The sequence below is a fragment of the Symphalangus syndactylus genome, chromosome 13 (assembly GCF_028878055.3).
Source record: "Symphalangus syndactylus isolate Jambi chromosome 13, NHGRI_mSymSyn1-v2.1_pri, whole genome shotgun sequence".
Lineage (NCBI taxonomy): Eukaryota > Metazoa > Chordata > Mammalia > Primates > Hylobatidae > Symphalangus > Symphalangus syndactylus.
The window spans coordinates 39,019,516-39,124,039 of NC_072435.2; the positions used below are offsets into that span (position 1 = coordinate 39,019,516).

Sequence of the window (104,524 nt, forward strand, 5' to 3'; positions counted from 1 at the left end):
GGCATGAACCACTGCACCAACCTTTTTTTAGTTATATTTTTAATTTTAAAAAATTTTTAAATTTTCTTTCTTGAGACGGAGTCTCGCTCTGTCACCCAGGCTGGAGTGCATTGGCGCAGTCTTAGCTCACTGTAACCTCTGCCTCCCAGGTTCAAATGATTCTCCTGCCTCAGCCTCCCGAGTAGCTGGGACTACAGGTGCATGCCACCAGGCCTGGCTAATTTTTTGTATTTTTAGTAGAAACAGCGTTTCACCATGTTAGCCATGATGGTCTCAATCTTCTGACCTTGTGATCCACCTGCTTCAGCCTCCCTAAGTGCTGGGATTACAGGCATGTGCCACCATGCATTGCCTATTTGTATTTAAAAAATTTTTTGAGACAGAATCTCACTCTGTCACCCAGGCTGGACTGCAGTGGTGCGATCTCAGCTCAGTGCAACCTCCGCCTCCTGGGTTCAAGCGATTCTCCCACCTTAACCTGAGGAGCTCAGATTCCAGGCACATGCCACGATGCCCAACTAATTTTTGTATTTTTTGTAGAGATGAGGTTTCATCATGTTGCCCAGGCTGGTCTTGTAGTCCTGGGTTCAGTGATCTGCCCGCTGTGGCCTCTCAAGGTGTGAGCCACCATACTTGGCTGATTTATTCTAATATGTAAAATACATGATGTGGCTGGGTGCAGGGGCTCATACGTGTAATCCTAGTGCTTTGGAAGGCTGAGTCAGGAGGATCTTGACCCGTCTGGACAACATAGGGTAACAAGAGCGAAACTCCGTCTCAAAAAAAAGAAAAAAGAAAAAGAATTGACTGGGCTGCATGGGGGAAGATAAGAAGAAATAAAGAAAGGTCACGAGCCAAACAAAAATCTTGGCGGGCAGGGTGGCGTGTGGCTGCAGTCCCAGCTTTTTGGAGGTTGCGGTAGGCTCCAGCATGGGCGACAGAGCATGACTATGTCTCAAAGAAAAAAAGCGTATCTGTGCATTAATGCTTGGTACAAGCTGCATTCTTTCCAGAAGGACCTAGAAGGCACAGATAAGCCCACCAGTGATTTGGGGCAGGTTGGGATGGAAGCTTCTCAAATGTTCTCCTTTTGGTTCTGTTTTTGTTGGTTTTGTTTTGTTTTGAGACAGAGTCTCGTTCTGTCACCCAGGCTGGAGTGCAGTGGCACAGTCTTAGGTCACTGCAACCCCCTTCTTCCCAGGTTCAAGCAATTCTCCCACCTCAGCCTCCCGAACAGCTGGGACTACACCATGCCCAGCTAGTTTTCATATTTTTATTTTTTTATTTTTATATTTATTTTTTTTGAGACAGAGTCTTGCTCTGTCACCCAGGCTGGAGTGCAGTGGCGCGATCTCGGCTCACTGCAAGCTCCGCCTCCCGGGTTCACGCCATTCTCCTGCCTCAGCCTCTCCTAGTAGCTGGGACTACAGGCGCCCGCCACCATGCCTGGCTAATTTTTTTGTATTTTTAGTAGAGACGGGGTTTCACCGTGGTCTCGATCTCCTGACCTCGTGATCCGCCCGCCTCGGCCTCCCAAAGTGCTGGGATTACAAGCGTGAGCCACCGTACCTGACCAGTTTTCGTATTTTTAGTAGTGACAGGGTTTCACCATGTTGGCCAGGCTGGTCTGAAATTCCTGACCTCAAGTGACCCGCCTGCCTCGGTCTCCCAATGTTCTGGGATTATAAGTGTAAGCCACTGCGCCCAGTCTGTTTTTGTTTTCTGAGACAGGGTCTCTTGTCACCCAGGCCAAAGTGTTGTCATGTGATCTTGGCTCATTGAAGCTTCGAATGCCTGGGCTCACAGGGTCCTCCCACCTCAGCCCTGTGAGTAAGTGGAACTACAGGTATGCCACCACACACAGCCAATTAAAACTGCTGGGCGTGGTGGCTCACGCCTGTAATCCCAGCACTTTGGGAGGCTGAGGTGGGCGGATCACCAGGTCAGGAGATCGAGACCATCCTGGCTAACACGGTGAAACCCCGTCTCTACTAATACAAAAAAATTATCCGGGCATGGTGGCGGGCGCCTGTAGTCCCAGCTACTCTGGAGGCTGAGGCAGAAGAATGGCGTGAACCTGGGAGGCGGATCTTGTAGTGAGCTGAGATAGCGCCACTGCACTCCAGCCTGAGTGACAGTGCGAGACTGAGCCTCAAAAAAAATTTAAAAAAATTTGGTAGAGACAGGATCGCCCTGTTGCCCAGACTGGTCTCTCAAATTCCTGAGCTCAAGCGATCCTCCCATCTCAGCCTCCCAAAGTTCTTGGGATTACAGGTGTGGGCCACTGCGCCTGCCCTGCTCTCTTTTTTGAGACAGAGTCTTGCTTTGTTGCCCAGCCTGGCCAACATGGTGAAACCCTGTCTCTACTAAAAGTACAAAAATTAACCAGGCATAGTGGCAGGCACCTGTAATCCCAGCTAGTCTGGAGGCTGAGGTAGGAGAATAGCTTGAACCTGGGAGGCAGAGGTTGCAGTGAGCCGAGATCGTGCCACACTGCACTCCAGCCTGGGTGACAAGAGCGAGACTCCGTCTCAAAAAACAAAAACAAACAAAAAACCTATGACTCTCACATTTCCTTTTCTAAATGAGGTCCTGAGTATGTGGGACTACAGGCAGAAACCATTGCAACTTGCTAATTTTTTTTGTTTTTTGGTAGAGATGAGGTCTTACTATGTTGCCCAGGCTGATTTTGAACTCCTGACTTCAAGCAGTTGTCCGGCATCAGCCTTCCAAAGTGCTGGGATTACAGGCGTGAGCTGTCCTGCCTATTTTGTCCAGCCTAACTTTTTTTTTTTTTATTTTGGAGATGAGGTCTGGCTATAGTGCCCATGCTGTTCCCGTCCTCCTGGCCTGAAGCAATACAGTCACCTCTGCCTCCCAAGTAGCTGAGACTAGCCATGAACTGCCAAACCTTGCATCACACCCTCCCGTTTCTCTCTCTCTTTTTTTTTTTGAGGCACAGTCTCCCTCTGTTGCCCCAGCTGGAGGGCAGCACTGCAATGACGGCTCACTGCAACCTCCACCTCCCGGCTCAAGCAGTCCTCCCACCTTCAGCCTCCCAAGTAGCTGGGACTACAGGTGTGTGCCACCATGCCCGGCTATTTTTTTTAATTTTTAGTAGAGATGGGGTTTCGCCATGTTGCCCAGGCTGATCTGGAACTCCTGACCTCAAAGAATTCATCTGCCTCAGCCTCCTAAAGTGCTAGAATTACAGGTGTGAGCCACAGCTCCTGGTACATCACACTCTATCCTCAGGTTCAAGTGCCTCTGCCTGGCATCCAATGTCTTCCAGGACCAGATCCCATCTCCCATGGTCTATCCCAGGCTTCCTGGTCAGCTCATAGTTCCCAGAACATGAAATCTCCAGGCCTTTCACTTGGAATGTCCTCCATGGCTTGATTATCTGACTGGAGATCCTTTAAAGACTTGCTTTACTTTTCTTCCTTGAATGCTTGTTCCTCATCCTTGTCACAATAATACAGTGTATAACATCAATAACCCAGTACGTAACATCGTCCAGAAGAAAGAATCATAATAGACAGTGTCTACATTCATTGAGTGATAATTGTGTGCCACACTTTCTAAGCATTTTATTTGACATCCCTCCCATTGGAGGTGGAGTCTATGATGCCTCTCCTTGAAATATGAACTGGCTTCAGTGACTCACTGTGGTGAATAGAAAGTGAGAGATGTCACACTGTGTGAGTTCCAAGGTTAAGTCATCAGAACTGAAACAAATCCCACCTGGCTTGCTCTTTTGGGATATTTCCCTTAGACCGTAGCTGCCATGTTGAGAGGAAGCCCAAGCCACAGAGAGGCCATGTGCAGATATTCTGGCCCTCAGCCCCAGCAGAAGTTCAAGGCAACAGCCAACACCAACTACCAGATATGTGAGCGAGGAAGACTTCAACGTGATTCCAGCCTCAGCCACTGTGTCTGCAAGTACATGACAGATCTTCAGGAAGAACTGCCAAGCTGAACCAAGTCAAACCCCAGAACCATGAAAGATAGTGACTTTTTTTTTGAGATGGAGTCTCGCTCTGTTGCCCAGGCTGGAGTGTAATGGCGTGATCTCGGCTCACTGAAACCTCTGCTTCCTGGGTTCAAGCAATTATCCTGCCTCAGCCTCCTGAGTAGCTGGGATTACAGGCATGCGCCACCACACCCAGCTAATTTTCTGTATTTTTAGTATAGATGGAGTTTCACCATGTTGGTCAGGCTGGTCTCGAACTCCTGACCTCGTGATCCACCTGCCTCAGCCTTCTAAAGTGCCAGGATTTTTTTTTTTTTTTTTTTTTTTGAGATAAAGTCTGGCTGTTACCCAGGTTGGGGTGCAGTGGCATGATCTGGGCTCACTGCAACCTCTGCCTCCTGGGTTCAAGTGATTCTCCAGCCTCAGCCTCCTGAGTAGCTGGGATTACAGGTGCGCACCACCATGCCCGGCTAATTTTGTATTTTTATTAGAGACAGGGTATCACCATGTTGGCCAGGCTGGTCTTGAACCCCTGACCTCAGGTGATCTGCCCGCCTCAGCCTCCCAATGTGCTGGGCTTACAGGCATGAGCCACCGCACTCAGCCGATAATGACTTTTTTTTCTTTTCTTTTTTTTTTTTCTGAGATGGAGTCTCACTTTGTCGCCCAGGCTGGAGTCCAGTAGTGTGATCGCAGCTGACTAAAACCTCTGCCTCCCAGGTTTATGCCATTCTCCTGCCTCAGCCTCCCGAGTAGCTGGGACTACAGGAGCCTGCCACCATGCCTGGCTAATTTTTTGTGTTTTTAGTAGAGACGGGGTTTCACCGTGTTAGCCAGGATGGTCTCGATCTCCTGGCCTCGTGATCCGCCCGCCTCGGCCTCCCAAAGTGCTGGGATTACAGGCGTGAGCCACCGCGCCCGGCCCACATTCCCATTTTAAAGATGAAGAAACTGAGGCTCAATCTAGGCAACGTGTGAAACCGAAGTTACAGCATAAGTAAGTGGAAGAGCTGGGTTGTGAACACAGGTGGACGCTACACAGGGTCATTCCCACCAAACTCTGTAGTCTGTATATATGTAATATGGGGTCTTGGACAGGCATGGTGACTTATGAGCCAGGCGTGGTGGCCCATGCCTGTAATCCCAGCACTTCGGGAGGCCGAGGCGGGTGGATCACCTGAGGTCAGGAATTCGAGACCAGCCTGGCCAACATGGCGAAACCCCATCTCTACTAAAAATACAAAAATTATTATCCAGATGTGGTGGTGTGTGCCTGCAATCCCAGCTACTGTGGAGGCTGAGGCACCAGAATCATTTGAACCCAGGAGGCTGCGGTTGCAGTAAGCCAAGATTGCACCACTACACTTCAGCCTGGGAGACAAAGCTAGACTCTGTCTCAAAAAAAAAAAAAAAAAAAAAAAAAAAGGCCAGGCATGGTGGCTCACGTATGTAATCTTAGCACTTTGGCAGTCTGAGGTGGGTGGATCCCCTGAAGTCAAGATTTTGAGAAAAGCCTGGCCAACATGATGAAACCCCGTCTCTACTAAAAATACAAAAAATTAGCTGGGCTTGGTGGCAGGTGCCTGTAATCCCAGCTACTAGGGAGGCTGAGGCAGGAGAATCACTGGAACCCAGGAGATGGAGGCTGCAGTGAGCTGGGATCCTGCCATTGCACTCCAACCTGGGCAACAAAAGTGAAATTCCGTCTCAAAAAAAATAAATAAATAAAAAGCTGGGGTCTGGCTTTTGCCCAGGCTGGAGTGCAGTGGCAGGATTATAGTTTACTGTAGCCTCGATGTTCTGGATCGAGTGATCTTCTTACCTCAGCCTCCCAAGTAGTTGGGAGTACAGCACATACTACCAGGGCCAGCTTGGTATTCTGTGTCTGCATGTCTTATTATTTTTTTTTTTTGAGAGAGGCTCTCACTGTGTCACCCAGGCTAGAGTACAGTGGTGTGATCGTGGCTCACTGCAGCCCTGAACTGAGCTCAAGCGATCCTCCTGCCTCAGCCTGCTGAGCAGGTAGGAATACAGGCACGCATCACTACACTGGGCCAATTAAAAATTTTCTTTTTCAGGGCCGGGCGTGGTGGCTCACGCTTGTAATCCCAGCACTTTGGGAGGCCGAGGTGGGCGGATCATGAGGTCAGGAGATCGAGACCACGGTGAAACCCCGTCTCTACTAAAAATACAAAAAAAAATTAGCCGGGTGTGGTGGCGGGCGCCTGTAGTCCCAGCTACTTGGAGAGGCTGAGGCAGGAGAATGGCTTCAACCCGTGAGGCGGAGCTTGCAGTGAGCCGAGATCGCGCCACTGCACTCCAGCCTGGGTGACAGAGCGAGACTCCATCTCAAAAAAAAAAAATTTTTTTCTTTTTCTTTTTTCTTTCTTTCTTTTTTCGTTTTCTTTTCTTTCTTTCTTTTTTTGTAGAGACAGGTTCTCACTGTATTGCCAAGCCTGGTCTTTAATTCCTGGGCTCAAGCAATCCAACCACCTCGGCCTCTCAAATTGCTGGGATTACAGACATGAGCCTCTGCACCTGGCCTTGAAGTGTGTCTTGAGACCTATACAAGTTAGGCAGCTTCTTGGCAGCCATGGTGGCATACAGTGGGAAGGAACCCCTCCTGCCCTTGTCAGCCCCTGTTCTGACCCCCTCTCCATTTCCAACACCTGGGTGTTGCCAGTTATGTTGACTGCTCTAGGGCACAGGCTATCCATCATTTACACTCTAGTATGAATCAGTCACTACTTCTAGGATCTGAGGATTAGACGTGAGACATCTGTTACTTTCTGGCAATTCTCCTTCCCACTTATTTCCCCAAGAAGCAGCCACACACGTCACGTGCTCTAGCTGGCGATTTTATTCAAAGGGGAGAGGGAAAAGTGAGAGAGTTGGGTCATTTCTGGGATAACCTGGAGATGGGTGGGCCTCTGGCGCTCCAGGGAGGAGGGACGGACATCTCAAAACTATTACAGAAGGCCCAGAGGACGAGGGGTGGGGTTCAGGGTGTCCTGAGGGGCGGGGCTGAGGGAAGGGACGCTCTCCCAACTCGGGGCCACGCGTCCGCTAGGGGCCGCTGCCGCTTCCACTGCCACTCCCGCTGCCCGCAGCGTCCAGGTTGGAGGTGCGAGGGCTGCGGGAACGCCAGGAGGGAGCTTCCCGGGCCCGTCGTCCTGGTCTGGGACGAGGTAGCGCGGAGATGGAGATGTTGAAGCAGTGACGGGCTCCAGGAGCGGCCACCGGTAGGGCGTGGCCCAGAGCCGAGCGACAAAGGTCCGTCCCGTCTGCGAAGGTCTAGGAAAAAGTGGAGTTAAGGCCCTAGTGGGCGGAGTCCAGAGACGTAGGGGACATGTCTTTCTCCCAGGGGCGTGGCCTCGGGAAGGGAAAATGTGTAAATTCCTTAGGGATTGGGGTCAGAGCCGGAGCGTGCGGCCTGGGAGTCTATCTATGTGCGGGACCAGAGGTGGGGCAGGTCCTTGGGGAGGGTGAATGTTCTTACTGGGCCCTAGCGGGATGAATCAGGGTTGGGGCAGTGGGGGCGGGGGGGGGGGGCGTGCAGAGAGGTCTGTATCAAGGCTGGGGTTTTGTAGAGGGTGACTGGGCTTCTGGGTCCTCTAGGGTAAACTGTGGATGGACCCAGAGCAGGAATGGTTTCTTGGGAAGGGCAAATCTGGACTTAGCTTTTGGGGTCAAAGGGCACAACCCAGTAGGAGGTTGGGCTAGGGAAGGGTGGGAGCAGGGACCTGGTGAGTGCCAATCCGGTCTCTGGGGTCTAGACACGGTAAGAAATAACTTGGTGGGGGCCGGGGGCGGTGGCTCACAACTGTAATCCCAACACTTTGGGAGGCCGAGGCGGGCGGATCACCTGAGGTCAGGAGTTCGAAACCAGCCTGGCCAACATGGTGAAACGCTGACTCTACTAAAAATACAAAAATTAGCTGGGTGTGGTGGCATGCGCCTGAAATCCCAGCTATTCCGGAGGCTGAGGCAGGAGAATCACTTGAACCCCGGAGGCGGAGGTTGCATCGAGCTGAGATAGCGCCACTGCACTCCAGCCTGGGCGACAAGAATGAAACTCCATCTCAGAAAAAAATAAATAAATAAAGAACTTGGTGGGGAGGATCTCAGTCTCTTCCCTTCACCTTCTGCCCCACGCTCACCTGTCCGTAGGTAAGGCAGCTGGGCTCACAGCCCCTTTTTTCTGAGAGTGGGAGCCAAGTCGGGCCGCAGGTGATATCATCTTCGCAGTTGGCAAACCTGGAGATGGCGAGTGGAGAGGTGGGTAAAGCCTTTGTAGTTACATTCCAGCGGGATTCTGGCTCTTCTAGACTGTTTTCATTATATGCCCCCCCCCTTGGATCCAGGCCCCGCCTCTTAGAACCACTCCCCTGCTAACCCCATCTCTCCAGATTTCACCTGGCCCCATATTCTATCAGATCTTTCCATACTCTGGGCCACGTCACAACTGGCCTTGTCCCTACAGACCTCTGACCATTAGTTACAGGCCAGTCCGTCATATTTTCTCACTCTTTCATTTTCCTTTTATTTATTTTTGAGACAGAGTCTTGCTCTGTGACTCAAGCTGGAGTGCAGTGGCACAAGCATGGCTTATGGCAGCTTTGACCTCCCAGGGTGAAGCAATCCTTCCACCTCAGTGTCTCAAGTACCTGGGACTATAGGCGCGCACCATCATGTCCGATTAATTTTTTTTTTTTTTTTTTGAGATGGAGTCCTGCTCTGTTACCCAGGCTGGAGTTCAGTGGCCCAATCTCTGCTCCCTGCAACCTCTGCCTCCGAGGTTCAAACAATTCCCCTGCCTCAGCCTCCCGAGTAGCTGGGATTACAGGCGCCCATCACCACGCCTGGCTCATTTTTGTGTTTTTAGTAGAGACAGTGTTTCGCCATGTTGGCCAAGCTTGTCTCAAACTCCTGACCTCAGGGGATCTGCCCACCTTGGCCTCCCAAAGTGCTGGGATTACAAGCGTGAGCCACTGCGTCCGGCCCCTGTCTAATTAATTTTTAAATTTTTTGTTGAGACTGGGTCTTGCCATGTTGCCCAGGCTGATCTTGAACTCCTGGCCTCAAACAATCCTCCTGCTTTGACCTCTCAGATGACTGAGATTACAGGTGCCCACCCTTTTACCTTATCTTTTCAATCAAGAGGATTCACTCCTTAAGAAATCTCAGGGCCTGGCTGGGCATGGTGGCTCACCCCTGTAATCCCAGCACTTTGGGAGGCCAAGGCAGGCGGATCACCTGAGGTCAGAAGTTTGAGACCAGCTTTGCCAGCGTGGTGAAACACCGTCTCTACTAAAAATACAAAACTTAGCCGGGCGTGGTGGCGGAAGCATGTAATCTCAGCTACTAGGGATGCTGAGACGGGAGAATCGCTTGAACCCAGGAGGCTGAGGTTGCAGTGAGCTGAGATCGTGTTGTTGCACTCCAGCCTGGGCAACAAGAGCAAAACTCCATCTCAAAAAAAAAGAAAAAAAGGCCGGACGCGGTGGCTCACGCCTGTAATTCCAGCATTTTGGGAGGCCAAGGCAGGCGGATCACAAGGTTAGGAGTTTGAGGCCAGTCTGACCAACATAGTGAAACCTCGTCTCTACTAAAAATACAAAAATTAGCCGGGCTTGGTGGTGTGCACCCGTAACCCCAGCTACTCAGGAGGCTGAGGCAGGAGAATCGCTTGAACCCAGGAAGTGGAGGTTGCAGTGAGCCAAGATTGCGCCACTGCACTCCAGCCTGGGCGACATAGTGAGACTCCGTCTCAAAAAAAAAAAAAAGGAAAGAAAGAAAAGAAATCGCAGGACTGTGAAAAGCCACATCGCCATATGGCAGGTATCTTAAAAGCTGGAGGCTTCTCATGCCTCGCCCCTTTCTACCTGGGCTCTAAACATGAAGCTGCATCTCTTAAACCTTGGCCCAGTTGGAGGCCACTCCCCTTTACACAGAAGGCCAAGCAAACTGCAGGCTCCGCCCTCTCCCTCGCCCAAGTTACAACCCACGCCCCTTGCCCCCTCGTCTCCTACCAGGCCTGGCAGAGCTCCTCGCAGAGCGGCTGTGCCTGGCGTACCCCCAATAGCCGCAGGCGGAAGCGACTGCGAAGGGCACGTTGGAGGTGTTCCAGGAAGGATTCGCACCTGGACATCGGGAGAGATAGGGTCGGATGGGTCAGGACCCGAGGGAGTTCTTGGGCAATGGGCAAAGTATGCGAGAAAACGGTGGAGGATGCTGTACTCACTCGGGGCTCGGCACTCCACAGCGTTCTGGATGGTTCCCAAGGCCCAATGTCTCTGTTGTGTCCATCTCTGAGGGACAACAAGGTCCTGGCAAAGGGGAACGCTGTGAGCCAGGGTCTTGGATATTCAGGTAAGGTTTGGGAACTGAGGCCGGGGGATCCCCTGGACAAGGGAGACCCCAATTACATCAATCCTCACAAACCCATAACTTAAGACCTTTCTTTTGGAATGCAAATGCAGCTTCAAGTAGTAATAATCATTTCTTGTTTATAATAATGAACTTATTTGTCATGTGCCTGGTAGTGACACATATACTTAATCCTTTTCCTTTTTTTTCTTTTTTTGAGACAGGGTCTCGCTCTGTCGCCCAGGCTGGAATGCAGTGGCACGATCTTGGCTCACTGCAACCTCCACCTCCCAGGTTCAAACAATTCTCGTGCCTAAGCCTCCCAAGTAGCTGGGATTTCAGGTGCATGCCACCTCGTCTAGCTAATTTTTTTTTTTTTTTTTTTTTTATGAGATGGAGTCTTGCTCTGTCACCCAGGCTGGAGTGCAGTGGTGCGATCTCGGCTCACTGCAAGCTCCGCCTCCCGGGTTCACGCCATTCTCCTGCCTCAGCCTCTCCGAGTAGCTGGGACTACAAGCACCCGCCACCACGCCTGGCTAATTTTTTGTATTTTTTTTAGTAGAGACGGGGTTTCACCGTGGTCTCGATCTCCTGACCTCGTGATCCGCCCGCCTCGGCCTCCCAAAGTGCTGGGATTACAAGCGTGAGCCACCGCACCCGGCCGCTAATTTTTGTATTGTTAGTAGAGACAGGGGTTTCACCATGCTGGCCAGGCTGGTCTCAAACTCCTGACCTCAAATGATCTGCCCACCGCAGCCTCCCAAAGTGCTGGGATTATAGGCGTGAGCCACCAAGCCCTGCTCATATGCTCATATGCTTATATGCTTAATCTTAACAACAGCTCTGCGAGGTATGTTTGTTATTTCTCTCTTTTTGGGGGTCCATGTGAGACCCAGAGAGGTTAAATGACTTCCTCAGGATCACACAGCTACAAAGTGGCAGAGTTGGGTTTTGAACCCAGGCAGTCTAATTCTTATCCACCATTCTTCAGCACTATCCCTGCCTCCCACCTTGGTGGCCATGCTAGGCCCCTCTCATAAGGAAATTCTAACATTGCCATGGCAGGGTAGGTGTGGGTTTCTGGGTGTTGGTGGTGAGGCAGGGTCTGGGGTGCTCACCTGCCAGGTGCAGCTTGCCTTTGCCCAGATCAGCTGCCAGCCCATGGTGTCGCTGGGACCTGGCTTGGAGTGGGCGGCTCCCTCCACAGGCTTCTAGCAGGATCCATGCCAGGGTCAGTTGCAGGACCCAGGTCAGGCCGATGGGTCGCATGTGGACCCTGCAGTCCATGTCCACCTGAGATAAGAGCTGGCAGGCATAGGGTGGGGTTCAGCCACCCCTTTCTGTGAGCTTAGGATGGCACCCACCCAATGCATATCCAAGAAGCAGTGCCAGGCAGAGTAGGGAAAGTGCAGCTGAGGAGGAGGCTGGGGCAGTGGCCAAGGACGTTCAAATCCCAGGAGACCATCAGGGCCTGCCTCTGACCTAGGAGCCCCCCTCCCATCAGAACCATGTCCTCTCTGTCCCTTCAGTGCCACCCCCACGAAGCTTAGACTACAGTGGCCCTCCCCCCATCCTGCAGGATCTCCCACCTTTTTAGTCCTCAAGAGACCCCTTCTTTTCTCAGAACGAAGGGGACCTCCCTAGCTCTTCCAATCCCCCTCTCCTGTTCAGTAATTCCTCCCTCTCTTCTATATGGCCTCCCTCCTCCCTCTCTCTCTCCCTGCTGGCCCTTCTCTGGGTCACCTTCTCTCGGCCCACAATCGGCTTAGGGGCCACCCAGAGCTGGGCCTTTGGGACCAAGCGTGGTGTGGCAGGGCTCAGGTTCTGTCACTGGGGCCCAAAGCTCCGAGGCAGGGACAGCTAGCGGTCTGTGGAGACAAGACTATCCCCTTCCCGCCTCCCCGCGTTCAGCGCCTCACCTGTTGGCTGGATTGGGGTCTAGAGGCTGCTAAGACACCTCAGGATCCAGTCTAGGAAACTGGCTGCTGAAAGGGGCGTGGCTTAGTGCAGGGGCGGGACCTCCCACCGTCCCTCCCACATTCCAGCTGACCAAAGGCTGGCCGACTTGGGGCTGGTGTGTATATATCCTTGCGTTTGTCTTTATGTTGAGCTTGTGGCTTACGCTCTATCTATATATGTGGGGAGTGTGTGTGTGTGTGTGTAAGGTGTGTTTGTGTGGCCTACAGCCTGTGTGTGTTCCCAGGCACCTGTGTCTTTTGTTTGTGTGGGTGTGTGTGTGTTGAGCATGTATGTGTGTGTGTGTTTGTTGTATGAGGTTATGTTTATGTGTGTTTCTTGGTGGAGTGGTTGTGTGTGTGTGTGTGTGTGTGTGTATACGTTCAGAATCTGGGGGAGGATTGTGTGTCCCAAGCCATGTGTGTGCAGTTGAATAAAACAGGATCTTAATAAATGTGAGAAGGGGAAATGTAGCATTGGGTTAGTGTCCCTGCAAAAATGTTGGAAGTCAGTGGATAAAGGTTTTTGACCATGAATGTTGACCCTGAATGAACAAAGAAATGTCATGTGCTGAGCAGGATGTGTTTGCGTGTACACATTATATGTCCTTCTGAAGTTTCTGTGAATGTGTGTTGCTTGTGAACACTCCCTTAACTCATCCATTCATTCAACAAACATTTATTGAGCACCTACTGTGTGCTAGATTCTGGGGATGCAGTAGTGAACAAGACATGAAAATTTCAGCCACCCATGGTGGTTCACACCTGTAATCCCAGCACATTGGGAAGCTGAAGTAGAAGGATCGTTTGAGCCTAAGAGTTTGAAACCAGGCTGGCCAACATGGTGAAACCCCATCTCTACTAAAAATAATAAAAAAAAATTAGCTGGGCATGGTGGCACATGCGTGTAATCTCAGCTGTTCAGGAGGCTGAGGCATGAAAATAGTTTGAACCTGGGAAGCAGAGGTTGTAGTGAATCAAGATTGTTCCACTGCACTCCAGCCTGGGCAACAGAGTGAGAGTGTCTCAAAAACAAACAAACAAAAAAACCTCAAAATAAAAGACACAAAAATCTCAACTTTCATAGAGCTGACATTCTAGGGGGAGAATCAGATGAGAAAAACATCCCTGCAGAGGGTATGGGTGTGTGTGTCTATGTGTTGTGTTGGGATAATAATTTGTCTGTTTTAGATGATAATTTGTGTGCAACTGGACATCCCTTGGTTTTGGAACTATGTGACTGTGCTTCCATTGGTTGAGTGTTTATATGTGTTGTTTGTGTGTATTTGTATTGGATGACTGTGTGTATGTCTGTGTTTCCTAAGTATGTGTTTGTATGGCTGCAGATGTGAGTTTGTGTGTGTCTGTATTTGTGGATGTTTGCGTGTGTCTGCATTTGCTGAGTATGTGTTTGTATGTGTGTTAATTTGCAGAATGTGTGGGTCTGTGTTTGTGGAGTATAAGTTTGCAGAGTATGTTCGAATAAATGTTTGTGTGTCTGTGTTTGCTAAATATGAGTGTTTGTGTTTGTGTGCCTCTCACTGACTGTGTTTGTGTGCCTCTCATCTCAGGACAAGAGAGGCTTTTGTCTCTCTTTTATTGCTGTATTCCCTCCTAGATCCCAAAACACTACGTTGCACACAGTAGGTGCTCAATATGTGGTAAGTGAACAAATCAGTAGATACCGTCTTTGGGTCCCTCTGTGTACACCCAGTGATGTGCTGGAGGCCTCAGTAAGCAAGACCTGCCGGAACTAGCTTTCTCCTGGTCCATCTTGAGGTGGTCCAGGATGCTTGTGGGTCAGATCTGTTCAGCCTCTGGGCCATGCCTCACGCCAGAGCCTCCGCGCCCTTTCTCCTTCCCTTATCTCAGCCCCCGACCCTGCGCTTGGATTTCAGCACCGCGGACAGGAGCGCGCGAGACCAGCACCAAGGAGAGCTCCCGCGGTCTCCATCGTGAGATAGGTCGCCAGGGGCGGAGTCCGGGCCATGGACGGAGAGATGTGCCAGCAAGGGACTCAGCAAGACGGCGACACAAACGTGCCGACAAACATATAGACAAACAGAGATAACCCAGGCAAAGGAGCGGATTTGAGGCGACAAGCTCCTGGGGAAAACCCGGACCCAGCCTCGCCGTCGCTCCCGTCGTCCAGCAGGGGTCGCTCTTACCCAGCGACCGCTCCCTCCAGGACCTTGGGGCCAGATACTAGCCACCACCCCTTGGGAAGCCCTTCTGTCCCCCAGTGCCAAGACTTGGAGTTCGGAGGGCTCGGACACTCTCCTCTCCAACTTCGGGAAGCATGGCGGGTTTGGCCTCACCTGTGTGAACATGGAGGAGCGGCGAGGGAGTTGAAAAGGGCTTTAACTGCCCCCTCTCCAACTACCAGCTAATCGCTCCTATAAATACAGACGGCCTGGCCTGGTTCCTTAATCCTGACCATGAGGGAGGGGTCGCTAGAGGGGCTGCAGGGTTCCCTGAGGAGGCTTTGATTGCGGGGCAGGTTGTGGGGGGCGCGTAATATGTATGCACATGTTTTTCTGAGGTTGCATCTCCTGTCAAGACGGGTCTCCTCCGTGGAAATGTTTCTCTGTAAGCATGACATCTCTCCTGGGACTGTAGAGGTCTCGTGGGTGGGGACAGTTTCCAACAGAGGATATGGCTTTTAGGGGTCTCTGATTGGGGGTATCCGCTCCACGGGAATTGTTACTCCTGGGATCTTTCTCTTTGGGGAATGCCTCTTCCGTGGGGAGGGGGATGGCTTTTGAGAGGAAAGTCACCTCTCAGGGACCATATCTATTAGGAATGATTTTCAGGGTTGGGGGAGTTCTCCATTGGACAGAGCGTCCCTGTGGAAACTATCTCCCCCTGGGAATGTGTCTCACCAAGGGAGTCTCTGGGGGATGAATGTGGAGGGAATGTATCTCAGGGAGAAGGCTTCCTTTGGGGAGTTTCTTGACTGGGGGTTCTACCCCTGAGAATATCTCTCCCCTTGGGTGTCTCTTTATAGGGGTCTCTCGGCAGCTTGGCTCCCATGGGGGCACCAGGAGGCTCCGCCCCCCCGCCCGCCCCTTTCCTCCCCCAGCGCGGGCAGCGGTGGCTGAGCCTGGGCTCGGGCGCCCAGACGCAGTGACGGCGCCGGGCCCGCCCCACTTCGCTCCGCCCCCGCCACCACCCCCCCCTCAGCCGCCGCCGCCGCCGCCGCCGCGGTCCCCGCGGCTTCTCACTCCCTCCCTCCTCCCTCCTCCCGCCGCCGCTACCTCTCTCCTCCCTCCCCGGGCTGAAGTCGCCGCCGCTGCCGCCATGGACGATTCGGGCCTCATCCGCCGCCGGAGGCTGCAGGTACGCGGCTGCCTGGGCCCCGGGTGGAGAGGAAGGGGTCGGCGCCCTGGGGCGGGGCTGGGCAGGAGGCGGGAGAACTTGCACCAGGGTCGGCCGGGACGCCCCCACCCGTGGGCTCGGGACGCTAACCGCGGGGAACGCTGTGGCCGCGCGTCCCGCCGCGCTGGGGACCCCGCCCCTCAGGCGCCGCCCGGCGATCTGGGGAGCTGCCGGAGGGGTGCAGCCTAGCGCTCCCCCTCGAGGATCGCCTGAGGGGCGCCTGGCCCGCCCTAGGGGGATGGGGCTGGGGCCGAAGTCATCGCCCTGGCGCCTCGCCAGGCTGGGGGTGAGGGGGCGCAGAGCAAAGTTATTGCCCTAGGGCTCATGCCCCTCGGGGCCATCGGCGCCGCTCGAGGCGTAAACATGTTTGTGCGGCAACCTCGCCCCTCACCACCCCAGGAGCCCCCTCCCGAGGCATAGGACGCCCTGCGTCCCCCACGCACCTGCCTGGCCACCAGGATTCTTCCTACTGCCCTAATTGGACAGGCACCTAGACAGCTTTCTCACTCTTCATTCCACCTCCTCCACTACAACATCCGCCCCCCCACCGCGATCCTCAAGTCCAGCCCAGCTTGTGGGTGGGCGGGAGCGATTTTTAGCTCCTTGCAGCCTTAGAAGATGCTGGTCTCGAGGCTGCGCAGGCGCAGGAGGCGTGCGTCCACTGCACAGAGTGGGACACTGAGGATCGCTGTGGAGTGTGGGGAAGGCGGGGACAAACTCAGTTGTCAGGAGCTCCTACCTCCAAGGTGGGGAGGGATTCTGTAGCCGAGAAGCGTCCTCTGCTCGTCTTCAGCTGCGTTTCTGAGGGGTTAGTACGGAAGTTCAGGGTTAATACGGAGGTCCGGTCCCAAACATCCCAGAGGGGAAGGTGATGATATCTGTGCCCCAAGGCCCTGCCTGGGGTCTGGCCCTTCTGAGCCTCCTTGGTGCTCAGCCCCAGGCTTGGTAATCTGGAGTTTAGATAAAGCCAAGAATGGGCCCAGACTCAGGTTCCATCCGCAGCCTGAATCTTGAGAAAAGAGGATTCAAACCCTCACCTAGGGCTTCGTCCATTTCTAGACTCCCCTAGTCCATCATTCCCGAGGTTGAAGACCAAGGGGAGCTGATCGGTCAGTGCAGCAGGAAAAATGGTGATCAGACTGCAGGAAGGACCTTCCAGGCGTCTGGTAACGCCGGAGCCAGACATGAGTTGGAAAACTAATTTGCTTTCAGAGCCCAGATGGCCCGATCTCCGGACCCTAGGTCTCTCTGAAGTGCTCCCCACATTCTCTCCCTCTCTCAGGGGTGGGTTAGGAGAGTGGGTTCCGGGCAAAGGGAGGCAGCTGCGGCAAAGTTAGAGCAAGTACTGCAGGAGCCAGGTTGGGTCCGCGCCGTCGGGTTTCTGAGAAAAGGGAGGAAAGAGGCGGGGCCTGCACGGTGTGTCCCCGCCCTCCGGGCCGGCGTCAACTCTCATTGGCTCAGCTCCACGCGGGACTTTAGACTCCCGCTCGAGACACCGCCCCCAACGCAGAATGCTTCCACTCACCCACCCACCCACTCAACCCCAGGCGTGCTCTGGGTCCGGCGACCCCTGTCGGAGTCCTGTCCCCACCGCTTCCCTTCTGGCGGGATTAACCACTTCGCTGCCTGGATACCCCTACATATGTTGGTGCATCCTCTTAGGAACTGTCGCATCACTGCTGAGCGCCCGAGGTTCCCCTGTGTGCAGCTAGGCTTTTTTTTTTTTTTTGAAACGGAGTCTCGCTCTGTTGCCTAGGCTGGAGTGCAGTGGCGCAATCTCGGCTCACTGCAACTTCCGCTTCCCGGGTTTAAGAGATTTTCCTGCCTCAGCCTCCCTAGTAGCTGGGATTACAGGCGCACGCCAACATGCCCGGCTAGTTTTGTATTTTTAGGAGAGAGTGGGTTTCGCCATGTTGGCCAGGCTGGTCTTGAACTTCTGACCTCAGGTGATCCACCCGCCTCGGCCTCCCAAAGTGCTGGAATTACAGGCGTGAGCCACCACGCCCTGGGATCTTATATATAGACAGCATCCGAATGCCCTGTCTGCAGTGTCAGCTATTAATCCTGTGCGGGAGAAGCGGAATCCACTCAGCTGAGGTTGGAGGTGGCGTCTGTTTACACTGACGCCAAAGACCCGAACTTCCGCCGCTCCAGTTTGACCCTTTCTTCGTCCCTAGAATGTTTGGGGGCGCTAGCGGATGGGGCTGGGTTCGAGGTCTTCTTCGCGTGGTGCTTAAAAGCCCTCCAGGGGCTTACCCTCCAATGCCGGGTTACCCGGATCTGGACCCCCTGGGCTCTGTGGCCACAAAATCCAGGTCTTGATTTCGCTTGGGCCATTGCAGACGCGCAGCCAGGTCGACTGGTCCTGGCTGCAGCTCATTCACTCCGGTCATGCAAAGACAGAGGGAAAACCTGGTTTGGATTATCGGTCACCCGTGGCTCGGGAGGGCAGGGCTGCCCTTTGGCCTCTCCTATATGTTTGTCCATTGTACAAGGGGGTGGGAGGACGCTCAGCCCATCCTTTGTCATGCAGCATGTCCCTCCTTAATAACGCCTGTTCTCCAGACTTAGTATTTATTGAGCACTTGCTGTGTGCTAGGCACCATGCTAAGGGGCTAGGCATCTGCATCAACTCATAAGATCCTCAAGGAGACACGGGACTATTGGAAGGTCATTTGCCAAGGTCATAAAAGGCAAAATTGAGATTTGAACCTAGGCTTTTCTGCTTTTAGAGATCCTGGAAATAGTCTAGGACATCCCTCATTTTCCTTTTGTTGGAGTCCCCTCCAAAGGCCTTTTGAAACTCTCCCCCAAATCTTTCCACCTGCAGCCCCACTCAGTTTCCTTCCTTCCACCTCACCCTGTGGATAGAAAACTGGCTGGAAGGTGCTGCCCCTTGTACTCCATTCCTTTCCTCAGAAAAGGGCCAAGACCCCATATCTCCTGATCCCTACAGTGACTTCCTGAGAGCTTGACAAATGGAAGGTAACCTTCCTCAAATGCAGACACATAAAGTTAATACTCATTATTATTATTGTCTATAAAAAATGACTACGCGGCCATCACCTGAATCTCCATTTTTTTTTATTTTTTAAACTTTTTATTATTTATTTATTTATTGTTAATTGAGAGGGTGTCTCACTCCAGCAGTGGTGCAATCATAGTTCACTATAACCTCGACCTCCTGAGCTCAAGAGATTCTCCCACCTCAGCCTCCGTGGTTCCCATTTTAAATCTCAGTTGTGAGTCACTCTACTTACCTACCCCCCACCCCCTACCCCAACTCTATGACTCTAGCTGGGAGTCAGATAGATCTGCTGAGGTGTAGATGAGTCATTCATTCTTTCAACTTTTCATTCATTCAATCTTTCATTCATTCATCGAGCATGCTAAGCTTATTCCCGCCTTCAGGCCTTTGCCCTTGCAGTTCCCTCCACCTGGAATGCTCTCTCCGCAGATCCTCTCATGGCTGGCTCTTATCTTTCAGCAACCAGCTTAAAGTCACCTCCACAGAGCAGCTCTCTCTGACAATGTGTCTCATCCTAGCCATTGTCCATCATATCACCCTGTTTAATTTATTCACAAGACAAATTATTGTCTAAAATGATTTCGTTCACTTCTACACTAATCTTGTTTAATGTCCCCTTTACCCTATAAATACAAGTCCCAAAAGGCCAGAAACTTTTTTTTTTTCTCCTTGAGACAGAGAGTCTTGCTGTGTTGCCCAGGCTGATGTTGCCCTGGACTCAAGCGATTCTCCTGCCTCAACCTCCCAAGTAGCTGGGACTAGAGGTGCACACCACCACACCGGGCTTGTAACTTATTCACTACTGTGTCCCCAGTGCCTAGGATTGGGTCAGCATACAGTAGGTGCTCAAGACATATTTTTCAAATAAAGATTCCTATTTCATTTGCACAAACACACGCTGAGATGCCAACTCACTTGCCTTTATATGGCGCCCCGCCTGTGTACTTGGGCCTCTGTTGGTCTCTGAGGGTCAGGAGAGGAATCACCCAGGGATCCTCTCCCCCAAGAAACTTGGCCCGCAGTGCATGGCCCAGGGTGAAAGTGACAGTGCTGAAGAGAGGCCTGTCTTACCCTGCTTCTGCTCCTCCAGGGAGCTGAGAATGCTTGTGGGCAACAACGGCAGGTCCACGCTGACCTTCATCGTTTTGCCCCTTTGCCTTCCAGAAGGATTTGCCCCTGCCCCGGAAAAGCAGCAGGTGAGCCTGGGGAGAGACGTGGCGGGGGCTGGCCGCCCCTTCTCCCGCCGGGGTGGGGGCGCCAGGCGAGTGCGCGGGCGGGGCCTGGCTCGCCGGCACGCAGCAGCGCCCCCTCCCGGCCGGCTGCTGCCGCAGGGCCCTCCCCTTCCCTGCCCTCCCCTGCCCGCTGCGGCGGCTGCAGCCTCCGCCCCGCGCGCTTGCTCCCCGCGCCGCCGCCGCCGCCGCCGCCGCTGCCGCACCTGCCACCATGTCGCCGCCGCCGGGTCATGTCTGACTCTCTCTGGACCGCGCTTTCTAATTTCTCGATGCCCTCCTTCCCCGGCGGCAGTATGTTCCGCCGCACCAAGAGGTAGACCCCCGATCCCCTAGACACTGTCCCGGCCCTCCCCGCAAAAGCCGCCGCTCCGGGTGCTGCTGCAGGGCGGGGCCCGGGATGCTGCGCCCGGTCCAGCTGCGCCAGAGGTGCCCCAGCTGCGCCTTCCCGCCGGGGATGGGGTTGAATGGGGGGTGGTGTGGGCCGAGTCTGGGGGGATTGCACGGTGGAGAGGACGGCCGCGGGGGGAGGGGGCTGCGCCACTGGGGGTTTGTGGCGCCTTTGTCTGCTGGCGCTGCTGGCTCCAACAGCCTGGTGGGGGTAGAGGAAGAAGGGGAGGCTGGGGGGCTTGGCACCCTCAGAACAATAGCCGCAGCCTGGCCTCCCCCCACCCCCATGCCGCGTGCTCCTGGACGCACTAATATGCTCAGTCACTGCGGCTGTGGGTGAGGGGACGGACGGAGGGGCTTGGGGCTCCCTCTTCGGGAGCTGGGATGCTGAGGGGTAGAAAAAAGGGGGGGTTATCATAACACAACCCCCCCAACACAGCCTTACACTGAAAATAGTGACACACAGCGTCACACAGGACATGATGTCACACATATACACACAACAGCCCTAGTGGCCCAGATACACTGGGAGGTGCCACACATACCTAGCCTTGCAGCTGCCACAGGTCAGAACCATGCACAGACACACAGGGGCACGATGTCATGTACACCTAGTAAGATGTCACTTGCATGGCGATCCACACACACAATTATGTCATCCAAGATGCGCACATGTGTGGCAATATCCCATCCATGCATCCAACAATGTCACAACACACGATGTCATATCTAGGTATCTCACATACTATGTCACACTGACATCAGGATAAACAGTTGTAGGGATCTTGCAGAGACAGAACCATGCAAAATCACACGTTATCACATGCAAGACTCACCTAGAGAATGTCATATGTGATGACATGTTTGGACACAGTGTCACAAGATGTTAAATTCACACAATAGATGCTACATACACATGGACAAGCATGGTGAATGTCACACCCAGACGGAAGGACAGTATCGGACACAGACTCAGAATGCCACACAAAGACGTAGATACATGTAGGGGTATCATGCATCCTGGCCAGGCATGGTGGCAGGCACCTGTAGTCCCAGCTACTCAGGAGGGTGAGGTGAGGCGGGAGGATTGCTTGAGCCCAGGAGTTTGAGGCTGCAGTGAGCCACTGCACACTGCACTCCAGCCGGGCGACAGAGCGAGACATTGACTTAAAAGAAAAAAAAAATGCAACCTGCCTGTGTTACAGCACACATTGTTATGGACAAGTGGCATTTCACACTGTGTCACATAGACACACAAATGCTCAAATTGTATCACACAAGATAAACCCATGTTGTGTCACACATATCACACTAGAATGCGTTCAGCGTCATACATTCTTGAATTCATACAGTGGATGCCACACGTGGATCCCTACAGTGAATGTCACGCATAGACTGAGACACACTCAGTATCACCAATGGTGTCACCTAGACACAGTGACTATCACACCATGACAGACACTGCCCTACACATAATCCACACTGAGAGTTTCTCACACACATGTCACATGCACATCCCCTGCCATACACACACAGTCCTGCCGAGGCCTCCACCACCTCTTCCTTCGAGAAACCCTCCCAGGGAGCCTCCAAACACACATGGATGGGAGATAGGCGGGGATCTGAGACAGGAGGTCAGCTGGTGGGGCTCAAGAACTCACTGGGCTGCGGCCCGGCCCGGCCCCCCTGCCTTGCCTTCCCCGCAGCTGCCGCACCAGTAACCGGAAAAGCCTCATCCTGACCAGCACTTCACCCACGCTGCCGAGACCCCACTCCCCGCTGCCAGGTCACCTAGGTGAGGCCAGTGGCAGAGACTTGGTGGGTGCGGACTGGCCTACAGGAGGCGGGGCCTCAGGCGAGGAAGCGTGGTCATTGTACAGAAGGGGCGCAGTTTGAAGGGAGGCGAACCAGTTTGGATAAGGGGCGGGGCCGTGCTTGTGTGGGTGGTCAGTCGCAGAGGGACGGGCATTGGGGGGCGGAGACTCAGGTGGGCGGAGACTCAGGTGGGACGGGACAGAAAGGAGGAGTCGTACCTGAGGGGCGGGGCTATCCCAGATGAAGCCAGAATCGTCTTGGAAGGGGCCGGGCTGACTCGGCAACGAAAAAATTTAGAAAGGCGGGGCCACAGGCGAAGGGGCGTGGTCTCCCCATAATAGGCCAGACTAGACTAAAGACAGGACATGCTGCTGTTTGCACGCCGCTTTAGGGAACAAGAGTCCTGACGGGATTTGCCCCCTCTTTCTCTCATAGGCAGCAGTCCCCTGGACAGCCCCCGAAACTTCTCCCCCAACACCCCCGCCCACTTCTCGTTTGCCTCCTCCCGAAGGTGAGTCCCTCCCCTCCAGGGCCCCAGAACCCTGGGCAGACCCTCCCTACCCACTGTCTGGGCCGCCATCTGTTCTCCTCCTAATTGCACCCGAGCTGGGGCCTGAGGGGACAAGCGAGTGCCCCAAGGTCTCAGCGGGAAGGAGCGCCTAGCCTTCGGGGCGGGGCCTATAAGAAGGTGGGGTCCAATCGCCGATCTGGAATGGGGAAGGGGGTGGGGCTCCCTTTGCGGCGGGTCGAAAGCGCGTGCGCCCTGGGCCCGGGGTCTCAGTCTCTCCGATCCTCGCTCTCCTGGCCAGGTGTTTCCATAGCAACAGGACGGGGTAGCCAAGATGACGTGCGCAAGCTCTCGGTCTCCGAGGTGGGGGAGGACGACTAGGGCTGTTTCTCAAGGGGAGGAATCTCAGGTTTCTTTCCAAGGGTCTCTGAGGGTTTCTGGGGTGTCCTTAAATGAATTTTCTATGGGCCTTTCTTGAAACTGGGGTAGGCAGAGAGTTTTCTTTGATGTTTTCTGGAGAAACTTTTCTGGGAGTTTGGGCCTGTCTCTTTTTCTTTGAACTCTATTCATTCTAAAAATGGTGTCTAAACACCTGCTATGTTCTTAGGAGCTGGGCGTATGGGGTCAATGACGTCCTGTCTCTACCCTCTGAGTTGAATAGGGCAGGCAGGCCAGAGAATGGGGATCATTGCAAAGGCTGATGAAGGCTGTGTTGTGAGAGTTAAGGGAGACTGTGAAGACAGAGGACAGCTCCCTTGGGAAAGTGGGGGAACCGCCTATTGACCATGGAATTTAGCTGAGGGCAGTAGAGAGCCAGGGCAAGGCTCTGGGATTGGGTCTCACGTGTTTATCCGCAAGCGGGGAGGGCTGAGCGAAGGGACTGCTGGGAAGAAGGAGGAAGGGAGGAGTCCAATAAATGGGGTGTGTGTGTGTCCTTGTAACTGTGCAATCTGTGTGCTGGTGTGTGTGTGTGTGTGTGTGATTGTGACTGTGTGAGGGATTACGTGCCTATGCAATGGCACGAGTCTGCGAATGTGAACGTGTGAACGTGTGTCTGTAGGATTGTAAGCTCTGTGACTATGTGAGAGGAGCAAGTCAGGTGTGTCTCCAGGTGAGCGTGCAATCTGTGTGTGGGTGTAAGCGTGTGTGAGTGTGTGGCTGTGAGATAGTAAACACAAAGTCACAGTGTTTACTGTCTCTCTCTCTCTCTCTTTCTTTTTCTTTTCTTGAGACAGAGGCTCGCTCTGTTGCCCAGGCTGGAGTGCAGTGGCGGGATCTCGGCTCATTGCAATTTCCGCCTTCTGGGTTCAAGCGATTCTCCTGCGTCAGCTTCCCAAGTAGCTGGAATTACAGGCGCCCGCCACCACGCCCGGCTAATTTTTGTATTTTTAGTAGAGATGGGGTTTCACCAGGTTGGTTGGACTGGTCTCGAACTTCTGACCTCAGGTGATCCACCCGCCTTGGCCTCCCAAAATGCTAGGATTACAGGCGTGAGCCACCGCGCCCGTCCAGTTTACTGTCTCACAGCCACACACTTACACGTGCAGGTGCTAATGTGTGTTGTGCACTCACATGAGCACGTGCAGCTGTGTGTCCCTGTGTGTGTGCATCTGCGTGCGAGTGTGAATAAATGTGTCGCTGTGTGCAAGTTTCAATGTGTGGCAGTGAGCGCGGGTGTCTGGAATGTGCATCTGTGTGAATGTGGAAGTGTAAAATATGTTTGGGTGAGTCTGTGTGTCCCAGTGTGAGTACTGAGTGTAAGCACGTGTGTCTATAGGTGAGTGCATGTCTGGTCTTGCACGTGTGATTGTGCGTTAGTGTGTGAGAGTGTGATATTTGGGTCCATGGATGGAATAGTCAATATGTGTGGGTGTCTGTGTTGAGGAGTCATGTGTTAGTGTGTGTCTTCGTGTGTGTGAAGTGTAAATGTGTGCATTGCCAGTATGTGAGCCTGACCTGATAGTTACACCAACATTAATGGGTTTGGCTGCAACAGTGACTGTGTCTGTGTGCACGAGAGCATAAGGACACAAGATTCTATGTCAGAGCATGTTGGGGGGTGGGAGGGGTCTTTTTTCTCTGAGAAGATCCAAGGGTCTCCCTCTGAGAGCTTTCTCATGGAGTGTTTACTTGGGAGAAATTTCTAGAATCTCTCTGGAAAGGCTTCATTGGGTGGGGGCTTTTCCAGTTCTTGGTCCACTCTGAATGATAACAGAGGGGACCGTGGGGAGGAGAGCAGAGACGGATCCTCCCTCCAATTTCCGGTGCCTGCCTGGAAGAGTCCCTTTTTATCCCCTTGATTCTGAGGGCCTTGAGGAATCTTAGAGTGCAGATATATTCCCCCAGCCCCAACCCTGGCCGTGGCCAGTGGCTTCACCTACACCCTGAGGAGTGGGGGGGACCGCTGGGGCCTTGTGGCGTCTGAGAACCTTGGCTGGGTTCCAGGGCGGACGGACGCCGGTGGTCTCTGGCCTCGCTCCCTTCATCTGGCTATGGCACCAACACGCCCAGTTCCACCGTCTCGGTGAGTGTGGAAAGTAGGTGGGTGGACCGGTGGGTAAGGAATTCAGGGGGCCCTCCAGCCTGAAGACCCACACCCAGGCCAGCAGTCCAAGGCTGGGCTTGATGACAGTTTAGGGCCAGGCACAGTGACTCACGCCTATAATCCCAGTACTTTGGGAGGCCAAGACAGGAGGATTGCTTGAGCCCAGGAGTTCGAGACCAGTCTGGGCGACATAGGGAGACCCTTGTCCCTACAAAAAATTAAAAATTATCTGGGTGTGGTGGTGCACACCTGTGGTCCCCACTATTTGGGAGGCTGAGATGGGAGGATCGCTTGAGTCTGGGAGGTATAGGCTACAGTTGAGCTGAGATCGCACCATGGCATTCCAGTCTGGATGACAGAGTGAGACCCTGTCTCAAAAGAAAAAAGTAAAAAAAGACAGTTTGGGTTTCCCCATCCTTCAAGGGTATTCACTTGTCCATCTATTAGAGAGTTATGGGTCCGCCCCACTCAAAGCCCTACGCTCTGCCCTCAACACATTTCTGGGAGGGTCCTTCCTACTCATTTCTGACTCATTCATTTACAGCTGGTGACATAAGGCTCTGTGAGTTAAGCCATTTACTCTGATATCAGCAGCTGGGCTGGGCCAGGCCACAGCTTTCACCCAGAGCCAATTTGCTCACCCCTTGCAATACCCAGAGTCTCTTCATCTGCTCCCTTTTCTATCCATGCCCATAGTTCCCTTATCCATCCATTGGCATGATGTTCAGCAGACATTTATCATGAGACTGTCATGTGGTAGGCGGGTTCTGCAAGCTGGGCCAGAGTGTAAATATTCACGCAGCCCTCATGGGGGAAGACAAGCCAGTAAGAAGGCATTCACAAAATAGAATGGTCAGAACTTTGATGCAAGTAGCACAAGGTGAGGTGATAGGGGAGAGGCATGTGACTCAGCTTGGGGGATTGTCAAGGAAGGCTTCCTGGAGGAGGTGACATTGAAGCCAAGACAATGGACCAGCAGGAGTTTGGCAGATGGAAGAGAAGGGAGAAGAGTGTTTCAGGAAGGGGAAGAGCATGTGCAAACCTCTAGACGCCACAGAACTTGCAGCATTTGAAAAGTTGAAAGTAGCCTTGTGGGGCTGAAACTCTGGGATGTGGGGGAGGAATAGAGATGATGCAGGCAGTGACCTTGATCAGGCTGGAACCTTGTCAGCCAGGGCAGCAGGGAGATATTATTCTAAATCCAGTGGGGAAGCCATGGAATGGTTTTATTTCTTTATATTAAATTGTACTAAAATTTCAGTTTGAACCATTTGAAATTGTGATTATGTAGGCTATAGATAATGTACACTAATTAAAAAAATAAAAGAGATGGATGGGGTGGGGAATTTTAACCAGAGGAGTGAGCAATGTGATGTTTAAAAATATCATTCTGGCCGGGTGCGGTGGCTCATGCCTATAATCCTAGCATTTTGGGAGGCTGAAGCGGGTGGATCATTTGAGGTCAGGAGTTCGAGACCAGCCTGGCCAACATGGTGAAACCCTGTCTCTAGTAAAAATACAAAAATTAGCCAGGCATGGTCATGGATGCCTGTAATCCCAGCTACTCAGGAGGCTGAGGCAGGGAGAATTGCTTGAACCTGAGAACTGGAGGTTGCAGTGAGCCAAGACTGCACGACTGCACTCCAGCCTGGGTGACAGCTATATGGCTGGGCATGGTGGCTCACACCTGTATTCCCAACACTATGGGAGGTTGAGGCGGGAGGATTGCTTGAGCCCAGGAGTTTGAGACCAACCTGGGCAACATGATGAAACCCTGTTTCTACAAAAAAAAAAAAAAAAAAATTAGCCAGGTGTGATGGCTTGTGCTTGAAGTCCCAGCTACTCAGGAGGCTGAGATGGAAGGATTGCTCGAGCCCAGGTGGTGGGGGTTACAGTGAGTGGAGGTCAAGCCACCGCACTGCAGCCTGGGGGAGAGAGAAAAACCCTGTCTCGATATAAAAAAAATAAAATAAAACAAAAGGAGAGCCAGGCATAGTGGCTCATGCCTGTAACCCAGCAATTTTTTTTTTTTTTTGAGATGGAGTCTCACTCTGTCACCCAGGCCTGGAGTGCAATGGCACCGTGCCAGCTCACTGCAACCTCCATCTCCTGGGTTCAAGCAATTCTCCTGCCTCAGCCTCCCGAGTAGCTGGGATTACAGGTGCTCACCACCATGCCTGGCTAATTTTTTTGTATTTTTAGTAGAGACAGGGTTTCACCCTGTTGGCCAGGCTGGTCTGGAACTCCTGACCTCAGTTTTTCTGCCCGCCTCAGCCTCCCAAAGTGCTGGGATTACAGGCGTGAGCCACCGTGCCCTGCTCTCAGTCCCAGAACTTTGAGAGGCCAAAGCGGGAGTATTGCTTGAAGCCGGGAGTTGGAAGCCAGCCTGGGCAACATAGCGAGACCCTGTCTCTGCAAAAAAAGAATTAGCCAAGCATGGTGTAGTCCCAGCTACACAGAAGGCAGAGGTGGGAAGATTACTTTAGCCCAGGAGTTCAAGGCTTCCGTGAGCCATGATTGCACTACATCACTCTAGCCTGGGTGACACAAGGAGACCCTGTCCCTCTCTTTTTAATTTTAAATAATTTTAATAAATAGAGACACGGTTTCACTATGTTTCCCAGGCTGGTCTCAAACTCCTGGGCTCAAGTGATCCTCCTGCCTTCACCTCCCGAAGTGCTGGGATTACAGGTGTCAGTCACCATATTCAGTGGAGACTCTCTTTCTAAAATAATAATAATAATAATAATAATAAAGCAAGAGGAAACAAGATAGAGTAGGGATAGGGAATAATGGGTGTGTATTCAGAGGAGGTCTTCCCAAGGGGTGACATTGAAGCAAAAATTTGGAGGATGAGAAGGAGGGATCCATAGTAGATGTGTTCCAAGCAGAAGGAATAGCTAATGCGAAGGCCCTGAGGAAGGAGATTGCCTGGCTTGTCCAAGGACCATCAAGGAGGCCACTAGGCTGGGCGCGGTGGCTTGTGCCTGTAATCTCAGCACTTTGGGAGGCAGAGGCAGGTGGATCACGTGAGGTCAGGAGTTCAAGACCAGCCTGGCCAACATGGTAAAACACTGTCTCTACTAAAAATACAAAAAATTAGCCGGGCGTGGTGACAGGCACCTGTAATCCCAGCTACTTAGGAGGCTGAGTCAGGAGAATAGCTTGAACATGGGAGGCAGAGGTTGCAGTGAGCTGAGATCACACTCCAACCTAGGCAACAAGAACGAAACTCCATCTCAAAAAAATAAAAATAAAAAAAGGAGGCCACTGTAGCTGGAGCAGAGGAAGAAAGCAGGAGAGTGAGAAAAATCCATGGCAGGGACACAGGGCAGGATGAGGCAGGACCTTGTATAACTGGGGAAGGACTTGGGTGTTCACCCTGAGTAAGGTGGGAGCCACGGAGGGTTCTGAACAGAGGAGGCTCATGACTTGACCCAAGCTTTAACAGACTCACTGTCTCCACCCCTGTCTGTGCCTGTCCACCTGTCTGTGGCCAAGAGTCCCAGCCAAGATCCTAGGATCCAAGCATCGTAAATCAGGTCCTGATCCTGGCCTTGCCCAGTGACACCATCGGCTTTGGGAGTCCCAGCTTAGGGTCCTGAGCTGTTGGGGGGCCCATGGTGGCTCTGACCCGGGCCCTGCCCCTGTCCCCAGTCCTCCTGCTCCTCCCAGGAGCGCCTTCACCAGCTGCCCTACCAGCCCACGGTGGACGAGCTCCACTTCCTCTCCAAACACTTCGGGAGCACCGAGAGCATCACAGACGAGGATGGTGGCCGTCGCTCCCCAGCCGTGCGGCCCCGCTCACGGAGCCTCAGGTGGGCAGGCATCCCTCCTCCTTCGTACCAAGCTAGTGGTCTTAGGACTTGTGAATAGAGAGACCCCTGTCCCCACGAATAAAAGGGTTACATCTCGGGGCGGGGGCTGTCTGCGGGCTTGGAGGCAGAGGACTGGACAGAATGGGCTTCTCTCCCCGCAGCCCTGGGCGCTCCCCCTCCTCCTACGACAACGAGATCGTGATGATGAATCATGTCTACAAGGAGAGGTTCCCGAAGGTGAGGTGGGACCCGAGGCGGTCACGGGGTGACCAGGCGGCCTGCACTCTCGCTCGCCTTATCCCCGCGCGCCCCCTGGCGGCCTTGGTGCGCAGCGCAGGCTCCTGGCGGCCACAGCCTCCGAGCACAGACCCGCGCCCCTCCTCCGTCCCTCCCGCAGGCCACTGCGCAGATGGAGGAAAAGCTGCGCGACTTCACCCGCGCCTACGAACCCGACAGCGTTCTGCCTCTGGCCGATGGCGTGCTCAGCTTCATCCACCACCAGATCATCGAGCTGGCCCGGGACTGCCTGACCAAGTCCCGTGACGGCCTCATCACCACGGTCTACTTCTATGAATTGCAGGAGAACCTGGAGAAGCTCCTTCAAGACGTGAGTGCACGCGGAGGCCGGGCTGATCTCAGGCTCAGCACCCCAAATTGTGCCCAGTGCACCCCTTTCTTCACCCCACATCCATTCAAGGAGCTCCTACCACGTTCCAGGCACTGGCGTGGAGCTGAGGACTCAGGGGTGGAAGTGGTCCCTTCCCTAGTTCTGACCGACTGAAGAGGCAGGGATTTCACCTCGCTCATTTCCCTTAGATCTTTACTCAAATGTCACCTTCTCAGGTGGCTTCTTAGGCGATCCCCAGCCATTTAAAATATTAAACTCGGCCGGGCGCGGTGGCTCAGGCCTGTAATCCCGGCACTTTGGGAGGCCGAGGCGGGCGGATCAGGAGGACAAGAGATCGAGACCATCCTGGCTAACACGGTGAAACCCCATCTCTACTAAAAATACACACACACACACAAAAATTAGCCGGGCTTGGTGGCGGACGCCTGTAGTCCCAGCTACTCGCGAGGCTGAGGCAGGAGAATGGCGTGAACCCGGGAGGTGGAGCTTGCAGTGAGCCGAGGTTGCGCCGCTGCACTCCAGCCTGGGCGACAGAGCGAGATTCCGTCTCAAAAAATAATAATAATAAATAAAATAAAATAAAATATTAAACTCGGCCGGGTGCGGTGGCTCAGGCCTGTAATCCCAGCACTTTGGGAGGCTGAGGCAAGTGGATCACCTGAGGTCAGGAGTTCGAGGCCAGCCTAGCCAACATGGCGAAACCCCGTCTCTACTAAAAATACAAAAATTAGCTGGGTGTGTTGGTGGGCGCCTGTAATCCCAACTACTTGGGAGGCAGAGGCGGAAGAATCGCTTGAACCTGTGAGTCGGAGGTTGTGGTGAGCTGAGATCACACCATTGCACTCCAGTCTGGGCAACAAGAGTGAAACTCTCTCTCAAAAATAAATAAATAAATGAAATAAAATAAAATATTAAACTCTACTCACATTTATCACCCACTTTCTCCTTAGTTTCTCCTTGACACTCAGCACCATCCATCATACTGTGTATTTTTGCTTGTTTTATTTCATGTCTATCCTTCTCCAATGTCAGTCCCATAGTTGGCGAGGATGGTGGGGTGGGGTTGTCTGTTCTGTCCACTGCTGTGTCCCTGCTGTTTGGAACAATACCCAGCACACAGTAGGTACTCAATAAATGCTGGGTAAGTTGATGCTTGAATGTCCCTTTGCAGTGGCATGCACCTGCAGTCCAGCTAGCTACTTAGGAGGCTGAGATGGGAGGATTGCTTGAGGTCAGGAGTTTGAGACCAGCTTGGGCAACACAGCAGGACCCCATCTCTAAAACAATAAAAAAAATTTAAGCCAGGCGAAGTTGCTCACGCCTTTAATCCCAGCACTTTGGGAGGCTGAGGCAAGCGGATCACGAGGTCAGGAGTTTGAAACCAGCCTGGCCAATAAGGTGAAACTCTGTCTTTACTAAAAATACAAAAAAGTTAGCCAGGCTTGGTGGTGTGTGCCTGTAATCCCAGCTACTCAGGAGGCTGAAGCAGGAGAATCGCTTGAATCCGGGAGGCGGTGGTTGCAGTGAGCCGAGGTTGTGCCACTGCACTCCAGCCTGGGCAACAGTGAGATTCCGTCTCAAAAAAATAAAAATAAGGCCGGGCGCGGTGGCTCACGCTTGTAATCCCAGCACTTTGGGAGGCCGAGGTGGGCGGATCACGAGGTCAGGAGATCGAGACCACAGTGAAACCTTGTCTCTACTAAAAATACAAAAAAAAAAAATTTAGCCGGGCGTGGTGGCGGGCGTCTGTAGTCCCAGCTACTCGGAGAGGCTGAGGCAGGAGAATGGCGGAAACCCGGGAGGCGGAGCTTGCAGTGAGCCGAGATTGCGCCACTGCACTCCAGCCTGGGCGGCAGAGCGAGACTGTCTCAAAAAAAAAAATAATAAATAAATAAATAAATAAAAATAAAAACAAAAATAATTAGCTAGGTGTAGTGGCACACACCTGTTGTCCCAGCTACTTGAGAGGCTGAGGCAGGAGGATCACTTGATCATTCGTTAATTCCACCAATATTTACTTATTTAAATTTTTTTATTTTTTTTGGAGACAGAGTCTCACTCTATCCCCCCCGGGCTGGAGAGCAGTGGTGCGATCTCGGCTCACTGCAACTTCCACCTCCCAGGTTCAAGCCATTCTTCTGCCTCAGCCTCCCGAGTACCTGGAATCACAGGCACCCACCACCATGCCTGGCTAATTTTTGTATTTTTAGTCGAGGCAGGGTTTCACCATGTTGGCCAGGCTGGTTTCTAACTCTTGACCTTAAGTGATCCACCCGCCTCTGCCTCCCAAAGTGCTGGGATTACAGGTGTGAGCCACCATGGCTTGCCCCCACCAATATTTATTAAGCACCTACTATGGGCCTGGCACTAGCCTAAAAGCTGGGAAATCAACTGGAAATAAAACAAAAATTCTTGTCTTTGGGGAGCTGACGTTCTATTAATAGCAGGAAGAGACAAAAGATAAACAATAGGCATTAGAAGCTCACCTCTGTAATCCCAGCACTTTGGGGAGCTGAGACAGGAGGCTTTCTGGAGCCCAGGAGTTGGAGACCAGCCTGGGTAACATAGCGAGACCCTGTCTCTACAGAAAAACAAGTCAAACAAACAAAGACCCAGTAGGTATTAGGGCTGAGACAAGGACCAAGGTAAAGCAAGTAATTATTTCTTCCCCCAGAACATTAAATTAATTTTTTAAAAACTTGAAAAGTAGATAAATGAAAACCCAACGTTATTTTAAGTTTACATATTTTATTTATAACCAAACCAGAATGTGCTATAATTTTACTGTCCTGGTTTTAATGAAAGCAAACTCATCAATAATACTATTTTCATTGAAACCATTAGACATTTTCAAAGACACATTAAAACACATATAGGTTGGTGCACATTTGTTTTGGCTCAAATTACAATATGGCTAGGCACAGCCTATTGGATTCTGTCTTTAATTTTCTTTTTCTTTTTCTTTTTCGTTTGAGATGGGGGACTCTCTCTGTTGCCCAGGATGGTCTTGAACTCCTGGGCTCAAGCAGTCCTCCTGCCTCAGCCTCCTGAGTAGCTGGGATTATAGGCATGTACCACCACATCTGGCTTAAATTTTGATATTTTGGCCTATGATAGATTTTTGGCATTAATTTTAGGCTTTTCAAGTATTGCAATAAGGTATTAGTTTTTTCTTTTCTTTTCTCTTCTTTTCTTTTTCTTTTTTTTTTTTTTTTTTTGAGACAGTCTCACTCTGTTACCCAGGCTGGAGTGTAGTGATGTGATCTCGGCTCACTGCAACCTCCACCTCCCAGGTTCAAGCAATTCTTTTGCCTCAGCCTCCCAATTAGCTGGCATTACAAGTGTGTGGCGCTATATCCAGCTAATTTTTGTACTTTCAGTAGAGATGGGGTTTTGCCATGTTGGGCAGGCTGGTCTCAAACCCCTGACCTCAAGTGATTCGCCCTCCTCTGCCTCCCAAAATGCTGGGATGACAGGCGTGAGCCACTGTGCCCAGCCTCTTTTTCTTTTTTTTTTTTTTTTTGAGACGGGGTCTCTCTCTGTCACCCAGGCAAGAGTGCGGTGGTATAATCAGCTCACTGCAGCCTTAGCCCCCCGGGCTCAAGTAATTCTCCCACTTCAGCCTCCCAGGTAGCTAGGACTACAGGCACGCACTACCACACCTGGCTAATTTTATTATTTGTAGAGACAGGGTCTCACTGTGGTTTTGTTGTTTGTTTGTTTGTTTGTTTGTCATTGCTTTTGTTTTGAGACAGAGTCTCGCTGTGTCACCCAGGCTGGAGTGCAGTGGTGTGATCTTGACTCACTGCAACTTCTGCCTCCCAGGTTCAAGGGATTCTCCTGCTTCAGCCTCCCTAGTAGCTGGGATTACAGGCACCTGCCACCACACCTGGCTTATTTTACGTTTTTAGTGGAGATGGGGTTTCACCATGTTGGCCAGGCTGGTTTCAAACTTTTGACCTCAAGTGATCCACCCACCTCGGCCTCCCAAAGTGCTGGGATTATAGGCATGAGCCACCGTGCCCAGCCTCATTATTTTTACTGTGTGGCTTGGGCCTCAGTCTCCTCACCTGTAAGATGGGACAGTAGCAGTAGTATGTACTCTGAGGGGCTGAGAGAGGGGCCGGGCTGAGGCAGAGTGCCTATGAGCCCTGTCCCTCTGTGTCCCCTGCCACAGGCCTATGAACGCTCTGAGAGCTTGGAGGTGGCCTTCGTTACTCAGCTGGTGAAGAAGTTGCTTATTATCATCTCACGCCCTGCGAGGCTGCTGGAGTGCCTGGTGAGGGGGCTGGGCATGGGTAGGGGTGGGTTGGCAGACCCTGGGAGCCTGTGGTGAGCCCACTCCTGCCCTGCCTCAGGAATTCAACCCCGAGGAGTTCTACCACCTGCTGGAGGCGGCCGAGGGACACGCCAAGGAGGGCCACCTTGTCAAGACGGACATTCCCCGCTACATCATCCGCCAGCTGGGCCTCACCCGTGACCCCTTTCCAGGTGCCGGCTGGTGGGCGCAGGGGGACTGGGGTGAGCAGGCCCAGACCCCAGCTCGTGCTCACTCTCAGTCCCTCACTAGATGTGGTGCACCTGGAGGAACAGGACAGTGGTGGCTCCAACACCCCTGAGCAAGATGATCTCTCTGAGGTAAGGCTGGGTGGCCAAGCGGTCAGTACCCTGGTTCCTGGGAGGGCGGGGCGGGGCTCAACTCCGACTTTTTTGCCCTCAGGCTTTGTGGATCTCTTGGTCCTACACTCTGAGCCTCAGTTTTCCTATCCATAAAATGGGATTAATAATAGCTCTTCCAGAGCCTGTCATGCTGGCTCACACCTGTAATCCCAGCACTTTGGGAGGCCAAGGCGGGCAGATCACCTGAGGTCGGCAGTTCGAGACCAGCCTAACCAACATGAAGGAACCCCGTCTCTACTAAAAAAGAAAAATACAAAGATTAGCCAGGCCTGGTGGCACACGCCTCTAATCCCAGCTACTTGCGAAGCTGAGGCAGGAGAATCACTTGAACCCGGGAGGCAGAGATTGCTGTGAGCTGAGATCATGCCACTGCACTCCAGCCTGGGCAACAAGAGCAAAACTCTGTCTCAAAAAATAAAATAAAATAAAATAAAATAAAATAAAATAAAATAAAATAATAGCTCTTCCCCTGTGACCTCTTTGTCATGTTAAAATCCATGAAACATAAAATTTAATTTACCTTTTTAACCATTTTATTTTATTTTATTTTTTATTTTTTTTTTGAGACGGAGTTTTGCTCTTGTTTCCCAGGCTGGAGTGCAATGGCACTGTCTCAGCTCACGACAACCTCCACCTTCTGGGTTCAAGCAATTCTCCTGCCTCAGCCTCCCGAGTAGCTGGGATTACAGGCATGTACCACCACACCCAGCTAATTTTGTGTTTTTAGTAGAGACGGGGTTTCTCCATGTTGGTCAGGCTGGTTTCGAACTCCCAATCTCAGTTGATCCGCCCACCTCGGCCTCCCAAAGTGCTGAGATTACAGGCATGAGCCACCGCGCCCAGCCTTTTTAACCATTTTAAAATGAACGGTTTGGGGCCGGGTGCAGTGGCTTAGGCCTGTAATCCCAGCACTTTGGGAGGCTGAGGCAGGAGGATTGTTTGTGCTTAGGCATTTGAGACCAGCCTGGGCAGCATAAAAAAATCAGCTGGGCGTGGTGGTGCACCCCTGTAGTCCCAGCTACTTGGGAGGCTGAGGTGGGAGGATTGTATGAGCCCAGGAAGTCAAGGCTTCAGTAAGCCGTGATCACGCCACTGCACTCCAGCCTGGGCAACAGAGTGAGACCTTGTCTCGAAAAATGAAATTAAAAATAATAAAGAATAGGCCGGGTGCGATGGCTCGCGCCTGTAATCCTAGTACTTTGGGAGGCCAAGATGGGTGGATCGCTTGAGGTCAGGAGTTCAAAACCAGCCTGGCCAACATGGTGAAACCCCGTCTCCACTAAAAATACAAAAAAATTAGCTGGGCGTGGTGGCACATGCCTGTAATCCCAGCTCCTCGGAAGGCTGAGGCAGGAGAATTGCTTGAACCCGGGAGGTGGAGGTTGGTGTGAGCCGAGATCACACCACTGTGCTCCAGCCTGAGCAGAGCGAGACTCTGTCTCAAAATAATAATAATAATAATAATAATAATAATAATAATAATAATAAAGACTTATAGTAATAAATAAACAATTCAGCAGCATTTAGTAATTCACAATGCTGTACAGCCATTAGATCTATGTAGTCCCAGAACTTTTTTATCACCCCAAAGGGAAACCTCACACCCATTACACACTCCCTCCTCATTCCTCCCTCCCTGCAGTCCCTGGCAACTACTAATCTATTTTCTCTCTCTGTGGAATTGCTTTTTCTGGATATTTCTTTTCTTTTCTTTTCTTTTCTTTTTTTTTTGAGACAGAACTTCGCTCTTGTTGCCCAGGCTGGAGTGCAATGGCGTGATCTTGGCTCACTGCAACCTCTGCCTCCCAGGTTCAAGCAATTCTCCTGCCTCAGCCTCCTGAGCAGCTGGGATTACAGGCATGTGCCACCACACCCGGCTAATTTTGTGTTTTTAGTAAAGACTGGGTTTCACCATGTTGGCCAGGCTGGTCTTGAACTCCTGACCTCAGGTTATCCGCCCGCCTTGGCCTCCCAAAGTGCTGGGATTACAGGCATAAGCCACATGCCTGGCCTTTTTCTGGATATTTCCTATAAATGGGATCATATGCTCTGTGGCCTCTTATGTCTGGCTTATTTCACTTAACATAACATTTATGAGGTTTATCCATGTTGTTATAGCTTGTGTCACTGCTTCACTCCTTTTTATAGCTGAGTAATAGTCCATTGAATGGTAGGTGCATTCATCCACTGGTGAACATTGGGTTGACCATCTTGTAAATAGTGCTCCTATGAATATGGGTGTACAAATATTTAGCTGGACAACTGTTTTGAGTTATTTAGGGTGTACATCTAGAGGTGGAATTTCTCGGTCACATGGTAGCTCTGTTTAACTTATAGAGGAATCCTGCCTGGGCTTTTGAGCAAGCTAACTGGCTGCATGTGTTAATGGCAGCTCAGCATGGGGAAAATTGCCAATTCTATTCCCAGGCCAGCCACGCTTTGGCAGATGTTCCAGATGTCTAGTGGAGAGTCCTACCCCAATGGCCACACATATGTTTTCTCTGAACTACCTAGTGTTTTTCAAAAATTTGGGCTGGACACGATGGCTCACTGCTGTAATCCCAGCACTTTGGGAGGCTGAGGCAGGTGGATCACTTGAGGTCAGGAAGTCGAGACCAGCCTGGCCAACATGGTGCAACCCTATCTCTACTAAAAAAATACATAAAATTAGCCAGGTGTGGTGGTGCCCACCCGTAATCCCAGCTACTTGGGAGGCTGAGGCAGGAGAACTGCTGGAACCAGGGAGACAAAGATTGCAGTGAGCTGATATTGAACCACTGCACTCCAGCCTGGGTGAGAGAGTGAGACTCCATCTTGAAAAAAATAAAAATAGATAAGTAAAAGAAGCAAAATATAAAAATTGAAAGATTTTTGCTTCAAAATCTGGGTTCAGGCCTTCTCTTGAAAAATCAGAAGTTCTAGGGCTGGGTGTAGTGGCTCATGCCTGTAGTCCCAGCCCTTTGGGAAGCCAAGGTGGCAGGATTGCTTGAGCCCAGGAGTTCGAAACCAGCCTGGACGACATAGCAAGACCCTGTCTCTACTTAGAAAAAAAAAATAGAAGAAGAAGAAGTTCTAATAATACTGTGGTGGAACCAGCTGAGTGGGGGTGGTCCTGTGATATTGGGTACCTGCCCCTTTGTCACCCATGGCTTCCACCCTGGTCTACTGGCCCCTGAAGACACTTAAGTTTGTAATCTTTGTTTCAAATTGTGTCTATACGGTCACACAAATATATATACACACCTTTCCTTTATGTCTATATTTAAAAGGAATCTCACAATATATGCCATTTGTTTAATTTTTTGAATAGGTAATGGAATGACATCACTCAAAATCTAAAACTCTAAAAAAGGTATTTATCTCTCATTGTTTGTAGGATTCTGTTATTCCTTTTAATCAAACTTGTTAATTGAGTGATTCAAATCTTCCATCTCCCTATTCATTTATCTTGCCTGATTAATCTAATAGTTTCTGAGAGATATGTGAAACCTTATTTTAAGCAAATTCTCCTTGTAATTCTGTCAATTTTTATGTCAGATATTTTTAGGCTACATTCTTTGGAGCATATAAGTTCAATATTTTTATATATTGTAGATCTTTTTATGTAATATCTATGTAATAAATCTCTTTGTCCCTAAGAAAAATCAAAATAATTTTCAAGAAAGATATACAGTGAAAAAAATCTTACTCCTACCTTTTTTCCCCATTTCCCTATAGCCCTGAAATATGATTAGATAGTTTTATTTTGCCCCTTTTTTTTTTTTTGAGACAAAGTTCCACTCTTGTTGCCCAGGCTGGAGTACAACGGTTTGATCTCTGCTCACTGCAACCTCTGCCTCTCAGGTGCAAGTGGTTCTCCTGCTTCAGCCTTCCAAGTAGCTGGGATTATAGGCACCCACCACCACGCCTGGCTAAGTTTTTGTATTTTTAATAGAGATGGGGTTTCACCATGTTGGCCAGGCTGGTCTCGAACTCCTGACCTTCAGGTGATCCACCTGCCTTGGCCTCCCAAAGTGCTGGGGTTGCAGGCCACCACACCCGGCCTTTGCCACGTTTTTTTGCACATAAACACACAATACATATTGCCTATTGCATTTTTACACTTAATAAAATAGAGGACTTTTTTTTTTTTTTTTTTGAGACGGAGTCTCGCTCTGTTGCCCAGGCTGGAGTGCAGTGGCGCAATCTCGGCTCACTGCAAGCTCCGCCTCCCGGGTTCACGCCATTCTCCTGCCTCAGCCTCTCCAAGTAGCTGGGACTACAGGCGCCCGCCACCATGCCCAGCTAATTTTTTGTATTTTTAGTAGAGATGGGGTTTCACCATGGTCTCGATCTCCTGACCTCGTGATCCGTCCGCCTCGGCCTCCCAAAGTGCTGGGATTACAAGCGTGAGCCACTGCGCCCGGCCGAGGACTTTCTAAATCCATAGACAGAGAGTTTCCTCATTATTTTTAACAGTGGCACAATGTTTCTTTACATAACTACCCCACATGTGTTTGTTTGGCTAATTTAATGTGTAGATTATTATTTCCAATCTCACAATGAGCAAGATAGTAGATATACCATTTTTCACATGTGCAAGTATATCTGTAGCATAAATTCAAAAGTGAAATTGCTGAGTCAAAGGGAACATGTATTTGTAATTCTGATCTGTATCAAACAGTAATTTACACTCCCAACAGCAAGGTATATATGTTCACCTACATATTTGCCCATAGAGGGTATCAGTTTTTGGAGTTTTTTCTCCCAATCTGCTAGGTGAAAAATGGTATTTTGTGGTAGTTATAATTTGCCTTTCTGTTATTGTGAGATTGAGAATTTTTTTTTTTTTGAGATGGAGTTTTGCTATTGTTGCCCAGGCTGGAGTGCAATGCTGCTATCTCGGCTCACCACAACTCTGCCTCCTGGGTTCAAGCAATTCTCCTGCCTCAGCCTCCTGAGTAGCTGGGATTACAGGCATGCGCCACCATGCCCAGCTGATTTTGTATTTTTAGTATAGATGGAGTTTCTCCATGTTGGCCAGGCTTGTCTTGAGCTCCTGACCTCAGGTGATCCACCCGCCTTGGCCTCCCAAAGTGCTGGGGTTACAAGCATAAGCCATTGCGCCCGGCCAAGAATTTTATTTTATTTTATTTTATTTCTTTTGAGATGGAGTCTCGCTCTGTCGCCCAGGCTAAAGTTCAGTGGCATGATCTCTGCTCACTGCAAGCTCTGCCTCCCGGTTTCACGCCATTCTCCTGCCTCAGCCTCCCAAGTAGCTGGGACTACATGTGCCTGCCACCATGCCTGGCTAATTGTTTTGTATTTTCAGTAGAGATGCGGTTTCACAGTGTTAGCCAGGATGGTCTTGATCTCCTGACCTCATGATCCGCCCACCTCGGCCTCCCAAAGTGCTGGGATTACGGGCGTAAGCCACTGCGCCTGGCCCGAATCTTTTAGTGTGTTTAAGAGCTGTAACTCTGGGTGGGTACAGTGGCTCATGCCTGTAGTCCTTACTCTTTGGGATGCCAAGGCAGGCAGATTGCTTCCGCCTAGGAGTTCAAGAGCAGCCTGGGCAAGATGGCAAAACCAAAATACTAAAATTAGCCTGGCATGGTGGCATGTGTCTGTGGTCCCAGCTACCTGGGAGGCTGAGGCAGGAGAATCACTTGAGCTCTAGAGGTGGAGGCTGCAGTGAGCATCACTACACTCCAGCCTGAACATCAGAGTGAGAACCTATCTCAAAAAAAAAAAAAAAAAAAAAAAAAGCTCTAACTGTAATTTACTTACCTCGCCCACTTTTTTCTCTTCAATTGTTAGGCTTTTGTTATTGATTTTTGGGAACTCTTTATATATTTATATATTAGGATGACTATTTTGTTGGTTTCCTGCTATCTTTTCTAGTGGAAGAAGATGGGAATATGTCTTCAGAGTCAGTCTTGGGTTCAAGTCCTGACTTTCTCTTTCATTATGGCACTTGGATGAAGGACTCTCTCATTCTTTCTGTGCCTCAGTTTCCCCATGTGTAAAATGAAATTAAAAGCATCCTACTCTCATGATGATGATGGTGGTGTGGTCTCCATCTTTTCCCTGAAGGGCCGCAGCAGCAAGGCCAAGAAACCGCCGGGGGAGAATGACTTTGATACCATCAAGCTCATAAGCAACGGTGCCTACGGGTGAGCCACCCGGGGCTCTGGCGGGGGGAGGGTGGCGGAGGCCGGGTGTCTCGGAGGTGACGGCCGGTCCTCGCTCTCTCCCCCTGCAGCGCTGTCTACCTGGTGCGGCACCGCGACACGCGGCAACGCTTTGCCATGAAAAAGATCAACAAGCAGAACTTGATCCTCCGCAACCAGATCCAGCAGGCCTTTGTGGAGCGCGACATCCTCACCTTCGCCGAGAACCCGTTTGTGGTCGGCATGTTCTGCTCCTTCGAGACGCGGCGCCACCTCTGCATGGTCATGGAATATGTGGAAGGTGTGGCTGCCTGCGGGGCTGCAGGGAAGATGGGGCCGTGCTCACTGGTCAGGGCTGCGGGGTGGCCTGCCTGAGCCGCAGTCACCATATTGATTAGTCGGCCTGTATGTTTATCCATCTATTTATTTCTCCAGTCATTGATTTGTCCATCCATTCTACCTATATATTTATTCAGTCATCTATTGGTTTGTTTTTCATTTCATTCAACATAAATACATTCAGTCTGACCTATTATCCATCCAACTATCCTTCTATCTACTGATTTGCTAATCCATCTGTTTTTCCATCCATACATCCATTAACCTGTTTATTTTTATTTATTTATTTATTTATTTATTTATTTATTCATTTATTTATTTTTTGAGACGGAGCCTTGCTCTGTCACCCAGGCTGCAGTGCAGTGGTGCGATCTCGGTTCACTGCAACCTCCGCCTCCCGGGCTCAAGCGATTCTTATGCCTCAGCCTCCTGAGTAGCTGGGATTACAGGCCTGTGCCAACATACATGGGTAATTTTTCTATTTTTAGCAGAGACAGGGTTTCGCCATGTCTGCCAGGCTAGTCTTGAACTCTTTTTTTTTTTTTTTTGAGACGGAGTCTTGCTCTGTCGCCCAGGCTGGAGTGCAGTGGCGCAATCTCGGCTCACTGCAAGCTCCGCCTCCCGGGTTCAAGCCATTCTCCTGCCTCAGCCTCTCCAAGTAGCTGGGACTACAGGCGCCCGCCACCACGCCTGGCTAATTTTTTTGTATTTTTTTTTTTTTTTTTTTTTTTTTTTTTTTTTTTTTTTTTTTTTTTTGAGACGGAGTCTCGCTGTCGCCCAGGCTGGAGTACAGTGGCTCCATCTCGGCTCACTGCAGGCTCCACCCCCCAGGGTTCACGCCATTCTCCTGCCTCAGCCTCCCAAGTAGCTGGGACTACAGGCGCCCGCCACCTCGCCCGGCTAATTTTTTTGTATTTTTAGTAGAGATGGGGTTTCACCGTGTTAGCCAGGATGGTCTCGATCTCCTGACCTCGTGATCCGCCCGCCTCGGCCTCCCAAAGTGCTGGGATTATAAGCGTGAGCCACCGCGCCCGGCCTTAGTCTTGAACTCTTGACCTTAAGTGATCTGCCTGCCTGGGCCTCCCAAAGTGCTGGGATTACAGGCATGAGCCACTGTGCCAGGCCTATTTTATTTATTTATTTTTGAGACGAGATCTCTCTCTGTTGCTCAGGCTGGAATGTAGTGGTGCGATCACAACTCACTGCAGCCTCAAATGCCTGGGCTCAAGTAATCCTCCCATCTCAGCCTCCCAAATACCTGGGATGATAGGTGCGGACCACCACACTCAGCTAATTCTTGGGAGGCCAAGGTGGGCAGATCACAAGGTCAGGAGTTCAAGACCAGCCTGGCCAGCATGGTGAAACCCTGACTCTACTAAAAATACAAAAATTAGCTGGATGACACACTCCTATAATCCCAGCTACTCGGGTGGCTGAAGTGGGAGGATTGTTTAAACACAGGAGGCAGAAGTTGCAGTGAGCCAAGATCGTGCCACTGCACTCCAGGTTAGGCTGAGATCATGCCATTGCACTCCAGCCCTGGCAACTGAGCAAGACCCTGTCTTGCAAAAAAAAAAAAAAAAGTTTTTTTTGTTGTTTTTTTGTTTGTTTTGTTTTTTATGCAGTCTCCCTGTATTGCCCAAGTTAGTCTCCAACTCCTGGGTTCAAGCAACCACCCTGCCTCAGCCTCCCAAAGTCCTGGGATTACAGGCACGAGCCACCAAGCCCATCCCATATACCTGCTTATTAATCCACCTTTCCATCCGCCCCTCACATCCTGCAATTTGTCTATGTGGTTGTCCATCTGTTTATCCATCCATATGTCTGTTTACCATTATACACCTATTTTTATTTATTATTTTTTTTGAGACAGAGTCTCGCTCTGTCACCCAGGCTGGAGTGCAGTGGCGCAATCTCGGCTCACTGCAAGCTCTGCCTCCTAGGTTCACGCCATTCTCCTGCCTCAGCCTCCCAAGTAGCTGGGATTACAGGTGCCTGCCACCACGCCCAGCTAATTTATTTTGTATTTTTAGTAGAGACGGAGTTTCACTGTGTTGGCCAGGATGGTCTCAATCTCCTGACCTCGTGATCTGCCCACCTCGGCCTCCCAAAGTGCTGAGATTACAGGTGTGAGCCACCGTGCCAGGCTTATACACCTATTTTTCCATTTTTCCTTTTTTTTTTTTTTTTTTTTTTTTTTGTGAGACGGAGTCTTGCTCTGTCACCAGGCCGGAATGCAGTGGCGCGATCTCAGCTCATTGAAAACTCCGACTCTCTGGTTCAAGCGATTCTCCTGCCTGAGCCTCCCGAGTAGCTGGGATTACAGGTGTGTGGCACCACGCCCAGCTAATTTTTTGTATTTTTAGTAGAAATGGGGTTTTCACCATGTTGGCCAGGCTGGTCTCGAACTCCTGACCTCAGGTGATCCTCCCACCTCAGCCTCCCAAAGTGCTGGGATTACAGGTGTGAGCCATAGCTCGAGGCCCATATATTGTTTTTAATCCATCCATGCATGTATTCACCCAAATGTTAATCCATCTATTGTCCAAAAACACACATGCTGTGCCTATTAGGACACATACATGATCCCTGGGGCCTCAGCTGTGCCTCCTCCAAGCCTTCCAGTCAACCACCCAGCCACTCAACAAACGCCTCCTCATCATCTCCCTCGTGTCACATGCTGTGCTAGGTGCCAGTGACACAGAGGAGGCCCAGGCACAGACATCTCCCCCTCATGGAGATTCCATTCTGGTCTGTATAGACAGACAATAAACAAGCAGAGCAAGCCAAAAGAGATAAAGACATTTTATTTATTTATTTATTTATTTATGGAGTCTCGCTCTTTCACCCAGGCTGGAGTGCCGTGGCGTGATCTTGGTGCACAGCAACCTCCATCTCCCAGGCTCAAGGATTCTCATGCCTCAGCCTTCTGAGTAGTGGGGACTACAGGCATGCCTCCACCATGCCCAGCTGATTTTTGTATTTTCAGTAGAGACGGGGGTTTCACCAGGTTGGCTAGGCTGGTCCTGAACTCCTGACCTCAGGTGATCAGCCCACCTTGTCCTCCCAAAGTGCTGAGATTACAGGCATGAGCCACCATGCCCAGCCAGGACATTTCATAGTGAGGACATGAGGTCCATGAGGCTGGAGGAGGTGATGGGGAGGCAGGCAGGGAGCTTCTCAGAGGCCTGGATTATGATGGGATAAGTGACCTGCTAGTACAAAGTCTCTTAGGTGACAATTTGGATTTGGAGGAGTGGCAAGCAGGCCCGTGGAGCCGAAGCCAAGTGAGCAAGGGAGGGGAGATGAGGATGAAGGGGCACTGGATCAGGAGGGCATTCCAGAGCCTGGAATGGCATTGGATTTCATTCTGAGTGCAACAGAAGGTCACTGGAGCGTTGTTGTTTTTTTTTTTTTTTTCTTTTTCTTTTTCTCTCTTTCTTTCTTTCTTTTTTTTTTTTTTTGAGATGGAGTCTCATTCTATTGCCCAGGCTGGAGTGCAGTGGCGCATCCTCAGCTCACTGCAACCTCCACCTCCCGAGTTCAAGCGATTCTCCTGCCTCAGCCTCCTGAGTAGCTGGGATTACAGGCGTGCGCCACCACACCCACCTAATTTTTGTATTTTTAGTAGAGATGGGTTTCATCATGTTGGTCAGGCTGGTCTCAAACTCCAGACCTCATGATCTATCTGCCTCAGCCTCCCAAAGTGCTGGGATTACAGGCGTGAGCCACCATGCCCGCCTTTTTTTCTCTTTTTTTTTTTTGAGATGGAGTCTCACTCACGCTGTCACCCAGGCTAGAGTGCAGTGGAGTGATCTTGGATTACTGCAACCTCCGCCTCCAAGGTTCAAGCGATTCTCCTGCCTCAGCCTCCCGAGTAGCTAGGATTACAGGCGTGTGCCACCACATCTGGCTAATTTTTGTATTTTTAGTAGAGACAGATTTTCACTATGTTGCAGGCTGGTCTCAAACTCCTAGCCTCAAATGATCCATCAGTCTCGGCCTCCCGAAGTGTGGGGATTACAGGCGTGAACCACTGCGCCCAGCCTTATTTTGTTTTATTTTTAGTGCATTGTCCAGGCTGGAGTGCAGTGGTGTGATCACAGCTTACTGCAGCCTTGAACTCCTGGGCTCAAGCAATCCTCCCACCTTAGCCTCCCAAGTAGCTGAAACTATAGGCAGGCACCACCATGTCCAGCTAATGGAGGGTTTTAAGTAGATTTGATATGATCAGATTTATGTTTTAAGAAAATCCATTTGGAGGCCCATTATGGTAGCTTACGACTGTAATCGCAGCACTTTGGGAGGCCAAGGCAGGCAGAACACTTGTGGTCAAGAGTCCAAGATCAACCTACCCAGCATGGTGAAACCCTGTTTTTTTTTCTTTTTCTTTTTTTCTTTTTTTTGAGACAGAGTTTCGCTCTCATTGCCCGGGCTAGAGTGCAATGGCGCGATCTTGGCTCACCGCAACCTCGTCCTCCCAGGTACAAGCGATTCTCTTGCCTCAGCTTCTTGAGTAGCTGGAATTATAGGCATGCACCACCACGTCTGGCTAATTTTGTATTTTTAGTAGAGATGGGGTTTCTCCACGTTGGCCAGGCTGGTCTCGAACTCCCAACCTCAGATGATGTGCCTGCATCGGCTTCCCAAAGTGTTGGGATTACAGGCGTGAGCCACTGTGCCCAGCCAATGAAACCCTGTTTCTACTAAAATTACAAAAATTAGCCAGGAGTGGTGGTGCACGCCTATCATCCCAGCTACTTGGGAGGCTGAGGAACAAGAATCGCTTGAACCCGGGGGTGGTGAGTGGGCAGAGGTTGCAGTGAGCCGAGATGGAGCCACTGCACTCTAGCCTGGGTGACAGAGCCAGACTCTGATTCAAAAAAAAAAAAAAAAAGAAAAAGAAAAAGAAAAAAATTAAGAAAAGAAAATCCATTTGGCTCTTGTGGACAGAGCAGAATCAGGAGACTAGGAGGTAGATGACTGCTCTAGTCCAGGGTCATTGCAGAGGAGGAGGAGAGAAGGGGTCCGAATCAGTATCTCTGTGGTGAGTCTGAGTGCACAATAGTTGTGCTCAAATGCAGATTCCTGGGCCCCACCCTCAGCGAGTTTCTGAAACCCAGCAAAATCTCTCAGAAAAGAGAACAGAAAAAAGAAAGAAATCTATTAGCTTTCTTGGTCATTGGTGATTGAAAAACCAATATTACCTTCAGGAATGGCTGGATCTAAGTGCTCAAACCATTCCATCAGGAACCTCTCCATCTCTTGGCTCTGTACTCCCACATGTGGGCTTCCTTCTAGACAAGCCCTCATGTAGCAAGGTTGCCATCTAGCAAATCTCAGCTTACATTCTATGAGCTTTGCAATTCCTACAGGAAAAGAGTGAAAAATCCAAGGGCTAACTCACTGGAGCAACTTGGGTTACATACTGGCCCAGTTGCTGCACCTGGAAGGAAATCTAGCCTTTGTACGATAAAAAGGAAATAGATATTGAGAGACTGAAATAACAATGTCATTTACAGTAAATCTGGCAGAGGGGCGGGTGCAGTGGCCAGAGGCAGGAGGATCCTTTGAACCCAGGAGTTGGAGACCAGATTGGGCAACACATTGAAACTCTGTTTCTACAAAAAACCTTTTTTTTTTTTTTTTTTTTTTTTTTGAGATGGAGACTTGCTCTGTCACCCAGGCTGGACTGCAGTGGCGCGATCTTGGATCTCTGCAACCTCTGCCTCCCAGGTTCAAGCCATTCTCCTGCCTTAGCCTCTCGAGTAGCTGGGATTACAGGCGTCTGCCAACAAGCCAGGCTAACTTTACTATTTTTTTTTTAGAGATGGGGTTTCACCGTGTTGACCAGGCTGGTCTCGAACTCCTGACCTCAAGTAATCCACCCACCTTGGCCTCCCAAAGTGCTTTGATTTCAGGCATAAGCTATCACGCCCAGCCTTGAACAATTTTTTAATAATCAGCTGGGCATGGTGGCTCACATCTGTAGTCCCAGCTACTCAGGAGGCTGAAGCAGGAGGATTGCTTGAGCTAGGAGGTTGAGGATGCAGTGAGCTGTGATCTTGCCACCGCACTCTAGCCTGGGCAAGGGAGTAAGACCCTGTCTCCAAAAAAAAAAAAAAAAAAAAATCTAGTGAAGGCCAAGAATCTGCATCTAAGGCTTCCAGCTCCAAGGTTCAGACACCAGGAGACAGAGGGCTGTGCTTCCAGATGCAGTTGATAAGTGGGTAGCCTTTGTTCCCCAGCTAAACCTCACCTCCACCAACAGCTGCCTGCATGACCCATCCTTTCTTTGAGTCTCCATCCCTTTGTGTATAAGATGAGCTGATGACAACAACTTTGGAGGATGGCTAAGAGGACAAGAAGAACCCAGTAGAGGACCTGGAGGGAGGGAGGCCCCTCTCAGAGCCTCAGTTTCTCTTATCTGTAAAATGGGTACAACATAACATGAGAAGTTGGTTCTATGGCGCATGTCTAGAGGCAGGAATGCTTCCCTCTTTACGTGGGCCCATTTCCTGGCCTGCAGGCGGCGACTGTGCCACCCTGCTGAAGAATATCGGAGCGCTGCCAGTAGAGATGGCCCGCATGTACTTTGCCGAGACGGTGCTAGCCCTGGAGTATTTGCACAACTATGGCATCGTGCACCGCGACCTCAAGCCTGACAAGTGAGCTTTGATCTTTCCCATCACTCCCTCTCTGCCCCTCGGGAGGCCAGGAGGCAGAATGGACGGGCCTCATCCCTGAGACCCCGCCTGTGCCTACAGCCTCCTTATCACCTCCATGGGTCACATCAAGCTCACGGATTTCGGCCTTTCCAAGATGGGGCTCATGAGCCTCACCACCAACTTATATGAAGGCCACATTGAGAAGGATGCCCGGGAGTTCCTGGACAAACAGGTGTGTGTGCTGGCATGGGGGTCTCTGCGGGTGGAGTGACCCTGCGGGTGGACTACCTCGGGAACCCAGGGCCTGGTGGGGGGCACAGCTCTCCCTCGAGGGCCCTCCTGTGGCCAGGGTGTGGGCTGACAGCCTGCCCCCAGGTGTGTGGGACCCCAGAGTACATCGCGCCTGAGGTCATCCTGCGTCAAGGCTACGGCAAGCCAGTGGACTGGTGGGCCATGGGGATCATCCTCTACGAGTTCCTGGTGGGCTGTGTGCCCTTCTTCGGAGACACACCAGAGGAGCTATTTGGACAGGTCATCAGTGGTACGTGGCTTTGCAGCGCACAGGGGCAGGGCGTGGTGTGCATGGAGAGATGGACAGGCCCAGGGTTCCAGGGACTTCAAAAGCGACCCCCCAGAGGATCGCTTGCACCCAGGAGGTCAAGGCTGCAGTGAGCCATGATCGTGCCACTGCACTCCAGCTTGGTGACACAGTGAGATCCTGTCTCTAAACAACAACAACAAAAACCGCCCCTAAGTTCCGTTTTGTTTTGCAGATGACATCTTGTGGCCCGAGGGGGATGAGGCCCTACCTACAGAGGCCCAACTCCTCATATCCAGCCTCCTACAGACCAACCCTCTGGTCAGGCTTGGGGCAGGTAAGTCTGCCATGCAGAGGAGCTGAGGGCCCACTGATAGAGAGCAGGACTCCAAAACCCCAGGCCCAGCCTGTGCTGTGGCCCCGGGGCGGAAGAAATGGGGGGCGGGGCTGGGCTGCTGGGTTGGCCATCAGCTGTGGCTGGAATTCCTTCCGTCCCAGGCGGCGCTTTTGAGGTGAAGCAGCACAGTTTCTTTCGAGACTTGGACTGGACCGGGCTGCTGAGGCAGAAGGCCGAGTTCATCCCCCACCTAGAGTCGGAAGATGACACTAGCTACTTTGACAGTGAGCTGGGACACCAGGCACGGCCTGGGTCGAGGGGTGGGATCCGGGAAGAGGGACCCTAGGGTAAGTAAAGCCTGGGATAGGGCCCGGCTAAGTACCAAGATGTGATGACTAGGTGCGAAGGTGGTATTTTGGTGGGGGCGGGGCCAAGTGGGGCGGGGCTGACATACGGGCGGGGCTCAGGCTGAAATGTAGGTAAGAACCTGAGATTGGGGTAGGTGTGGGGCGTGGACTGGGGTGAGTTGTGAGTGTGGGTCTGGAACTGAACTAGAGAGAGCTACTAGCGCTCAGAATGGCCTGGGGTGATGCCAGGGTGCAGAGCACTGTAGGTGGGGCGTGGTCTCTTTGGAGGCGGGGCTAGACGGTGCCACTGAGAATGGGGCAAGGACCTTGCCTGGGAGCGGAGCCTAAATTAAATACACTAATGAGGCAGGGGCGTGGCCTGACCTGAAGACTTGTAAACCCGGCTTGAACCAGGACTGGGCTCCTGTGGGGATGTGATATGAGGAGGAAACCCGTACCCGCAGTCACAGCCCATACCCGCTCCCCAGCCCGCTCAGACAGGTATCACCACGTGAACTCCTATGACGAGGATGACACGACGGAGGAGGAGCCCGTGGAAATCCGCCAGTTCTCTTCCTGCTCTCCGCGCTTCAGCAAGGTGGGCCAAGGCTGGGTGTGGGACAGGGCGAGACCCCGGGAGGGATGGGGCTTGGAGAGACAGTGAGAAACAGGTTCCCTGGTGCCCAAGGTCTCAGGAGCAGGAAGTTATTGATGGGGCGGGTGTCTGGGAAGTGGTAAGGCCACGCGAGAGGCAGGTTCGGGAGTCTATGGGACGGGCCTTTGGCATTGAGTAGAATCTAACAGGAATCAGGACAGTTGTGCAGATTGAGGCCATGGTGGGGCGGGGCTAGGTCTGGGTGGGGCGGGGTCAGGACGTGGGAATGAGGCCAGCAGTGAAGGCAGAGTAAAGCCCAGTGAAGTCTTGCTTTTATTTATTTATTTTTATTTTTCCTAATAACAGGCAGAGAAGCCATAGGCCTTGCTTTGAGAAGCAACTTGTAGAGGGGTGCAGGGCCTAGCCTGGGCTAAGGAGACATAAATTAAGGGGGTTGCCGGGAAGATGGGGCTGCGTAGAGGGCAGACTGGTCAGGGCATGGTAGGGGCAAAGTCTAGAATAAAACGTAGGGCCTAACTTTGTGGGGTGGGGCCTGAACTGAAAAATTATAGGTTGGCGGATCATGCACAATTGGGCGGAGCCAGGCCTCGGAGGGTGGAGTGCCCTTTGCGGGGGATCCACTGCCAGGAAGCTGATTAGCTCCAGAGTGAAAGTGGAACCCGGGCTGGACTTGCCTCCCACCACCACCTACAGGTGTATAGCAGCATGGAGCAGCTGTCGCAGCACGAGCCCAAGACCCCAGTAGCAGCTGCAGGGAGCAGCAAGCGGGAGCCGAGCACCAAGGGCCCCGAGGAGAAGGTGGCCGGCAAGCGGGAGGGGCTGGGCGGCCTGACCCTGCGTGAGAAGACCTGGAGAGGGGGCTCTCCGGAGATGTGAGCAGGGGAATGGCGGAGTTTGGGGGCGGGGTCGAAGGGGGCGTGTCTTCCCTAACCACGCCCCCTCCGTGCAGCAAGCGATTCTCCGCGTCCGAGGCCAGTTTCCTGGAGGGAGAGGCCAGTCCGCCGTTGGGCGCCCGCCGCCGTTTCTCGGCGCTGCTGGAGCCCAGCCGCTTCAGCGCCCCCCTAGAGGACGAGGATGAGGCCCGGCTGCGCAGGCCTCCCCGGCCCAGCTCCGACCCCCCGGGCTCCCTGGATACACGAGCCCCCAAAGAGGAGACTCAAGAAGGCACCTCCAGCGCCGGGGACTCCGAGGCCAGTGAGTGCCCTATCGTGCTGCCTTCCCCAATCTTCCCCAATGTCCTACTGGTCATATAGTGAGCATCCCACGAGCCTGGTGCTGTTTATGAAAGATCTCAGGTACTATTCACATTGCAATTTGGGATTTTTTTTTTTTTTTTTTTTTTTTTTTTTTTTGAGACAGAGTCTCACTCCATCACCCAGGCTGGAGAGCAGTGGTGTGATCTCGGCTCACTGCAACCTCCACCTCCCAAGTTCAAGTGATTCTCGCATCTCAGCCTCCTGAGTAGCTGGGATTACAGGTGCGTGCCGCCACCCCCGGCTAATTTTTGTATTTTTTTTTTTGAGACGGCGTCTCGCTCTGTCGCCCAGGCTGGAGTGCAATGGTGTGATCTCAGCTCACTGCAACCTCCGCCTCCTGGATTCAAGCGATTCTCTTGCCTCAGCCTCCTGAGTAGCTGGGACTACAGGCACCCGCCACCACGCCCAGCTAATTTTTATACTTTTAATAGAGATGGGGTTTCACCATGTTGGCCAGGATGGTCTCGATCTCTTGACCTTGTGATCCACCCGCCTCGGCCTCCCAAAGTGCTAGGATTAGAGGCGTGAGCCACCGTGCCCAGCCAATTTTTGTATTTTTTGTAGAGATGGGGTTTCATCATGTTGGCCAGGCTGGTCTCGACTCCTGACCTCAAGTGATCTGCCTTCCTTGGCCTACCAAAGTGCTGGGGTTACAGTCGTGAGCCACCGCGCCCAGCCCAATTTGGGATTCTTAACATTAGAAACACCCCAATGCCATGGTCAGTCAGTGATAGAGACCAATACAGACTATGTCTCTATATGAGGAGCAGTGCGGCATGCAGGTTACCTGCTCAGATGAAACTCACCATTCATCAGGGGTAAAAAGTGGGAAAAGCATTCCAGGCAGGGAAACAGCATGTGGGAAATCCCTGGCCTTGGACTGATTCCTAACACACCTGCTTTCTGTTGCAGCTGACCGCCCACTCCCAGGCGACCTCTGCCCACCCTCGAAGGATGGGGACGCATCAGGCCCAAGGGCTACCAATGACCTGGTTCTGCGCCGGGCGCGGCACCAGCAGATGTCAGGGGATGCGACAGTAGAGAAGAGGCCTTCTCGAACTGGGGGCAAAGTCATCAAATCGGCCTCAGCCACTGCCTTATCTGTCATGATTCCTGCAGGTAATGCTGGGCCCCACCTGGCAGGGGAGGGGCTGCCCCCCATTTGAGGCAGGACAGACCAATGAAAATGCTGCATTTTCCCTGTCCACCATAATTGGCTCCAGGCTGGACCAATGAGAGGCTGCTCTGCCATTTTGACTTGGGAGGAGGGAGGAGCAGATACAGGGAGATGTATATCTTCTTGGTTCTGATTTCTGACCATGGTTGTGTGTCTGTAGTGGACCCACATGGAAGCTCACCCCTTGCTAGTCCCATGTCTCCACGATCTCTGTCCTCCAACCCATCCTCACGGGACTCCTCACCCAGCCGGGACTACTCACCAGCTGTCAGTGGGCTCCGCTCCCCCATCACCATCCAGCGCTCGGGCAAGAAGTATGGCTTCACACTGCGTGCCATCCGTGTCTACATGGGTGACTCGGATGTCTATAGTGTCCACCACATTGTCTGGGTGAGTACTCACGGGTGGAGTCTCCATCACAGAGTGGAGGGTAGGGGGGAAAAGGCCCCTCCAGCTCAAACCAGTTAGCCTGGGTGAGACACCTCTGTGACCCTCTATGCCTCTTCCCTCTCTGAACCTGTTTCTTTTTTCTTTTACTTTTTTAATTTTAGGCGGAGTCTCACTCTGTCGCCAGGCTGGAGTGCAGTGGCACGATCTCGGCTCACTGCAACCTCCGCCTCCTGGGTTCAAGCCATTCTCCTGCCTTAACCTTCCGAGTAGCTGGGACTACAGACAGGCACACGCTACCACGCCCAGCTAATTTTTGTATTTTTAGTAGGGATGGAGTTTCACCATGTTGGCTAAGATGGTCTCGATCTCTTGACCTCGTGATCCACCCACCTCGGCCTCCCAAAGTGCTGGAATTACAGGCATGAGCCACTGCGCCTGGCCGAGCCTGTTTCTTCATCTGCAAAATAAGGAGAATAGGCCAGGAGCAGTGGCTCAGGCCTGTAATCCCAGCACTTTGGGAGGCAGAGGTGGGCAGATCACTGGAGGTCAGGAGTTCCAGACTAGCCTGGCCAATATGGTGAAACCCCATCTCTATTAAAAATACAAAAATTGGGCCGGGCACGGTGGCTCACGCCTGTAATCCCGGCACTTTGGGAGGCCGAAGCGGGTGGATCACGAGGTCAGGAGATGGAGACCATCCTGGCTAACATGGTGAAACCCCGTCTCTACTAAAAATACAAAAAATTAGCCAGGCACGGTGGTGGGCGCCTGTAGTCCCAGCTACTTGGGAGGCTGAGGCAGGAGAATCACTTGAACCCGGGAGGCGGAGCTTCCAGTGAGCGGATATTGCACCACTGTACTCTAGCCTGGGCAACAGAGCAAGACTCCGTCTCAAAAAAAAACAAACAAAAACAACAACAACAACAAAAAACTGGCCAGGCGCAGTGGCTCACGCCTGTAATCCCGGCACTTTGGGAGGCTGAGGAGGGTGGATCACAAGGTCAGGAGTTCGAGACCAGCCTGACCAACATGGTGAAACCCCATCTCTACTAAAAATACAAAAAAAATTAGCCAGGCGTGGTGGCGGGCGCCTGTAATCCCAGCTACTCAGGAGGCTGAGACAGGAGAATCGCGTGAACCCGGGAGGCAGAGCTTGCAGTGAGCCGACATTGCGCCACTGCACTCCAGCCTGGGTGACACAGCGAGAGACTCTGTCTCAAAAAAAAAAAAAAAAAAAATTAGCCGGAGGTAGTGGCGCATGCCTATAATCCCAGCTACTTGGGAGGCTAAGGCAGGAGAATCGCTTGAACCTGGGAGGCGGGTGTTGCGGTGAGCCAGGATTGCGCCACAGCACTCCAGCCTGGGTGACAGAGTGAGACTCTGTCCAAAAAAAAAAAAAAAAAGGTGGGGGGAGGAATAATTACTATTTCACAAGGTGTTATGAGGATTCTAATGCATGCAGAGCTAAGTGTCCTGCATATAAGTTTAAGAGGTTTCCCTGTTACCAATCCCACTAACCCTGTCCCTATGGGGTGCTCTTTTCCCAGCACGTGGAGGAAGGAGGCCCAGCCCAGGAGGCAGGACTCTGTGCTGGGGACCTCATCACCCATGTGAATGGGGAGCCTGTGCATGGCATGGTGCATCCTGAGGTCGTGGAGCTGATCCTTAAGGTGAGTGCAGGGAAGGAGGCACCCTGGGTGGAGGGTGAGGGAGGCCTGAGCAGCTCCTAGCAGAGCATTTTCCCCCATTCTTCCCCCAGAGTGGCAACAAGGTAGCAGTGACCACAACACCCTTTGAAAATACCTCTATCCGCATTGGTCCCGCAAGGCGCAGCAGCTACAAGGCTAAAATGGCTCGGAGGAACAAGCGACCCTCCGCCAAGGAGGGCCAGGAGAGGTAGGCACAGCCGTAAACAGCCTGGTCTTTGAGCAGTGGGTGGAACTCAGGCAGGAGGGGCACAGATGAGGATGGAGAAGGGAAGCACACGGGAAAGGTGGCGGGAACAAGTCACCAACAAGCAAAGGGAAGAGGACAATTAAGAGGGGCTGCGGGCTGGGCGCGGTGTCTCATGCCTGTAATCCCAGCACTTTGGGAGGTCGAGGCAGGCAGATCACGAGGTCAGGAGTTCGAGACCAGCCTGGCCAATATGTTGAAACCCCGTCTCTACTAAAAATACAAATATTAGCCTGGCATGGTGGCGCTCGCCGGTAGTCCCAGCTACTTAGGAGTCTGAGGCAGAAAAATCCCTTGAACCCAGGAGGTGGATGTTGCAGTGAGCCAAGATTGTGCCACTGCACTCCAGCCTGGGCGACAGAGTGAGACTCTGTCTCAAACAAACAAAAAAAGAGAGGCTGGGATGACTCACGCCTGTAATCACAGCACTTTGGGAGGCTGAGGCAGAAAGATCACTTGAGCCCAGGAGTCAAATTAGGGGCAACATAGAGAGACCCCGTCTCTACAAAAAGTTTAAAAAACTAGCTGGGTTTGGTGGCACACACCTGTGGTCTCAGCTACTCGGAGGCTGAAGTTGGAGGATTGCTTGAGCCTGGGAGGTCAAGGCTGCAGTGAGCTATGATCTCATCACTGTAGTCCAGCTGTGACAACAGAGCTAGATTCTGTCTCAAAAAAAAAAAAAAAAAAAAAAAAAAGAGGGGCTGTAAAAGTGGAAGGAGCCAAGAATGGAAGCTGTGCCAAGTTTCTAGGATCAGAGAAAAGCATTGTAGGAGGGTCTTGCACATATAGGTAGGCCCAGAAGATGTGAACTGGAAAGGGAGATGTCCAGAGATGGAGGGGGTCCAGGAGATGGTCCTATCCTGTTAGATGTGTTTAGACAGAACTGGGAAAGGCTAGAATAAGAAATGTCTATCTGGGCCGGACGCGGTGGCTCACGCTTGTAATCCCAGCACTTTGGGAGGCCGAGGCGGGTGGATCACGAGGTCAGGAGATCGAGACCACGGTGAAACCCCGTCTCTATTAAAAATACAATAAAATTAGCCGGGTGTGGTGGCGGGCGCCTGTAGTCCCAGCTACTCGGAGAGGCTGAGGCAGGAGAATGGCCTGAACCCAGGAGGCGGAGCTTGCAGTGAGCCAAGATTGCGCCCCTGCACTCCAGCCTGGGCGACAGAGCGAGACTCCCTCTCAAAAAAAAAAAAAAAAAAAAAAAGAAATGTCTATCTGGAATGAGCATGCCAGGCAAGGTTCAGCCAACTGAAATCCTATCTTCCCTTATAGCTAGGAGGAGCTAGGTGGGAGGTGGGTGGGACCAGAAGAGTATTCTGTTTTGATCAGTGAGTTTGGCCCAGACAAGTACAGGGATTTGGGTGAGAGGAGCCAGATGGGGTTGAGTTAAATACATTTCTTCCCGCTCTTATAGGTGGGTTGTAGTGGAAGAGGAGGGACTAGAGGCAAGTGGGACTAAGTTGGTTTTGTTTGGATGTGTTTCTAGCCTGGACTGGGAGTGGCCAAAAGGTTGGGCGGGACCTGAAGTGGGAGGAGGGAGGAGCCAAGCAGCACTGAGTTAAGGGAAGTTCTGTCTTGATGGGTGGGTTGTAGTGAAAGACGGAGGGACTAGAGGGGTGGGCAGGACTAGAAGAGGTTGTTTTTGGCCGGGCGAGGTGGTTCACGACTGTAATCCCAGCACTTTGGGAGGCCGAGGCGAGTGGATCACCTGAGGTCGGGAATTCGAGACCAGCCTGACCAACATGGTGAAACCCCATCTCTACTAAAAATACAAAAATTAGCTGGGAGTGGTGGCTCACTCCTGTAGTCCCACCTACTCAGGAGGCTACTCACGAGGCTGAAGCACGATAATCGCTTGAACCCGGGAGGTGGAGGTTGCAGTGAGCTGAGATCGTGCCATTGCACTCCAGCCTGGGCGACAAGAGTGAACTTCGTCTCAAAAAAAAAAAAAAAAAAAGTTGGTTTTGTTTGGATGAGTGTTTGTAGCCAGAATTGGGAGTGGCCTAAAGTTGGGCGGGGCCTGAAGTAGGAGGAGCTAAAGGAAGTTCTGTCTTTATAGGTGCGTTGTAGTGGAAGAGGGAGGAGCTAGAGAGGTGGGCGGGGCAGATTAGGTTGGTTTTGTTTGGATGCTTGTTTCTAGCTTGGACTAGGAGTGGCCAAAGGGGGTGGGTGGGGACTGAAGTGGGAGGAGCCAAGCAGCACTGAGCTACAGGAAGTTCTTTGTCTTGATAGGTGGGTTGTAACTGGAGAGGGAAGGGCCAGAAGGGGTGGGTGGTCACCGTTGTGAGGCCGTGAAATGGGAGGAGCCAGGTCAAGGACGCTTGGCCCCCTCCGTGTCCCGCAGCAAGAAGCGCAGCTCCCTCTTCCGGAAGATCACGAAGCAGTCGAACCTGCTGCATACTAGCCGCTCGCTGTCGTCGCTGAACCGCTCGCTGTCATCCAGCGATAGTCTCCCGGGCTCGCCTACGCACGGCCTGCCGGCGCGCTCGCCCACGCACAGCTACCGCTCCACGCCTGACTCCGCCTACCTAGGTATTACCTCCTGCACCTGCGCGGGGACCAAGCAGCGCGGGGTGGCCTGGCTGGTGCTCGGGCTGTACTCACTCGCTTCACCTCCTGTCTCCCGCAGGCGCCTCATCCCAGAGCAGCTCCCCAGCATCGAGCACGCCCAACTCGCCTGCGTCGTCGGCGTCGCACCACATTCGGCCCAGCACGCTGCACGGACTGTCGCCAAAGCTCCATCGCCAGTACCGCTCTGCGAGATGCAAGTCGGCCGGCAACATCCCTCTGTCGCCGCTGGCACACACGCCGTCCCCCACGCAGGCGTCACCCCCGCCACTGCCGGGCCACACGGTGGGCAGCTCGCACACTACGCAGAGCTTCCCGGCCAAGCTGCACTCATCGCCTCCCGTCGTGCGCCCGCGCCCCAAGAGTGCCGAGCCCCCTCGTTCGCCGCTCCTCAAGCGCGTGCAGTCGGCTGAGAAGCTGGGAGCCTCTTTGAGTGCGGACAAGAAGGGCGCGCTGCGCAAACACAGCCTCGAGGTGGGCCACCCGGATTTCCGCAAGGACTTCCATGGCGAGCTGGCGCTGCATAGCCTTGCGGAGTCCGACGGTGAGACGCCCCCAGTCGAGGGCCCTGGCGCGCCCCGGCAGGTCGCTGTCCGCCGCCTAGGCCGACAGGAGTCACCTTTGAGCCTGGGCGCGGACCCGTTGCTGCCCGAGGGTGCCTCCAGGCCACCAGTGTCAAGCAAGGAGAAGGAATCCCCGGGGGGCGCCGAGGCGTGCACCCCACCCCGCGCGACGACCCCTGGTGGCCGGACCCTGGAGCGGGACGTCGGCTGCACGCGGCATCAGAGCGTGCAGACGGAGGATGGCACTGGCGGGATGGCCAGGGCTGTGGCCAAGGCGGCGCTGAGCCCGGTGCAGGAACACGAGACAGGCCGGCGCAGCAGCTCTGGCGAGGCGGGCACGCCCCTGGTACCCATTGTCGTAGAGCCTGCGCGGCCCGGGGCTAAGGCTGTGGTGCCTCAGCCTCTGGGCACGGACTCCAAGGGGTTGCAGGAACCCGCACCCCTGGCGCCTTCCGTGCCCGAGGCCCCCCGGGGCCGGGAGCGCTGGGTGTTGGAGGTGGTGGAGGAGCGCACCACGCTGAGCGGGCCTCGCTGCAAGCCCGCCTCCCCAAAGCTCTCCCCGGAGCCCCAGACACCCTCCCTAGCCCCAGGGAAGTGCAGTGCACCCAGCAGTGCAGCGACCCCAGTCCCACCCGCATCCCTCTTGGGCTCGGGCACCAAGCCTGAACTGGGGCTGACCTCCCGGTGCCCTGCTGAAGCTGTGCCCCCAGCAGGCCTGACCAAAAAAGGAGTGTCCAGTCCCGCACCCCCGGGACCATAGCCAAGGGGGGCATCGGCCCCGCGCTGTACAGCCGCCTGTATACATATGTACACATATAAATAAAGTGCGTCCGTGCTGCGTGAGTTTTCTGGGGCTCACTCCTCTCCAGGCAAGGCGAGACAGCACACGACCCTACCCCCATGCCCAGGTGTTTTTTGGGAGGTGGGACTCCAGTTCTGGTTACCATGGAGAGTGGAGGGAATTTTTGATAGACACCTCTTGTGGTCCCACTTCTGGTCTCACCTCTGCACCAACTGCCCCCAAACCTTTAGGGGGAGAATTGATGCTGCGATGCTCTTGTGTCCCAGTGCCCACCTGAAGAAAAGGTTAACAGCCTCGTCCACCAATTTCCATTTATTTACTCCTCAACAATCCTGATGGCAGGTATTGTTTCCCATTTTGCAGACAGGTAGACTGTGTCACAGACCGGTAGGCACACAATCAAGGTCATACAGCTAGGAAGGGGATGAACTGGGATTCAAAATCAAGTCCAAACTGGTTCCTGAGCCCTTAGGTTTTCTTTTTTCTTTTTTTTTTTTTGATACGGAGTCTCATTCTGTCACCCAGGCTGAAGTGCCGTGGCGTTATCTCAGCTCACAACAACCTCTGCCTCCCGAGTTCAAGCGATTCTGCTGCCTCAGCCTCCCAAGTAGCTGGGACCACAGACGCATGCCACCATGCCTGGCTAATTTTTAAATATTTTTAATGGATATGGGTTTTTACCATGTTGGCCAGGCTGGTCTCAAACTCCTGACCTCAAGTGATCCGCCCATCTCAGCCTCCCAAAGTGCTGGGGTTACAGATGTGAGCCACTGTGCCCGCCCACCACCCCCCCGCCTTTTTTTTTTTTGAAACAGTCTTGCTATGTGACCCAGGTTGGTGTAATCATTGTTCACTGTGACCATGATCTCCCTGGTTCAATCGATCCTCTGGCTTCAGTGGCTGGGACTACAGGCATTTATCACCACGCCCAGCTAACTTTTTTTAAGTTCTAGTAGAGATGTGGTCTTACTATGTAGCCCAGGCTGGTCTCGAATTCCTGAGTTCAAGTGATCCTCCCTCCTTGGCTTTCCAAAGCGCTGGCATTACATACGTGAGCCACTGCACCTGGCCATAAGGGTTAGCTCTTATAAGCTCTGCTGGGCTTCCTGGCCATGCCATTACAGGGCTGGTAGTTCTTCACCAGTGGTTGGAAGGCCTTCCAGAGGGCTGGTAGCTGGGCACACAGTGTGCCCCCACCCCGTTGCTCCTCTCCCTGGTTCCGATTCATGTCACCCACGCAGGTCCAGGGCCCTTTTGGGGACACGCACCATTTGGAGTGGTCCTCTGTGCTGTTGAAGCTTGGGCCGGCTGGTCCAGGGAAAGCTATCTGGTTCACATTCAGAACCTGCCAGATATCCGAGCAGTTAGAGGGCAGGATGCCTATAGTTTTGTGCCAGAACTGGACCTGCAGGTTGGTACCAAGGGCTGCCGCCAACCAGCCGGAGTACAGGTCTGCAAAGGATGGAGAGAAGGCACAGGTAGGGTCAGGGCCACTGCTAGGGAGTCCCTCGTCCACTTCCCCTCTCTCAGCTCAGTTTCCATATTTCCTTTTTTTTTTTTTTTGACATGGAATCTTGCTCTGTCGCCCAGGCTAGAGTGCATTGGTGCAATCTAGGCTCATTGCAACCTCTGCCTCCGAGGTTCAAGTGATTCTCCTGCCTCAGCCTCCTGAGTAGCTGGGACTACAGGCATGCACAACCACACCTGGCTAATTTTTTAATAAAGAGAGGTTTCACCATGTTGGCCAGGCTGGTCTCAAACTCCTGACCCTGTAATCAGCCAGCACCCTCCACCATGCCCAGCTAATTTTTGTATTTTTAGTAGAGATGGAGTTTCACCATGTTGGCCAGACTGGTCTTGAACTCCTGGGCTCAAGTGATCCACCCGCCTCTGTCTCCCAAAATGTTGGGATTACAGGCAAGCCACCGTGTCCGGCCCTAAGTGTTTTTAATTAATTAACATTTATTTTGAGACTGGGTCTCATTCTGACGCCCCAGCTGGAATGCAGTGGCAGGATCACGACTCACTTGCAGCCTCAACCTCCTGGGCTCAAGCTATTCTCCCACCTCAGCCTCCTGAGTAGTGGGTACTACACGTGTGTGCCACTATACCCCACTAATTAAATTTTTTTTGTAGAGATGGGGTCCTGCTATGTTGCCCAGGCTGGTCTCAAGCTCCTGGACTCAAGCGATCCTCCTGCCTCGACTGGGATTACAGGTGTGAGCCACTGTGCCTGGCCTATTTATTTGTATTTATTTATTTATTTTGAGACAGAGTCTCACTCTGTCACCCAGGCTGGAGTACAGTGGCACAATCTTGGCTCACTGCAAGCTCCACCTTCCAGGTTCACGCCATTCTCCTGCCTCAGCCTCCCGAGTAACTGGGACTACAGGCGCCCGCCACCATGACCGGCTAATTTTTGTACTTTTAGTAGAGACAGAGTTTCACCATGTTAGCCAGGATGGTCTGGATCTCCTGACCTCATGATCTGCCCGCCTCGGCCTCCCAAAGTGCTGGGATTACAGGCATGAGCCACTGCACCCAGCCTATTTATTTGTTTTTAAATAAAGACAGGGTCTTGCTCTGTCGTCCAGGCTGGAGTGCAGTAGAGTCACCATAGCTCACTGCAGTCTGAAACTCTGGGCTCAATTTATCCTCCTGCCTCAGCCTCCCAAGTGCCTGGCTAATTTTTAATTTTGTAGAGATGAGGTCTTGCTATGTTGCCCAGGCTTGTCTTGGACACCTGTCTTCAAATGATCCTCCTGCCCCAGCCTCCCAGGTAACTGGGATTACAGGAGTGAGGCGCCACCTCTGTTGCCCAAATGACTTACATGCACCACTTCATTCACAGTTTTTTAAGTAGATGTCAGTATCCCCATTTTTCAGATGAGTAGACCAAGGCTCAGGTGAAATCATACATCACACAGCCAGAATCCAGGGTTTGAACCCAGGTCTGTTCACTGATCATGTGATTATAGCTCCCAAACGGACCTGGTCTCTACCCCTGACTCGAACTCAGCCATGGCCACACCAGTCACCCCGTCTGCAGAGAAGGAGCTCTCCAACCCTCAACCTTGAGACTCACCATCTCCAAATTTGCTGAACTTGGCAAAGCTCTGGAAAACAGCCCCGGCCTGGGATGTGAGTGTGATGCTGCTGTTCCAGGGTTCGTGGCTAACGTGGTGGCCCTTGACCACATTCTCCAAGTTGGGGAATTCCTGGGCAAAGATCCCTTCCAGCTGGTAGTTATAGACCTGGGGGTAGGTGTAGGTCAGCTGCTTGCCTGGAGGACAAGGGGAGGAGGAAATGCAAGATCGTTCCAGGTTCTGGTCAGTAAACCCAGGACTCATCCTGTGTCCCTGACTCCACTCACCAATCTTCGAGAATTGAGCGAAGGGAAAAGACACACAGAGCAGGGTCTGCCCGTAGGTACAGGCGCTATGAGGCCAGCTGTATGCAGCAGAGGAGGCCGGTGGAGGGAAGTTAGGTACACTGTGGATCAGCCAGAAGCCCCCATCGTGGTCGAAGAGCAGGACACCTGCACCAAAAGAAGGCATTAGAGGAGGTTGGGCGCAGTGGCTCACGCCTGTAATCCCAGCACTTTGGGAGACCGAGACAGACAGATCACCTGAAGTCAGGAGTTAGAAATCAGCCTGGCCAACATGGTGAAACCCCATCTCTACTAAAAATACAAAAATTAGGCCGGGCGTGGTGGCTCACGCCTGTAATCCCAGCACTTTAGGTGGCCGAGGCAGGTGGATCATGAGGTCAGGAGATCGAGACCATCCTGGCTAACACAGTGAAACCCTGTCTCTACTAAAAATATAAAAAATTAGCCGAGCATGGTGGTGGGCGCCTGTAGTCCCAGCTACTCGGGAGGCTGAGGCAGGAGAATGGCATTAACCCGGGAGGCGGAGGTTGCAGTGAGCAGAGATGGCGCCACTGCACTCCAGCTTGGGCGACAGAGCGAGGCTCCATTTCAAAAAAAAAGAACAAAAATTAGCTGGGCATGGTGGTGGACGCCTGTAATCCCAGCTACTCAGTAGTCTGAGGCAGGAGAATCGCTTGAACCTGGGAGGCGGAGGTTGCAGTGAGCTGAGATCCACCACTGCACTCCAGCCTGGGCCACAGAGCAAAATTTCATCTCAAACATAAGTAAGTAAGTAAGTAAGTAAATAAATAAATAAGTAAATAAATAAATAAAAATTTTAAAAAAGAAGGCAGGCCCCGCGCAGTGTAATCCCAGCATTTTGGGAAGCCGAGGAGGGCAGATCACCTGAGGTTGGGGGTTCAAGACCAGCCTGGCCAACATGGAGAAACCTCATCTCTACTAAAAATACATTAGCCAGGCATGGTGGCGCATGCCTGTAATCCCAGCTACTAGGGAGGCTGATGCAGGAGAATCGCTTGAACCCAGGAGGCGGAGGTTGCGGTGAGCCAAGATTGCACCATTGCACTCCAGCCTGGGCAACAAGAGCAAAACTCCTTCTCAAAAAAAAAAAAAAAAGGCAATTAGAGGGTATTGCTCTAGGCCTCCCAGCAAGCTCTTCTGCAACCAGGAACACCCTCAGTTTGCAGCGGGGCTTAGAGAGGGTGCCAGCAGTGTTAGAACCACAGCTGAGCTCAGTTTTTGCAGGCATAAACTCTTATAGTCCAGAATAATGCCAAGATTAATATAAGGTAAGGAAACAGGCCAGGTGTGGCTGCTCATGCCGGTAATCGCAGCACATTAAGAGGCCAAGGTGGGTGGATTTCTTGAACCAGGACTTTGAGACCAGCCTGGGCAACATGGCAAAACCCCACTCTACAAAAATACAAAAAGTAGGCCAGATATGGTGGCTCACGCCTGTAATCCCAGCACTTTGGGAGGCCGAGGCAGGTGGATCATCTGAGGTCAGGAGTTCAAGATCAGCCTGTCCAACCTGGTAAAACCCCATCTCTACTAAAAAATACAAAATTTAGCCAGGCGTGGTGGTGCACACCTGTAATCCCAACTACTCCAGAGGCTGAGGCAGAAGAATCGCTTGAACTGGGGAGACAGAGATTGCAGTGAGCTGAGATTGCGCCACCGAACTCCAGCCTGGGTGATGGAGAGAGAGTGTCGCAAAAAAAAAAAAAAAGCCAGGCATGGTAGGGGGTACCGGCAGGCCCAGTACTTGGGAGGCTGAGGTAGGAGGATCAGCTGAGCCCTGAGAGGTCAAGGCTGCAGTGAGCTGTGATACTGCACTCCAGCCTAGGTGACTCTGGGTGAGACCTTGTCTAAAAGAAAATAAAATGGGGGAAATAGATGCCCAAGGTCTGACAGGGGAGATCTCCCACCCTACTATGGAGGTCAGGGGTTAGCTTGGAAAAATGCATAGGAACTCGGCTGAGCAGAGTGGCTCATTCCTGTAATCCCAGCACTTTGGGAGGCCAAGGCGGGTAGATCACTTGAGGTAGATCACAGGAGTTCGAGACCAGCCTGACCAACATGGTGAAACCTCGTCTGTACTAAAAATATAAAAATTAGCCTGGTGTGGCGGCACGCCTTTAATACCAGCTACTTGGGAGGCTGAGACAGGAGAATTACTTCAACCCCAGAGGCAGAGATTGCAGTGAGCCAAGGTTGTGCCACTGCACTCCAGCTTGGGTGACAGAGCGAACTCCTACCGTCTCAAAAACAAAGAAAAAAAAAAGTTGGGGGGAATAGATGCCCAGGGTCTGACAGTGCAGATCTCCCTGACCACCCCATGCACGTCAGGGGTTAGTTTGGAAAAATGGGACCCGAGTCTCTCCCCAGCCCCCAATCCAGGCCTCACCCTTCGTGTGCCCATGCATGGAAGAGTCCTGAACCTTGCTGGGTTGAGGCGGTTGGTCATTGTAGAGCAGGAAGGCGAGCTGGGGGCGGATAAACGGAGGCAACGTGAAACTCCTCCCAGGCAGGGCGGCCCTAGAGTTTCGCCCCTACTTGGCCCGGGGCCCACTTCACCTGGCTGGTGTTGCTCCGGTACAGCGGCTGCAGGCTCCGGCCCACGGCCCCCTCCGGGCTGTTGATGAGTCGCCTGCCGTCCCGCCAGCCTCCGGAGCTCTCGTCCAGATACTTGTACTGCAGCCCTCTCTGCGCCGCCTCCCCGGACCCTCTAAGAGCTGGCAGCTTGTAGACCACGAACCTGGAGGTCGGAGAATGCACAGAAATAGGAGAGAGGGAAGAGAAGGCACCCCAGGGTTCCCCGAGGAGGTAGCCATCCCGGTCGAGTGACCCCCGCCGGACCCCGGGGCGATGGTAGGCCCCTTGCTGCGCACTCACCAGTCTACAGGCTGCCCGGAGTCCCCGTAGCAGGTCAGGGCCCCGGCGGGGACCCACAGCAGCGCTGTCAGCAGCAGCGGGATCATCGCTGCTATAGGGCTGAGATCCAGGAATCTGTGTCGGGACTGCGGGGCGCTGGGTTACAACAGAGGCCAGGACTGGCACCTGGCGCCTTTCACTTCCCTAAACTTGCCTGGGAACCTGGGCGGGGACATCACGAGGGTAGAGACTCCTCCCCCGAGACGCGACGCTGCGTTTTGGAGAGGCAAAAGGCAGCCCAGAGTCTGCGCAGACCACGCCCACGACGGGTCCGGCGCTCCAGCGTCTCCTGGAGCCTGGCCACCGTTCCTTTTCGTGGTAGCTAATCCCAGCCCACGCTCTTCTGTCTGACCCAACTCCTGCCCGGGTTTCTGGATCAGGCACAAGTTTGATTTTATTTTTGATTCCAGCCCTACAACCTGGGTCCAACTCTTGTGACCTTTGTTCTTCTTCCTTTTTTTTTTTTTTTTTTTTAAGACGGAGTTTCACTCTTGTCGCCCAGGCTGGAGTGCAACAGCACAATCTCGGTTCACTGCAACCTCCGCCTTCCTGATTAAAGCGATTATCCTGCCTCAGCCTCCCGAGTAGCTGGGATTACAGGCGCCCGACACCACGCCCGGCTAATTTTTGTAGTTTTAGTAGAGACGGGGTTTTTCCCTGTTGACTAGCTGGTGTCGAACTCCTGACCTCGTGATCCACCAGCCTCGGCCCCCGAAAGTGCCGAGATTACGGAAGTGAGCCACCGCGCCCCTTAAGAAGCGTTTGCGTTACAGTGGATCTTCCCTTTTCTTTTTTTTTTTCTTCCTTTTTTTTTTTTTTCCCGGACAATATCTTGCTCTGTTGCCCAGGCTGGAGTGCAGTGGCGCAATCTTGGCTCACTGCAACCTCTGCCTCCCCAGCTCAAGTGATCCTCTCACCTCAGCCTCCCGAGTAGCTGGGATCACAGGCACATGCCACTATGCCCAGCTAATTTTTGTAGTTTTTTTGGAAACGCGATTTCACTGTGTGGCTCAGGCTCAACTCCTGAGCTCAAGGGATCCACCTGCCTTGCCTCCCAAAGTGCTGGGATTATAGGCATGTAATCCACCCCACCCAGACTCCCCTTTTTCATTCTGCACGTTTTCTCCAGGATCCCTTGAGCTAGCAAAGAGGTGACTGTACATTTGTTTTTTGTCGTTTTGAGACAGGATAATGGTTTATCACCCAGGCTAGAATGCAGTGACTCCATCACGGTTCACTGCAGCCTCAACCTACTGGGCTCAAGAGATCCTCCAAGGTAGCTGGTACTACAGGCCTCTGCCACCACACCCAGATAATTGTTCATTGCAGAGATGAGGGTCTCACTACGTTGCCCAGGCTGCTCTGGAACTCCTGGGTTCAAGTGATTCTCCTACCTCAGCCTCAAAGGATCATGGCAGGGCAAAGGGCTATGGGAATCTGAGTACTGGCTTGAAACTGCCTTTGCAAAAATTACGACAGAAAATTATGTCAATGAAAGAGCTCTGACCTAATCAACTCCATCTTGCCTTTAATCTCCAAACTGCCCTTATTTGGTCATTCCTGGGTGTGGGGCCAAGCTAACTTTTTTTTTTTTTTGACATGTTGTCTCACTCTGTCGCCCAGGCTGGAGTCCAGTGGTGTCATCTCAACTCACTGCAACATCCGCCTCCTAGGTTCAAGCGATCCTCCTGCCTCAGCTTCCTGAGTAGCTGGGGTTACAGGCATGTGCCACATGCCAAGCTAATTTTTGTATTTTTGGTAGAGACTGGGTTTTGCCATTTTTGGTAGAAATGGGGTTTCACCTTGGGGCTCAGGCTGGTGTTGAACTCCTGGGTTCAAGTGATCTGCCTGCCTCAGCCTGCCAAATTGCTGGGATTAAAGAGGGAGCCACCATGCCCGGTCCCAAGCTAATTTTGGGAGGAATTTAGTTTATAGCTTAAATGATAATAGCCCTTCCCCAGACTAAACTGCCTTTGTAGAAATAATGAAAGGGCACTGGGTTAGGAGGATGAGAGGAGCCTGAATTCTGCTAAAATGTAGTCGTAGTAGTTAAATTATGACCAGCCATTATTTCGGCCGGGTGCAGTGCCTCACACGTGTAATCCCAGCACTTTGAGAGGCCGAGGCCGGCGGATTACCTGAGGTCAGGATTTCGAAACCAGCCTGGCCAACATTTCGAAACCCTGTCTCTTCTAAAAATACAAAAATTAGCCGGGCGTGGTGGCATGTGCCTGTAATCCCAGCTACCTGGTAGGCTGACACAGGCGAATCACTTGAACCCAGGAGGCAGAGGTTGCAGTGAGCGGAGATGGCAGCACTGCACTCCAGCCTGGGCGAGAGCAAGACTCCGTCTCAAAAACAAAAACAAAGATAGCCAGCCATTATTCTGGAGGTCACAAGGTTTGCAACTTCCCTAGTTATTTCTGCAAATAACATGACTATTGCAAAACCTAACACTGGCCTTTTTAGATGTCTTTTTTAGGCTTTTTGCATATCTGACAACTGGATGACTCCACCCAGACTAGCCACTCTATGGTCCCCACCCAGAAGCTGACTCAGCAACTGTTTTCCACAGCCCCAGGATTGCATCAAGGCGCCCATTCCCTAGCCCTCCTGCCCACCAAACTGTTCTTGAATAACCCTAGCCTCTGAATTTTCAGGGAGGCTGATTCAAGTAATAAAACTCCGATCTCCCATTTAGCTGGCTGTATGTGGATTAAACTCTTTCTCTATTGCAGTCCCTCTGTCTTGATAAATTGGCTCTATCTGGACAGTGGGCAAGATGAACCCCCTGGGCATTCATAGGCTGTGGACTCTTAATTGCAGGGAGATGTTTGCTGTCAATGTCCGCAGGGTTCAAGGCAGAAGACAAGGACGGTGTAGCCTGAACTGGGCGGGAAAAGAGAGGACAGCAAGGCCTGCAGTGCCTAAGGGGGCTTGTTGGAGTTGAGGGGTGTCACTGTAGTTTAGGAGATGAGGGTGTGTAAGGCCCTCTAATATGACCTCTAGGTTTACAGCCTCCTGCCATCTTCCAGCCTCCAAAACCCAAAAATTCAGGCCAACGCTTAAGCTTTATCTGGGAGGGGCATTTTTATAGGACCCATAACCATTGACAGTTAATATCAGCCACAATAAGGGACCTTCAGGAGCCGCTTTCTAGACCCAGGGTCTCTGGGAAGCCTCATCCCACACCCTCTCCTGCTGTCCAGGGCCATCTGGGAGCTGGTCTGAGTGTCCACTGAGTCCGTTTATTTGGCGATCTGTCTCACTGGGTTTGCATGACAGTTTGGACATCTCTGTGTGGCTCCCTGTGGCTGAAGGCTTGTCGGATTTTCCGTAAGAGGCTCCCCCAGGGCTGTCTATGGGTCCGTGTTTGGTATTGGGTAGATCTTTGGGACCGCGAGTCCAGGAGAGAGTCCATTCGTGGGAAAGCCACCCAGCATTGTGTCACGCGCGTCCGTGTGAAGAGACCACCAGACAGGCTTCTTGTCCCATCCCCAGCCCTCAGGAGAGTCCAAGTGCCAGGGCACGGCTCAAAGGTGGCGCTTCATGTGCAAGGCCAGGTGGTCAGAGCGCGAAAAAGCACGTGGGCAGAGCTGGCAGCGGAAGGGGCGCTGCCCCGTGTGTTTCCGGTAGTGGCGGGTCAGCTCGTCCGAGCGTGCGAATCTCCAGCCGCAGCCTTCCCACGTGCAGGCGTATGGCTTCTCCCCTAGGGGACAAGGAAGCCATAAGCGCCACTGTCAGCCCAGTCATGTCCCCGGGTCCCCTGCATCTGGCCACACCCCTTTACTCAGCCTAGGGCACAAAATTGAAGGAGGCACTCACTCTCAGAGGCCAGCCAAGACCAAGTCCCGCCCTCTGCAACCCTTCTTCCCCGTAACTACAGCGAGTGCCACGTCCTTTCTCATGTCCAGGTCCCGCCCCCTCACCTGTGTGCGTGCGCAGATGCGCCTTCAGGTGGGAGCTCTTGGTGTAGCTCTTGCCGCAACCCGGGTGCGCGCACGTGTGCGCTGCCTGCCTCTTGCGCGCCCACGAACGTCGGCCGCGCTTGGATGGCGCGACCTCGGCTATCACACCTGGATCATCCGCAGTCCCCCCGAGTCCAGTGCCCACCGTCCCGGGTCCCAAACAACTCAGGAAGGAGGGGGACGTGGCGGGACCAGACGCGGGTCCCTGGAGCCCGCGGAAGAGCTGGAAGTGCCCTTGGTACTGAGGCGCCGGGTACATCGCGGGGTACCCGGACAGCAGCCCGTAGGGGGCGCCCGACGCCGCAGGCACTGAAAGCCCGGTCCGCGGGAAGTAGCCGCCCGAGGAGCCGGCGCCGGGCCCCGGGTACACCGGTTGCAGCGCCAGCGCCTTGGGCTCGGGGGCCGGGGCTGGAGCCAGGGCTGGGCCCACGAAGGCGTCGGGAGCTGGGGCTCGCAGGGCAGGGCGCACCCAACCCGAGTGATCCTCCGAACCCAAGAGCCCAGCCATCAGCCTCGGGCCGCCAGCATATGCGCCCAGAGTCTCCGGCGGCGGCGGATATTGCGCCCCGGGGGCCTCGCTGGGCGCCAGAGCGCAGGTCTGGGGCGCGCCACCCGGCTCCGGGCCCGAGAAGTTGGTGAGGAGGAGATCCAGGTCCCAGGTGGCGTCCGCGCCCCTCTCATCGTCTTCCTCCTCCCCGGGCTGGTCCTCAGACTTCACGTGGAGGGGCGGCTCCGTGGGGTCAGGAGGACCCGGGCCCATGTCCTGCGCCTCTTCGGAGCGCCACCACTGCGGGAGGGAGCAGGCAGCTCGAGGTTCGGTGGACACTGGGGTGCCCTGCCCAGGGACATCGCGGGCTGGACACTCTGACGCAGAGGCTTTGGAAAGGGGTCTTGTTTGCCTGTCTGTCTGTCCCACTTCCCCAACACTGCCTCTCTAGCCGCCCCTCTCCCCCCTCCCCCCCACCAGCTCCAGGGACAGAAGCCGATCAGGTCTGGCTGGAGACAGGAGATAAGACTTCCACTATCTGGAACCACACTCGGGGATGGGGGAAGGGGTAGCAGAGCTGCTGGAGATGGAAAACTGGCGGAGGGGGACAGGATGCGAGCCTTGACTTAGTTTCCCCCCAGAACATCCCTCTCCTTCCCTGTCTCCCAAAACAAGATTAATTCCGAAATTTTGGATGTCCCCCAGACACATTCATCATTTCCCGCTGATATCTGGTAGACTGTCTGTGAGCCTAGATCTGGTTCCTTTTTTTTTTTTTTTTTTCTTGAGATAGGGTCTTACTCTTTTGCCCAGGCTGGAATGCAGTGGTGCAGCTCACTGTATCCTTACTCTCCTGGGCTCCAATGATCCTCCTGCATCAGCCTACAGAGTACCTGGGACTACAGGCACACGCCCCCATGCCTGGCTAATGTTTTTGTTATTTTTTGTAGAGATGGGGTTTCACCATGTTGCCCAGGCTACCTTCGTTTTCTATTACCGAAATAGATCACTTAGAACCTCAAACCCCTAGACCACCCTCCTCACCCCCTGCCAGACTGAGATCCCCTCACCTGGACTGAGTGTACCTCAGTCCTGGTTAAATCTCTTGATTTCAGGTCAAGATGCAGGTCTGGACCCTGCTGGTCTGTGACTGTGGCCTTGGATTCCAGCCAGCCCACCTAGACCCCACCTTCTAGGCCCCACCTTGAGGAAGTCATCCTGTGTGTCCGGGAAGGGGCCCAGGGCGGTCAGTGTGCTGATGGAGGGCAAGGCGGTCTCGGCTGTGGCCATGGCTGGCTGGTGCCCACCCTGGGCCTCAAGCCTCCTCTTCCTCGGCTGCCTCGTGAACTCTGAGGCTGTGATAGCCCCTTCGAGGGCTCCTCTCTGCCCTTAGCTGATTGGCTGCAGCCTCTGATAAGGCAAGGCGAGGCGAGGCAAGGTGGGGGATCACTGTTTCTGGGGCACAAACTTCACATTGGCCTGTCTGGGGCTGGGGCTTAAAGACTAACCCTGTGTCCAAAGCCAAGTCAAATATCAGGGGTTGGGAGATTCAGGGTTTGAGGGTCCAGGTGCTGGGTAAAAAGAGACATTGGGTCTCTAAAGAAGGAGAGACTTGGGGGTCTTCCCTCAGTTTACTTTCCTGGAAAAGACAGAAAGGGTATTCTGGGAAGAAGCTGTGGGACCCTCGTCCCCCTGATTGAGGCTCCGCAGCCCTCCCCCTCCCCAGTAAACAGCAACAACCGTGCCGATGGCGGGACTTGGCACAAACTCCCCGCCAAGCATTATCAGACACCCCAGACGTTGGAGGCTGCTATCAGGTGGGGGCCCAGGCCTGCTAGAGCTCTGTCCTTCAGTGAAGGGGAGGGCTGGGGGTTGGGTCTTCAAATTAGCCTGGCTTTCAATTTGCCTGGGTTGGGACCTCCCAGGGTCTGAGCCCTGCAGCAGGAGGAAGCCCCTGCCAACTGGCCCACCATTGGCTACTGGGGACCCTTCGGTGGCACTGCATGGGACTGCATGGAGGCTGGTTCAGTGCCAGCTGCTTTAGTGCAATGGGGGCAGCCAAGGGAAAAGTGATCCTCTCTCCTCCTGGGTGGGATAGGACCACTGGATCAAGCCACAGGCAGTATCTGACCTGCAGGAGACCAGTACCCTGGCTCTGGGCCTGGCTGCTCGTTGATTCTGCCCAACGTGAGGAGAGGATCTGCGTTTCTACAACAGGAACCTCCACTCTGGTGCCCTGGGAGCCTGGGAAGGGGACATGGATACGTATTACAGACACATAACTCATAGTCATTCATTGGAAGACTGAGGCAGAAGGATCACTTGACGCCAGGATTTCAAGACCAGCCTGGGCAACATAGAACCTATCTCTCCAACAAAAAGCTGTGAGTGGTGGTGCATGCCCATAGTCCCAGCTACTCAGGAGGCTGAGATGGGAGGATTGCCTGAGCCCAGGAGGTCAGAGCTGCACTGAACTATAATCACACCACTGCAGTCCAGCGTGGGGGACAGAGAGCAAGACTCCGTCGCTGAAAAAAAAAAAAAAGTTGGGTGGCTATCTTTATTCCTGGCAGATCAACGTGGGTGACACAAACAAAAACAAGGCCAGGTACGGTGGCTCACACTTGTAACCCCAGCACTTTGGGAAGCCAAGGTGGGGAGATCACTTGAGGTCAGGAGGTCGAGACCAGACTGGCCAACATGGTGAAGCCCTCTCTCTGCTAAAAATACAAAAATTAGCTGGGCATGGTGTCACATGCTTGTAATCCCAGCACTTTGGGAAGCTGAGGCAGGCAGATCACCTGAGGCCAGGAGTTCGAGACTAGCCTGGCCAACACAGCGAAACCCTGTCTCTACTAAAAATAAAAAATTGGCTAGGGATGGTGGCATACGCCTCTAATCCCAGGTACCTGGGAGGCTGAGGCACAAGAATCACTTGAGCCTGGGAGGCAGAGGTTGCAGTGAGCCAAGATCACGCCACTGCACTCCAGCCTGGGCTACAGAGCGAGACTCTGTCTCTAAAAAACAAAAACAAAACAGGCTGGGAGCAGTGAGTAGTGGCTCATGCCTGCAGTCCCAGCACTTTGGGAGGCCAAGGTAGGAGGAATGCTTGAGCCCAGGAGTTCGAGACCAGCTTGGGAGACATAGCGAGATCCCATCTCCAAAAACAAAAAGAAAAACACAGTTACTCACAGGACCATGCAATTACATAACAACATGAGTTCTGGTCCCTCAGTCACACTGATCATATAATCCGTGCACATATAATTGTGTGTCTGTCTATATATATGGACTGTGCACAGACACACAATTCCCAGTCACTAAAACACAATCCTATGCTATATTGGTTACACAATGTCATAGCCAAACAATCTCTAAAACACAGAATTCATAATCCACAGGCAGGCACACAGTTATACAACCCTACTGACACAATTTAGCCATAATTGAGCAGACACACATGGGGAGTCAGATACATTGTCACAGAACTTTTTTTTAGACAGTGTCTCTCTCTGTCACCTATGCTGGAGTGCAGTGGCATGATTTTGGCTCACTGCCACCTCTGCCTCCTAGGCTCAAATGATTCCTCTGCCTCAGCCTTCCAAGTAGCTGGGATTACAGGTGCCTGCTACCACGCCAGGCTAATTTTTTTTTTTTGAGACAGAGTTTCACTCTTGTTGCCCAGGCTGGAGTGCAATGGCATGATCTCGGATCACTGCAACCTCTGCCACCTGGGTTCAAGCGATTCTCCTGCCTCAGCCTCCCGAATTGCTGGGATTACAGGCACCCACCACTAGGCCTGGCTAATTTTTGTATTTTTAGTAGAGATGGGGTTTCCCCATGTTGGCCAGGCTGGTCTCGAACTCCTGACCTCAGGTGATCCACCCTCCTTGGCTTCCCAAAGTGCTGGGATTACAGGCATGAGCCACCCCACCCAGTCAAAACCTACACTTTATATAGTCACACCACCCGTCACTTTTACAATGTGTAAAGTAATTATTTAGTCACACAGTTGCATAGCTACCAGTGCCCAACCATAGGGGATGCACCCAGTTAAACACAGACAACCACAAGGACATGGCATCACAGGTCCTGAGAATCAAGACATACACATTTCTCAACAGATACACAATCAGAATGGGTGCACCACAAATGCACTACACAAAAAGACAAAACAGGCGGGGCGCGGTGGCTCATGCCTGTAATCCCAGCACTTTGGGAGGCCGAGGTGGGTGGATCACTTGAGGTCAGGAGTTTGAGGCCAGCCTGGCCAACATGGTGAAACCCGTCTCTACTAAAAATAAGAAAAAAGACCAGACATGGTGGCTCACACCTGTCATCCCAGCTACTCAGGAGGCTGAGGCAGAAGAATTGCTTGAATCCAGTAGGCGGAGCTTGCAGTGAGCCGAGATTGCGCCACTGCACTCCAGCCTGGGCGACAGAGCGAGACTCCGTCTCAAAAAAAAAAAAGAACTGGAGTCTGGCCTCCTGGGTTCGGGAGGATGCCTTAGTGTTCGCGCCAGAATTTCTTTGTTTAATTCTTGGCTCCCTCCGCACACACCCCCTGCAACTGACCAACCAGGAGTGGGCCGAGCCCTTTCCTACGGCCAATAAGAGGAGAAACCCAGCTGGCCAATCGGTTTCCCGCACTCGTCTTCCGCCCCTACCCTGTCCGCTTCTTAAAGGGGCTAGCCCGTCTCGGGGAGGGGGGGTGGGGGGGGGGGCCTATTTCCACAGGTAAGGCTACCTTAGCCCTTTTAAAAGGCAGAGCTGCGGAGGGGCCGGATTCTAGGAGGAACCAATGAAAAGCCTCACTCGGCCTCCGCTCCTCCCACTTCTTGCTGAGGTCAAAGGCCTGCATCAGTTGCACTGTAGCCTCGGCAGTGAACCTGGAGGTAGTACTAGGTAAGGAAGGTGCGGTGGTCCCAGCCGTGGGTGAGAGGAGCTCTGCTCTGACACCCCTGTTCCTGTAGGTCGCCGTCGTTGCTCCGCTCGCTCTGAGAGAGCATGGCCCTGAGAGGCGTCTCCGTGCGGCTGCTGAGCCGCGGACCCGGCCTGCGCGGCCTTCGCATGTGGGTCTCGTCGGCGGCGCAGACCGGTGAGTGCGGGGTCGGGAGTGTGGAGGGAAGGAGGGAGGAACTGGGGGTTTAGGGACTTTCCGGGGTGACTTTCCCGTTCTGTGCTTGCAGAGAAAGGCGGCAGGACACAGAGCCAACTGGCCAAGTGTAAGGACCTCTAGTCGCGCCGTGTGTCTGCTGCCCCTGTTCAGCTGTCTGTCTGCCCCAGGTGGACTCTGTCCCAGAATCCGAGGGCTGCCCGAGCGGGGTGGCAGGGTCGTGGCCAGGGTCAGAGGCACTTAGGCAGTGAGTGCGCTGTGCCTGCGGGGCCGGAGAAAGGTCACCTGGTCAGTCTCGCTTGCAGCTCGCAGTAGGCGGGGGGCGACATGGGTGTGGAGGGGTAGGGCTGATGAGGGTCCGAGAAGGGAGGGCACAGTGATCTTGCGGACTGGACCGAGGCGAATTCCCCTTCCCAGCCTCGCGTCCCAAGTTTGACTGGCAGGACCCGCTGGTGCTGGAGGAGCAGCTGACCCCAGATGAGATCCTCATCAGGGACACTTTCCGCACCTACTGCCAGGAAAGACTCATGCCTCGCATCCTGTTGGCCAATCGCAACCAAGGTGGGCGGCCTGATGGGTGCCCTGAGGCTGCTCCTCCCCCTGGAGCCACACCCACCCCTCCTCAAGGCCCCTCTGTCCGTGGGGCTGGGGCTTCCTGTGGCCTAGGGCTGGGCCTGAATTTGGGCACTGGTCCCTTTGCAGTTTTTCATCGGGAGATCATTTCGGAGATGGGGGAGTTGGGTGTGCTGGGCCCCACCATCAAAGGTAGGAACAAGTATCTCTCCACACACTGCAGACCCCTCTGTATTCTGAAAGCCTCTTCCTCCTTCCCTCCTTTCCTCCCTCCCTCCCTTTCTTCCTTCCTTCTCTTTCTTTTTCTTTCCTTTTCTTTCCTTTCTTCCTTTTTTTCCTGCCCCCGCCAGAGTCTGGCTCTGTTGCCCAGGCTGAAGTGCAGTGGCACCATCTTGGCTCACTGCAAACTCTGCCTCCCAGGCTCAAGCGATTCTCCTGCCTCAGCCCCTCTAGTAGCTGGGATTATAGGCATGTGCCACCATGCCCGGCTAATTTTTGTATTTTTAGTAGAGACAGGGTTTCACCATGTTGGCCAGGCTGGTCTCAAACTCCTGACCTCACGTGATCCACCCACCTTAGCCTCCTAAAGTGCTGGAATTACAGGCATGAGCCACCACGTTCAGCCTTCTTTTTGAGATGGAGTTTCGCTCTTGTTGCCCAGGCTGGAGCGCAGTGGTGCGATCTTGGCTCACTGCAGCCTCCACCTCCTGGGTTTAAGTGATTCTCCTGCCTCAGGCTCCCAAGTAGCTGGGATTACAGGCATCTGCCATCACGCCTGGCTGATTTTTATATTTTTAGTAGAGATGGGGTTTCCCCATGTTGGCCAGGCTAGTCTCGAACTCCTGACCTCAGGTGATCCACCCGCCTCGGCCTCCCGATTACAGGTGTGAGCCACCGTGGCCCGGCCCTTTTCTTTTCTTTTTTTTTTTTTTTTTTTTTTTTTTGAGATGGAGTCTCGCTCTGTCACCCAGCCTGGATTACTGGATTACAGTGGTGCGATCTTGGCTCACTGAAGTTTCCTCCTCCCAGGTTCAAGCAATTCTGCCACCTCAGCCTTCTGAGTAGCTGGGATTACAGGGGCGCACCACCATGCCCAGCTAATTTTTGTATTTTTTAGTAGAAATGAGATTTCACCATGTTGGCCAGGTTGGTCTTGAACTCCTGACCTCAGGTGATCCACCCACCACGGCCTCCCAAAGTGCTGGGATTATAAGCGTGAGCCACCGTGCCTGGCCCCTTTGTTTCTTTTTTTAGAGACAGGGTCTCACTATGTTGCCCAGGCTGGTCTCAAGTGATCCTCCTGCTTTACTGAAAGCCCCCTTCTTTCCCTAAGCCACAGTTTCCCAGTCTGTAAAGTGGGGCTGTTGTCCCACCCTCTGAAAGTGGCTATGGAGATGAAATGAATAAACCTCAGCTAGGGCCAGCTTGGTGCCTGCCTCCTTGTGTGTCCTTATCCAGCCCTGTCTCTTGGGTCTTAGCTGGGCAGGGCCCTGTTCTCTATTGTCCTGCTTTCCCCTCCTACTACCACCAGGATATGGTTGTGCTGGGGTTTCGTCTGTGGCCTATGGGCTCCTGGCCCGAGAGCTGGAGCGGGTGGACAGTGGCTACAGGTCGGTGATGAGTGTCCAGTCCTCCCTCGTCATGCACGCTATCTATGCCTATGGCAGCGAGGAACAGCGGCAGAAGTACCTGCCCCGGCTGGGTGAGTGGCTGCCCATGGGGCCTGGTGGAAGGAAGACAGTCTCTGAGGTCTGGAACTCAAGGGTGGGGCTGTCCCCTGAGCCTATTCTGTCCCTATCTCAAAGATAGCATAAGTGGCCACCTGCACCCCCTGCCAGACCCTGGGCTTCACCTGGAGATCTGATCCCTAGCCAGCCTGACTGTCCCCCTCTGTGACCACTGGCATCTCCCTATGCTTTCTGTGTTCCCCAGCCCAGCCCAAAGTGTAAAGTCCGCAAGGTCCCTGCTGGCCATTTGCAGTGGTTCACACCTATAATCCCAGCACTTTGGGAGGGTGAAGTGAGAAGATCCCTTGAGCCCAAGAGTTCAAAACCAGCCTGGGCAATGTAAGGAGACCCCATGTCTATTAAAAAAAAAAAACAAAGGAAAGCGCCTGTGTGACCTGGGCTAAGCGGATGTTGGCCCGCTTTTCTGTGGTGCCTCAGAGGTGTTCACCTGCTTCAAGATGAAGCTGAACATCTCCTTCCCAGCCACTGGCTGCCAGAAACTCATTGAAGTGGACGATGAACGCAAACTTTGTACTTTTTATGAGAAGCATATGGCCACAGAAGTTGCTGCTGGCGCTCTGGGTGAAGAATGGAAGGGTTACGTGGTCCGAATCAGCGGTGGGAACAACAAACAAGGTTTCCCCTTGAAACAGGGTGTCTTGACCCATGGCCGTGTCCACCTGCTACTGAGTAAGGGGCATTCCTGTTACAGACCAAGGAGAACTGGAGAAAGAAAGAGAAAATCAGTTCGTGGTTGCATTGTGGATGCCATTCTGAGTGTTCTCAACTCAGATTGTTGAGAACAATAACTCAGGTTATTGTAAAAAAAAAAAAAAAAAAAAAAAGGAGAGAAGGATATTCCTGGACTGACTGATACTATGGTGCTTCGTCGCCTGGGGCCCAATAGAACTAGCAGAATCCGTAAACTTTTCAATCTCTCTAAAGAAGATGATGTCTGCCAGTATGTCGTAAGAAAGCCCTTAAACAAAGAAGGTAAGAAACCTAGGACCAAAGCACTCAAGATTCAGCATCTTGTTACTCCACATGTCCTGCAGCACAAACAGCGGCGTATTGCTCTGAAGAAGCAGCATATTAAGAAAAATAAGGAAGAGGCTGCAGAATATGCTAAACTTTTGGCCAAGAGAATGAAGGAGGCTAAGGAGAAGCACCAGGGACAAATCGTGAAGAGACACAGACTGTCCTCTCTGCAAGCTTCTACTTCTAAGTCTGAATCCAGTCAGAAATAAGATTTTTTGAGTAACAAATAAGATCAGATTTGCAAAAAAAAAAACCCACAAGGCCCTGTGTGACCAGGCCTCTGCTGACCTTCCCACCTCATCTCTGGCCACTCATGTGCTCCTCCCAGCCAGACTTAGCTACTTGAAATTCTCCAGAAGTACCACCAGTTCTTTACACATCTGTTCCCTCTCCTGGCACTGCTCTTCCCCACAGCCTCCTGCTTAACTCCTCACACCCTTCCAGTTTGGCCAACTCCTTCCTGACTGCCTGGGTCCCCCTCCCCATCTTGGCATTGTGATCATGACTTTGGGGTAACCTGTCTCTTGAAAGCAGGGCCAGATCTAACTTAGCTATGAGGTCTGACTCAGGGGCGAGGGTAATTTTTTTTTCTTTTTTTGAGACGAAGTCCCGCTCTGTCCCCCAGAGCGTGGTACGATCTTGGCTCACTGCAACCTGCAGTTCCCCAGTTCAAGCAATTCCTGTGCCTCAGCCTCCCGAGTAGCTGGGATTACAGGTGCTTGCTACCCGTGCCTGGCTAATTTTTGTATTTTTAGTAGAGATGGTGTTACACCATGTTGGCCAGGCTGGTCTCGAACTCCTGACTTCAAGTGATCCATCCACCTCGGCCTCCCAAAGTGCGGAGATTACATGTGTGAGCCACCTCGCCTGGCCTAATTTTTTTTTTTTTTTTTTGAGACGGAGTCTCACTCTGTCGCCCAGGCTGGAGTGCAGTGGCGCGATCTTGGCTCACTGCAAACTCCGCCTCCCGGGTTCACGCCATTCTCCTGCCTCAGCCTCTCCGAGTAGCTGGGACTACAGGCGCCCGCCACCACGCCCGGCTAATTTTTTTGTATTTTTAATAGAGACGGGGTTTCACCGTGGTCTCAATCTCCTGACCTCGTGATCCACCCGCCTCGGCCTCCCAAAGTGCTGGGATTACAAGCGTGAGCCACCACGCCCGGCCAATTTTTTGTATTTTTAGTAGAGATGGGGTTTCACTATATTGGTCAGGCTGGATTTTTTTTCTTTTTTGAGATGGAGTCTTGCTCTGTTGCCCAGGCTGTAGTGCAGTGGCATGATCTTGGCTCACTGCAACCTCTCCTGCCCGGGTTCAAGCGATTCTCCTGCCTCAGTCTCCTGAGTAGCTGGGATTACAGGCACCCACCACCACATCTGGCTTTTTTTTTGTTTTTTAAGTAGAGATGGGGTTTCACCATGTTGGCCAGGCTAGTCTGGAACTCCTGACCTCAATTGATCCACCCGCCTCGGCCTCCTAAAGTGCTGGGATTACAGGCATGAGCCACTGCACCCCACCATGAGGATAATTTTTGAGTAAGGGGATGTATCGGGGACCAGGCAGCCTTGTGACCTTGTCTTGTGCCTGCAGCCAAGGGGGAGCTCTTGGGCTGCTTCGGGCTCACAGAGCCCAACAGCGGAAGTGACCCCAGCAGCATGGAGACCAGAGCCCGCTACAACTCATCCAACAAGAGCTACACCCTCAATGGGACCAAGACCTGGTAAGGGTTTTGGGTGGTGGGCAGGTGGTGAACAGGGGCAAAGGGGCACTGGTCAGACCTCTCACTGACTGTTCCATCCCCAGGATCACGAACTCGCCTATGGCCGATCTGTTTGTAGTGTGGGCTCGGTGTGAAGATGGCTGCATTCGGGGCTTCCTGCTGGAGAAGGGGATGCAGGGTCTCTCGGCCCCCAGGATCCAGAGCAAGTTCTCGCTGCGGGCCTCAGCCACAGGCATGATCATCATGGACGGTGTGGAGGCGCCAGAGGAGAACGTGCTCCCTGGTGCATCCAGCCTGGGGGTAAGTGGCAGCTACTTTGGGAATGGGTGTTGGGTCACCTGCGGGTGCAGCTTTGTCAGGCAGGCTCCGTGCTGGGGACGCGGCTCCCTGTGCCTGTGGAGCCCACACAGTGGTGATTCTTACTCAGCTGGACTCACTGACGTGCTGAAAACTGCCCCCATTTGGTGACTGTCTCGCTCATCCTGGCTCTGCCCGGGACACATGGGCCTGAACCAGCTCAGTCATTTGACTCACAGTGCATCTTCTGGCATCCGTCAGCCTCCTGGCTCTGAGCATGGAACCCAGATGCCAGGCTGGGTAGGACTGTATGCAAACCGAGTGAGCAGGCACCGAGCTTCGGTGCCAGGGCCGTCTGTGATGTGAACCACAACCTGAGTCCCCCTGCGTGGGGTGGCTGGGGAGGAGGCTTTCCCTGCTTCGGAGTTGGTTCTGCATAGGCCCTCTTGGTGTCTCTTGGGTGGGGCTGAGGCGCCATCTCAACCCTACAGGGTCCCTTCAGCTGCCTGAACAACGCCCGGTACGGCATCGCGTGGGGCGTGCTTGGAGCTTCAGAGTTCTGCTTGCACACAGCCCGGCAGTACGCCCTCGACAGGTGTGTGGGGGCTGCAGTGAGATTCTCTCGGGGTGTGGGGCAGCTTGGGTTTCATTCTCTACCCCATGGGTGACTCCCCAGCCCCCACCCACCAGGCCTGAGTTCCTTGCTCTGGAATGACCAGTGACGTCCTTCTGAGCCGCCGTGGGCTGAGTCGACGGCAGGGCCAGGGCGAGCTTGGGGGCACTAAGGCAGCCGGGAAAGGCTTCCTGGAGCAGGGGGCCCCAGGACAGGGACAGGGTGGGAGAGTGGGCCTCCCCTCCCCCTTACCCTGCCATTGCCCACGTAGGATGCAGTTTGGTGTCCCGCTGGCCAGGAACCAGCTGATTCAGAAGAAGCTGGCAGACATGCTCACTGAGATTACCCTGGGCCTTCACGCCTGCCTGCAGCTCGGCCGCTTGAAGGACCAGGACAAGTAGGGGCTGTGTGGCGGGGGCGGGGGGGTGGCAGCAGTGGGTGGAGGACCTTGTGTCCTTCCTGGAGAGAAAGGTCCTTCCTGCCTGGTGGCCCCGGGGACCTGAACCTTCTGCTCTCCCTCTTGTCCTTGATGGGCTGGGCTGAGGACAGCCCCACTGGTCCCTCACTGGGAGCTTGGCTGCATCAGGGAATCCCCACCCCGGGCTAGGTTTGCTTGGGGCATCCGGATGCCAGGATCCCCAGTCCTTGTTACCCTCATGTGCCGCTCCCAGGGCTGCCCCCGAGATGGTCTCTCTGCTGAAGAGGAATAACTGCGGGAAAGCCCTGGACATTGCCCGCCAGGCCCGAGACATGCTGGGGGGGAATGGGATTTCTGACGAGTATCACGTGATACGGCATGCCATGAACCTGGAGGCCGTGAACACCTACGAAGGTAGGAGCTGGACCTCGGAGGGCTCACTGCGGCCTTAGTGTCTGGGGAGGGGGTACAGCGGGGTGGGATGGGACAGGCCTGAGTCCGGCTCCACCTATCACTAAGTGACAGTGTGACCTGGGGCGAGCCTCACCCCTCTGTCGCTCATCTGGAGTTGCTCACGTGGGGACTGTGGAAGTGCTTCATGTACCACACGGAGGCCCCATCAGGCCTTGCGAGGGGCTCCCAGCTCTTTCTCCCACATGCTCGGGAGGAGGGATGTTCCTGAGACAGGTAAGCTCTGAAGGCAGCCCAGGGGTGAGGCCCGACCCCTAGCAGGCTGGTGGACACAAGGGAGTGAGCAAAGCTGCACGCAGGACTCAACGCTCCATTTTATGTTAAGAGACAAAAGTCATCTTCAGACGATGGTGTTTGCACCCTGCAACTGATGGTGATTTACATGGGGGCCCAGAACCCCTTGCTTGGTGGGAAGACAGATGTGGAAAAAGATACTTAAAAAAAAAAAGTGCAAACCCAGCATGCGCTATGCAGAAATAGAGGGAGGTATGAGGACCCCCCGGGCAGAGAGGCTTCCAGACAGACAGAACAGCAAATGCAGGAGGGGTGCCTTCCCTGCGCACCCTGCAACCCCAGATCTTGTCTCTTTCTGGCAGCTGGGGGGTGGGGGGATCCTACAAATGTGAGAATGACCCTAAGGACAAGCAGAGGGCGCCATGAGACGGTTTTATGCAGAGAAGGGATGAGTCAGATTTGGTGCTTTAGGGGCTGGGTGCAGTGGCTCACACCTGTAATCCCAGCACTTTGGGAGGCTAAGGCGGGAGGATTGCTTGAGCCCAGGAGTTAGAAGTTACAGTGAGCTATGATCACCCCACTGCACTCCAGCCTGGGTGACAGAGTGAGATCCTATCTATATAAAAAAAAAAAAAAAAAAAATAGGTTTGTACTTTAGGAAGTAAACAGAATTGGCTCTAAAAAGGAGCCTACAATCTGCCTTCTGCTTCAAGGAGCTGGGGAGGAGCAAAGGATGAGACACCAGGGCGTGGGGTGTGGGATTCTCTGGGAGAGGCGGCTTCAGATGGGCAGAGGTCAGTTGAGGCAAGTGACTGCTTTTCCAATGTGCTGTCTCTCCCATCCCTCCTGAGGGTAAGAAAGGGCCTGCTGTGTTTCCCTGGAGCTCAGGGGTGCTTTCAGCCTCTGTGGCAAGGAAGCGTGGCCAGGTTAAAAATCAAACATTTAATAAACTGCGGGGCTGGGGGTGGGGAGAACTTGCCAAGGGTGGGGAGCACGAAGGCTGGGCCTGTGGCAGGGGCTGGACTTGCTACATTTTGGGAGTTCAGCACAAGGAGCTTTGGGTTTTTGTTTTTTTCTGCCAAGATGCATTATAGAACCATGAAAAACAATTTCTCAGTGTGGCCCAAATGGTGGCCTCACAGTCTTCTCCTGGAGACTGTCACTAAGGCGTGAGTCTCCCGGCAGCTGTCAGCATTCACCATCTCTGTGGGTCTGTTCTTCTGAAGCAGTGGCCTGGGGATACATGAAAATTGATTTTAAAGGGAAGTTGTGAGCTATGAAAACTCCAAACTGACTCTGTATTAATCTTGTCCAGGTACACATGACATTCACGCCCTGATCCTTGGGAGAGCTATCACGGGAATCCAGGCGTTCACGGCCAGCAAGTGAGCCCACTCCATCAGGGACCCGAAACTCTCATGCCCCTTTCTGGAGAGATGCCTGGCTGGACCACAGGACCGCTGTGCTCTGAGCTTAGAAAGGGAGGTGGCGGATGGAGTGGGAAGTGAGAGACACTGATTTTTAAATATCAAAATTTCCCTTCTGAAGTCGTTCGGATGTGTTCCTTAAAAAGAAGATGGAATTCTCTGTAGAGCGTCTCAATCCACTTTTAACCATGGATGAGAACAGACTCCATTTACCCTGAAATAGCAGCTTCTCTTGAGAGGAGAGTGACATTGAAGCAACTCCATCTGCTCCAGCCGACCCCCTCACACCAAGTTCAGAGTGCGCGCCCTCCCTCCCTCCCGTCTGGGGGTAGTGCCTTATGCTGGGTGTTGGAGCAGAGTGAGGGAGAGGAAAATAAAGAGCTGCACATCTGACCCCAAGGTGTCAGGCCAGTTTACTGGTAACCACCTGAGAAGTAGTTTCAGCCACAGAAGAAACGAACGCGTCTGGGGGCTGTGAGTCGCTGGGACGTGGTGGGGACTTTCCCCTAGAGTGGTCTGGCCCCCGTCTGAGTCTTAGGCTCTGGTGTAAAAAAAGAAACCCAGGTTAGCAGTGCCGGTCTGTGCCAGGGCTGTGGGCAGAGGGGATGATTTCTGAGTGGCAGGGGTGCAGGGGACTTTGTCCTTTCTGTCACCACAGAGCTGCTCATACAACAGTGGGACGTGACAACAGTTTGGATTCTCAGCTCAGACACACCATGTTATAGGGGACCACAAACAAGATGGCGAGTGCACCAAGGGCTTTGCAGGGACTGTGGCCTGGCAGGGTCAGGGCTGGGTGCCTGGTTTCTGTTCACATTTACTCTTGGCTGGGCCATCCCTGTCCTCTTCCTCAGGCAGCGCCCCCCGTGTGAGTTTACTCATACCTCAGGCTGGAGACACAGGTCTTTGTACACAGTCTCCACGCTGTGGCAGACTTGTTTGAGCTCTGTCTCCAAATGGCTGATCTTTGCCATTTTCTGGGTGAACTCTTGGAGCTTTTCCTGGATGATCTTGTTGTGGTCATTATAAATCTGATAGATCCTCTCCTCTAATTTCTCTGTCAGATCCGAAACCTGTTAAAGAATAAGATGTGTTCTTGGAAAATCAAACAAGAGGTATCACAAGACATCTGTGTTAAGTGGGTTTCTTAGATTTCTGCAATTTATCTTATGAAAATGACAAAATAGTCTGGGCACGGTGGCTCACACCTGTAATCCCAGCACTTTGGGAGGCTCACACCTGTAATCCCAGCACTTTGGGAGGCAGAGGCGGGTGGGTCACTTCAGGTCAGGAGTTTAAGACCAGCCTGGCCAACATGGTGAAACCCCATCTCTACTAAAAATACAAAAATCAGCCGGGCATGCTGGCACATGCCTGTAATCCCAGCTACTCGGGAGGCTGAGGCAGGAGAATCACTTGAACCCAGGAGGCGGAGGTTGCAGTGAGCCGAGATTGCACCACTGCACTCCAGCCTGGACGACAGAGTGAGACTCCGTCTCGAAAAAAAAAAAAAAGAAAATGGCAAAATAGGCCAGGCATGGTGGCTCATGCCTGTAATCCCAGCACTTTGGTAGGCCAAAGTGGGTGGATTACTTGAGGCCAGGAGTTCAAGACCAACCTGGCCAACGTGGTGAAAACCCATCTCTATTAAAAATATAAAAACTAGGCCGGGCGCGGTGGCTCACGCCTGTAATCCCAGCACTTTGGGAGGCCGAGGCAGGCGGATCACGAGGTCAGGAGATTGAGACCACTGTGAAACCCTGTCTCTACTAAAAATACAGAAAAAATTAGCCAGGAGCAGTGGCGGGCGCCTGTAGTCCCAGCTACTCGGGAGGCTGAGGCAGGAGAATGGTGTGAACCCAGAAGGCGGAGCTTGCAGTGAGCCGAGATCGCGCCACTGCCCTCCAGCCTGGGCTACAGAGCAAGACTCCTTCTCAAAAAAGAAAAAAAAAATATATATATATATAAACTAACTGGGCATGGTGGCATGCACCTGTAATCCCAGCTACTCGGGAGGCTGAGACAGGAGAATTGCTTGAACCTGGGAGGTGGAGGTTGCAGTGAGCCAAGATGACGCCATTGCACTCCAACCTGGGCAACAAGAGCAAAACTCTGTCTCAAAAAAAAAAAAAAAAAAAGGGGCGGAGGTCAGCATGGCAGCTGCGTTGGCTCGGCTTGGTCTGTGGCCTGTCAAAGAGGTTCGGGTTCAATTCTGTCGGTTCGAGAAAAACATGGAACCGACGAGGACCTTCCTCCAGGCGGTGAGCAGTGAGAAGGTCCGCTCCACTAATCTCAACTGCTCAGTGATTGCGGACGTGAGGCATGACAGCTCCGAGCCCTGCATGGACGTGCTGTTTGGAGACGGGCATCGCCTGATTATGCGCGGCGCTCATCTCACCGCTCTGGAAATGCTCACCGCCTTCGCCTCCCACATCCGGGCCAGGGATGCGGCGGGCAGCGGGGACAAGCCGGGCGCTGATACTGGTCGCTGACAGCGCCAAAGAGACCAACAAGACGATTTTAGCGTGGACTAGGACACTTAACCTAAGAAGAGTTTCACTTAATCATTCAACTCACTATCTGGAGGGCCACGGAGCGCAAAATAAAGTTTAAAACCCTACTAAAAAAAAAAAAAAAAAAATTAGCAAGGCATAGGTGACGCGCATTTGCAGTCCCAGCTACTCGGAAGGCTGAGGCAGGAGGATCACTTGAGCCCAGGAGTTGGAGGCTACAGTGAGTCATGATCACACTACTGCACTCCAGCCTGAGGGACCCTACCTCAAAAAAAGAAAAGAAAAACACCAAAAACTAAAACCCAGTGCGGTGACTGGGGGTCAGACTGCCTATATGTTAAATTTTTTTGTTTGTTTTGTTTTGTTTTCTTGCGGCGGAGTTTCGCTGTCGTTGCCCAAGCTGGAGTTCAATGGCATGATCTGGGCTCACTGCAACCTCCACCTCCTGGGTTCAAGCGATTCTCCTGCCTCAGCCTCCCAAGTAGCTGGGATTACAGGCGAGCGCCACCACACCCAGCTAAGTTTTTGTATTTTTAGTAGAAACGGGGTTTCACCATGTTAGCCAGGCAGGTCTCCAACTCCTGACCTCAGGAGATCCCCACCTTCAGCCTCCCAAAGTGCTGGGATTACAGGCATGAGCCACTGCACCTGGCCTGTTAAATTTTTTTAAGAGGCGAAAGTATATACAGTCGTGTGCTGCATAATGACATTTTGGTCAATGTCAGACTGTATATACAATGATGGCCCATAAGAGTATAATGACATATTTTTACTGTACCTTTTCTATGTTTAGATATATTTATATACACAAATACTTACCATCGTGTTATAAGTGCCTACAGAATTCAGTTTGGTAACATGATGTGTGCAGGTGTGTAGCTTAGGAGCAATAGGCTTTTCAACGTAGCCTAGGTGTGTAGTAGACTATACCATCTAGGTTTGTGTAAATTCACTCTATGATGTTCAGACGATGACAGTGTCACCTAGGGATGCATGTCACAGAACTGTACAGTACAAGCACAGCCAGGTTAGGAAGAAAGTACACAGAATAGAAGAGGCATCCACCAAAGTGGCCTCTGGGTGGTGTATCAAAATAAATAAATAAATAAAATAAATAAATAAATAAATGTTTTTGTATCTTTTCTACTAGAGGCCAAGGCAGCAGGGTGAGGAGTTCAAGACCAGCTGGGTAACACAGCAAGATCCCACCTCTACAAAAAATTTTTTAAAGAAAATTAGCTGGGCATGGTGGTGCACACCTGTAGTCTCAGCTACTTAAGAGGCAGAGGTGGGAGGATCATTTGAGCACAGGAGTTTGAGGCTCCAGTGAGCTGTGATCGTGCCACTGCTCTGTAAGCCTGGGCAATAGAGTGAGACGCCACCTCTAAAAATATAAATAAATAAAGAAATAAATAAAAAAATAAAATAAAACAAGTGAGCCGGGCATGATGTTGCACGCCTACAGTCTGAAGCTACTCGAGAGGCTGAGGTGAGAAGATTGCTTGAGCCCAGGAGTTCAAGATTGCAGTGACCTATGATTCCACCACTGCACTGCAGTCTGGGCAACAGCAAGGCTTGTCTCAAAAAAAAAAAAAGAAAAAGGAAAATAAAGTCAATCTGTCATCAAGACACCTAGAACCAGCAAGCTGTCCCACTCACATGACCCATTATATATTTTTTTGTTTGTTTGTTTGCTGGAATTATAGGCACATGCTACCATGCATGGCTAATTTTTTTTTTTTTTTTTTTGAGACAGCCAAGATCGTGCCACTCTACTCCAGCCTGGGCAACAGAGCGAGACTCTGTCTCAAAAAAAAAGAAAACCAGAAAGAAAGAGGCAGTCTCCTTTTTCTTCCTTTTTTTTTTTTGAGATGGAGTCTCGCTCTGTCACCAGGCTGGAGTGCAGTGGTGCAATCTCGGCTCACTGCAACCTTCGCCTCCCAGGTTCAAGCAATTCTCCTGCCTCATCCTCCCGAGTAGCTGGGACTACAGGCACGCACCACCATGCCCAGCTAATTTTTGTATTTTTCATACAGACGGGGTTTCACCATGTTGGCCAGGATGGTCTCCATCTCCTGACCTTGTGATCCCCCTGCGTCAGCCTCCCAAAGTGCTGGATTACAGGCGTGAGCCACCACACCTGGCCCCTATTTATTTATTTTTGAGACAAAATCTTGCTCTCTAGCCCAGGCTGCAGTGCAGTGCAGAGCCACTGCACTGAGCCAATTTTTCTATTTTTAGTAGAGACGTGGTTTCACCATGTTGGCCAGGCTGGTCTCTAACTCCTGGCCTCAAGTGATCCACCTGCCTCGGCCTTCCAAAGTGCTGGGATTACAGGCATGAGCCACTGTGCCTGGTCCCCCCCATTATATATTCTGAAGAGGCATCAGGCGCAGCCATTTATGTAGGACCTGAACATCACACCAGCTTTTGCAAGACGTAAGCCCTGGGCATATTGAAGAATCCACTCCCCCATCAGAGACCATTCGATGGCTTCTGCAGGACATACGGGTGTGATAATGCAAGTTGTGCCTCAACCCCCTACTCCCATGGCTGCTCCACCTTGCGTGAAGTAAGAGAGCTGGGTGTTGGAGGCAGGAGGGCATCCAACGCCCCACTCCCTCAGCCTGGCTCTCTCGTCAGGCAAATCATTCATTTCTAAGCCTTATCTATACGATGGGTCCAATCTCTTCTCTGTAGGACTATTCAAAGGGTAAATTGAGATACAGATGGTCCCCAACTTACTACAGTTCAACTTACTACATTTTTGACTTACAGCATTTTCAACTTGCAATGGGTTTATTGGGACATAGCCCCATCATAAGTGGAGGAGCGCCTGTGCTGTGTGTGAATGGCCTAGCACCATGCCTGGTGTACAACAGACACTCATCGGTGGTTCATTCCCTCCCCTTTTGCATAAGGAATCCCCCCTCTCACTGGGTGGAGTCTGTCACCTTGGTCTTCAGGCTGTTCCTGAAGTTGGTCATGAGTGCGTGGTCCTTTTGTCGGCTCTCGTTGATGTTTTCGATCAGCTCCTGGGCTCTCTTCTGCAGGATGTCAATGCTTGAGTCCAGAGAGGAGAAGTAGAGTCCCGACTTCCCTTCCAGGACTGTCAGCTGGCAACTGGCACTGGAGGTGGCGACACAAGGGCAAGAAACCTGACTTCTCAGAGTACAGGAAGCGGCCAGGTGCAGTCGCTCATGCCTGTAATCTCAGCACTTTGTAGGCCGAGGTGGGCGGATCACAAGGTCAGGAGTTCGAGACCAGCCTGGCAACATGGTGAAACCTCGTCTCTACTAAAAAAAAAACAACAAACAATTAGCCAGGCACGGTGGCACGTGCCTGTAGTCCCAGCTACTTGGGAGGCTGAGGCAGGAGAATTGCTTGAACCCGGGAGATGAAGTTGCAGTGAGCCGAGATCACGCCACTGCACTCCAGCCTGGGTGACAAAGACTCCATCTAAAAAAAAAAAAAAAGGACAGGACGCTGAGATCAGCACCAGACTCTGCCAAGAGCGGCTGATCTGAGAGAGCTACATGGTGGGAGGGGACCCACGTTGTTGCCTTCCATGGGTGACACGACGCATGCTTCCTAGGTTATTCCATTCACACACACGCCCTGAACGATGAGAATGGCACCCCCATTTTATAGCTGAGAAAACAGACCGAGAGGCATGACTAAATATGCCCAAGGTTCCAGACCAAGGAGGTCTGTCTGTCCCCAAAGCCCACTGTTATTTTATGACACCAACTTGCTTCTTTGGAATACCAATAATAGTACCAATGCTTTCTTTCTTTTTTTTTTTTTTGAGATGGAGTCTCACTCTGTCACCCAGGCTGGAGTGCAGTGGCGCGATCTCGGCTCACTGCAAGCTCTGCCTCCCGGGTTGACGCCATTCTCCTGCCTCAGCCTCCCGAGTAGCTGGGACTACAGGCGCCCGCCACCAAGTCCAGCTAACTTTTTGTATTTTTAGTAGAGACGGGGTTTCACCGTGTTAGCCAGGATGGTCTTGATCTCCTGACCTCGTGATCCGCCCGCCTCAGCCTCCCAAAATGCTGGGATTACAGGTATGAGCCACTGCACCCAGCCCAATGCTTGCTTTCTTACTTTCTTTTTTTTATGGAGACAGGTCTTGCTCTGTTGCCCAGGCTGGAGTGCAGTGGCACAATCATAGCTCACTGCAGTGTCAACTTCAAGTGATCCTCCCACCTCAGCCTCCTGAATAGGTGGGACTACAAGCACGTGCTACCATGCACAGCTAATTTTTAAAATTTTTAAATAGAGACTGGGCTTCACTGTGTTATTCAGGCTGCTCTCAAACTTCTGGCCTCCAAAAATGTTGGGATTACAGGCATGAGCCACTGCACCTGACTGATGTAATCGGCAATCTCCTGCAACCTCTGTCTCCTAGGTTCAAGCCATTCTTCTGCCTCAGCCTCCCGAGTAGCTGGGACTACAGGTGCACACCACCAAACCCAGGTAATTTTTGTATTTTTAGTAGAGACGGGGTTTCACCATGTTGGCCAGGCTGGTCTCGAACTCCTGACAAGTGATCCTCCTGCCTCAGCCTCCAAAAGTGCTGGGATTACAGGCGTGAGCCACCGCGCCCAGCCTGATGCTTTCTTAAGTGACCTTCCTGTCATTAAACTGCTACATCCCTTTCCCAACCTACTGGATGATGTTGACCACGTGGGGCTACAGTGTACCTGCACCTCCTTGCTCCCACCAGGTGAGGTAAATACCTGTTGAATTATATTTAAAGAGCATTTAAAGAAATGCGCACACACAAAAAGTTGTTGGTCCCATGCTGTACATGTAACCGTAATTATGTAATTCAAATATTGTGTTAAGTGAAATAGTGGCAGAAGAGTGACAGCTGTCTAAAAAGCTAAACAGAATGAAAAATGTTGAGTAATATGTAATGTTATGTAACTTCATAATATTCCAAGTAATAAAATGGAACTTCAGTTGGGTATGGGAGAGAGAACTAAAATTGAAGCAAAGATCATAAAAATCTAGAAAAATTCTGCATATAGATTGCTCTGCCAAGGCCTTGTTCTCTGCTTTAAAAACAGAACTGGGGCTGGGCGCGGTGGCTCAAGCCTGTAATCCCAGTACTTTGGGAGGCCGCGGTGGGTGGATCGCAAGGTCAGGAGTTCGAGACCAGCCTGGCCAACATGGTGAAACCCCATCTCTACTAAAAATACAAAAAATTAGCCAGGCGCAGTGGCGGGCGCCTGTAATCCTGGCTACTTGGGAGGCTGAGGTACGAGAATCGCTTGAACTCAGGAGGCGGAGGTTGCAGTGAGCCGAGATCGCGCCACTGCACTCTAGCCTGGGCAACAGGTACTTCATCTCAAAAATAAATAAATAAATTAAATTAAATTAAAATAAATTAAAACAACTGAAAATTGTGGGTAATTCATTGTGAATGAAGTTTATGGAAAAAATGTGATGTGGTAAGGCAACCCATTGGTATTTTAAATTAAGATATATTTTTTCTTTTTCTGATTCTCTGGTTTATTTGACCTGTTTGATGTCTGATCAGTTAGTGGTTCTGGCCAGGTAGAGCTGCCCCTGTGAGTCGCAGCTAACATTTCCTCAGCCATGTTCCCGGCACTGAGCTAAGCCATGTGCCTTGTCTTGGTGCATCCTCACGACCACACTTGGGTCATCTGCTGTTCTCTTTACCTTATGGCTGAGGACATGGGCTTAGAGTGGTTACACCACCTTCTCAAGGTGGAGGACAGTCTGTGGCAGAGCTGGGCTTTGTACCCAGAAGGCCTGACTTCCCAGCTGGTATCCGGCTTCCTACTAAGGCACTCAGGCGCCACTCCCCTCCTCGATCTTACATTTCCTCGTCGCCCTCTGAGGTCCTCCAGCTCTGAAAGGCCAAGCCTTGTAGGTGTGGATAGAGCACTTCCTGAATGCAACAGGTCACACTTATGTCCACAAGCAGGTTACTGATTACTTACAAAAATAAATCTCGGACAGGCACGGTGGCTCACGCCTGTAATCCCAGCATTTTGGGAGGCTGAGGCGGGTAGATCACCAGAGATCAGGAGTTCAAGACCAGCCTGGCCAACATGGTGAAACCCCGTCTCTACTAAAAATACAAAAATTACCCGGGCATGGTGGTGTGTGTCTGTAATCCCAGCTACTAGGCGGACTGAGGCAGGAGGATCGCTTGAACCTGGGAGGCAGAGATTGCAGTGAGCTGAGATCGTGCCACTGCACTCTAGCCTGGGCAACAGAGCGAGACTCCATCTCAAAAATATAAAATAAAATAAAGAAAAATAAATCTCAGCTATCTCAACCAGGCACAGTGGGCTCATGCCTGTAATACCAGCACTTCAGGGGGCTAAGGCAGGTGAATTGTGAGCTCAGGGTTTTGAGACCAGCCTGGGCAACATGGCAAAACCCCATCTCTACAAAAAACACAAAAATTAGCCGAGTGTGGTCGCATGCACTGGTAGTCCCAGCTACTTAGGAGGCTGACGTGAGAGGATCACTTGAGCCCGGGAGGTCAAGGCTGCAGTGAGCTTGATCATGCCACTGCACTGGAGCCTAGATGATATCACGCCACTGTACTCCAGCCTGGGCGACAGAGTGAGACCCTGTTTCAAACAAACAAACAAACAAACAAAACAACCACAACACACACATACACCCCTCCCCTCTCCACTCGGTGTCCCCCAGCCAGCCACCTCCCTCTTTCCTCCCCATCAAGGCCAAGGTTCTAGAAGGAGCTGCTTACATTTTCTGGGTTTGTTGTTGTTGTTGTTGTTGTTGTTTTTTTAGAGACAGAGGGTCTCACCCTGGGCTTCTTTTCTTTTCTTTTTTGAGACGGAGTCTTGCTCTGTCACCGAGGCTGGAGTGCACTGGCATGATCTCAGCTCACTGCAAGCTCCGCCTCCCGGGTTCATGCCTTTCTCTTGCCTCAGCCTCCTGAGTAGCTGGGACTACAGGCGCCCGCCACCACGCCCAGTTAATTTTTTGTATTTTTAGTAGAGATGGGATTTCACCGTGTTAGCCAGGACAGTCTAGATCTCCTGACCTCGTGATCTGCCCGCCTCGGCCTCCCAAAGTGCCGGGATTACAGGCGTGAGCCACCGCGCCCGGCCATCCTGGGCTTATTTTCTAACACCCATTCACTTTTCAGTCCATTGTAATCAGGTTCCTCCCCGGGTTCTCAAATGAAACAGCTCCTACCACAGTCCCCATGACCTTGTGGTTAGACCGGTAGACATCTCAGAGCGACATGCTGACCTCTTGGCAGCAGCCAGCACTGCTGACTACCGTTCCCTGCTACTCCTGACATGTGGTATCCCAGGGGTCTGTGCTTGGGCCTCTGCTGTCTTCTTGCCACACACCCTCAATCACACACTTGCTCTGCAGTGAGGCCTCCATGCCTGCTGCCTGCTGGCCCCTGCAGCTAATATCCCAGCCACCATTCCACAATGCACAGGCTGTTATTCTCCAAAGGCATTCATTCCCATAGCATGGGATCCCTGAACAGTCCCCTTTCCCACCTACGTCCTGTCTCCTCCAGAAAGTGTTCCTTGGCTGGATTAGGTGCACACAGCACCTACGGTTTCACTGTCTACACCTTGGCCTCCTCCTGTAGTCTGCTGAAGGGCCAGGGCCATCCTTCATCTTTGTATCTTCAGTACTTACCCCTCATGAGAGAAGCAATAAATCTGCTGCTAACAAATAAATGACTTACAAGTACTTTCCATTACCATCCACACTTTGGATTCTATCATCTAAATTCTATCATCCCAGCCCAGGCCTCTCTCCTGAGCTCCCAAGAATGTATGAAACCTCCCAGCCTCCCCACACGGCTGTCTCAAAGACATCTGAAACTCCATATTTGCACAACCAAAAGCGTCATCTCCCAGGCAACCCGATTTCATCTTCCATTCCCTTAGTTAATGACATAAAAAGCCACCTGGTTCCCAAGCTCAAAACTTAGCAGCAAGCCTAGAGTCCGGCTTCTCTCTGTCCCTCCGCATCCTGTCTCAAAATCCCCTCATTTCTACCTTCTTTTTTAATTTTTATTTTTAATTTAATTTTTTTTTCAGACGGAGTTTCACTCTCGTTGCCCAGGCTTGAGTGCAATGGTGCGATCTCGGCTCACCGCAACCTCCGCCTCCTGGGTTCAAGCGATTCTCCTGCCTCAGCCTCCCGAGTAGCTGGGATTACAGGCATGCATCACCACACTCGGCGAATTTTATATTTTTAGTAGAGACGGAGTTTCTCCATGTTGGTCAGGCTGGTCTCAAACTCCCAACCTCAGGTGATCTGCCCGCCTGGGCCTCCCAAAGTGCTGGGATTACAGGCGTGAACCAATGTGCCCAGCCTTTTTATTTATTTATTTTTGAGACACAGTCTTGCTTTGTCGCCCAAGCTAGAGTGCAGTGGAGTGATCTCAGGTCACTGCAACCTCCAACTCCCGGTTTCAAGTGATTCTCCTGCCTCAGCCTCCCAAGTGGCTGGGATTACAGGCACCCGCCACCGCACCCGGCTAATTTTTGTATTTTTAGTAGAGATGGGGTTTCACCATTTTGGCCAGGCTGTTCTCCAACTCCTGACCTCATGATCCACCTGCCTCAGCCTCCCAAAGTGCTGGGATTACAGGTGTGAGCCACCATGCCCGGCCCTACCTTCTTAATATCTCTAAATCTACCATCATTAGCAGCTCTATAACTTTCACTTCTCAACTAGGCCATAGTGACCTTTATTTTATTTACTTATTTATTTTTCTTTTGTAAAAAATTTTGTTGTTATTATTTTGTTTTTGAGACAGACTCTCATTCTGTCGCTCAGGCTGGAGTGCAGTGGTGCAATCTCAGCTCACTGCCACCTCCACCTCCCCGGCTCAAGTCATTCTCGTGCCTCAGCCTCCTGAGTAGCTGGGACTACAGGCACACGCCACCACGCCCAGCTAATTTTTGTATTTTTAGTAGAGACAGGGTCTCACCATGTTGGCCAGGCTGGTCTCAAACTCCTGACCTCAAGAGATCCGCCCGTCTCAGCCTCCCAAAGTGCTGGGATTATAGGCATGAGCCACCACGCCTGACCTTTTATATATATATATTTTTTTGAGACAGAGTCTTGCTCTGTCCCCCAGGCTGGAGTGCAGTGGCACGATCTTGGTTCACTGCAAGCTCTGCCTCCCGGGTTCATGCCATTCTCCTGCCTCAGCCTCCCGAGTAGCTGGTACTACAGGTGCCCACCACCACGCCCGGCTAATTTTTTGTAATTTTAGTAGAGGCGGGGTTTCACCGTGTTAGCCAGGATGGTCTCAATCTCCTGACCTCATGATCCGCCCGTCTAGGCCTCCCAAAGTGCTGGGATTACAGGCGTAAGCCACCGCGCCCAGCTTGACCCTTTTTTTTTCTTTTGAAGACAGGGTTTGCTGCATTGCCCAGGCTGGAGTACATCAGTACAATTACTGCAACTTTGAACTCCCCCAGGCTCAAGTGATCCTCTCGTCTCTGCCTCCTGAATAACTAGGTCTACAGGCGGGTACTGCTACTCCTGGCTAAATTTTGTTTAATTTTTCTGTATAGATGGAGGTCTTGCTATGTTACCCAAGCTGGTCTCAAGTTCCTGGCCTCAAAAAATCCTGCCTCGGCCTCCCAAAGTGCTGAGATTACAAACGTGAGTCACGGTGTCAGCCCCTAGTGACATTCTACACTGTAATCTGATTTCCTACTCCTGTTTGTCAGCCTAAAACCGTCCCCATCAGCCACAAGATCAAGTCTAAATTCCTTCACACAGCATACAAGGCCTTCCAGGGCCCTGGCCTCCACCCTCTCTTCCAGCCTTAATGGGTTTTTTCTTTCTTCTTCTTTTTTTTTTTTTTTTTGAGAAGGGGTCTCACTCTGTCACTCAGGCTGGAGTGCAGTGGCATGATCTTGGCTCACTGCAGCCTCTGCCTCCTGGGTTCAAGTAATTCTCCCACCTCAGCCTCCCCCGTAGCTGGGATTACAGGTGCCCACCAACCACGCCTGGCTAATTTTTGCCTTTTTTTTTCTTTTTTTTTTTTTTAGACGAGGTCTCGCTCAGCTGCCCAGGATGGAGTGCAGTGGCACGATCTCAGCTCACTGCAACCACTATCTCCCGGGTTCAAGTGATTTTCCCATCTCAGCCTCCTGAGTAGCTGGGATTACAGGCACCTGCCATCATGCCCGGCTAATTTTTGTATTTTTAGTAGAGATAGGGTTTCACCATGTTGGCCAGGCTGGTCTTGAACTCCTGACCTTAGGTGATCTGCCTGCCTCGGCCTCCCAAATTGCTGGAATTACAGGCGTGAGCCACCGCGCCCAGTGCAGCCTTACTGTTTTCTTTTGTTGTTGTTTTTTTTCAAGACAGAGTCTTGCTCTGTCACCCAGGCTGGAGTGCAGTGGCGCGATCTCGGCTCACTGCAACCTCTGCCTCTCGGGTTCAAGCAATTCTCCTGCCTCAGCTTCGCAAGTAGCTAGGATTACAGGTTGCCCGCCATTGCACCCAGCTAATTTTTGTATTTTTAGTGGACACAGGGTTTCACCATGTTGGCCAGGCTGGTCTCGAACTCCTGACCTCGTGATCCACCCGCCTTGGCCTCTCAAAGTGCCGGGATTACAGGCATGAGCCACCAAGCCCGATCTAGCCTTACTGTTTTCTACAGCCCCTCCATCTGCAGCAATTGGGGACCTACCACAATTTCCCCGGACATGTCAGCCTTTGCCTGGAATGACTTTCCCTTCCTGCCTCTTTCATAATGGAACATTTAGAACTTTTGCTTCTCTACCCTCGCTATACCTAGGCCTCGCTGGTCACAAAGCTGCCAAAGTTTATGAACATCAGTCCCCTCCAGCGCATGACACCTTGAGGGTGCAGACTACACCCTACTCATTTGTTTTGCAGCACCCCAAAGGCTTCATCAGTTTGCTGAATATCTAAATGAATGCAGCACTGACATTGGAGCTCCAACACCTCCTCATACCCAGTTCGCCTTGTTGTCTCAGCCTTTCCTGGATGCTCTCAAGTTTCAGACCCTAATATTAAAATCAATGAGAGCACCAGGTGTTTCTTTTTGTGTGATTGTTCACAACCTGCTTGAGCTGCTAATGGTTCAGAGCTGTTCCTTTCTAAGGCTCAAGGGATGAGGCTGGAACCGGTTTTCATGGCAGCTAAACAAACAGTAAAAAAAAAAAAAAAAAAAAAATCACTTGAATTCAGCTAATTCAAGTTTCATGGTAGGACAAAGGCCTGCATCAGATGTCTGCTGAGAGCTTCTTTATTTTTCCAACCTCTCCTTTGGGGATTTATCCCTTTCGATTTCATTTTTCTTAATACTCAGCAGCTGCATATTAATCAGGATGCTAATGAATCATAGGCTTCTCTGGGCCTGCATTCACCAATTAACTTTAATAAACAAAATGCGCGGTGTCCTCTCTGCTGGCTTTCCTGATTCCTAGGCCAGCTTCTGTTGCCGAACCCTGGACCGAGGCCAGAGAATGCAAGTCAGCCCAACACAGCACGTTGGGTGTGCATGGCCTGCGCCCGGATTGGGCAGTGGGTTGGGGGCTATGAACACAGCGCTGCGTTCATCTATTATGGTCTGTCCTTCTAAGAAGTCCCTAATTTGGCTGCGAGGATTAGGACATAGTTCCCAAGCAGGGCCCACGCTGGCAGGGGGCCCAGGAGCTGTGGAGGAAATGGGTCTAAGCGAAGAGACCATCTGTTCGCTCCAGGTAAAGCTGTGATTGGCAGGCGACTGAGCCAGAACCGCCCGCTGGTGGGGCCCTCCCTCCGTGGCCTCTAACAGATATACAAGTAAACAATCCGCCAGCCACTTATGACCACCGCGGGTGGCAGTCCCGGGAGAGGAGGCAAGCTAATTAAACATTCAAGGGGGGAACACAACAGAATCTCTGGCGCTTGGGCAAAACAATGTTTTGCTGAAGTACAGCCAGGACGGGGGAAGGTTTGAATGGAAGCTGATGAGCCAGTTCCTCAACCTCTCCTTTTCTCTCTGGAAACGTGTTAACATTTTAATCATGTTGCTGAGTATCTGCTGCTGGATCTATTAACTGGCCCCTGCACTGGTTTTAATCCATCTGTTTTTTTGGCCCAGAATTCCTGTGGAGCTCCTTGAAGTCTCTAAATGATTTGCAGCGGTCTGTGTCTCTTCACTACACAGATCCTGGTCTAAACATGTTATTCTGCAGTAAGGTATTAGCAAACAAACGACTTCAACCATTGCTTCCCTTTTTTTGGTCTCCAATTGATAGCACATACCTATAAACCATTTCACACGTGGCCTGCTTTCCAGCAGAGGAATGTGAGAGGAGAGGGAAGCTGGCTTGCTTTCTGCCTGGAGTCCTCAGGGCCCTGTCCTGACCCTCCTCTCACTCCTCCAGGTGAGCTCATTCATTCCACAGCTGCTGCTGAAACAGTGACTCCCACAGAACCATCTCCAGACCCTCACCCCACCCCGAGTTCCGGGTCAGAAAGTCGAACTGTATCCTGGACTGCGGATGTCCCTGGCCACCTAAAGTGGCTCAGATAAACAAGGACAACACAGAACTCGTGTTCTTGTCTCTGCCAGAGAAGCCACCACCTACTGGAAACCACCACAAGCTGGAAAGCAGACAGCAGTGATATGCTCGTAAGCATTTAGCAACTGGCTGTGTGATGGGGGGGAAGCCCTGATTCATAGTGTTTGCCAATTTCTGTGGTGCAGAGCCTCCCACCATAGCCAATTTCAGGTACCAACATGAAGACGCTAAATGCCAAGTTGGGAAGAGATGTGTAGAATCGGCTCTTGCAAGCCGGTAGGAGCTGGCCCCAGTACATCATGGCTGGGAAACGTCCTCCCTCATCCCCTTCCTGTGTCTCATGGCACAAGGCACTTCCTCCACCTGCCCTGCTAAAGGCCACCCCCCCCACACCCCCCCATAGAAGCCTCCCACTAGACCTCCCTACATCCACACATTCTCCCTCCCAACCATTCTCTACAAAGCAGCCATATTTCTTTATTAATATTTTTTGAGACAGGGTTTCGTTCTTGTTGCCCAGGCTGGAGTGCAATGGTACAATCTTGGCTCAGTGCAACCTCCGCCTCCCGGGTTCAAGCGATTCTCTTGCCTCACCCTCCCAAGTAGCTGGGATTACAAGCACGCACCACCACCGCTGGCTAATTTTGTATTTTTAGTAGAGACGGGGCTTTGCCATGTTGGCCAGGCTGGTCTCGAACTCCTGACCTCCGGTGACCCATCTACCTCGAACTCCCAAAGTGCTGGGATTACAGGCATGAGCCATCGTGCCCAGCCTGCAGCCGTATCTTTTTATAACAGGAACCTGAGCATGTCACTTCTGTGACCCAGCAGTTCCCTTCCTAGGTATGAGTATGCCCAGGAGAAATGAAATCATCTGTCCACACACAAATTTTCTAAATGGATTTCATAGCAGTGCTGCTCATAATAGCCAAAAAGTGAAAACCACCCAAATGACTATCAACAGATGAATGGATAAACAAAATGTGGTAGACTCATGTGGAATATTATTCAGCCATTGAAAAGATGAAGTCTAGATGCAGTGGCTCACGCCTGTAATCCCAGCATTTTGGGAGGCCACCGTATCTGGCCTGGAGTGATGAATATGTTTTAAAGTTGACTATGAGAATGGTTGTCCAGCTCTGAATATACCAAAAGCAATCAAATCATACACTTCAAGGAGGTGAGCCGGGTGCGGTTGCTCACGCCTATAATCTCAGCACTTTGGGAGGCCGAGGCGGGCGGATCACGAGGTCAGGAGGTTGAGACCATCCTGGCTAACACGGTGAAACCCTGTCTCTACCAAAAATACAAAAAAAAAAAAAAAATTAGCCAGGCCTGGTGGCACGTGCCTGTATCCCAGCTACTCGGGAGGCTGAGGTAGGACAATTGCTTGAATCTGGGAGGGGGAGGTTGCAGTGAGCCAAGATCACGTCCCCTCACTCCAGCCTGTGGGACAGAGTGAGACTCTGTCTCAAAAAAAAAAAAAAAAAAAAAAAAAAGAGGTGAACCGTGCCGTGTGGTATGTGAATTATATCTCAAAGCTGTTACTGAATAAAACTCTAGGATAAAGTCTGTAGCCCACAAAATGCCTCATAACCTGGCCCCTTCTGCAGCCCTCCCCTTGCACTCACCCCTGTACCCCACTCACTCGCCTAGCCACACTGGCCTTCCTTCAGCTCCCCGAATGCCACAATCAGGGACTTCGCACGAGCTCTTCTCTCAACCCCTCCTTCCCCACCCTGCCCACACCTTCTGCTTCAACATCTCTTCTACAAGGACACCTTCCCTGGCTCCCCGTTCCAGGCTGGCTGCCCACAGGGGAAAGGTCTCCCAGCACCATGATCTCTTCTGTGTTGGTGCTTGGTCAGATGCAAACACCAGGAGGGTATGAGCATGTCTGTCTGGAGGACAGGAGTGTCCCTGCTGCCAATCACAATACTACCATATCCGCCTTCTTTTTTTTTTTTCCCCGAGACAGGGTCTCACTCTGTCGCCCAGGATGGAGTGCAATCTTGGCTCACTGCAACCTCTGCCTCCGGGGTTCAAGCAATTCTCCTGCCTCAGGCTCCGGAGTAGCTGGGATTAAAGGCATGCGCCACCACTCCTGGCTAATTTTTTGTATTTTTAGTAGAGGCAGGGTTTCACTATGTTGGCCAGGCTGGTCTCAAACTCCTGACCTCGTGATCCGCCTGCCTCGGCCTCCCAAAGTCCTAGGATTACAGGTTGAGCCACTGCGCCCGGCCAACATCAGCCTCCTTCTTGCTCTTTTGAGAACACATCAAGCTTATTCCTACCTGAGGGACTTCATACTTGTGGCCCCCTCTGCGTGGAAGGTTTGGGCCCAGAATGCCTCCTGGCTGGCCCCTTCTCATGTGACCTTTTCAGAGTTCTCCAACCGCTCTAAGGTCCCTGTCACTCTACTTGCTCCTTACTATATTTTGTTTCTTCATTCCACTTACTTGCCACCAGTTGAAATCACATTATTCACTTATTTATTTTTGAGACAGGGTCTTGCTTTTCCAGTGCAGTGAAGCAATCATGTCTCGACCTCCCGGGCTCAAGTGGTCCTCCCACCTCAGCCTTCCAAGTAGCTAGGACCACAGGTGTGTGCAACCACACCGCGCTGATTTCTTTCTTTCTTTCTTTTTTTTTTTTTTTTTTTTGGAGAGATATATCTCCCTCTGTTGCCCAGGCTGGTCTCAAACTCCTAGGCTCAAGGGATCCTCCTGCCGTGGCCTCCTGAGTAGCTAGGACTACATGCATGCACCACCACACCTGGCTGATTTTTGTATTTTTAATAGAGACGGAGTTTCACCATGTGGGCCAGGCTGGTCTCGAAATCCTGACCTCAAGTTATCTGCCAGTGCCAGCCTCCCAAAGTGCTGGGATTACAGGCGTGAGCCACTGCGCCCAGCCTCTACTATATATACACATACATATATATGTATACATGTATATATACATATATATACATGTATACATATATGTATACACATATATACACATATATATACATATATATATATATATTTTTTGAGACAGAGTCTTGCTCTGTCACCAAGGCTGGAATCCAATGGCACAATCTTGGCTTACTGCAATCTCTGCCTCCCGCGTTAAAGCAACTCTCCTGCCTCAGCCTCCTGAGTAGCTGGGATTACAGGTGTCTGTCACCATGCCTGGCTAATTTTTGTAGACACAGGGTTTCACCATATTGGCCAGGCTGGTCTCAAACTCCTGACCGCGTGATCTGCCTGCCTTGACCTCCCAAAGTGCTGGGATTACAGGCGTAAGCCACCGTGCCCGGCCTACTAAATTTTTCTTTTCTTTTCTTTTCTTTTTTTTTTTTTTGAGACGGAGTCTCACTCTGTCGCCAGGCTGGAGTGCAGTGGCATGATCTCGGCTCACTGCAACCTCTGCCTCCGGGGTTCAAGCAATTCTCCTGCCTCAGCCTCCCGAGTAGCTGGGACTACAGGCGTGTGCCACCACACCCAGCTAACTTTTGTATTTTTAGTAGAGATGGGGTTTCATCATGTTGGCCAGGATGGTCTCCATCTCTTGACCTTGTGATCCGCCCCCCTCAGCCTCCCGAAGTGCTGGGATTACAGGCGTAAGCCACCACTCCTGGATTTTTTTTTTTTTTTGAGACAGAATTTCGGTCTTTTTGCCCAGGCTGGAGTGCAATGGCGCGATCTCAGCTCACCACAACCTCCATCTCCTGGGTTCAAGCGATTCTCCTGCCTCAGCCTCCTGAGTAGCTGGGATTACAGGCATGTGCCACTATGCCCGGCTAATTTTTTATTTTTAGTAGAGATGGGGTTTCTCCATGTTTATCAGGCTGGTCTCAAACTCCCGACCTTAGGTGATCCACCCACCTCTGCCTCCCAAAGTGTTGAGATTACAGGTGTGAACCACTGCGCCTGGCCAATATTTTTATATAAATTAGCCAGACATTCTGGCCTGCCTCTAGTCCCAGCCATTTGGGAGGCTGAGATGTGAGGATCACTTGAGTCTGGGAGGTGGAGGCTGCAGTGAGCCGTGATCATGCCACTGCACGGTGACAAGGCAAGACGCTGTGTTAGGCGGGAAAAAAAAAAAAAGAAAGCAGCAGACACTGGCATAGCCTTGGGGAAGAAAAGGGTGAATGAGAGGGACCCAGGGGCCTGTGTGGACCCATAGGGCTGGGATCTTCCTCACCTAGCTGGCCCTCCACCAGCTTCCTCCTCGCAGTTCTCTTCCCACCGCAGATGCTCCTTGCTCTCCCCCAAGGGCTGCGGCTCCTGGTCTTTGCATTTCACATGGGGCACGTCCACCTGCAAGCACAGTCAGGAGGGAGGCCAAGGAGGGAGGATGAGGAGTGAACAGATCGCCCTCCTGCCGACCCTTCAACCCTGGGCACCTCGATGTGCTGCTGCGGGACGGTGGGGACCCGCAGGAAAGACGGGCAGGGCTGGGGTAGGTGCCATGAGGGCAGGGGCATGGGGTGGAAGGACACTGTCCCTAGGGGACACCTGGACACCAGACCTAGAGGGGCTGGGTGAGGGCAGGGCTGTGGGAATGTAACTGGGGGACCTGGGCTCCTAACTGGTATGTGTGTTGGCTGGAGTCCTTCGAGAAAGGAGAAGAGGTAGCAGAAAAGAAATGAGGCCGGGCGCGGTGGCTCACGCCTGTAATCCCAGCACTTTGGGAGGCCAAGGCTGGCGGATCACCAGGTCAGGAGTGCGAGAACAGCCTGGGCAATATGGTGAAACCCCGTCTCTACTAAAAATACAAAAATTAGCTGACGTGAGCTGGGCGCGGTGGCTCACGCCTGTAATCCCAGCACTTAGGGAGGCCGAGGCGGGCGGATCATGAGGTCAGGAGATCGAGACCATCCTGGCTAACACTGTGAAACCCTGTCTCTACTAAAAATACAAAAAGAAATTAGCCAGGCGTGGTGGCGGGCGCCTGTAGTCCCAGCTACTCAGGAGGCTGAGGCAGGAGAATGGCGTGAACCCGGGAGGCGGAGCTTGCAGTGAGTCGAGATTGAGCCACTGCACTCCAGCCTGGGTGACAGAGCGAGAGACTTCGTCTCAAAAAAAAAAAAAAAAAAAAATTAGCTGACGTGGTGGCGCGTGCCTGTAATCCCAGCTACTCGGGAGGCTGAGGAAGGAGAATCACTTGAACCCGGGAGGCAGAGGTTGCAGTGAGCCGAGATTACGCCACTGCACTCCAGACTGGGCGACAGAGTGAGACTTCGTCTCAAAAAAGAAAAAGAAAAGAAATGAAAGAAACGGGTGCGGTGCGTGGGTGTTTGTGGCTTTCTCTACTCCGTTCCGGCCACGCGCCATGTGTGGAAATCAGACCCGTCAGTGCGTCAGTCAGGGCCGGGTTCAGTCAGGAAATTTGGGGCCAGGCCTGATGAGAGGGAGCCCCAATGGCAAAGGGGCTCGGGTCCGCTGGAGAAGGCTGGGATCGCAGCCGTTCCTTGCCTATCTGTCCGCCCGCCCCACGCGCGCGAAGGAAACAAGAGCCGCGTACTCCCTGTCGCTCCATTCCGTATTTTCCCGCCTTCAAGCTCGCACCCTCTGCGCATGCGCCGACCCCGCCCCTGGCCAGCTCCGCTCCGGGACGCGAGTGCGCTGTGACGCGTGCTCCCGGCCCCGCCCCCTTTGAGAACTCGCGCAGCCAACGGGGCGCGGCCGACCGTTAAGCAGCAGTTTCGCGGTCTGGGAGCCGCGCGCGCGTGGGCGCTGCTGGGGAACAACAGCTGAGGGTGCGCTTGTGTGCCCCTATGAGGCTCCTGGGTTCCACGGGGCGCCCAGGTTATAGGGATCTCAGAGTCTTTTATTCGGTGCTTCTAACTTCATCCACTCGGCCTTGGAAAATATTCTCCATAACAATTTTTTTTTTTGAGACAAGATCTTGGTCTGTTGCCCAGGCTGGAGTGCAGTGGTGCGATCATAGCTCACTGCAGCCTCGACTTCCCAGGTTCAAGCAATCCTCCTGCCTTGGCCTCCTGAGTAGCTGGGACTACCAGTGTCATCCACCACGCACTTCTAATTTAAAAATATTTTTCTGGCCGGGCGCGGTGTCTCGTGCCTGTAATCCCAGCACTTTTGGGAGGCCAAGGTGGGTGGATCACCTGAGGTCATGAGTTCGAGACCAGCCTGGCCAACATGGTGAAACCCTGTCTCTACTAAAAATATAAAAAATAGCCAGGCGTGGTGGCGGGCGCCTATAGTCCCAGCTACTCGGGAGGCTGGGGCAGGAGAATTGCTTAAACCCAGGAGGCGGAGGTTGCAGTGAGCTGAGATCACGCCACTGCAATCCAGCCTGGGTGACAGAGTGAAGCTCTGTCTCAAAAAAAAAAAAAAAAAAGATTTTATGTATATATATACACACACACACACACACACATAATTATATATATTTTTTCCTGTAGAAATGAGATCTCTCTGTGCTGAGCCCAGGCTGATCCCCAACTCCTGGGCTCAAGCCATCCTCCCGTCTTGGTCTCCCAAAGTGCTGTCTCAAAAAAAAGAAGAAATTATCTGATCTACCCTATTGACTGTAGGTCATAAGACCCCCGTTTCAAAGAAGTTTCTGCCCCACACAAGGCCTATCTATCTAGATTCTTCTTGGCCTCTAAGAGCATGCATTCCTGAGACTCCAAGAAGAATCTAGACAGACAGGCCTTGCTGGGTTTCCCCACTCAGCCTATTAGTATTAGACAACCCCCCCACCCCTGGCTTTTTTAATTTCAGTCTTGCTCTGTTGTCCAGGCAACACTGGAGTGCAGTGGCAAGATCTCAACTCGCTGCAATCTTGGCCTCCCAGGTTCAAGCGATTCTCAGCCAACCAAGTAGCTGGGATTACAGATGCACCATGCCCAGCTAATTTTTGTATTTTTAGTAGAGATGGGGTTTTTCCACGTTGCTCAGGCTGGTCTCAAACTCCTGGCCTCAAGTGATCCACCCGCCTCAGCCTCCCAAAGTGTCAGGATTACAAGCATGAACCACGACAAACTCTTTTTGTCCAATC

The 104,524-nt window shown here is 52.3% G+C and overlaps 8 protein-coding genes across 29 annotated transcripts; 4 read left to right on the forward strand and 4 right to left on the reverse strand.

Annotated features, from left to right (window-relative positions):
• Positions 1 to 6,815: 6,815 nt before the first annotated feature.
• Positions 6,816 to 17,060, reverse strand: RTBDN (retbindin). 13 transcript variants are annotated; one of them, XM_055236437.2, is made up of 7 exons: positions 16,713 to 17,060; positions 16,415 to 16,476; positions 11,461 to 11,647; positions 10,218 to 10,302; positions 10,006 to 10,116; positions 8,134 to 8,230; positions 6,816 to 8,029 (listed from the first exon to the last, which is right to left on the reverse strand). In XM_055236437.2, exons 1-7 carry the CDS (start codon positions 16,726 to 16,728, stop codon positions 7,970 to 7,972), a joined length of 618 nt encoding a protein of 205 aa, XP_055092412.1. In that variant the 5' UTR covers positions 16,729 to 17,060; the 3' UTR covers positions 6,816 to 7,969. The 13 variants fall into 13 exon arrangements, with proteins under 13 accessions (XP_055092412.1, XP_055092407.1, XP_055092404.1 ...); XM_055236432.2 differs by having other exon boundaries at positions 6,816 to 7,267; positions 16,713 to 17,059; XM_055236429.2 differs by having other exon boundaries at positions 6,816 to 7,267; positions 10,218 to 10,377; positions 11,461 to 11,635; positions 16,713 to 17,054.
• On the forward strand, positions 15,549 to 58,069 carry MAST1 (microtubule associated serine/threonine kinase 1). Of its 3 annotated transcripts, none has more exons than XM_055236423.2 (27): positions 15,549 to 15,636; positions 19,868 to 19,899; positions 22,029 to 22,117; positions 22,573 to 22,648; positions 25,091 to 25,169; positions 28,848 to 29,008; positions 29,170 to 29,245; positions 29,406 to 29,615; positions 33,814 to 33,915; positions 33,995 to 34,127; positions 34,207 to 34,274; positions 40,392 to 40,471; positions 40,561 to 40,769; positions 47,337 to 47,475; positions 47,575 to 47,707; positions 47,851 to 48,016; positions 48,249 to 48,350; positions 48,512 to 48,634; positions 49,186 to 49,295; positions 50,007 to 50,185; positions 50,263 to 50,507; positions 51,482 to 51,688; positions 51,907 to 52,136; positions 53,684 to 53,806; positions 53,896 to 54,032; positions 56,440 to 56,627; positions 56,725 to 58,069. In XM_055236423.2, the coding sequence occupies exons 1-27, from the start codon at positions 15,598 to 15,600 to the stop codon at positions 57,984 to 57,986; spliced, it is 4,698 nt and encodes a 1,565-aa protein (XP_055092398.1). In that variant the 5' UTR covers positions 15,549 to 15,597; the 3' UTR covers positions 57,987 to 58,069. The 3 variants fall into 3 exon arrangements, with proteins under 3 accessions (XP_055092398.1, XP_055092399.1, XP_055092397.1); XM_055236424.1 differs by having other exon boundaries at positions 15,583 to 15,636; positions 19,871 to 19,899; XM_055236422.2 differs by lacking the exons at positions 15,549 to 15,636; positions 19,868 to 19,899 and adding an exon at positions 20,046 to 20,248.
• A 256-nt stretch (positions 58,070 to 58,325) lies between these two features.
• DNASE2 (deoxyribonuclease 2, lysosomal) lies at positions 58,326 to 64,553 on the reverse strand. The gene is made up of 6 exons (XM_055236425.2): positions 64,315 to 64,553; positions 63,997 to 64,177; positions 63,827 to 63,905; positions 61,402 to 61,566; positions 61,114 to 61,311; positions 58,326 to 59,480 (listed from the first exon to the last, which is right to left on the reverse strand). The coding sequence occupies exons 1-6, from the start codon at positions 64,398 to 64,400 to the stop codon at positions 59,107 to 59,109; spliced, it is 1,083 nt and encodes a 360-aa protein (XP_055092400.1). The 5' UTR covers positions 64,401 to 64,553; the 3' UTR covers positions 58,326 to 59,106.
• Positions 64,554 to 67,424: 2,871 nt separating this feature from the next.
• Positions 67,425 to 70,098, reverse strand: KLF1 (KLF transcription factor 1). The gene is made up of 3 exons (XM_055237479.1): positions 70,012 to 70,098; positions 68,283 to 69,108; positions 67,425 to 68,062 (listed from the first exon to the last, which is right to left on the reverse strand). The coding sequence occupies exons 1-3, from the start codon at positions 70,096 to 70,098 to the stop codon at positions 67,887 to 67,889; spliced, it is 1,089 nt and encodes a 362-aa protein (XP_055093454.1). The 3' UTR covers positions 67,425 to 67,886.
• On the forward strand, positions 68,377 to 82,833 carry GCDH (glutaryl-CoA dehydrogenase). Of its 7 annotated transcripts, XM_063616132.1 has the most exons (13): positions 68,377 to 71,416; positions 73,573 to 73,713; positions 73,782 to 73,906; positions 73,998 to 74,033; positions 74,342 to 74,485; positions 74,627 to 74,689; positions 76,029 to 76,199; positions 78,851 to 78,980; positions 79,064 to 79,280; positions 79,769 to 79,872; positions 80,162 to 80,287; positions 80,562 to 80,722; positions 82,329 to 82,833. In XM_063616132.1, the coding sequence occupies exons 3-13, from the start codon at positions 73,816 to 73,818 to the stop codon at positions 82,400 to 82,402; spliced, it is 1,317 nt and encodes a 438-aa protein (XP_063472202.1). In that variant the 5' UTR covers positions 68,377 to 71,416; positions 73,573 to 73,713; positions 73,782 to 73,815; the 3' UTR covers positions 82,403 to 82,833. The 7 variants fall into 7 exon arrangements, with proteins under 7 accessions (XP_063472202.1, XP_055092702.1, XP_063472204.1 ...); XM_055236727.2 differs by lacking the exon at positions 68,377 to 71,416 and having other exon boundaries at positions 73,514 to 73,713; XM_055236729.2 differs by lacking the exon at positions 68,377 to 71,416 and having other exon boundaries at positions 73,529 to 73,713; positions 82,562 to 82,833.
• LOC129459682 (small ribosomal subunit protein eS6-like) lies at positions 76,206 to 78,844 on the forward strand. Its single transcript, XM_055236732.2, is given in 1 exon segment — positions 76,206 to 78,844. A coding segment is annotated over 1 exon segment (789 nt). The 5' UTR covers positions 76,206 to 76,682; the 3' UTR covers positions 77,472 to 78,844.
• Positions 81,941 to 103,147, reverse strand: SYCE2 (synaptonemal complex central element protein 2). 2 transcript variants are annotated; one of them, XM_055236733.2, is made up of 6 exons: positions 103,022 to 103,132; positions 101,699 to 101,814; positions 87,908 to 88,082; positions 83,325 to 83,513; positions 82,868 to 82,981; positions 81,941 to 82,246 (listed from the first exon to the last, which is right to left on the reverse strand). In XM_055236733.2, exons 1-6 carry the CDS (start codon positions 103,034 to 103,036, stop codon positions 82,202 to 82,204), a joined length of 654 nt encoding a protein of 217 aa, XP_055092708.1. In that variant the 5' UTR covers positions 103,037 to 103,132; the 3' UTR covers positions 81,941 to 82,201. The 2 variants fall into 2 exon arrangements, with proteins under 2 accessions (XP_055092708.1, XP_055092709.1); XM_055236734.2 differs by lacking the exon at positions 82,868 to 82,981 and having other exon boundaries at positions 103,022 to 103,147.
• On the forward strand, positions 83,716 to 86,080 carry LOC129459685 (large ribosomal subunit protein mL53-like). Its single transcript, XM_055236735.2, has one exon. It carries the CDS (start codon positions 84,594 to 84,596, stop codon positions 84,930 to 84,932), a length of 339 nt encoding a protein of 112 aa, XP_055092710.1. The 5' UTR covers positions 83,716 to 84,593; the 3' UTR covers positions 84,933 to 86,080.
• Positions 103,148 to 104,524: the final 1,377 nt, after the last annotated feature.

What these genes read in the sequence shown, in the direction of transcription:
- RTBDN (XM_055236426.2), bottom strand. Translation starts at nt 15,617, where the DNA reads ATGAGGCCCGAATCGTCCATGGCGGCAGCGGCGGCGACTTCAGCCCGG. An exon ending in CCCGGGGAGGGAGGAGAGAG is followed by an intron (nt 14,616 to 15,554) that starts GTAGCGGCGGCG and finishes ATGTTCACACAG; the next exon opens with GTGAGGCCAAACCCGCCATG. An exon ending in GCTGCCTTACCTACGGACAG is followed by an intron (nt 7,268 to 8,133) that starts GTGAGCGTGGGG and finishes ACTTTTTCCTAG; the next exon opens with ACCTTCGCAGACGGGACGGA.
- MAST1 (XM_055236422.2), top strand. Translation starts at nt 20,166, where the DNA reads ATGTCTGACTCTCTCTGGACCGCGCTTTCTAATTTCTCGATGCCCTCC. An exon ending in GGTCATGGAATATGTGGAAG is followed by an intron (nt 40,770 to 47,336) that starts GTGTGGCTGCCT and finishes CCTGGCCTGCAG; the next exon opens with GCGGCGACTGTGCCACCCTG. An exon ending in CGCGACCTCAAGCCTGACAA is followed by an intron (nt 47,476 to 47,574) that starts GTGAGCTTTGAT and finishes CTGTGCCTACAG; the next exon opens with CCTCCTTATCACCTCCATGG.
- DNASE2 (XM_055236425.2), bottom strand. Translation starts at nt 64,400, where the DNA reads ATGATCCCGCTGCTGCTGACAGCGCTGCTGTGGGTCCCCGCCGGGGCC. An exon ending in CGCTCAATTCTCGAAGATTG is followed by an intron (nt 61,312 to 61,401) that starts GTGAGTGGAGTC and finishes CTTGTCCTCCAG; the next exon opens with GCAAGCAGCTGACCTACACC. An exon ending in GTTCAGCAAATTTGGAGATG is followed by an intron (nt 59,481 to 61,113) that starts GTGAGTCTCAAG and finishes CATCCTTTGCAG; the next exon opens with ACCTGTACTCCGGCTGGTTG.
- KLF1 (XM_055237479.1), bottom strand. Translation starts at nt 70,098, where the DNA reads ATGGCCACAGCCGAGACCGCCTTGCCCTCCATCAGCACACTGACCGCC. An exon ending in CACAGGATGACTTCCTCAAG is followed by an intron (nt 69,109 to 70,011) that starts GTGGGGCCTAGA and finishes TCCCTCCCGCAG; the next exon opens with TGGTGGCGCTCCGAAGAGGC. An exon ending in GCATCTGCGCACGCACACAG is followed by an intron (nt 68,063 to 68,282) that starts GTGAGGGGGCGG and finishes CTTGTCCCCTAG; the next exon opens with GGGAGAAGCCATACGCCTGC.
- GCDH (XM_063616132.1), top strand. Translation starts at nt 73,816, where the DNA reads ATGGCCCTGAGAGGCGTCTCCGTGCGGCTGCTGAGCCGCGGACCCGGC. An exon ending in ACAGAGCCAACTGGCCAAGT is followed by an intron (nt 74,034 to 74,341) that starts GTAAGGACCTCT and finishes TCCCCTTCCCAG; the next exon opens with CCTCGCGTCCCAAGTTTGAC. An exon ending in GGCCGTGAACACCTACGAAG is followed by an intron (nt 80,723 to 82,328) that starts GTAGGAGCTGGA and finishes AATCTTGTCCAG; the next exon opens with GTACACATGACATTCACGCC.
- LOC129459685 (XM_055236735.2), top strand. Translation starts at nt 84,594, where the DNA reads ATGGCAGCTGCGTTGGCTCGGCTTGGTCTGTGGCCTGTCAAAGAGGTT.
- SYCE2 (XM_055236733.2), bottom strand. An exon ending in GCTGGTGGAGGGCCAGCTAG is followed by an intron (nt 88,083 to 101,698) that starts GTGAGGAAGATC and finishes CGCCACCTCCAG; the next exon opens with TGCCAGTTGCCAGCTGACAG. An exon ending in TGGCTGAAACTACTTCTCAG is followed by an intron (nt 82,247 to 82,867) that starts GTGGTTACCAGT and finishes ATGTATCCCCAG; the next exon opens with GCCACTGCTTCAGAAGAACA.